At 42.7% G+C, this 133,802-nt stretch overlaps 1 protein-coding gene across 1 annotated transcript; it reads left to right on the forward strand.

The window, feature by feature from the left end:
* Positions 1 to 65,890: 65,890 nt before the first annotated feature.
* On the forward strand, positions 65,891 to 118,498 carry MTNR1B (melatonin receptor 1B; the record flags this gene model as incomplete). The annotated part of the gene is made up of 2 exons (XM_084618621.1): positions 65,891 to 66,107; positions 117,630 to 118,498. 2 exons carry the CDS (start codon positions 65,891 to 65,893, stop codon positions 118,496 to 118,498), a joined length of 1,086 nt encoding a protein of 361 aa, XP_084474747.1.
* Between the last annotated feature and the right edge of the window lie 15,304 nt (positions 118,499 to 133,802).

The following is a 133,802-nucleotide window of genomic DNA, read 5'->3' on the forward strand; positions in this document are numbered from 1 at the left end:
GTTCACTTCTGCTAGTCCATCAGAATGTGATGTTAGTAGGAATTTAACCTTCCTTTTGAAGAAGGGGTAAGGTGATCATTCAAGCTAGTGGACAGTGATTTTCCAGGCTCATGTTTAGGTCATGAAGCTACCACAGCACTGAGGAAATAGGATAGAGCCAGGAGAACACCTAATAATCATTTATCTTGAAACTTTAGTGAAAACAAAGAATTCTGAGAAAAAGTAAACAGAGTTGGGAAACAGCTTCAACATCTCAAAGGCTTTATTCATTGCCATACCCCTTTCTGAAATTAATTTTTAAAGGAATCTTTATCAAAATATGGTATGTTTCATAGATATCATTAAAAACAACAGGGAAATGTTTGCATGTACGCACACGCACACAGAGAATTCACATGCTTTGAATATTGTAACAAGGACACTGGCCAAATTTGGTTCTCAGTTGCACCTCCAAGGGTCGAACAAAAATTTGGAGATGTGAGTGCTTCAAAGGCAATGCTTCCTTGATAAAGATAACTCAAAAGAAACTTGGGGCCAGGCCACCAGTTGGTATAAACTGGCATAGTTCCAGTAGATCTACCCTAGGATTTTTTTTGTATGGCTGACAGATCTTCTGGCATTAATAGTAATGAAAATAATAATAACTTTTAATAATTGCTGGTGTTTCTACAGCAGCTTTCATTGAAAGACTCTTTTTTTTAATCATGATCTTTATTTATATCTGTCAAATTCTCCTCTCATTCACACTCATGTAAATCCTGAGTCATTGCACAGGGTTTGATGGAGTTACTCAGGATTCACACCAGTATGAGCCAAATTTATAAAGGCATCATGGAAATGCAGCTTCCTTGGGTGTAAAGTGGGGAAAGTTTAACAGCCAGTAGAAACACTAGCTGATAGTTTAGGAGAAAAGGTGAAGGCTATTGGTGTCTAATTGAAGCTGTGGGGACAATTCACAGATTTTAATTGCCCAAATGGAACTGAGTTAGGATACCAGGAGAAAATCTCTACTGTTAATTGACTGTGATGGGGTGTTCACCATACACTAGCCTAAAAGAGGTTAGTGATGCTGAGAAGGGGCTAGTTAACCAGATAGGCCACAGCTGAGGGGAATTAGTTAGTAACCCCCTGAATGATGATTGAGCCTAGCTGAGAAGGAACAGTTGGAGCTAGTACAAAGCCATGAAGTTGGCAGCAGGAAAGGGCTGTACTGAGGGGCCCTAGAGCCATTCTCTATACATTAGAGAGGGAGGGAAGGCAGGAAACCTAGGGGAGAGGGTGTAGGAAATGGAAGCAAGGTTTATGATAGTGCAGACCTCTGAGCTGGAACCCAGACTCGAGGGCAGGCCTGGGTTCCCCTACCAGCCAGTGGGGAAGTGGCACCATCTGGTCAGTGACTGGGAAGACTGCCTGAGTACAGATATCCTGGAAGGGGGAAAAACACCTAGTGACCTGGCTAGAGGGCCAACCCACAAAGAAGGAGCAGCCAAGTCATGATAAGAGAGCACCCTGAGTCGCAGGGGGAGAGAGATGGAAGGCACTCAATGAGTGGCAGAAGGGGGTGTCAGACCTGGAGAGAGCTAATCCCGAGAGCATCCAGGAGGAGGTGCCCTAGCAGTGAGCAGTGCCCTGTTACATGGCCAGAGGATTTCTAATGACCGTGAGTGGTCAGGAGCTTGACCTCTGAAAGGAGGTAAGCAATGAAAAAGTTAGAGATGAAACACCAAATTCTGCCGTCACTGACATCTCTACAACCCAGCTAGTTCAGCCCTTGGGCTGATTCGGAGCCTAAATTAGAGCTGCTATAACTTACGCTTGCCTGCCAATAGCTCCAAATGTGCTGTTTCCTAGGGGCTATCGTCTTACCCCAAGCAATGTCTTGACATACCTGGTATACTGCAAGTGTGGCCTAGAACCTTTACTTGGACTTTGTGCCAGCCAGGAAATCCATGTATACCAAGGGAATTTCCTGGAGGGCAAAGGGACCATCAAGTCTCCATTTTAGTTCATGCTGTGTTTTTCACCAACCAATTGCCCAGAAAATCCTCTCTAGCTCATCTAGGCCTAAACTACTCAATATTTTTAAAGAGATAACAAGGTAAAGAAATAAAGTATTTCATGATCACCTCGTCATGACTAAAAAGACATAAATCAATATGAACTGCTTAAGTAAAATTTCTCTGCAGGGCCCTCTGGTTAGCACCATGCTTGCAGTATGTTTAAAGTGACTCAGTTTATAATACCACAATTAAGCAATCTAGAATCAACGTGGACTCAAAATAGCAAAGTGCCATGCTGATCACACGATACACAGCCCCAAACTCTTACATTACCATGTTTGAATGAAATTTCATTATTTAAATCATCATAACAATTATTTCCTTCATTTCTGAGCAAGGCTAGCCTGATAGAAGCCCCTGTAGGCTGCATTAAGGTACAAAGAAAATGTTAACATAAGTTTGGTTCTACTGCACTGTGTGTAGGTCTGTGTGCTTTATATATGCAGTGTTGTTGTAGCCATGTTGGTCCCAGGATATGAAAGAGACAAGGCGGTGAGGTAATATCTTCTATTGGACCAACTTCTGTTGGTGAGAGAGACAAGCTTTTGAGCTTACACAGAACTCTCGGATTTGTTTTAAAGGAAAACTGGATTCATCAGTTCAAATAATTCTGCAAATTGCCACATCGCTTTAAAGTTCTTTTGCTATAAAAAAAAGATGTTTATCATAAATGTTCAGACTGTAAAATACGAGGTGCACAACAGAAGAATGGCAATATCCTCAGCTTGGTAAAGCTATATTGAAGTCATGCTTCTATAGTGTTATGCCATCCAGCTGAAGGCCTGGCTCATAATTTGTTATATAGCAGTTCATGTGGCTGAAGTAGCTTATTTAGTGCCAGTGGAAAACTGCAGATGACGTTGTTCTAGTAATTGAAAGACATCTAATCTACATGGGCCTGTTTAGCTGATATATCTAAAAATGCCATTTGAAAACAATATCCAAACTAATTAGGGACAGGTATGGAGACACCTTTCAGGATATGAATAGACCATAGGTAGCCAGGGTCAAGTTGATGAAATGCTGAGTTCACAAGACCTTAGCAACAAAAGTGTTTTAAAATGCTAGTTTCCAGAGTACTTAGAAGTGGAGGACACTCAGATGGATATGAATAGATTGAAATACATACAGTTTTCAAAATAGCTGTGGGTATTGAATAATTTTTATAACTGTAATGAAAGTGCTTTAAGCCACAGAATCATGGAATATCAGGGTTGGAAGGGACCTCAGGAGGTCATCTAGTCCAACCCCCTGCTCAAAGCAGGACCAATCCCCAATTAAATCATCCCAGCCAGGGCTTTGTCAAGCCTGACCTTAAAAACTTCTAAGGAAGGAGATTCTACCACCTCCCTAGGTAACGCATTCCAGTGTTTCACCACCCTCCTAGTGAAAAAGTTTTTCCTAATATCCAACCTAAACCTCCCCTACTGCAACTTGAGACCATTACTCCTTGTCCTGTCCTCTTCTACCACTGAGAATAGTCTAGAACCATCCTCTCTGGAACCACCTCTCAGGTAATTGAAAGCAGCTATCAAATCCCCCTTCATTCTTCTCTTCCACAGACTAAACAATCCCAGTTCCCTCAGCCTCTCCTCATAAGTCATGTGTTCCCCCCAAACCATAGACCCCCCACTAAATGAATACTATCATACTCTTTAAACCTGCCAGCCCACACAAGTTTACTTGACTTATGCTGTGTAAGTCTTGTTTTTTAAATCTGAATTCCCCCCCTAAACTGTGAACTCTCTTACTCACTCTTGGGCTCCAGGCAGGAAGGATGATTCTTCTATCAACTTCATCTTTTAAATTCCTTTGGAGTCAATATTAAAATGACAAATATTCAAGTTACAGGCAAAAATAAAGCTTGTGTGTCCTTTACCAGGGAGTAGCATTCTCTGCTCTCCATTCCTGATGGACAGGGTGCTAAACTCTGCCATCAGCTACAGCTCTGCTGAAGTTCATAGGGTTACATGAGTGTAACTGAGGGCAGAATTTGGCTCAGGAAGTTGAGTCTGGGGTAGTCAAGATCACTTCAAAGTGGCTCTGTCAGCACAATGACCCATCGTTCTCTGGCACTGTACAAAGCAGTTATTAAAAAATCAATGTTTGTTAACACATTCTCTCTTTCTCTCTCTCTTTTTATATAGTGCCTACCACTGAGGTATCTAAGGTTCTGATCCTGGAATTGTCTCCATGAGGTGAGATTCTTGTGCTGACGTGGAGCCCAGTGAAGTCATCGGGGCTCAGGTGCCACTTACAGCATTGGGGAGGGAGTCTAGGTCCTCTAAGGTCTAGATCCCCAACGTATTTAGGCAGCTAACTCCCACTGATGGATGCATGGTACGCAGAGTCAAGGGGAATGCTGCCTGCCACCCCTTCTTTCCCTTCTATCTGGAACATTGTCCTTGACACTGCATGGCCTGAGTCTTCACTCTCCTCCTACAAATTATGCATCAGAACTCACTTCATCTGATTAGTGCTGACCTCTGCTCCTTCTCATTTTCCCTGACTGCATCCCCTAATTTTGCTATATTAACTAAAAATAGGAACTGGTGAGATACAAGATGTCTCTGCAGCTATAAATGTGTCTCCTGATGTTTCACTGTTGTTACCTTCACCCATCCTTCCTTTATCATTAGCCATTGTTGTATTATGTTGAATTTAGGCCCCAAATCTATGAGAAGCTCCATGTAGGCATAGGGGTCCATCTGCACAGAGCTCCTGGCAGGATCAGTGCCTTAAATTGAAAACGCTCCAGTCCAGAGAACCATTGTTTTTATTGGTAATGCCAACACTCCTATGGTCCTGTATGAATTACTAATAACCTAGGGATCCAAGTTGGTCCTCTTCTCTGAAGGCATTTTTCCTTACCCCTTCCCTTTTCCAAATCACCGTCTAAAGCTAAGGTCTAAAGCTCAGTCCAGATATATGCTGCTTGTCCTGAAGAGATGTCTTGCAGAAGGGTCATTTGGAATGAGAGTGATAGAATGTGCCCCTCTCTCAGCCTGCGAGACAACATACTTAAAGGCACAGCGCATTTTAATCCCTTGGTGATTATACTGGTGTATATTAATGACACTGACATTACTCGGCAGTAAACTTACCAGAAAGCATCTCTTTCCTTATGCTTTACTGGATTAATGTATTTCTCATGTCCCTTCTTATCTTTTAAAGGAGGAAGGTGATTTTTCAAGAATCACTGCTAAGGAGTCTTCAATTGTCAGGTTATTCCCATGCTTGTCATTTTGATATCCAAACTCTATACCATGATTTTATGGAAATGAGAAGTGAATGGAGAGTACTCTGTAACATCCATTGTATTTTTCTAAGGTTTTATTTTCAGCTCTGCTAACATTCTCCCTTACAAATCTCTGTGTGTTCCCATTGAACTTTTACATTCGTTTCCATGAGGGATAACCTCACAGGTTCTTATGAAATGTTTATACGTGATGTGGGTTTAATTTCTTGAGTTGCAGGGGCTGAACATTTCCTGCATGTAAATGCGTGCGACAACTGATGCAAATTCTGCCTCTTCTATTCTTCAGCATGGATACATTTTTATATACTTAATGGTACAGTAAATAGTACATATCTACCAGCTTCATTCAAGTCTTCAGAAGTCTATCTACCTTGTCTGATTCCTTTTCCACAAGCTAACTACATTATCAATTAGTGTAAGATATTATTTTAGTATTCAGCCAACAGAACTGATGAGCAACAATGAGCATAGCTAACCCACAAAAAGGGGGATATATTATTTATTATTTAGATTGCCAAGCACTTGGGAGCCCCAGTCATGGATCACAACCCAGTTGTGATAGATGCTGTACAAACACAGAACAAAAAGATGCATATGAGACTTAAATAAGACATAAGAAGATAGATGTCTGAAGTGCCCAGTGGTTAATGATTGAAACTTGTGTGCTACTCCATGTACCAGGTTTAGTGCTACCACACTCCGGAACAGAAGGTGTTTAAGCAGAGAAAGGGTTAAAAGTTTCAGTTAACTGGCTTTTTCCTGTTGATGGCATCACATAAATCAGAGATATTGGTTGTAAGCAAAGCTCCTGGCTATTTAGCATGTCCAACTCCCGTAAAAGGGCATATTCTAATAATAAGGAAGACTTCATTTTTAAATTATCGTTTAATTTTTGGTACTTGGTTCCAGTGTCATCCAGTGTTAACTTTCTTCACAGATAAATTATTCCATGAAGTTGAGGGCACACATGCATGGCAGAAAAATGACCCACAAAAATCTGGTTGTTTCACATCCATGTGCCTGATGACTTTTCTAGCCAATAATAAAACCCCTATAAGACATTTGAGGAATAATATTTGACCAGCTTTACAATTAATTAAGGAGCAATGCTAGTTATTTGGTTAGTCCTAGTGTTAGCTATTCAGCATAGAATAAAATATTACTTATAATACTCTGGTCTTAAGTGATTTCTAGTCTAAGCTATTTTATTCTATAGTATAGTAATAGAAGGTTGTGTAAAGGAAAAGAACCTACATTTTGGCCTTGTGCGCTTTAAAAATATTATAGGAAAAGAGAGAGATAGTCTTGTCATAGTCAATTAAGAAATGGTTCAGTGCTAGAAGACTCGGTTGCGTTGGTCAGCCCACACATCAGTGAGTCACTTCCGCTTCATTGGCAATGGAAGCACACAACAGCAAAATGCATCATATCCATCTAGCCAATGGGTACAACTCGAATGCCAGAAAAAGTAAAGTTAGTCACTGAGTTTAATGAGTTTATTTTGTTGAGACACAGCATTAAGCTGACTGTGTGCCATGCCAACAGTTCACGAACACAGTGAGGTTACTTTTATTCTGATTAACTGGCTCGTCTAGACTTGGACTCCAATCAGCAAAGGATAATCAAATACTATGTCGTTGCTACTGCAAACCAAAATGACTCCACAACAAAGTGTTAGATGCTCAAATAGATTGTTGGTTGCTATTTAGATTAAAGTAGCATCCAGAGATCCCAGTCAGAAGCAGAACCTCCTTGTGTTAGGTGTGGTACAAACATCTACAACCACAATCCATGTGCCAAAGAGCCTAACAGTGACAACTGATGAACAGGCATTTAAGTTAACTTTAAATATAAGTGGACCCCTTACTCTGCAATAAAACAGTCATTGTTCAGAAACAAAGCCAAGCTGAGCATAAAATATTGTGGCCCAAATCCTGCTTTCAGTTATACCAGTGGTGTTAAGTTTTCCAAACAAAGAGCAACTTTATACCTTCCATCTCTGAGAGCAAGATGATTTAGGCAGATGCCATGCAGTAACACTGTTCAGCATAGGCTGTTTGCCTCAGCCTGCAAGCTAGAGAGTCAGGCAGAGTTGGTGTCTATCTCTGTGTGCTCAGTAACCTCAATACAGACTCCTCCATGAGGCAGCTCCGTTTCTCAATATGGCTGCTTATCTCTGCAGACACTGTCTTAGAGACTTAAGGGTACAGCCCACAAGAAACTTTAACATAATAGTAGTAACCTGGAGCCTGATTTTCAGAGGAGCTGAACACCTATGGCTTTTGCTGAAGTCAGTGGGAGCTCAGTAACTCTGACAAATCAGGCCCATACGTTGACATTTTCAAAACAGAACACTGATTTGAGTGCCTTAATTTTAGTGTTTATCTTAATCCCACCCACCTCTCTTCAGCTGCACAGAGCCCTAAAGAAGACTGCTTTCCTGAGGCACAATTCCTCCCTTACCCAGGAGTGGCCTCAACTGTTTCGTAGGGTAGGACAGAAAATGTTTTTGGTGCCCCCTTTGTGGTGTCCACTGCCCTCCAGACAGCCAAGCAATAACAACAGGGACAAAAAGGACCAACCAAAAGCCAATCAGTGAAGCAAAACCAACAAAACAGCCAGCCAATCAGAGTGGAGGAGGGTAAAAGGCAACTTCCCCCCCCCACAAAAAAAACCCAGCCGAGTGGCACAGCAATCACCCTGCTTATCCGCCCCTAGAACCAGCCCTGTACCTACCTCTCCATGGGACAGTGCAGCTCTGACTTTGGGCAACCATTGCTGTCCCAGGTCTCACTCCAAATCATGCACTTTTAATCACATGATAGCACCATTCTGGTGCAGCAACATAAGAAAGAGAAACTGACTAAACCAAAAGTGAAACCATCTACTAATCTATGTCCATTGTCCAAACAACATGAATGCTGGCTGCCCAGCTCTAAAGTTCTGCCCTGCTGCTGCCTTCAGAGCTGGGTGGCCAGAGAGTGGTGGCTACTGGCCATGGGCCCTACCCCCAAATATAGAAGTCAAACTACATCTATGATACCTCTTAAATGTGACCAGGCAGACAGGCAGGTCTTCTATATACAGATGGTGAATTTAAGAAGGACCTTTCCCCTCCTTTTTGTTACTCTTCTGCCAGGTGGAGCTGGCAGCAACCAGGGCCAGGTTCAATATCTAGGGGTTCCTTTTCAACAATACAACACAGAACTGGCTCAAGCCCCATCCAGTAACCTGGGAAAATTACACATCACCTCCTGGGCACCTCTGAGAGGCAATACTTCCCCGTTTGCAAGCATAGAGTCTGAGTGTAGCAAAGAAACTTTTAATGAAAGGAGGGAAGTCACCTGACATTAATTAGGGAAAATGCTGCAAGCAGGATTCATAGTCATAAAACTGTGAGCAGGGCACCCACCCCAGAGTGCGTGGGGCAGAGTCTTCTGCCTCAGGTTCTTGAGTTCTACAACCAAAAGTTCCTTTTCTGTGCCCCTCTCTGCTCTCTCACCACACCCCACTCACAGTGGCTGTCCTTGGTCAGCGAGGACCCAGGGTTCAGAGGTGCATCTGTGTGAGTTCCCCTCCCACTGGGGGAGCGGAGGGGGGCATGGAAGAAGGCACCTTGCTTGCTCCACCATCTGAGCCCTTGATATTAATGAAGTCCTAGTTGTGTATCTTCTTAGTCCAATAACATTCAATTTGTGCATTCACCTTGAACTTCTGGTTGTTGGTTTTTTTGACATAGCATCCTTGATCCATATTTGTCAGAGTTCTGATGATCAAATAACAGGGCCCTGATATGAAAAAAATAAAACGATAGCATTCCAAACGTATTTTGTATCTTAATGTCCATTTCAGTATGGTATATTATTTAATATACAATCGAAATTGTAAGCTCTCTGAGGCAGGAGCCATTTTTGTTATTTGTTTGAACAGCGCCTAACACAGTGTGCTCTGGCCTGTTGGTGCTACCACAATGCAAATAAAGAATAACTGATGGCGAACTCTCAGCATCACTCCACTGACATTTACCAGTTCTTTACTCGTTCCAAAATATTGAACAAAAAATTAGTTTGGCATCAGTTTAAGTTGTCCATCTGACCATTCCTCTCTCCTCTTCCTGGAAACCATTTTGACTGGGGCTCCAGAGCCCTATGGGTTGTGTAATAACTGGATGCATTCACAACCCATAGTCTCAGGAATCTGTCAATTTTTAGTTCCATTAAACTACAGGCAATAGGGCATGAACTCATGTTCTCATTAAGAGTTCAGCTGCACAAATTTCATGCACCAAAGAGTTGCAAGTATAGTTGTATCATTTTTTGTTTTTGTTTTGTTTTCCTGACATTTTTTAGGTGGTTTAAAATTCCACAGACTCTTTCCACTCCCCTGTTTCTCTGAAGAAAGCTGGGCATGTGTTCAAAATCAGACTATTGGAAAACCATCAAAGGCTGTAGCAGGCAACTGATGACTGTTTATGGACTTTAGTCGATGAATTATACAGCACGTTGTTTTCTCCGAATTGACCACTTCGGTAGATGAAGAGAAGAACTCTGTTACAGCGTTCTTGTTCAAGATGACTAGGTCTCTTGCCACATGCTGGAAGGTCTCTTTAAAAATGAAATCGGTATCATTACTTCTGGAAGATAAGACTTCAATATGTGGTGTATGTTGCGATTTCCCATTATTTCTTGCATTTGTGGGCTGACTCCAATCTGCCACACCGGCCGAAGGGCCATTGCATGGCCTTTGCTTCTGCTTCTGTGTCCTTGGTGAATTGTTGACATCACCTGTGCTCACAGAGTTTGTGGTATTGATCTTTCTTGCTGGATTTTGTAATATGCTCTGTAACAGAGGCAAAATACACACAGACAAATTCTCAACCTCCTGTGTCTCCTCCAGCAAAGCCTGTGTGAGTGGAGCCTTAGAAATTACTATTGCCAGCATTTTTTGGCATTTGTGTGTGCTACTGTAAGTAAAGTTCTAGTGTCTAAAGCAGGGCTTCTAATCCAAGAAAGGCCAAGGAAGTCATCTGCTCTGGTTTTGATAGTAAGCTCCATACCCATCCAGTAACGCTAAATACATTGTCATGCCAATAAATGTGGGGTGGTTTCTATCCACATATCACTCCTCTGCTTCTATTAGGCCTCAGAAAATGAAGGCAACTGGTTGCCTTTCTCTTTCTTGTTGATGTTATATGAGAAAAGCCTCCAGATCATACAGTGAGACATTTGCCACTGCCATGTTTTACACCTAAGCACCCTTTCATGCTAGAACAAGGTGATTCTTGGATTGGCTATGAAACACATGCAAGGTTGGGTATGAATTTCCTCACACATATGCTCATCCTTTGGTCTTATTACTCTGAACTATCTTTGTTTGCTGAAAAGGCTGTGAATATTTTTCTCTTTATTTTTTTAAAAGAAGAGGTAAGCCCAGTTATAGTATTTTAGCATTTGTTCCTTACATCTGATTTCTCTCACTTTTTTTAATGCAAGTGAGATGAAGAGTCCATGCATCACACTTTGTTATGCATTGGAATGCCTTGTAAACCAGATGCTTTTTAGCAGTACCCCCGACTAGCCAGTTGTTCCCAATTTTGTAATTGTGCATTTTATTTTTCCTTTCTAAGTCAAGGATTTTGCACTTGTCTTTATTGAATTTCATCTTGTTGAATTCAGACCAATTTGTCAAGGTCATTTTGAATTCTAATCCTGTCCTCCAAAGTGCTTGCAACCCTCCCAGCTTGGCATCCTCTGCAAATTATATAAGCACACTATCCACTCCATTGTCCAAGTCATTAATGAAAATACTGAATAATACCAGGACTGATCTATGCAGGATCCCATTAGATACGCCCTCCCAGTTTGACAGCAAACCATTGATAACTACTCTTTTTGAATACATCCTTTCAACCAGTTGTGCACCCACCTTATAGTAATTTCATGTAGGCCACCTTTCCTTTGTTTACTTATGAGAATGTCTTTCCATTCAAGCATTTTGATCCAAGAAGGGCCAAGCAAGGCTTGTGCTGTTTTGATCATGAACTCCACATACACACAGCAAGGCTAAACACATTAGAATGCCCATAAGTGCCCTATTTCACAATATGCACACACCATTGCTCTGCTTCTGTTATATTCAGGAAATGAAAGCAAATCTCTATCTTATTGAAGCTGCAAAAAGGATGCCCACTGGCCATATCATGGGGCATCTTCCACTGCCATCTCCTGCTTCTTTTCACTATTTCATGCCAGACCAGCTGGAGTTACTCTTTAAATGGTTGTGTAACTTGTACAACATTGGGTATGAAGTTTTTGAGATGTATGCTCATTCCCTGGAGTATTATCATTTCTGAAGTATTTTTATTTGCTGGAAACTCAGGCCCAGATCATCAGTGGTATTTAGGCTCCTAACTTTTTGATTTCTGTTGATTTCAATGGACGTTAGGAGCCTAAATACCTTGGTGTGTCTAATTCTGTCTTACGTGGATCAGATTCAATCACATTAGTAAGACTGAGGATGTGTGGTCTTCAGATCTGATTTCTCTTTCATGAGCTCACATTTTTTTATTCAAGGTGAGATGATAAATCATTGTATCACACTGCATTAGCATTATGTATTAGCATCCTTTGTCAATTTTCAATAGCAGCTTTGCTGAGAGAGACTGTGGTGTTGTTCTGTGATGTTGCTTCAGCAACAAACCTCTTTCTATCAGGGTTACTGCCAATCACGTATGAAAATGACAAAGCAGTTCTGTCCTATGTCTCTCACCTCTTTTGCAAGATCTGGGTTGACGTTATCTATCTTTTGAACTGCCATACTTTTTGTGATTGTGTGGTGGATTTGGGGATCTTCTATGTCACAGTCAAAATGCACTTGGACTCGTTTCTCAAAGTCCCTTTCTCTCTCTGACAGGGGAACCTTTTCTTCTCTTTCTTTTTAAAGGCAGAGGTTCAGCCAAATAGTTTTATTTAAGATCTGTTTTGATACTGCATGGGGGGAGAGTTCATAAAGGTTTAAATATGTCCCCAGAAATGATTGTCTTTTCAATTTGGCATACTGCATTTGATGCAGCATCTGCCACTACCAGCTTTCTCTCATTGGCACTTTAAAGTGCAGCAGCATAGATGGAAACATTAGCTCTCTTAGTGTCTTTATAACTCTAAAAGACATGACCTGAGTTTCCTTCGATGTATATTCATCACCAGAAGTCTCCTTATCACACCTGAGGTATCTCTGTTTGCTGGAAAGTCTATGATCAATTTGAGTTTGCTTAGACTTTTTTATTGGTATTGTAATAGTTCTGGGAGGCCCAGTTCTGAGCAAGATTCTGTGGCAGGTGACTTAATGGGGTCTCTGCCTTTAGCAGCTTACAATCTAAAAAGGATAGAGAAAGGATTGTGAGCAGCATATAATATACGAGAAAGCAGTCATGGTGATAAAAGGCATCTTGTCAATTCAGCCTTTTGTTGTAGGAGGAAGATATAATTGAAATCTGTGCAATTTTTCATGTGTATATATGACATTAACATAAACTATACTCAACAGGCCCTCAATTTAACCATTGTTAGCTGGAGATTTCTGTAGAACTCACAAGTATTGAGCACTGATTTATTTTATTTTTTGAATTATTTTTTTTTCCTAGCATGAGAGCAAGTTGCTGAAAGAGTCTTAGCAGGTAAGCTCTCTTCATGTCCTTTGTGAGATTTGTTAGAGTCCAACACATTAGCACCTTGCACAGCATGCTTTGCAGTCTTGCTGCTCCATGATACATTCTCTTCTGAAGATGTACTGATATTAATGAAATGCTGTGGGGAATCTTGCTGAAATAAATACTCCAGATAGAAAATAATGAATTTTGTTAGTGGTGTTCATCTTGCCAATCTCCAGCAATTTCAATCAGGTTTGTAGCTCACGAAAGCTCATGCTCAAATAAATTGGTTAGTCTCTAAGGTGCCACAAGTACTCCTTTTCTTTTTGCGAATACAGACTAACACGGCTGTTACTCTGAAACCAATCAGGTTTGAGTATACTCTGGAATTGTGGAGCTGCATGGTTATTACACCTCCTCGCTGTATGACTAACAACCTTGCCATGGGGCTGAAAATTAAGCTACCAGACACTGTTCTTGGTTTAATTCAGGCAAATAGCTAGCTCTGTGGAGATTACATTGGCATCAGATCCATGTTGCTATTTTATTGTTGCCTCTTTTTTCTTGCATCTGTAGCCTAATTTATAAGGAGGGAGGGGGTATTTAATTTAGTCTACTATGCAGTAGTTTGTGAGAGTTCTGCCTCTGAACTGGCTAGGGTAGTGAAGCTGTCAGTAAAATGAGGACCTTGAGGACTGCATGAGAAACAATCCATTACGTGTTTTCTGACTAGTAATGTTATAAAATTTATTAGCAAAACAAACAGGATCACAAACACTGTAATATAGCAAAGGAGACAGAGCCAATACAAAATGTCCGGCACTTGCATTATCCTTTGCAGGAAACTATGGAATAGGTGAGTTGAGCCACAGATTGTCATCAGACCAATGCGTTCCAATGCCCTCAGATTGGTGTAACACTGACAGACCCCGGTTGTCAGTGGGCGGGATCAAATCTCGGACTTCTGAAGCTTAGTGTATGAGCCTCTACTGCAGGAGTGGCCAACCGGTGCCTGAGAAGGAGCCAGAATTTACCTATGGCACCTTAGAGACTAACAAATTTATTAGAGCATAAGCTTTCATGGGCTACAGCCCACTTCATAGGATGCATAGAATGGAACTGGGAGTGGCTGGGTCATTACACATATTGAATCTATTTCCCTATGTTAAGTATCCTCACACCTTCTTGTCAACTGTCTAAATGGGCCATCTTGATTAGCACTACAAAAGTTTTTTTCTCCTGCTGATAATAGCTCATCTTAATTAATTAGCCTCTTACAGTTTGTATGGCAACTTCCACCTTCTCTGTATGTATATATATCTTTTTACTATATGTTGCATTCTATGCATCTGATGAAGTGGGCTGTAGCCCACGAAAGCTTATGCTCTAATAAATTTGTTAGTCTCTAAGGTGCCACAAGTCCTCCTGCTCTTTTTGTGGATACAGACTAACACGGCTGCTACTCTGAAACCAGAATTTACCTATGTACATTGCCAAAGAGCCACAGTAATACCTCCGCAACCCCTCATCAGTTCCCCCCCCCGCCTGCCAGCAGCCCTGCTGATCAGCACCTCCCCTTCCTTCCCCATGCCTCCTGAGGCATGGAGGAGGCTCTGGGGGTAGGTGGAGGAGTGAGGGCCTGGCAGGCTCAGGGAAGGGGGCAGGAAAGAGCGGGGGCCTTGGGGGAAGGGGTGAAGCAGGGGTAGGGCCTGTGGAAGAGTCAGGGGTTGAGCAGTGAGCAGCCATCTCCTCCCCCCCCCCCCAGCACATTGGAAAGCTGGCACCTGCAGCTCCAGCCCCAGAGTTGGTGCCTAGACAAGGAGCCGAATATTAACTTCTGAAGAGCCGCTTGCGGCTCTGGAGTCACAGGTTGGCCGCCCCTTCCTACTGCATGAGCTATAATCCACATGGCTCTTAGCCAAGGCTGTAGCAGACTCTAACTGGGCTACGTGCCACTAGAGGGGTACAGAACCACACAGGCATGGGTTACACTGGGTCTTAACTTTTATAGAGGGTTATTCTAATGCTCCCTATCTTATGCATATTCAATGGGGGTTTTAGCCTCTTTTCCTTATACATAATTCCATATCTCAGTAATATTGGGGTTCCTATCTTCCATGGTTTAACTAATCATTTACATTACACTCATTAGCATTTATACCAATTAGTTACAATGGTATACTTGCAGTTAGTACATGTCAGTTTCGGTTGAGCTCAACATTATTTTAAACTCTCCCTAAAATTCTAAAAGTATGCTTTTGTGGTATCTCACTTCACCTTTTCTTTTCACATATCACTTTCTTTTACTGTAATAATTATCTTATGACTTACATGCAAATTATCAGTTAAATACAACTTACCTAGTAACTGCCTCCTTCATTACTACTATACCATTTTATACCTAGGCTTTAGTTATGCTGAGCTAAATGTCATACAGGCTTGAGGCCTATAGGTCTTTGTGTTACAGTCTTAGAATACCTGTGCTTTCCCTATAAACGGTTGTTGCATACATGGTAGTGGCTACACATCTAAATTTAGCCATTGGGCTGAAACTGTTTCAAAGCCACAGATAATAGACTAGAAAGCCTTCTCTCAATTTCGGGTGATGCTAGTGAAATTGCTGGTACTGGCAGAGCTGGCTGATTGCCAAGGCCTTTTAGGGTTCCCCTGACTTTCAGATATTTTTTGCATTTCCTCTTCTCACTAATCTTTTCCCGTCCCTCTGTCTTTGAGGCAAGCGTGGACAGTTGGTCACGTGTTTATAATAAAAGTCTTTGGCCAAATTGGTTGCTGAAGACAATCACAGGTCAACAGCTGACATCAATGTTTCTAATGTGTCATGTTATTCACAGAATGAGCTATATCCTCCTGGCTGGTGAGTGACCCCTCCACATCCCTGGTCACATCGCTGATCTTCACTGTTGAATTTTGTATTTATTACCACACGTTAAGGTTTTGCATTCTTTCTTTTTTAATTGTGGCCAACACCAATCCACCACAGTGACTAAAGAGCCCTTGTGTGGTACTTTTTTATGCACTGGAGTCCCTTGTGAACTTTCAGCTGTAACTTCGCTAGTCAGATCTGTGGTATTACTCTTTTTTGTTGCATAATTACCACAGTCACATTCCTGTCAATCAAGTCCACAGAAATTCTGTCTTATGTCCCTAGCCTCCTATACCAGGCCTGATCAGTCACAAGTTGATGTTGTCTGCCTTTCGAATTGCCTTGTTGTGTTGAAGTTGGGTGGTGATTCTGGTATAGTCTTTGTCACCGAGACACTCACACTTGGTTATATTTCTCAAAGTCCTGTTACTCAGCTGATAGATTGTTTAAGTGGATACCTATGAGGGGCATTGCTAATTTTAGTATCTTTGTTTGCATATGTGTTACTTTTGTAGGTAATTCACAGGCATCCAAGGTGAAATCTTTTGATTCTGGGTGGAAGTTATCAAAGCATTTTCAGCCATTAAGGCCAGCTAAAGCTTGAGGTCTATTCACACAGTCCATAAACTTTGTAAATTATTTGTGTTTGCTGCTTTTTTCAAGTGTCGGTTTTGGGGTTTCACAAGAAGTATTTGACAGGTTTTTGTCCCATTTACAGCCACAATAATGATTGTATCTTCTTATTTCTTACATGTAACTGAGAAAATTGGCAAAGTTTGACAAGGTTCTATGCAGCTGTTTTAAAGGACTATACAGTCTTCTTTGGGGTAGAGGGGAAGTGAAGGCAACTATACAAAATAATATATAACAAATGGAAGAAAAGGAAAGTTGGTAATGAATACAGATTAGAAGCTATGAATTGTAGAAAATTGATAAGGGAAGCAAAGGGACATTAGGAGAAATCCATGGCCTGCAAAATTGAGGACAATAGGTTGTTTTTAAGTATATTAGGAACAAAAAGAATCCTGTAACGGCATTGGTCCATTTATAGATGGACATGGTAAAACTAGCAGTAATAATGTAGAAAATGCAAAAGTGTTCAATAAATATATCTGTTCTGCATCTGGGAGAAAAACAGATGATGTAACCTCATCATATGATAACATTCTTTCCATTCCACTAGTGTCTCAGGAGGATGTTAATCAGCAGCTAATAAAGTTAGACATTTTTAAATCAGGAGGCCCAGATAACTTTCATCTAAGAGTTTTAAAAGAGCTGGCTGAGGAGCTCACTGGATCATATATGTTGATTTTCACTAAATCTTCGAACACTGGGAACATTCCAGAAGATGGAAAGAAAACTAATATTGTGCTAATATTTTTAAAAGATAAACGGGGTGACCTGGATAATTGTACGCCTGTCAGTTTGACATTAATCCAAAGCAAGATAATGGAGTGACTGATATGGGACTTGATTAATAAAGAATAAAATGATGGTAATATAATTAATACCAAGCAACATAGGTTTATGGAAAATAGATCCTGTCAGACTAACTGGATATCTTTTTTTGATGAGATTACAAATTTGGTTGATAAAGATAATATGGTTGATTGTAATATATTTAGACTTCTGTAAGACATTTGACTTGGTATTTGCACAATATTTTAATTAAAAAACTAGAACGATATACAATTAATATGGCACACATTAAATGGATTAAAACCTGGCTAACTGATAGGTCTCAAAATGTAATTGTAAATGGGCAATCATCATTGAACAGGTGTATTTCTAGTGGGCTCCCACAAGGATCTGTTCTTGTCCTTACACTATTTAATGTTTTTATCAGTAACCTGGAAAAAAACATAAAATCATCACTGATAGAGTTTGCAGATGACTCAAAAGTTGGAGGAGTTGTAAATAATGAAGAGGACAGGTCACTGATGCAGAGCAGTCTACATTGCTTGGTGTGAGCAAACAATATATGTTTTAGTATGGTTAATTGTAAATGTATATATCTAGGAAAAAAGAATGTATGCCACACTTACAGGATGGAGCACTCTATCTTGAGAAGCAGTGATTCTGAAAAAGCTTTGAGGGGTTGTGGTCAATAATCAGGTGAACTTGAGCTCCCAGTGTGACACTGTGGCCAAAAGAACTAATGTGATCCTTGGATATATAAACAGGGCAATCTCAAATAGGAGATTTTACCTCAATATTTGGCACTGTTGTGACCACTGATGGAATATTGTGTCCAGTTCTGGTGTCAACAATTCAAGAAGGATGTTGAGAAATTGGAGAGGATTCAGAGAAGAACCATGATAATGAATAAAGGATTAGAACACATGCTTTAGAGTGATAGACTCAAGGAGCTCAGTCTATTTAGTTTAACAAAGAGAAGTTTAAGGGATTACTGGATTACAATCTAAATAAGTACATAGGAACACATATTTGATAATGGGCTCTTCAATCTATCAAAGAAAGGTGGTCATCGGCAGCAGCTATACCTCGATACAAGGATGATGTCTGCCAGGGGAAAAGTCATTGATGAAATTTAATATGGTTGAGGAGTCCAATCCATGCTCTATAGGTTTTCCACATATGTGACAGGTGGTTGCTTGGAGAGAGCACAACTGCTGGCCAGGATGCTGTACACCTTCCTTCCTCCTCTGCTGTTTCTCAGCCTCTGAAGCAAGACAATTCTCTTCAAAACAGGCTGAGGCTTGATGTTTGATGTGATGCCATTGCAGTCTATTGCCAGCAAGCTCTTCCCAGTTTGTGAGGTCAATGCCTCCCTTCTTAAGATATACTTTCAGGGTGTCCTTGTAGTGTTTCCTCTGTCCACTGCAAGTTCTCTTACCATGACTAAGTTGAGAAAAGAGGACTTGCTTTAGAAGATGAGTATCAGCTGTCCTCATACAATGGCCAGTCCAGTGTGTGAAGCTGCTGTTTCATAATCTTTGCCTCAACACTGGTGATGTTACTTGCAGAGAGAACACTGTCATTGGTGTGATGGTCTACCCATCTGATATAGAGAATCTTCCTAAGCCAGCACTGTTGGTACCACTCCAGCCACTTAAGCTGACTTTGGTATATCACCTATGTCTCACACCCATAAAGAAGAATGGGGATGACTACTGCATTGTAGACCAGGATCTTTGTTTCCATCTTCAGATCTCTGTCAATAAAGACATGACAAAGCAACCTTCCAAAGGATACGCTGGCACAATGGATCCTATGTTCCATCTCCTCATCAAGATAGAGGTGGCTACAAAGGTAAGGGAAATGCTTAACCTTTTTCAGGGGCTCATCACTGATGACAATTAGTGGGAGAAAGGTAACAACTTGTGCTGAGACAGGCTGGTGGGGCACCTTAATATTCCCAATACTGAGGGAAAGTTCCAGGCTATGATAGGAACCTGAGGAAAGATGTAGGGTGGATTGCAAGTCAGCCTTGGTGTGTGCGAGGATAGCACAGTCATCAGCATCTTGAAGGTTGGTAATAACAGTCCTGGTGACCTTAGTTTTAGAATGAAGACATCGGAAGTTGAAGAGTTGGCTGTCCATGCGATACTCAATCCATTTCCGAAGAAAGGTGGTCATAAATAAGAATCAAGATCACGGCAAGGTAGAGGGGGAAAAAGTGTTGGGGCACTAACACAGCCCTGCTTGACACCAGTATGGATGGTGAAAGGGTCCATCTCCAAACCATTACAGAGGATGATGGCAGTCATCCCACCATGACATAACCTGAGAACACAAATGAACTTCAATGGACAGACGAACCTAGACAGCACCTTCCATAATACGTCATGATTGATTAATCAAAGGCCTTAGTTAGGTCAATAAATGCCATAAACAAGAGCTGGTGTTATTCTCTACACTTCTTTTGGATCAGTCGTGAAACAAAAATCATGTCTGAGATGGTCTGAAACCACATTGGGATTCTGGAAGGATGTCTTTGGGAAGAGGGAGGAGACAGTTCAAAGGAAGGGAGCAAGGACTTTCCAGCAATGGAGAGGAGGGCAATGCTGGTTAGCGAGTTCATTTTGCCAAGTGCAAAATGTGCTTCTCTTCTGATGAATAAGTGCTAGGATGTCCTCGTTGTTCTCATCAAACCAATCCTGATGGCGGTGAGTGGAGTATCCAATCAATTCAGCCCATGCCTTGTGAATAATGGTCTTGAACTGCTCCCAATGCGTTTTGGATGTCATTGATGTTGTCAGGCAGGTCAGAGAGCCTGTCAAAGAGGCATGGCTGAAGAGTCTCATGACTAGTGTGATTCTGAAGTGCCTTGATGTTAAATCTCTTCTGCATTCCTTTTGGTTGTTTATGGTGTTGTGGTGCAAGCTGCATGTTCATGATTGATCTGACTAAATGATGGACTGTCCAGCGGTCATCTGTACCTCTCATGACTTGAGTAATATGGACACCAGTACAGTCACTAGCTCTGACATTGACATACTCAAGAAGATGCCAGTGTTCGGAATCTGGGTGTTTCCAAGTGGTCTTATATTTGTCCCTCTGCCTAAAGATAGTATTTGTGATAAGCAAATCATGCTCCTCACATTTGCTGAGGATATGCTGTTAGAGAAAGATATTACATGACCCAATGGCTGGAAGTTGAAGCTAGACAAATTTAGACTGGAAATAAGGAGTAAATTTTTAAGAGTGAGAATAACTAACCAGTGGAGCAGTTTACTATGGCTGGTGGTGGAGTCTCCATCCCTGACAATTTTTAAACCAAGATTGGATGTTTTTCTAAAAGATATGCTCTAGGAAATATTTTGGGGAAGTTCTATGACCTGTATTATACAGGAGGACAGATTAGATGATCACAATGGTCCATTCTGGCCTTGGAATCTATGAACTGTGATTAAATTGCACTTTGTATCTCTCCTTATGGACCCCCAACAGTGAGCATCAAACTTCTCATCATTATTTTTTGCTTCTGCAGTTAACAGAAACATTTCCTGGATCTCATCAGAGGCATCTTTCATTGAGTAACTCTTACTGGGAATTCGTGGGCTCTATCCTCCAGTTATATGAAGCTCCTGCTTAGTGCAGCTGCCAGGGAAGGAGGAGGAAAGGTGGCTTTCCCTGTCCCTACAATCTTGGGGTCAGCTAGTGCAATTTAGAACAGCCATAAGACTTCTCTAACATCTGCTTCTTTGGAAAAGTCTCCCTCTGGACAGACCTCCTCCCACACAAGGCCCCAACCCTGAGCTAACTAGGAATGCCCACTCTATGCTGGATTCCCCTCAGACAGTGGAGTACTCATATGCACCTTTAAGGATCTATTGTCTCATTGAAACCTTACACCATCTGGAGGCATTGTAATCTCCCAGCCGAACCTGTATTTGTGCAATTTAACTTTTCTAGGGCTATTGCTGGGAATGCCGTGCCAGTTGTGTTAGTTTTTTCTTTCTCTCCGTTCTCTTTATAATGTCTGCAGTATCGCAGTTCAGTTCCTGTGAAGCTTGCGCTTTTCATAGCTGCTCTAAAGATGTTCCTCAGTTGCTATAGCCTGGGTCTTTAGCTGCATTTCCCTCTTGCTGGTTTCTTTCTTTCACTGTCTACCTGTTGTCCTTTTGCTCAGCTTTTGTTGTGGTCAGGATAGATGGCTTCATTTTTTTTTCTTCTGCACTGAGAGGTATTTCTTGCCCTCTGCTTTTCTGTGCTTTTTGTTTTTCTGTCTCTTAGCTGACTCTCTGCTGCACATTCTCTTGTCCTCCGGCCATGCTTTCTCTCCTTCACACACACATTCTCTCACTGTCAAGTATTCTGTGAGTGAGGACCACATCCCTCCCTTTCATCACCCACAATCTGAGCTGAGCCATTTACCCTTTTGCATTGCAGGGGGTGGGTTTCTGGCCCCTATTCCAGTCCAATAGAGAAATAGTCCTTCCAATTAAAGTACTCTGAGGCTAGGTGGGCTGGTGCCAGAATTGGAATATGCATCCCATCTATCACCCCTCCGCAGTTAGGGAAACCCATCTATGCAAAGCCAGCCATAATGTCATGCACGTTACCCGGAGTCACGGTTCTTCTGAGCAGGATGTGATTAATGGCCCTGCAAACTTGCATCAACAGGATTCCAATGGTTGACTTCCCCACTCCAAACTGGTTAGCTACCGATCAGTAGCTGTCTGGAGTTGCCAGCTTCCAGAATGCAATAGCCACCCACTTCTCCACTGGCAGGGCAGCTCTCAATCTCATGTCCTTGCGCCGTAGGGTGGGGGTGAGCTCCTCACACAGTCCCACGAAAGTGGCTTTTCACATCCGAAAGTTCTGCAGCCACTACTCGTCATCCCAGACTTGCATGACAATGTGATCCCACCGCTCAGTGCTTGTTTCCCGAGCCTAAAAGTAGTGTTCCATGGTGGTGAGGATGTCTGTGAATGCCACAAGCAATCTCGTGTCGTATGCGTTACTCGTGTCGATATTGTTGGAGTCCTCACTGTCACTTTGGATCATAAGGAATAACTTGACTGCCAAATGTGACATGCTGGTGAAACTCATCAGCCTACTCCTCAGCAGTTCGGGCTGCATTCCCACAGATTGAAAGGGAAGACAGAGCGTACAAAAAACATTGAAAGATGGCGCCAATTGTGGACAGAAGCAGAGGGATTGCTGGGATGTGAACTGATGCATCACAGGGTGTTGGGACAGGACCCAGAATGCCCCACACCCCCCACACCCTTCCCACAAGCCATAGTGCCAGAATGGGAAGAGGTGCTCTATGGGATAGCTGCCCACAATGCACCACTCCCAATGCCACTGCAAGTGCGCAAATGTGGACACACCAGCGTGCTTGCAGCTGTCAGTGTGGACAGACTGCAGCGCTTACCTACTGCGCTCTATGAAGACTGGTTTAACTCAGAGCTATAAGGTGGATAGAAAGCTGGCTAGATTGTCGGGCTCAACAGGTAGTGATCAATGGCTCCATGTCTAGTTGGCAGCTGGTATCAAGTGGAGTGCCCCAAGGGTCAGTCCTGGGGCCAGTATTGTTCAATATCTTCATTAATGATCTGGAGGATGGCGTGGATTGCACCCTTAACAAGTTTGCAGATGACACTAAACTGTGAGGAGAGGTAGATATGCTGGATGGCAGGGATAGGATACAGAGGGACCTAGACAAATTGGAGGATTGGGCCAAAAGAAATCTGATGAGGTTCAACAAGGACAATTGCAGAGTCCTGCACTTAGGACGGAAGAATCCCATGCACCGCTACAGACTAGGGACCGAATGACTAGGCAGCAGTTCTGCAGAAAAGGACCTAGGGGTTATGGTGGATGAGAAGTTGGATATGAATCAACAGTGTGCCCTTGTTGCCAAGAAGGCCAATGGCATTTTGGGCTGTATAAGGAGGGACATTGCCAGCAGATCGCGGGATGTGATTGTTCCCCTCTATTCGACATTGGTGAGGCCTCATCTGGAGTACTGTGTCCAGTTTTGGGCCCCACACTACAAGAAGGATGTGGAAAAATTAGAAAGCATCCAGCGGAGGACAACAAAAATGATTAGGGGACTGGAACACATGACTTATGAGGAGAGGGTGAGGGAACTGGGATTGTTTAGACTGTGGAGGAGAAGAATGAGGGGGGATTTGATAGCTGCTTTCAACTACCTGAAAGGGGGTTCCAAAGAGGATGGATCTAGACTGATCTCAGTGGTAGCAGATGACAGAACGAGGAGTAATGGTCTCAAGTTGCAGTGGGGGAGATTTAGGTTGGATATTAGGGAAAACTTTTTCACTAGGAGGGTGGTGAAGCACTGGAATGCGTTACCTAGGGAGGTAGTGGAATCTCCTTCCTTTGAAGTTTTTAAGGTCAGTCTTGACAAAGCCCTGGCTGGGATGATTTAGTTGGGGATTGGTCCTGCTTTGAGTAGGGGGTTGGACTAGATGACCTCCTGAGGTCCCTTCCAATCCTGATATTCTATGATTCTATGAGAGCACGCTACATTTGCAGGTGTAGCTATGCCCTAAGAAAATGGTTGTGGTTAGACTGAAGTTAGTTAACATTCCCCAAGCTAACAATGATCTTGCTTCAACTCCTTTTCTACGGTAAACAAGCTCTCAAAGTAGACTGTATAAAGCTAAATAACATGATGATTCTCCTTTCTTACATGTGACAATCAGTGAAATAGCTAATTATGTAGACACCTAAAGTAGCGTTATTAGCACCCGTTGAGATGAATGGGGTAGTTCAAATTCAGAGCTATTGTTTTAGACTCTCTTCAAACTCAGGCAGACATTACTGCATCAGTACACTCAGGGCACATTTTTCAAGGTTTTCCTCACAATGCTTGCACCTTGAGACTAACTTCATTTGAAAATGAAAGCTGGGACTGAAGAACAGATGTTTGGCCAAGACTCTTTGACTGGTCCTTTGCAATACCCAAAAGGGGTCCATCCCACATTTTAGGAAACATGGCCTTAGGGAGTAAAGTGACAAGGGAGCCTTAGTGTCCCCCTGAAGTACTGGTGACTGACAAAATGCTGAAGTACCTTGCTGCTAGGTATAATAGGTCCTAGTCTGAGAGTAGCTGCATCTTGGCCTATTCTGCACCAATAAAACCAGGTAATCCTCAGAACAATTTATTATGCGTAGACATTGCCATGTGAATTCAGGGTACTGTTTGTGGGGAAAGTGATCAGTTTTCTCTGGGTTGCTACTTGTTTGGAGTTATATCTGTCCATGGCTGTGATTCCCTCTTACACACACATGATCTGTGCTCTCCAGCAAGTCTGTGCCTTGGCTGATAGTGCTTCATGAAGAGAGGAGTTATGGAGACTGGAAGTTGGCAGCCTCACTACTCGTGGCTAGCTTCCCATCCCAATGCTCAGTGTAAGAGTTCTCTGAGGTGTGAAGGCTGCTTCCCAGTCACAGAGCTACCACCTCCCCTTATTTGCCTGCAGCTGAGTGAGTGATTAATAGCGTATTTGTGTGTGGATGCAGATTGTTGGTGGACTTTATGTTAAGACTGTGTCTGTGACACCAGGTTTGGAATGAAAACTGAGGGCATTGTTGTGACTTCCCTTCCCATATTATTGCTTCTCTGTGCAGGGTTTGTTTGGAGTTTATTTATTTATATAATGTTGCTATGTTTGTGTTGGAGAAGGCCAGGTCAAAGAAATACACCTTGTACTTGGAGTGGAAGGGGGTTTGATCTGTGATGGTCCTTAGTTCCTGGTGGAGTTCAGGCCCTGAGAAAGTTCTCTGCTACACAGATGAGCTTCACCCTTATTGCAGAAAGTCCCATTGTGCCAGAGGAGTGAAATTCTCGAGCATGGTCTTCATCCTGGTATCAGGTCCCCAGGAGCACAAATGGGAGTGTGGTTGTTGTGCCTCTCTTTCACAGCATGCAACGAGCAGTCCCGACTGCATGGGAATCGCTATCTGTCTGGTGTGCTCCAGAGAATGAGGGCCACAGTCACAGCCTCTCTTTCTCTGGGAAGGCCATTACTGACCTCAGTACTAGCCAGGTGCAGTGGTCCTTGAGGTCTGGGGAGAACAAGGATTGCATTGTGCCTGGTCCCTGCACAGATGTTCTTTGTGCCTTCTCTATCCTATCTTTTGTGCCCAAACATCAGTTGAGCCCTAAATGTTTGGATGTTCAATTTTGAAATAAAAATCCCAAGGTCATGTACAAAAGGCACATTTATCTAAGCCCCTGGACCTTGGATAGTCATTTCCTCCAGTGCAATGCAAGTGTAATATGTTACCATGTCAGAATGGTAGTGTTTTACACCTCCTCTGCACTCATTCTGCATATCTATGTTGTGTTACTCTTGCTGTTATAGAGTAATAAGTTGCATTAATAATGTATTCCTTCATTTATTTATTTAGATTTGTAAACTCATTTTAAAAAAGATCACCCATCCTTAGCTGTAGGCAATTCTTGACGTATTTTACAAATAGACCACTCCAGTAACTACTCCAGCCTCTACCCTTTTGATCAATAATTAACATACATTGTAAACAGACAGCCAAAAACACATTTAAGATCTCTGTGTTCTCCTAGCAGAGTCTTCCTGGTCCTTAACAGGTATGGAAAATATTATGTAACTTAATCTGAAGGTCAATAAACCATACCATTAGAATGCAGTGACTATAATTCATTAATCTTGCCAAGTACGATAATACAGTTCTATATTTCTAAATAAGCAACTTTCATTCAGATGCCAGACTTATTTTACAAACTATGGGGCTGATTCTGCAAAGACTTAAGCAGGTATGTTACTTCATACATGCAAGTAATCCAATTGCATGTTTTTGCAGGACTGGGGCATATATATATATATATGATAGAGATATACAGAGATTAGAGATAGAGATGTATAGATATGGGACGCATACATATATAAAATCAACCTCTTCACTTATGGATGAAGTGCAACCACCTTTTGAGTCAATTAAGTATATCAGTGAATAAATCCAGCTAGATCCTGGTTCTTGACCAGTCAGACCCTACCAGACTAAATTGTAGTGAATTAAAATAACAAATACTGAACAACCCTTAACATAGAAGTAAAGATCCAAAGTACTTTGGTCCTGATACTGAGCTCAGGTATGTGTCAGTTTTACACCAATGTAACTCCATTGACTTCAGGGGAGTTATTCCTGATTTGCACTGTGCGAGAGCAGAATCAGACCCTTTGTCATGCCGCTTACCAGTGTAATATACCAAATTCTGTACACCTAACCATACATGGTAAGGCTGCTATTTTGCAGAGAGCGACACCATAAATTATGGGAGCGGTATGTGTGTTTTTTCTCAGCGTCACTAGAACTTTGCGATGAAATTACATCTATGCACAGTTCTGGAGCACGTTACCATTTATAAAATAGTAACAAAGAACAATTTGTTTTGCTCCTTAATCCCATTTATTACTTTATCTCATTCTCCTTCCCTGCTCACCTCTCTCCAGCCTCTTCCCTTGCCGATGATGTGCCTCTTGCTCTTGGAAATGATCCATTATTAATGCACTGTGCTGGCTTGTCAAAAGAAAAATGGCATTTGAGGTGATTTGGTTTTTTTTAATGCTCCAGGGTTGAGAACTTCTCTGTCAAGCAGAGCTGAAATTTTACAGCTACAAAATAGTGGGTTATTAAAGAGCATCTTTCAGAGTAACAGCCGTGTTAGTCTGTATTCGCAAAAAGAAAAGGAGTACTTGTGGCACCTTAGAGACTAACCAATTTATTTGAGCATAAGCTTACCAGTGTAATATACCATCCGATGAAGTGAGCTGTAGCTCACGAAAGCTTATGCTCAAATAAATTGGTTAGTCTCTAAGGTGCCACAAGTACTCCTTTTTTTAAAGAGCATCTGCTGATGAACCCGTGATAGCCAAATAGCAGGCACTACTATAAACACCTTAAAAGTGAATTTCACACAGAAAAGCTGTGTTTAAACAATTTTGAGGTTACGAAGTTTGGAGCTGTGACTCATCCTGTTGTGCAGTATTACATAATTTACTATATGTAAATATCATATACAGATTTGGGGTCTTTGCTGCTGTTCTTGCTTTTCCTCTTCTTTGTTGTGCTGTAGGATGTATTGTCCCTAAAATCACCTATTGATCAGAGATGTCTGCATTATGAGTCCTTTACTCTCTTGTATTGTCAAAAATTATGGCACCCTCAGTCATTTCTGTTCAGTGCTTTTACATGCAATCTGTTGTACAATACCTTGGGTTCAATAGAATGGTGAGAGACTGATTTTTCAGCCAAAAATTTGGTTGGCGGTGAGAACAGTGAGATGTGTTATGTAGTAGAATAGTCCCCCGAGGTGGGATGGTGGAAGTGGCAGTGTGGTCTGGAGGCATAAGCTTAGCATTGGAAGGTTCTACATTTTAATCCTGACTTACTATGTTGTGTGGTCTTGGACCAGTCACATCATCTTGCAGTATCAGCTGCCCCATCTGTAAAATAGGGGTGATCAGACCTTACCACTGTTATATTAATTTAGTTGGAGTATACGGGCCCAAAGAGTCAGAGATATTAACATGACCCAGTCACCGTCCAACATTAAACAGGGTTAAATAATGAGCCCTCAGCCTGCTCACTACCATAGCAAACACACTATTAGATAAACTTTTTGTTAAAGATAAAGAAAAGAAGGAAAAACAGTTTAAAGCATTTGAAATGTAAAGTATTAAATAAGGAACATCCCTTGGTTCCTTTGCTTTTAGCTGGAGAAACCCTCATGCTTGACAGTCTCTTAGATGGGTGTTAAGGATGGTAATATTTGATGAACTGGAGCGGCTGCTGCTGTTGAAATCCAATCCCGTTTCATCCCATGTGGCATTTGGGATTCAGCTGGAGCTGGTAGAGGTGGTGATATCATCTAAGTCCTTCTTGCTGGCCAGTCTGGTCAGGTCATCTCTCAGGATCAGCATGAGAGAAGCCCAGGGTACAAGGAGATGGTGGGTGTGACAGCCATGATGGTGACGCTCACCCCAGTAGCCCATTTGCCCCCCATCCACTTTCTTTACGGACCCACAAAGGGAGTGTGGGTGGAATAGCTTGTCCTCTCATTTTGTCCACAAATTAGGCCTAGTTTCACCAATTTCTAGTTCTACACTTTTCTTGTTTACCAGCCATGATCTTAACACCATCCTGGAGTCATATCAGCAGCCTTTTTGTGTGGATTAATTCACTCTGTGTCTCCCTTTCATACCTTTTCCCGTCAGCGTTTGTTATTATAGATTATTGTGACATTTTATGAACTTTCACAGACACTTTACAGTTGAGCTCACAATTAGGGTAACTTGGTAAGCACAATTATTACACCACTACCCACCTCACAGGGATGTTGTAATAGGGTTGCCAGGTGTCTGGTTTTCAACCAGAAAGTCCAGTCAAAAAAGGAACCCAGCAATGTCCGCACTGCTGACCAGAGACAAAAAAGTCCGGTTACCAGAGTAATCACAATCAGCCTCCCTGACGAAAGGGTGGGAAGAGCAGCAACAACAGCTGCTGCTGGAGCCTGGAGATGTTGCTCAGCTGCTGACGGAAAGAACTGGCTGGCTCTCAGACCCAGCTGCAGTCTCTCTGGTGGAGAGGTAGGTATTGGTGCCACCAGGGGGGAAAATGGGGAGGGGGATCCTGTCCGCCCCTCTGCTGTGCCCTGATTTCTCCACCCCAGCCCCTCACTCCAGGGACCAACCCTCCCTCTGCCCCACTGTAGCCTGATTTCCCCAGCCCCTTGCTCCAGGGACTGACTCCCCTTCTGCCCTGCTGTTCCCCAATTAGAGGAAAGTGGAAAGCAAAGAAATCCCAGTGCACTGATGGGGTTCCCAAGTCGGAGTGACAGAAGTTGGCTCATGCCCCAAACCATGAAGGTTCATAGCATTTTAGATATCCCCTCCACTGGGCTCTCAGACACATACAGATTCTTGCCACATTAGCTTGACCCTGTGGATCCCAATGGTTCTGAAGAGGCTACTGCAGTACATTGTGTCACTAAATACATAGATTTTAATTTATCAGATGAGCATTATTTACCCAATAGAGTATAATTGCTCTTTTAGAAGATTTACACTGTGGTGTAGATTGAAAAGTAAGTCTGCTCCTTTCCTCTGACAGCTGAATACCAATGCCACTGCATTTTGGAATGTGTGCTAATAATTTTGATTATAATTTGTAATATTATGAATCATAATTCATTTACATAGAGCTACAAACATCCACAGTGCTTTACAAACCTAGATTAAAAGATGTGCTCTGCTCCAAAGAGATTATTGTGGGGCTGTCAAGGTTCCTCCCCCACTCTGAACTCTAGGGTACAGATGTGGGGACCTGCATGAAAAACCTCCTAAGCTTATCTTTACCAGCTTAGGTCAAAACTTCCCCAAGGTACAAAATATTACACCTTGGACAGGCCGCTACCACCACCAAACTAATACTGGTTACTGGGGAAGAGCTGTTTGGACGCGTCCTTCCCCCCAAAATACTTCCCAAAACCTTGCACCCCACTTCCTGGACAAGGTTTGGTAAAAAGCCTCACCAATTTGTCTAGGTGACTACAGACCCAGACCCTTGGATCTTAAGAACAATGAAAAAGCATTCAGTGTTTTACAAGAAGACTTTTAATAAAAAATAGAAGTAAATAGAAATAAAGAAATCCCCCCTGTAAAATCAGGATGGTAGATATCTTACAGGGTAATTAGATTCAAAAACATAGAGAACCCCTCTAGGCAAAACCTTAAGTTACAAAAAAGATACACAGACAGAAATAGTTATTCTATTCAGCACAATTCTTTTCTCAGCCATTTAAAGAAATCATAATCTAACACATACCTAGCTAGATTACTTACTAAAAGTTCTAAGACTCCATTCCTGTTCTGTCCCCGGCCAAGACGACTACAGACAGACACAGACCCTTTGTTTCTCTCCCTCCTCCCAGCTTTTGAAAGTATCTTGTCTCCTCATTGGTCATTTTGGTCAGGTGCCAGCGAGGTTACCTTTAGCTTCTTAACCCTTTACAGGTGAGAGGAGCTTTCCCCTGGCCAGGAGGGATTTCAAAGGGGTTTACCCTTCCCTTTATATTTATGACAGGGGCAGAGCATTTTATTTTAAACATTAAATATCTGGGTTATTGAGCTTTTTATGTTCAAAATAATAATAAAAATATGCCTTTTCTTCTTATGATCTCAAAGCACTGACACAATTAAGATTAACATTAAAAACAATTTCAGGGATTAAACTCTGGTTAGTATCCATTGATTTTATTTAGCACTGGAACATTTAAAAGCATGTGAATGCAATGAATTAAGAATATGTCGTTCGCTCATTTATTTTTAAATATTTGTTATTTGAAAGGCAATAGAGCTGTTCATTACTTTAATGAATATAAAAAAATCCAACATTTTCAACAAAAGGACAAGGAAAGCAACAGCAGTATTAGATCCAGCCCAGGTGATTAATGCTGTTCATGTGCAGTACAGATACTGGGCTGGATTCACCTCTTACTTTGATGTAAATCAGGAGTAACTGCACTGAAGTCAGTAGAATTACACTCGCATGAACTTGGTATCTAAGTGAGATTTAGGCTCCGATCCTGCAAGTCATAGAATCATAGAATCATAGAATATCAGGGTTGGAAGGGACCCCAGAAGGTCATCTAGTCCAACCCCCTGCTCGAAGCAGGACCAATTCCCAGTTAAATCATCCCAGCCAGGGCTTTGTCAAGCCTGACCTTAAAACCTTCTAAGGAAGGAGATTCTACCACCTCCCTAGGTAACGCATTCCAGTGTTTCACCACCCTCTTAGTGAAAAAGTTTTTCCTAATATCCAATCTAAACCTCCCCCACTGCAACTTGAGACCATTACTCCTCGTTCTGTCATCTGCTACCATTGAGAACAGTCTAGAGCCATCCTCTTTGGAACCCCCTTTCAGGTAGTTGAAAGCAGCTATCAAATCCCCCCTCATTCTTCTCTTCTGCAGGCTAAACAATCCCAGCTCCCTCAGCCTCTCCTCATAACTCATGTGTTCCAGTCCCCTAATCATTTTTGTTGCCCTTCGCTGGACTCTCTCCAATTTATCCACATCCTTCTTGAAGTGTGGGGCCCAAAACTGGACACAGTACTCCAGATGAGGCCTCACCAATGTCGAATAGAGGGGAACGATCACGTCCCTCCATCTGCTCGCTATGCCCCTACTTATACATCCCAAAATGCCATTGGCCTTCTTGGCAACAAGGGCACACTGCTGACTCATATCCAGCTTCTCGTCCACTGTCACCCCTAGGTCCTTTTCCGCAGAACTGCTGCCTAGCCATTCGGTCCCTAGTCTGTAGCTGTGCATTGGGTTCTTTCGTCCTAAGTGCAGGACCCTGCACTTATCCTTATTGAACCTCATCAGATTTCTTTTGGCCCAATCCTCCAATTTGTCTAGGTCCTTCTGTATCCTATCCCTCCCCTCCAGCGTATCTACCACTCCTCCCAGTTTAGTATCATCTGCAAATTTGCTGAGAGTGCAATCCACACCATCCTCCAGATCATTTATGAAGATATTGAACAAAACCAGCCCCAGGACCGATCCTTGGGGTACTCCACTTGATACCGGCTGCCAACTAGACATGGAGCCATTGATCACTACCCATTGAGCCCGACAATCTAGCCAGCTTTCTACCCACCTTATAGTGCATTCATCCAGCCCATACTTCCTTAACTTGCTGACAAGAATACAGTGGGAGACCGTGTCAAAAGCTTTGCTAAAGTCAAGAAACAATACATCCACTGCTTTCCCTTCATCCACAGAACCAGTAATCTCATCATAAAAGGCGATTAGATTAGTCAGGCATGACCTTCCCTTGGTGAATCCATGCTGGCTGTTCCTGATCATTTTCCTCTCATGCAAGTGCTTCAGGATTGATTCTTTGAGGACCTGCTCCATGATTTTTCCAGGGACTGAGGTGAGGCTGACTGGCCTGTAGTTCCCAGGATCCTCCTTCTTCCCTTTTTTAAAGATTGGCACTACATTACCCTTTTTCCAGTCATCCGGGACTTCCCCGGTTCGCCACGAGTTTTCAAAGATAATGGCCAATGGCTCTGCAATCACAGCCGCCAATTCCTTCAGCACTCTCGGATGCAACTCGTCCGGCCCCATGGACTTGTGCACGTCCAGCTTTTCTAAATAGTCCCTAACCGCCTCTATCTCCACAGAGGGCTGGCCATCTCTTCCCCATTTTGTGATGCCCAGCGCAGCAGTCTGGGAGCTGACCTTGTTCGTGAAAACAGAGGCAAAAAAAACATTGAGTACATTAGCTTTTTCCACATCCTCTGTCACTAGGTTGCCTCCCTCATTCAGTAAGGGGCCCACACATTCCTTGGCTTTCTTCTTGTTGCCAACATACCTGAAGAAACACATAAGAAGTCCCCGTTGAAGTCAATGGGAGCTTAAATCAGGTGCTTAAAGTTAAGCATGTGCATGGCTGTTTGCAGCACTGAGGTTGTAAGCTGTATGGACTGTCTCTTAACTCTGTGTTTGCACAGTGCCTAGCAAAATGGGACTCTAATCTTGGTGCTATTTTAATACAGATAAATTCTAATAATGAGCGGATAATCAGGGCCATTATTCGTATTTTGAGGTCTATTAGTCAGGGGAATGCTTACATGTGCTAGGCTTAGGTAACATTAACCACTAATATAAAACTAATGACACGCAGGCTTCAGAATGATCGGTATGATTTTATTCTCAAATTTTGACCTCAGAAATTGGATGCATGTGACAGATAAACAATCATGAGAAAAATTATACCTCCGTTTTGATGTTCCATTGCCTGGCACCTTGTATTGTCATTTACATCAGTGCAAAGAGGGTGTCAAATGTTACCAGAGCAGAATGTCAGTGTTTTACACCCACTTCACACTCACGTAAGGCTCCCAGATTCAGCTTAGCACTTAAGCAGGTGCCTAACTTTTAGCACTCATTGTCTTCAATAGTGCAACCTGGGTGCTGAAAATTAGGCATGCATTTAAGTGCCCTGCTTAATCTAGGCCCCTTGTGTTTTAAAATACTCTACATTAGAGTATTTTCTTAAATTTTTCTTAAGGAGACATTGGAATGACCTAAAACAGTCAATACTGCTTAAACTAAAAGAAAGTTCAACTAACAGTGGTCCAGTAAAGACAGTGAAATTACATTCATGCCTCATTATATGGTTATAATGAGAAATAATTCTAGATGTAATGAGGAGCAATGACTATGGTTTGGGGTTACATTCCCACCATTATTCTGGATAACAGAATAAATGAACCAATAGCTGAATGATCACAAGGTAAGAGCCCCAGTTAATCTTGCTCATCATTAGCTCCTGTAATGCATCATCAGACCAAAGTGAAGACATTACATGAACTTTTATGGAGTATCCACTGAGAAATACATTGTTTACTTAGTTTTTCTGCTGTAACAACCATTTCTGTTCAGAGATGAAAAGAAAAAAAAGTGAGCGAGAAACATATCTGTTTGCCAAGAACAAGCTGCTAGTTCCATAGTACCTCTTCACTTTGGTATGTATCTGTAAGCATAGTTAATTAGAAAGACATGAAAGGAAATAACTTTTCAGCCTCTGTGAATCATGAATTATAATTAGAAAGATGGACACTAATTCAATCTTATTTGTGGCAAAAACAGCGAATAGGGGAAATCACATGCACTTTTTGTAAGGGATTTTGCTCAACATCATTTTGGGGTCTAAATGCTATTAGAGCTGGGATTGTTGAGGGTCACGTGGACAGCCAGAGGGTATGGGTTAGTCATTTAAGTATCAGGTTTTAATCTAGCTACTGTGATTTAATAAAATAAACTGATTTGGGTCAAATGGAGGTAGAGCCTATATTTATTTATTTTCCAGTTTGCAAATGGCCCATCATCGCCTTAGGTGCATTTACAGTTTTGTTTTGTTTCAAACCCATGTTAAAACATAACTAGCTGGCCATGACACAGCTGCCAAGAGGGAGATTTAGGAGGTGTTGTGCCTGAAACTGGCAAAACGGTTGGTGGATCTCCAAGGGGCATAACCCCTGCTCTGCACTTTACAAGACTATGACCCTTTCTTCCCCCCACCATGGCAACCCACCTGTTGGCAGGTGATTGCACATGCTTCTCACCACCTTGCACTTAGAGGACCTCAGCTGCACTGTATCCTTTGTAGGAGTGCACATGATAGAGAGGCTTTTTGCACCAGTCTGCCCACTCAAAACGCTCAGGAATAGGGCGGGGGCCAGCACTAATGAGCCTTGAGTGAATAGACAGGGAATATGCCCGGGAAGGTAGCTCAATTTCTGGCAGACGAGTGGGGACATTTCAGAGTTGAGAACTCCCTGCCTCCAGCTCCCATCTGGGCAATGTGAATCACCTTGCTGATCTCAGCTGTCAGGATAGGAGAGGGTGGGAGCTCTAAGACTGGGCCAAGACCCATACTATATAGGGCTTTATAGATCAAAACCAGCACCTTCTGTTGCAACTGGGGAACACTAAACTGGGAAGCCAATGCTTTCTGTGTAACACGGCTATCATTATGTTCTGTGGAAGACCACCCATTTAGATACAGGCAGGCACTGGCTGAAGTTTCTGAGTGGTTTCATATGCAGCACTTTGTGAGAATATTGTCCTGGCAGCGAGAAATCTAGAGAGAGGCCTGGGACAGACAGAAATGGCTGCCATGTCATTGCCAAGCACAGATTGGGGGGAAAAAAAAATGTCTTGGCTGCTGCTGCTGCTTTGCATCCCCGGGAGCATGTGAGGCTCTAGCAGGACCACCAGATTGTGAGCTCTGCTAGCCACGGGCTAGGGCAAGCATCAGCGCTTAATTTGTAATGAAAGTGGTGCCGGGATCAAGCAATTAGGTTCTGGGGCTCAAGCAATCTTTTTACTTTCATAATAGGGCCCTACCAAATTCACGCTCCATTTTGGTCAATTTCATGTGTGACTGGGGTCCCAGTGGGGACCAGCTAGGGTCACTCAATTAGGGGGAACTGCAAAGAATCGGGCAGCCAAACCCCCCCAAATCTGGTGGATATTCCAATACTTAGATTTACTAAGCCAGCATAAAACAGCTTCTTTATTACCTTACTGGTTACTCAGAAGTCCAAACAACACAGTTCCCTTAAAGTGATCCAGCCTCAGGCCTCCATCCAGGTACCCACGTCAAATACGATGAAAATTTCTGTAAATCTTATTTCATCATATAAAAGAAAAAAGGATCGGATACATTACCTCCCAGGTTATTGAATATTCCAGATCTTACCCAAATATATGCTACAGCTAATTCTTATTAACTGAACTAAAATTTATTAAAAAACAAAAGAGAGAGTATGGTTAAAAGATCAATATACATACGGACATGAGTTCAATCCATTGAGGTTCAGATTCATAGCAGAGATGGTGAGCTTTGTAGTTGCAAAGAGTTCCTTTAGAATTCAGTTCATAGGTCATAGTCCGGTGTCCAAATATCATATTCAGGGCGTACCAGCATAACTGGGACCTCAGTCTTGCGACTCATACTTCCCCTGATGAAGCCTAGGCAGTTCTGAGATGACAGAATCAGACCCAGGGATCTTTTATACAATTTCATGTCCTCTTTGACAAGTTGGGAGTTCCTCGGGGAACAAAATGTAATTAGGACGACTGAAGGAGGTCCATCACTGGTACTTAGCGATATGAATTAACATAAGGCCATTTGCTTAGAATCATAGAATCATAGAATATCAGGGTTGGAAGGGACCCCAGAAGGTCATCTAGTCCAACCCCCTGCTCAAAGCAGGACCAATTCCCAGTTAAATCATCCCAGCCAGGGCTTTGTCAAGCCTGACCTTAAAAACCTCTAAGGAAGGAGATTCTACCACCTCCCTAGGTAACGCATTCCAGTGTTTCACCACCCTCTTAGTGAAAAAGTTTTTCCTAATATCCAATCTAAACCTCCCCCACTGCAACTTGAGACCATTACTCCTCGTTCTGTCATCTGCTACCATTGAGAACAGTCTAGAGCCATCCTCTTTGGAACCCCCTTTCAGGTAGTTGAAAGCAGCTATCAAATCCCCCCTCATTCTTCTCTTCTGCAGGCTAAACAATCCCAGCTCCCTCAGCCTCTCCTCATAACTCATGTGTTCCAGTCCCCTAATCATTTTTGTTGCCCTTCGCTGGACTCTCTCCAATTTATCCACATCCTTCTTGAAGTGTGGGGCCCAAAACTGGACACAGTACTCCAGATGAGGCCTCACCAATGTCGAATAGAGGGGAACGATCACGTCCCTCCATCTGCTCGCTATGCCCCTACTTATACATCCCAAAATGCCATTGGCCTTCTTGGCAACAAGGGCACACTGCTGACTCATATCCAGCTTCTCGTCCACTGTCACCCCTAGGTCCTTTTCCGCAGAACTGCTGCCTAGCCATTCGGTCCCTAGTCTGTAGCTGTGCATTGGGTTCTTCCGTCCTAAGTGCAGGACCCTGCACTTATCCTTATTGAACCTCATCAGATTCCTTTTGGCCCAATCCTCCAATTTGTCTAGGTCCTTCTGTATCCTATCCCTCCCCTCCAGCGTATCTACCACTCCTCCCAGTTTAGTTTAGTATCATCCGCTTGTTCCTCCACCATTCACAGATTCTCTATACATTTCAAAGTGAAATGAATACCGAGATATCCCATGTTCACAATTCATTTAAATGATATCAGAATACAGCATAGATAGGGACTGTTGATTACATTGCCGATCCTACTCTAACTCCCCACGTATCTTTTGAGGGTTATTTATTTTGCAGGATATTTAACCCTTTCAAGCCATCATGGTAATCATATTTTAAAAATTGTAAATTTTGTGCTTTCAGATATTTAAATCTGAAATTTCACAGCACTGTAACCATGAGGGTCTCAACCCAAAATGGGGTTGTGGTGGGAGGGGGTGGTAAGACTGTTGTTGGGGTGGGGTCGTGGTATTGCCATCCTTACTTCTGTGCTGCTACCTTGAGAGCTGGGCAACCGGAGGGCAGCTGCTGCTGGGTGGCCAGCTCGGAAGGAAGTGCTGCTATCAGCAGCAGCGCAGAAGTGAGGGTAGCAATACCATACCATGCCACCCTCACGTCTTTGCTGCTGCCTTCAGAGGTGGGTGGCTGGAGGGCAGCTGCTGGCCGGGCAGCCAGCTCTGAAGACAATGCCACCACTAGCAGCAGCTCAGAAGTGAGGGGTTGCAATCCATACAAGGCCACCCTCCCTTTTGTGCTGCTGCTGGTGGCAGGACTGCCTTCAGAGCTGGGCTCCCAGCCAGCAGCTGCAAGCTTCCTGAAGCCAGGGAAGATTCCCAGAGGTGGGTCTGACCTGGGGCTGGGAGTGGCCCGTGCAGAGGAAGAGGAAGTCCTGTCCCTCCCCAGCCTGCCAGGACAAGCAGATGGAGCCCAGTGCACATTAGGAGATCCAGGTGGGACATCCCCAGCCCTGCCCTTCCTGGCTCCAGGCCCAGGGCTCAGGAGTAAAAGGGGCCTTGGGCTGGCTGTGTGTGTATGTGGGAGTGACCATGGTGCCCCCCCGACTATAGGGCCCTGGGCGGTTGTCCAGTCGCCCACCTATAAGGCCAGCCCTGCCCGCCCCAAAGTGGTGACCTCTCCTCATACCATGCTACCCTGATTTCTGCGCTGCTGCTGGTGGCAGAACTGCCCTCAGAGCTGGGCTCACAGCCAGCTGCTGCTGCTCTCCAGCTGCCCAGCACTGTGAAATCTGGTCTTTCCTACAATAGCCAGATTTCACAGGGGAGACCAGATTTCATAGGGGAGATCAAATTTTGTGGTCCATGACGTGTTTTTCATGGCCATGAATTTGGTAGGTTCTATTCATAAGTGATGGGGCAAGCCCAGAGGTGCTGGGCCTATGAATTGCCAAGCCTAGAGGTGCTGGGGCTCAGCCCTTGCAAGCCATAGCACAAATTAAGCACTGGTGAGCATATTACCTCAAAGAAGGAGGAAGATGCTGCCTCCACAATCGCCATCTTCTCCTGATGCTTTTCTTCTAACCCACCAGTATCAATTCTGTCTTACCCAGGCTGAGGGTTAGACAATAAGCTCTTATCCAGGTCCCAGTCTTGCAGGCTTACATCTCTGACACGTTCTTTTTGCATGTCACTCCCTGAGCCTATGCTGACCAATAATTTTTCTATCTTAGGTACTGACATCCACCCCATTACCACAATGGTTATTCTCCCACCCCCATTCATTTGCTCCGCTAACTGTGTCTGTTAATTTTTCCCTGCACCCCCCTATGCATGGAGGCAGCATGGTCCAGTGTATAAGGGACCCGGGCTCTCTTCCTGTCTCTGACCTGCCTTGTGACCTTGAGCAACTGCTCTGCGTCATCTGTAAATGACCCATGTGACAGAATATACCCCTATATTCATATCCTACACATTATAGTAATAATCTTTGTACAAAGTTTGCCTTGTAAGGTATCATTTGAAAACCCATAATTTGCTGCTCCATCTTGTCCTGGTAAAATATGGGTGGCAACATTGTATGTGAAGTTATAAGATTCCCCTGTATAATCTCATTAACAAGGCTAAGATTTTGGCATGGGTATTTTTATTAAAAGTCATGGACAGGACCTGGGCAATAAATTATAAATCAGGGAAATGTACATAGTAAAGCAGTTTTCACTATATCAGTACTGAAGCTTTTAAATTGCCTATTAAACCTTATATAATTTTGACTACTGACAAGACTAATTGTTAGTCATTTACAAACAGAATTTTCAACTATTTCTGAAACCGCATGTTGCACATCGCCAGGTTGTTGTCTTTGGTTGAGCGTCTATCATCTCGCAAGATATCCTCGTAAGACAAAAATGATCTCATGCAGTATGCATTGTTAACGTGCACCAATAAACACTTCCAAGCTATTATGGCCAGACTTGGAAAGCGATCTTTTAAGTTTGCACCAAAATTCCACAGTGTCAAGGGACTTCATTTCAGAAACTGCACTGCTATAGCTACAAAACGTGGCTATTGCCAACTCATTGTCTTCAAACATGGGAATAGACTCAAATACATTTAGTGATGCAAGGTCGAGAAGTTTAGCCTGACTGGGATCAAAGATTCAGCAGGCTTTAAAAAAACTGGCAGCAGTTTGAAAAAATTGTTCAGAACCAGTCATATAGGCTTCGATTTTATAGCTGTTTTCACAAAGGGCTTTCTTAGCTAACAGATTGTCAGTCGTCGCACTGAAGGGCTTGCCCAAATGGCAAGATCAGCTAAATTATTTGCCACCTTATGCAAGCTGATTTCTGTTTTTTCATAAGCAATGAGAGTTGCCATCATTCTTGGTGCAAATGCTTCTGTTGCTGCAATATCTGCTTTTATTTCCATTGATTTACTTAAAGTGACCACATCTTCAACAGATGAACTACAGCTTTGCTCCCACTCCTCAAAAAAACCAGCTGTTCCACGATATGATTACTGAAGAAGGTGGAATTGCAGGCACTTTCTCTTTTTCCTGCAACGATTGACAGAACCATGCTTTGTGGGCAGGGCAGGTAGTGAATGTACGTTTTACATCAACGACAAGTTCATTTACTTTTCCAAATGTTTTTCTCCAGGTATTGCCCACTAAGTTGAGAAGCTGTTCAGTGCAGTCAGAAAAAGCACTTTGAGACATCGTTCCCAGGTTTTGTTTGCATCTGCAGCATTGTCAGTGGCAAAAGCAGTGACTTTATCAAAAGGAATTCTGTATTTCTGAACTGTTTCCACCACTGTGTGACTCACAGTTTTAAAGTTAACAGTCTCCAAACAGACACACAATAGTAGTAAAGACTTCAATTCCAATCTACCTTTTCCTTGTCAGTTTGAAATGTCTGTAAAAGACAAACAGGGCGCTGTCAGGATATTCACTATATAGCATCCGTAGTTTTGTCTGCTATGAGACTAATTCCAAAGCATTGATTCAACAGTTCTTTCAGGTCATTTATATGTCTTTCAGAAAGCCTTGGCAAATACATTTTTCAGAGATGATCTGAGGTCAGTATAACACTGATGTTTTTCAGGGAGCTTCCCAGATAGCTTTTCATAGCAGGGTTGTCTAGGACATGTAGTGGAATGTTAGCAGTGAAGAAAGCCTCTGTAAGTCAGTAAACATCTGTCCTACAATGCATCTGTTCTTTGGTCTTTAGAGTAAACAGTTCGCTCACCATTTTTGTAGTTTAGCTTTCTTGCCCAGACCCGATTCAAGGCCTTGTGCCTTATGTTTATGCAAAGCACTTTCTATATGTTTGTCGCAGCTTGCTTTTCTCTTGTAATCTACAGAAACATTACATACTGTACAAATAATCAATTGCCACTTTCATGAAATTTACTACTTCTCTGCATTGCAGCGGTGTTTGCCACTTTGCTTCTTAGTGTATTTGGAGTTGCCAATTTTTCTTTCACTCAACTAAAACACACACGTGCTCCTCATGCTTGACTGCTCAATTACAACAAATCTTATTGGCTAAGCAACAACCAAAGCCAGCATTAGACTCACTGGGGCTCACAGCAGAAACTAAGGAGTGGGCCTCCATCCCACTGCCCAGCACTGAAGCTGAAGGGGCTGAATTACTGGAATTTTCAAAAAGTCCCAGAGGTCTCGTAAAATCACGGAATCTGTAATATCTGTGACAGATTTGTACCCTTATTCATAGCACATCTTCGAAACCCCACACCCTGCCTAGGCAGAACAAAGAAAGGAGTGTATGCTTGCCTTAATTTGCATTTAAGCTGTAAACAGAGTCCTCAAGCAGGGAAGGCAAACAAAGGAAGTTCAAACAGGTGGGAAAAAACGGGGAATATTCTTCCACATAGACTCTGTGTCTCCTGGGTCTCATCTGGAAATGTTTTTCAAGAGAGGGGGACTGAAATGATAAAAAGGAGGAACAAACACCCCAAGGCATCCGTCTCTCTTTCCCTGCCCACCGCATTCACTGCACCCAAAGAGACACAGGGTGCAGCTGTTGGACTCTGGGCGTGGGGTCCTGACCTAAAAAAGTTTGGTCAATAAGACTGCTGAAAGCTTGTGGTGAGAAAACCTTGCTTTGAATTTAATATACTTTGTTGAGTTAGGCACTTGTTGCATTTTATCTTTATTTTTCTTGTAACCATTTTTGATTTTTATGCCTCATTACTTGTATGCACTTAAAATCTATTCTTTATAGTTCGTAAACTTGTTTTATTGTTTTGTCTAATCAAATGTGTTCAAGTTGAAGTGGCTGAGTAACTCCATTCGGGGTAACAAGTTGCATGCATATTATTCCGTTTTAAAGGAATAAGGGCCTTACCATACCAGGAGAGGGCTGGGCAGCAAAGGACATACATTTCTTGGGGATGATCCAGGACTGGGGTGTGTGTTGGGGTCACCCTGTAGCATAATCAAGGCTGATAAGAGCCAAGGTGTGACTGGCTGGCTGCAGCACAAACAGACATAACTTTGGGAGTGACTTACATGCTGGAGGCCGTTTGTGAGCAGTCCAGGTTGGAGGCCACAGCAGCAAAGCATTGTAAAGGGCACTCCAGGTTACAGGACAGGAGTGACACAAATACTCATTATTCTGGATTGTACCCTGGTATGACATGGCTCCTTTTCGTAGAAGGCACTTAGATAACATGTAGATGGGTGACCTTATAAAACCTGGATAAGTAGAATAATTCAGATCCCTTAAGCACTACACTATTTTCATTAAAATACTTTTGTAATGTCCACAAGAAAAGGGACAACAAACAGTACCTTTTCTGGGCTTCAGTGAGTCATGTCCACTTTGTGTCTGTCTAGTTTAGCATTTGAACTCCTTGAGGGAGGGACTGTGTGTGTTTTGTATCTTGAATAGCACCATGCACACAATGCTTAAGAAATATTATATAATATGACTAGCCTTGGCTCAACATTGGGAAAGCAGAGATTGCACCATCTGGGTCTAAACAAAAGGAGACATTGGCTGAATGACATCAGCATGACTCATGGTAGTGCAGGCTAACCAGACCCGTGAGTAACCTCAGAATAGGGACCCTGTGCTAGAGAGCCCTTGGAGCAGATGGATAAATACCAAATTTCACCTTCAGGATCTTTGAAAGTGGAAGGAAAAGCCACTGAAATACAACTTCTTAATCCACCTCATGGTCCTCAGCTGCATCACCACCACCTCATGGCTAATGGTTTCAAAGAATTGCTGACAGATCTAAAAGAATTACCAGGTATCACTGGGTGGTTCCACCTGGAGCACACTCCTGCAGCAGGTCATGACAGAACAGGTGTGCTTGCCTCAATTTCCCTCCTGAGGTAATCCAGTAACTTCACGTCTGGTTCTCTTACTTAATAACCCCCTCCTTGGGGACTGTTTATTACCAAAACACAATTCCCTTAATTGCCAACAAAAATCCATTGCAAGCAGTCATTAAAACTCAAGATACCTTGTCCCTTGATGCCCTACATACCACACACTGGCACCTTTTGGCCATGCCAAGACTCTGTCAGTCCTCTGCTATTCCTCTGCTAGAATAGCCACACCAGCCCTTCCAGCTGGCATGCAGCCCCGACTTCCTAACAGGAAACCGGACAGCTTCTCTGCTGGGAAATCATCTTTACCAGGTGAACACCTCTCATTGCCCCTGGCCCCTCTCCAGCCCTGGAGATGTCAATGGTTAGGCTCTGCCCCTGCTTCGCTGCCTCCAGCCCTTGGCTACATCTCTCTGGCAGAGAGCCAGCAGACAACTCCCTCTGTTGCTGCCTGGCCTTCAGCCTTCCCCAACCCTGGTTTGGGGACGCCAGCCAGCAACCCCCTCTTGCTGCTCTCCTGCCTTCAGCCTTCTCCCAGAAACAACCTCAGACAGCTCTTGCCTCCTTCCCTTCTCCTGACTGACTCAGTCTGCTCTGATTCACTGGTTCTCTCTCTCCCACACTGGGTCTCTCCTGACTGACCCAGGCAGCCCTGGCTGAGTGTCTCTTTTTCTTACCAAATCTCTCTTCCCTTCACCAGGTCACTTCCTGGCTCTGATTCTCCTGGCCCACTTATAACCCCTGTGTGCTCGCCTATCTTCTTAATTGGCCAGACTAGAAGGCAAAGGGGCACTGGCCCTGTTCCCTCTTAAAGGGTCAGTAACATCCTGTGACAGCATGGAAAGCTAGGGGCCTAATTCTTCACTGCCCCCATCTTAGGATGTCATTTATATAGCTCACAAAAGTCGGGCAGAATGTGTTTGGGTGTGTTTAAAATATGTATCACTGAGAACCATGCAAGGCCTATAGGATTTATCTCTGTGCATTTTGAGACCTTGAAAAGGAATATTTACTTTGAAGGGAAAGGGTATTGCAGGGAGTGGGGGAGCAAATTTTCTCGGCTTTAGATTGAAATAAAATTTTCAACAACTTGTGATGCCTCCTTCTCCTCCATCCCCAATGCCTTTTTATGACCTCCCACAGGGATCATGACCCACCGGTTAAGAACCGCTGCTTTAGTGTAACAGTGCACTGCTCTCGGTGCACAGGTGTGAGGACCCCTGAAATACATTGTTTTACAAAAGGGTTCATATTGTTTATTTTTAGTAATAATTTTGTGTGACTATTTGATGATTGTCTTTGCAGTGGTTGTCTTCTTCTTCCTTCTGTTAATACCATCACATAAGGTCTGCTTTACAAGTCCTCTTCCTCCAAAGTGTGGTTCTATTTGTATTGATAGTCTGTGTTAATAGCTACATAAATGGTATCAAGAAATGTGAGCTTCCCTTTTTAAGAATAGGGTGGTAGCCTTCAGACTGAGCTCTTGTATGGGCCTGCGAGCAGTGTATATGTTACTGTGCTACGTGTAGCTGGGGCCTGGGAGGCCTCAGCATTGCAAGAAGCTGAAAGGTTAGAATTCTAAAAATAATTTATGTTCTCCTTTGGAAGCTAAGAATTGGCATAAAAGGTGTAACATGTGCAAGGCCCTATGTACCTGTTCCAAGGCTGACCCAGTTGATAAAACTGAGGGGACAGGAAGATCACATGATGGAGTACATGACTAAGTAAGTAAAGATGCTAGCCTCAAGATTTAAGGTCAGCCTATGCTCAGTTAGGGAAGTGTTCAATGCAGTTAGGGTGGAGCATATTCCCCTTAATTCCATGTTTGGTTTGGGGGTATTTTTTAGTTTTTAATTGCTAGGATTTACACTATAGTACTTACTGCATGCACTGCTTGTGATGTTCTGTACAAGTTACTTACCACTAGAGAGGAGGAACTGTTAGTTGTCAAAACATATTACTTCACCAACCTTTTCCATCAGTTATCAAAACTGATGTTTAATCTTTGGATTCTAATTAACATTCTAATTAGCCCAATCTCCTCTCTTCAGTCATTCTGCTGGGTTCTGGATAATACTGTATCATACTTACTCAACATTGTTAGGCAACACAATATGTAGCAGTGGTCAGTCACGTTTTCAGCAGCAGCAGTTCAGATATTAAAAGTAATTTGTTACTTAGTGTAAATATATATAAATATTTCAATGGCAAAAAACTATACTAACACAGAGTTATGTCGTCCTCATACAGAATGTTGAATTGAGCAGAACTCAGCTTCTGAAAACCAGGAAATTCACAGTTAAATTACCCATGCAACCTTAACTCTTCCCTTTTTCAGCAAAACCCCATTATGACCATTAACACATATACCATTATTGAGTCAACCCCAGAGCTGCTGAAATGTACAAGCTCTTCACCTCCTTTTACAGCCCATTTTGCTCCCACCCACAGGTTTCCATCTAACACTATAGAAGAACAACCAGGGGAAAAAGGTGTTTAGAGCACCTACAAGAGTTGAGCTTTAAAACATATAAAATGGAGGGAATGGAAACCCTCTAGCCCTTTTTCTGTATTGATGCATGTGTGTTGTAAAAAAAATTCTTAAATACTGTTCTGTATTTAGTGATTTAATGGGTTCCATGTACAACTTTGGGTAAAACTTGACAGATTTGAGGCCATTTTGACCTGCATCACATCAATAGTTTGATCTCTAGTTCTGAGCAAAAAACAAAAACAAAACTAAAAACACAACCGACCTTGAAACTTTTGAAAACTGACTATTTTTCAGTGGGTTATATCTCAGCAACTGCTAGCTCAAATGACTCCAAATTTGGGTCACTAACCCTCCCCTGCACTTTCTTGATGCACATCAAATTTCAAAGGGATCTAACTAAGCATGTCCATTTTAGAATACTTAGAAAATTCAACCTGTAAACAGAAGTTGTGGTGCAGCAACCTTAACTATAATACCTTCAGCTTAAATTCTGGAGGAAATTTCCTTTTGAAATATATATATATATATATATATATATATATATATATAATATGACAGGCTTTCATGAGGTGATATTGTGGGCAATTTGTCAATCGGCACATGCACCTTGTCTGCACAGGACATCAGAATCATTGACTCTCAGTGGATGACAGTCTCCATTATGTAAATCAAAGTTGGAGCTAATTGGCATTTTGTCCCTTGGATTTCTTTTATGTCAGATTTCACGCTTCCGTAGACTTTTCAGGCACTAAACTGCTCTCTGCTGAATATCAAAGGTGTTTTTCTGATACGATTATTCATCCTTATAGAAAAGTATTTAAACTTGACACCTTAATTATCTCTCCTAACATGTGCTGTTCTCTTGTCACCAAAACTAGTTGACTCTAGCAAACAGGCCATTTCCTTCCTCTTTGCTTCTTTATGCCTCCCTATCCCCCAACAAAAACTAGCATATGTTGTCATTCAAACATCCTGAATGGAAATTTTACTACTGTGCTAGCACACACAGGGTTCACTTTTGACAATGATCTTTTCCTTCTCCCCACACTCTAGCAACCTCTCACTGGGCAAAGCCGCCCCCCCCCAACAACAGCCCAGGGACCCTAATAGTAGCAGCTATTGGTAGCTGACTTTTTGAAACAGGACAAGTACAATTCCCTGGGCCACTTCCCAACAGCAGCCCCCACTTGTGCAACATCTACTTCACCCTTACCTCAGAGCCTCCTTCCTTGTGCCTGATAGGGTTTGCATTGCCCAGTTTCTCCAGCAGCGCAGCTTCCTCCTACTGCTCCTGACACCCCTCCCCCCACCCCCGCACTGACTAACTGGGAGGCTTTTAACTAGTTTCAGCCAGCCCTTGATTAGCTTCAGGTGTCCCAATCAACCACGCTGTCTCCACTGCTTTCTAAAAGGCTCTTAATTGACCCAAGGTGTCTTAATTGACCTGGAGCAACTGCCATTTGGTTACCATGGTAACAGGGATTTGTTTAGCCTGAGGCTAATATACCTGTTTCTCACTACTTTCCTGTAGCCATCGGGCCTTGCCCTGCGACACATACTATTTCATCTCTCTGGCAGTTTCTCCTATTAAAAATAGGATTATCTGGTGTGTGAATGAACCATAATTTTTCTCCTTTTCATAGCCCATGCTAGCAGTCCTTGACATGCAAGGCATTTAAATTTGTGGCAGGATATGAATGGGCTATGTCTCTGACCTATCGTCAGTAAATCAACCCAGAGCCTGAGTTAAGTGTCCAAACTCACAGTGTTCCTGGGATTTAGCTTTACTGGTAATTTAAACCTAAGCTTCCTCACTGGGGGTATCTCTACACTAGAAATGCTAAAGTAGCACAGCATAGACACTTACTACAGCGATGGAAGGTCTTCTTCTGTTTCTGTAGTAAATCCACCTCTCTGAGAGATGGTAGCTCGGTGACATAGTGGTGTCAGCACTGGAGCTTAGGTCAGTTTAATTACATCACAGAGCGTGAAATTTTTCACAGCCCTGAGCAAAGTGCCTAAGATGACCTACCGTTGTAGTGTAGACCAGCCCTGGGTTTGGTTTGCCTCCGGACCTTCCCCTGTCCTAGATTCCTTATTCCCTGTCCCTAGAGAGCTACTGCTACCTCCCTGGGTGCTCCTGCTTCAATGAGGCAGCAGAACTTCAGCAGCTTTATGCAGGGTTCTAACTAGAGTTGTTAGAAAATGGGAGGGAGGTTCTGAGGTAAATTTCAACTTTTGGTCAAAAGCCCCCAAGCTCAAAATTTTCTGCAGAAAGCAGATACTTTCCACACAAATGTCCATTTTGTTGAAAACCAAATTTCCCATCATAAAATGGTGTTGATAGGAATTTTTTGACCACTCCTGGCTCAAATGCAAGAGGGTAGGCCAGCAGAATAACCTGCCACAGGGTAGGGGCAAGAAATGTAGTTAACTCGCATGTGGCAGTGTAATCAGAACACACTTAACAGTTAATCCTCTCCTTGGCATGTGTTGCTGGTGGTGGAGCATGATCATGAAAACATTCCTGTCTCTTTTTGAGATGTAGGAAGGCTACTGCCTCATAGGTGTGTTGAGCTCTGCAGTGTTCTCTTCAAAAAGATATTCATGAATGGCTGTTTGAATTTTATTTCATAGTGATTGGGATGTGTTTGATCTTCCTTGTGCTGTGTGAGACCCATCTGTTCACTCAGATTTTGCCTAAGCTGGACAGGCATGAAGATGGGAGTGGTTTTGGTCTGAGAGAGTCCATATAGTTAATTACATGAGCTGTCTGTCTATTCATAAACTTAAAGGCCAGAAAGGACCGTTAGATCATCTAGCCTGGCCTCCTCAATCAGACAGGCCATAGAATCTCATCTGGTTACCCATGTATTATGTTTCTGTGGGTGTATCATTTCATATTCTAGATGGAGCTAGAGACTGCCATTTTAGTCACGTTGAGTAGCACCTTACTCTGTAAGTAGCCCATTGATTTAAATAGAACTACTCACAGAGTAAAGTGCTACTCAAAAGTAAGAGTGGAAGAATTTCAACATTGCCAGCTTGTGTGATTGTTATTGCAAGTGTTGCAATATTTGGTGTTTTTTCTTTAAGTACCAGGTTTTGGAATCATGGGATCATGTGAGAATATCAGCTTCAATTAAAAAAAAGTAAGTTTCTAGGCCTCCTGGTTGGGGAGAAAAGCTTGAAATGTGATCAGAGTGTACCCTAAAGGCTCAAAATCTAAATGGAAAAGAACCCCAAATTTATTATATTTATAAAATTCATTATTTGGGCCAATGTCATGATTTTTATAGGGCTTGTCTCACAAATTTTGAATAGTTGGGGATGGCAAAACTGGAAACTAGCAATTCATAAAGATCTAGTAGAGGAGACAGTGTTGTGACACTGCACCCCATATTCTTCACAGAGCTATTATTACGATATGATTATTGCATAACTATGAGGTATTTTATGCAAAATCAGTAATGTGAGATATCATTGAAAAGGTTATGATTTACTGAATATGATTATCCTATTTGTATGCATGTATCACTTTTTTATCTGAAATTAGGAATATTGACTATGTATCTGTGTTATAAATGTGTTTACACCTGTGCAACACCCACTAGGCAGAATGCAATCATTCTGGCTGGCTGGAAAGGGCCGTTAGAGAAAACAATAGGCTTTAGAAGAAGTTTATGTGGGGAGGTCTTCCTGAGGCTGCTACAAATGGCCTCTGAGCAATGGCTGCTGTGGCACTACAGGGAGATGTAACCAAGTCACCTGGTACTGGACTCCATCTTGGAATACCAGTGTTTTTCCACTGACTGCCATGGGAAGTAAGCTTTGAGACAAAGGGTTCCTGCCATATGCAAAAGCTATTTAAGGCAGGGGAGTGACATCATAGTGGCTCTTCACTGACTCCGTGCCCCAAAGAGACTCTTAGAAACATCTGAGGAACAAAGACTGAAATGGGGGGAATTGCTGGACCCAGGCTAAAGGGATTTTAGCCTGTGAAAGGAACACCTGGGGTTTTTAAGCTGTAAGCAAGTGCAGCTGGCCCCTTAAGAATCTCTGCAGCCTGCTTGAATCATCATTTAGGGTGAGAATTTGCTACTCACATCCAGTCTCTTTAGTATATTAAGCTTCGTTTGCGTGTTTTGTTTGTTTGCTAGGTAATCTGCTTTGATCTGTTTGGTACCCCTTATAATCACTTAAAATCTATCTTTTGTTAAATAAATTTATTTTTGCTTTGTCTAAAACCAGTATGTGGGAGTCATAATTGGGAGCAGAAAGCTGTTGCATATCCTTCTCCCCGTGGAGGGAGGAGGTGAATTTCATGAGCTTACACTGTACAGATCTCTGTACAGCACAAGACAGTATAATTTTGTGTTTACACTCCAGGGTGAGGTGGATACACTTGAGTAGCTGTGTAATTCCTTAGCTGTAGCCTCTCCATGCAGAACTGATCACAGCATCTGTATGTTCTGCAGCTGGGTGTGTCCCTATCTGTATGTGTGCTGGAACCTGGGAGAGGGTTTGGTAGACTGGTCACAGCAGTACAGTGTAAAGGGAGCGCAGGCTGGTGGGTCAGGGGGCTCAGTGGTACCCATTGGTGCTGACTCTGCGGGTGCTCCAGCCCCGGAGAAAAATTTGTCGGTGCTCAGCACCCACCAGCAGCCAAGCTCCTGCCCTCCCTCCAGCCGGCCGCCTTGCTGATCACTCCTCCCCCTCCCTCCCAGCACCTCCTGCCCGCCATGAACAGCTGTTTTGCAGCATGCAGGTCGGCTCCAGAAGTGAGGAGGAGGAGCAGTGACAGGAGCACACTTGGGGGAGGGAGCGGAAAGAGGCGGGGAAGAGGTGGGGGGTTGGGAGACGGGCTGGAGTGGGGGTGGGACTTGGGCAGAGTGGGGGGGTCGATCACCCCCCCTCTCCCGGGTACAGGGGAAGTCGGCGCCTATGGTACCCAAGTTCCAGATCATATCCCAGCTGGGGGGAACCCTTCACAAGTGTTATTTAGCAAATAGAGCCCTGGTCTAGGAATGGTGAGAATGAGTTTTAAGCCTGGCTCTGCCACTGACCTGGTATGGGACTTTGGGTACGTCACTTCACTTTTATATGTTTCTGTTTCTCCTTTGTGGAATTGATATTTACTGGCTTGTTATTATATACAGAGTTTACAGTTTGTTTCAATGGCTCTAAGCACCCCCACTGTACAAATTGTTCCCCTAGATGTTGTCAGAGAACCATCCATAATGACTCCAAGATCTCTTTCTTGAGTGGGAACAGCTAATTTAGGTCCCATCATTTTGAATGTATAGTTGGGATTATGTTATCCAATATGCATGACTTTGCATTTATCAAGATTGAATTTCAACTGCTATTTTGTTGCCCAGTCACCCAGTTTTGTGAGGTCCCTTTGGATCTCTTCACAGTCTGCCAATGGAATCCTCACCCAACTTTTGCTAATTTTCCCCTCTCCTTTTTATACTTTCACTCTCTCTAGTTGAAGGTTCATTCTCCAATTCCCCAGGGTCAGATCTTAGTTTATATCAATGGATTAAACTACTTACTGCCCAGCACTGTCCCTAAAATTCCTAAACTTCAGCACTCCGCTGCTTCAGGTAGGAGCCTCTTTCCCAGGCTCCTTATGCCTGATTCTCCACCACCTTGTACCTTGTGTTGTCACTTTACACCTGTGTAAGGCAGGTGCAAAACACTTAACAAAGGTGTAAATGGATGCAAGGCAGTGGAGAACCCAAACCCCTTTATTCTGCTCCAGAGGCAGCCTCAGAAGGTTTTTCACTCTACTTTGCACTCATCCCATCCTTCAATAGCAAGACAATAGTCTTGCATTGTTACACCTACAAGTCATTTTAGAAGTTCAGATGCTGCAAGAAGGAAAATCCTTACAATCGTGTTATTGTGACAGGGTCCTCAGGGTGCAGCCTGGGTCTGTGGGACTGCTGTGCCCCCTTCACTCTCCAGCCTGGGCTGCCTCTCACAGTGCTTTGCTAGTGAAAAGCAGCAAACCCCTCCAGGCACTGTTATCACTCAGCACAACCTCATGTGGAGCCCTACACCCAGCTAGATTGCATGTTCACAGAGCCACTCATGAATCACACAGAGAAAGGCACCAGCCAAATTCCCCCAGCTCCCAGCCTTGTACCTCAGGAGTATACCATCTTGCACTGCTCAAGATGAGCAGTGCAAATTTATTAATTGATTCACCACTGCATCAATGGAAAGTGGATATACACCAGACTTTGTAAACCTGAGCAGGTTTACCAAACACTCCAGGCAAACTCACTGGTAAAGATAAACAGTTAAACAAACTTATTGACTACAAAGATAGATTTGAAGTGATTATAAGAGATAGGCAAAAAGTCAGAGTTAGTTACCAAAAGAAAAGAAAATATCAGCACGTAGTCTAAACTCTCAACCCTATTAGATTGGGCAACATCTAGATTAAACAGTTTTTCGCACCCCAATGGATATTGCAGTTCAGAGTACACAGGTTTCACCCTTGAAACGTGGGCCACTCTGTTGGAATCTTCAGTCTTCTGAATGTCCTTGTTGCTTGCAGCCTCGGTGGAGGGAGGGAGAAAAGCCCCAGCATGTGGCCACTGTGTTTGTTTTATACCCTTAGTCAATGTGCTTGGAGAACATGAGTCCAGGTGAGTCATTGAATTGTAACTCCCTTGCTGGACAATGGCTATTGATGGTTGTTTGACACCTGCCCAGGTGTTGGTTACTTTTCTTGCTGTTGTCTCTGGGGAGCTAATATCTGGGTGCTTCCCAAACCCACAGCGTATTTTAGTGACAACTTTACAACACAATTCTCATAACTTCATATGCATTAATAATGTACATATTTAGATGGAACAGTGGGTTTCAGCAGATCATAACCTTTCCCATGACACTTTACAAGGCATGCTTGATATGCAATATCACAAATATATGTAAATTAGGAATATGGGGGTTACAGGGTGCTCCCCCAAGGTATAGAATGTCACAGTTATATTTATGATTACTATCAATATTGGTAGATCTACACTGCAATAAAAGACTTGCAGTATGGCTGCATCTGGCTTGAGTCAGCTTACTTGCGCTTGGGGGGCTTGGTCTGTCGGGTTATAAAATTGCAGATGTTCAGGCTCGGGTCAGAGCTCAGGCTTTGAGACCCACCCCCTCATGAGGTCTCAGAGTCCCGACTCCAGCCCAAGCCTGAATGTCTACACAGCAAATTTTAGCCATGCAGCATGACCCCCATGAGCCCAAGTCAACTGACCTCAAAGCCGTGGGTTTTTTATCGCAGTGTAGCTGTAACCTTTGAATTCTAGCTGGAGTGACAGTGACACACATTGTTAAGCTTGCCTAAGAAAACACTTTAACTACTTGACAAGGGGCCAGACTCTGCCACCTGCACTGAGTTGTGCATTATTGATTGAGTATTCTCACTGATTTCAGGTTATCCCCTAGTCAGTGTGGATAGGTGTTGTAAAATCTGTCCCTAAGTGAAGGGGGGAAGGAAGTGGGAGCATTTGGGGCCACTGGTGTTGCTGGGAAATCTAGGCATGACCAAGATTCCAACTTTAATTATGCTTCTTATTAACACAAGGTACCTTAATGCAACCTAATTCTGGCATGCCCCAACTTTTGGGTGCTTGACTTTGTACCCTTGATAATATTGTTTTATTGTAGGTTTTTGTTTGCAATTTCTTAAATCTGAGAACTATTGTACGTTAGCCACCCACTTTTTCATTGCCTGAACTCTGCTCCCACTGATGAATTTTGGAAATCCCATCCTCTAAGGTGCTGCAGGAGGAAATGGAACTGTTGAGATAATTCAGTAAGTGGTGCTCCTCCTCCTGATTTATTACTGGCAATAGCCTAATATGATGGGTGTTGGGAGGTACCATCTTTCAACTCAAGCACTGATCATTAAAAATGTGTGACACCTTTGCTGACAGAAAGAGAGTTAGCACCAAACTTCTACAATTCTAATTCAATTCCCATATGGGTTGAGTTGGGATGTGGTATTTTTCAGTTGCATAGTATTGTTGTGTGCTGCTTACGGGCTGCATACCAGTAAATCCATGACAATTTAGGGCCGGATCCTCAGCTGGTATAAACCTGCATAGCTCAATTACCTACAGTTTCTAGTCTGCTTTGAAAGGTTCAGTCCTCTGGGATCCTTGGCTGAAATATACTAGTTAAATACCATTTCTATGTATTTGCTATTGTAATGTTCCTTATATTTTTACATTTAGAATTTTAGTCCATTCACTAGTTCACTATCTTCTTTCTCTGAAACTGTAAGCATCTAATAGTTCTGATTGTCTCTTTCCTCCTCCTAATGATGCTATAAACCTTTTTACTTATTCAAATGGGTCCATTTTTTCCATTATACGCTTTTTAGTAATATAGCATTTGAAATGAAAAAGGTAGAAAGAAACACTGTTTTGTCACATTTCCTTTCACTCTCTAACTTCCACTGTGGCGTCTTATAGCATTTAATTGTATTCCATTCATCCCCTATCTCTTCCAAACCAAACTTGTCTTTATAAAGTTGGCTACTTTAACTTTTCCCCTTTTTGTTTAAAACTAATCCTAATGGCACTTTGATCCAAATGGCTTCCTGCAGTCTCCCTTTGCCTTTCTGTTTTCATATCCTCTCTGTTACTTAGTAACATATCTAGCAACATTCCTTTCCTTGTTGCTTGATGTTCATATTGAGTTAAAAAGCAATTCTGTACCACCACCACAAACATACTTTCATGCCTTTTCCTCTACTTAATGAATTCCAGTCAATGCTTGAATAATTAACATCTACAATAAATACAATTTTGTTCTTTAACATGATTTTACCACCTATCCTATGGGAAAGTGCCTGGAGCACACAAAGACTATTACATGAGCCTAGGATGCAAAAATAGTTTTTACCCATTTTCAAGCTTCATTTTAATGCCTATTGAAACTCTCTCACATGTTAAGTAGAAAGATTTTATTGTTTAACATTTAGCCTTTCATCTCAAAGGCTTACAAACTCTGGGTGAAATTCACCCTGGGCCAAGGACCAGTACAAGACCGATGCACCACTTAATTCTCACTTTTAAGCACTATTAAGTGATGAATAGGTCTTGTGTTAGCCTTCTTCCCAGAGATGACTTTCCCTCTACATACATGTCACTGAAGATCCCCTGGGCTGAGGGGCAGCTTCCAGCAGGTAGATAATGCACAACTGGATGGGATTAAATGGCATTTCGGCCATGGAAAAACATCCAGGACAAACTCTAGTTACTTTTCACATGTTCACATAGAGCAGACAGGACTTCATACATACAGGAAAACTACATACTATTCAATCCATCTAACTTAGAAGGGAGAAAGACTTAGCTGAGCTTGCTGGGATTCAAATCTTAGGGCTTACAGAATCTAGGAATTTCAAACCCTTCCAGTGCTGTATCATCCTCTCTGGCTGACATAATTGCACTCCACTTTTTACTCTTTATTTTCCTTCCATTTCACCAAGCATCTGTGGTAGATGTGACCCATTCCCATTAGATCCATTGAGAATCTGGCAAGCCGGTACCCTGGGTAGCAGTCATTTAATTTCCTTCACACTGACCAATGCCAGAACCGCATGGCTGAATGTAACAGTGGAAACAACCCCAACTGACAGCTATTATCTGATCAATGCAGGGTCACTTGTCAATAAAACCATATAGTCATTGATGAAGCACCAGACTTTGCTAACTTTAGAGACCTTAGTAGGTGTGCAATAGGGCCCTATACCCCTGCTATGTGCCTCGCATAGGGGGCAGGCTCAATCCCTATTCTTATGCTCCTGGCATGCAGGGGTCAGGAGGATCTAGCACAGGGGTTCTCAAACTGGAGGTCAGGACCCCTCAGGAGGTCACGAGGTTATTACATGGGGAGTTGTGAGCTGTCATCCTCCACCCTAAACCCCACTTTGCGTCCAGCATTTATAATGGTGTTAAATATATAAAAAAATGTTTTTAATTTATAAGGGGGGGGTCGCCCTCAGAGGCTTGCTATGTGAAAGGGGTCACCAGTACAAAAGTTTGACAACCACTGCTCTAGCTCCATCAGATTCTAGCACTGTAATCACTGGAGCATTTTCTCTTCTCTCATGCTCATAGCTCTGCATTTTGGTCTCCCCAGTGAAGTCAGTGGCAAGATTCTCATTTGCTTCAGTGGGAGCAAGATTAGGCCTGCAAATTTTGTGCTTATATAAGCTACTGTTTACTATTCAGTGGCTTCATAAGATGCAAAGCTGGTTAGCATGTTTTTAATGTGTTTACCATCCTAGTTTTATGTGGTTAGCTCTTTATCTGATGAGATTTCTTTTAAAATTTGCCTCTTAAAGAGCCTGATACCTTTTATTGACTGACTGAGTGAGGCCGGGTTTATATTAAAGGGAGAGAGCAGTTATATTAAGGGGGTACTGGAGGTAGTGAACCTAAAAGCAGAGGGAGAGCTCCCCCCATTTCCCTGTCTTGAGGGACCACCACTCTAAATTCCCCCTTGGCTGGTACAAAGCAACCTCCCACTCCTGTTTCACTCCACTTTAATTACAAGGGGCAGTTTGTGGCATATCTACTCATCACACTGGGCCTTCAGCTCCCCTCTTTCTACATTTCTTAACTAATATTACATTCTATAGTAGAGTTTCATATAATGATATTGACAGATGATTTAAGGAATTTGACTGTGTAAACTCCACGCCAGTAGTTCTCTAGAGATGCCCTGTACACATGGTACCAGCTGAAACAGCATCACCCATTTAAAAAATAGCCACACATCATGGTTTTGTTTTTTCATTTTATCCTTAAGAATGTAGACTGAGCTTCCAAGTCTGCATGTTAATTTATGCAATAATGACTGACATTCACAGCATTTCCTGGGGATGAATAACCAGTTGGGGTGAGTGCCCCTTGGTGCAGTTTAGACCCTCAATACCCGGATGACCATTAATCTCCAGGAAATACCCTGCACTTCTATCATTATTGCTCACATCAATATGCAATCCTCAATGCCAATGCTCTGTCTAGATTCTTGAGGATAAATCCTTAGCATTGAACAGAAGCTGGGTAATTTTTTCCCCTGTTATTGACAGAACCTTATGAAAAATTCTACTTCTGGATAAATTCTTCATCCTCCTGAATTTTTGTTGTTGTTACATTTATCAGAGAAGATTTATATAAATATATATGCATTTATATAAATATGTCTAGTGTACATTTTGGCTGCTTCTATCAATGGTTATAAATCAATTGAAATACAGTAGAATCTCAGAGTTAAGAACACCTGAGGTACAAACTGACCACACACCTCATTTGGAACCAGAACTACACAATCAGGCAGCAGCAGACACCCCCCCACCCCTGTCAAAAAAGAAAAGAAAAAAAAAAGAAAAAAGCATATACTCTGTTAAAAGTAAACTACTTAAAAAAAAAGGGAAACTGTAAAAAAAATGATTTGACAAGGTAAGGAAACTATTTCTGTGCGTGTTTCATTTAAATTAAGATGGTTAAAAGCAGCATTTTTCTTTTGCATAGTAAAGTTTCAAAACTGTATTAAGTCAATGTTCAGTTGTAACCTTTTGAAAGAACAACCATAATGTTTTGTTCAAAGTTACAAACATTTCAGAGTTGCAAACAACCTCCATTCCTGAAGTGTTTGTAACTTTGAGATTCTACTGTATACCACTGTTTGAAATATTGCAGTACTTAATGGGGGGAATCCTGGCCCTATTGAAAAGTCAGGATTTCATGCATTTACATTTTCATGGATTCATATATACATACTATATATAAGAAACAATCAGAACTATCTAGTTTTTTTTTAAATTTGAGAGCCAAATCCTACAGTCCTTTCTCAGCCAAAACATCCATTGTAGTCAGAGTGACTTTTACTTGAGTAAGGACTGATGAAGTACTGCAGAACATGGCCCAAGAGAACCTGTCAGTCCATGAAAAAGACATACCATCCCTTTTGCCTCCAATCCCACCTCAAAAATCAGATCCAGAGTATCTCTAGCTATATGAATCCAAAAACCACACAGGACAGTCACATGGCTGTCCTGCTGACCACGAGAGTTTAAGTTGCCCCCTCAGGGATTGTCATCTGTGTGGAGACTGAAGTCACCCATTAGTTCAGGCCACATCAGTGGTTCTGCAGAAAGAAATGTTGTCAACTCAAGTAGGGACTCTGTGGTGTAGTGAACTGTACATCAGTGTGGCACATAGTGCCCCTGCTTCACCCTTCTTGAGATTCCAATACAAGGTGGTCACACCTTCAAATCTGGTGGTGTTGGGGCTGCACTCAGAGCCAGGTGCAAATAGCACTGTCTCAGCATCTCTCTCATGGCTTATGTTGAACAGACTTCTCCGTCAGGGTCATCTGAGCCTGCAGCGTTGGCTAGTGGGTTTCAATTATACATGGAAAGCAAGGGTCCCCATCCATATTTTATATCTTGTATGCTAATTATAATGTTAGCCAACTGTCCTGTATTCAACTGCATGAAATGAGGAGGCAGGATCACTGTCTGCTAACCCAAGATGAGCTGGCAGGCATAGCCAGTGAGGCCAATGTTAGATGCCACTCTCTTGGCATAAGCCTAGTCAATCCCACTCCTCTATGACAGGAATCAAGCCTCCCACAAATGATGATCACTCTGGATTATCGAAGCAGCACTGCAGGGTAGGAAGAGAAAGAGAAAATTCAAGCCCCTTCCTTATTTCAAAGATTGTTTTAACAATTAGCTAGCACACACCTGTGCCCTGTTCCACATCGTGGACCCAGTTCTGCTCTCCGTTACAGATAGGCAACTGCACTGAGCTCAGTGCAGAGAATTTTTCAGAGACACTGTATTATGCATTATGGTCGCTCAGTCTAATGATATGAGCTCTGTGACTCTGCTTTCCATTTTAAATGCAATTAGTTAAGGGGTGATGTGGGGCAATGGAATTTGCCTTTCACCTGTGGAAATGCATGCTCATATATTAGCTTAGGTCATGAGTGAAAATTAGTTTATTTCATTCCAGCCTTGCATTTATAAATGCCATAAAACCAACACACAAAACGGCAGCAGAGGCCCAAGAGTGGCCTAGCCTGGAGGGTCTAAGTTTAGGGATGGGTTGCATCAGCAGAGATGTGCATGGAACCGTCACCTGGCAATGCACTGTGCTCGAGCCACCATTATTTCACTTTTTAGAGCATTCAATTCACTCCTAATTCACAATATACTAGCAGGAACAAAGATTTTTCAATGGCACTAAGGGCAGTTAGGTGTTCCATTCATGCTGACTGTCAATGGGATTTAGGAGCCTAACTCTCTCCCACTCCTTTCTCCCTGCTTCCTTTAATAGCTCAAAAAAACCCACATTTTACTCCTGCCACGGTATGACATTCCAGGTGCAATCTATACTAGTGAGGGGCTGTGTTACCACTTGCCCTGCAAGCTGAGGTGCCTCACAATGCTTTGCTGCTGTAGGTGCCAACATGGGCTCCTCACAATCATCCTGCAAGCATGAAGGTCACACTTTGAGGCTATGTCCACACTACCGCAGTAAGTTGATCTAAGTTACACAACTCCAGCTACATGAATAACGTCGCTGAAGTCGACGTAGCTTAGGTCGACTTACTGCGGTGACTACACCGACCTGGGTCGACAGGAGAGTGTATCCCATCGACTTACCTTACTCTTCTTGTTCTGGGCGGAGTACCGGGGTTGACCAGAGTGTGATCTGCAGTCAATTTGGCGGGTCTTCATTAGACCCACTAAATCAGGGATTGGCGACCTTTGCACACGGCCCATCAGGGAAATCTGCTGGTGGGCCGAGACGGTTCGTTTACCTGCAGCGTCTGCAAGTTTGGCCGATCGCAGCTCTCACTGGCCATTGTAGGCCAGTGGGGACTGCAGGAAGTGGCATGGGCCGAAGGAGAGTTCTAGGGGAAAATAAAGCCATTTTTAAAAGTTGAAAAAAACATACAACAAAGATAACAAAACTGGCTTTGATTTCTAGATAAGTACCTTCTCATAGTGTGGGAGCAAAAAAGATGCAGATCATATAGCAATATGTTAGTCAACCAACTTTGTTTCTGGGATGGCACAGTCTCTCCTTTCTGCAAGGAGATACTGCTTTTTGCGCAGGTTCTCAACAGTAGAAAACCAGTGACGGGTAGAAGAGGCTTTCTTTTAAACATTGTAACTTGGGCCTGATTTGACTCAAAGGTAAGTCAAACTGTTTTTGAAAGAACTAAACTTGGATCAAATTGAAAGCAGGAGAGCACCCTAGATTCTGGCTTCCACCAGGATGTGCAGAGTTTAAATTGCCATGAAATTAACACCACTGAAAGCATGAAGGCGTTTTAAAAGAGATAGTGCTTCTAGTTGAAATTGCACTGTTAGCTTACAGAGACATGTGATAACATAATGAATGTGCTGAGAGGTAATTTTTTTCTTCTGTTCTACTGGGAAACTGAAAATTCAAGGGACGCCAGCAGTAGCAACTTCTGTCTCCCGAAATTACATTCATGTTCATAAAAAGTTTACACTTTTGACAACTGGTTAAAGATAAGTCCCTTTAAAAAAATCAATAAAACACAGAAAACAGGAGTATGAATGTATCTTCAGGAAGCAGCCACACATTTTCAGGAAAAAAAGAACAATCCACAGAGAACAGCCTTGGGCAGCTGAGTGATGTGTGGAATATTTGATTGCTCCCTATACAGGCAATTCCTTGGTTTTGTCCTGCAGCAGACACACAGAGCCTTAGATTGCTTAAAAAATAAATCTGCCTGGATTTACATCACAGAATAAAATTACTTCCCTTAGACATAAAATGAGGGGCAGAGGCATAGAATTTTTCAAAAGAAAATAAAAGATTTTTAATATTACTTTAAAATACCAAGGCATTTCTTTATATTAGAGCTCAATAGGAGTACCTTTAACCACAAAAATTGATCTGTTCATAGATTCAGTGGAAGTTATTCTGAACAAACACTTTTTAATTACCCATGACTGTTCTCAGTACAGTTTTCCAGATTCACCCATAGATGAAGTACCACATCTTGCTTCAAATAAAAGAAAAAAGATCAGGGTAAGAGTGATCTTTTTCAGAAAACTAAAAGAAGCATTTCCTAGAGAGAGCATCCACAGATATAACACAGAAAAGCATTACTGGGAAAAGTCCCACTGATTCTGAGCAATGATTGATAGTCAAGACTTTCAAAAATGGGCTCTTGGACTCCTTAATAAATTGGCTGATTCTCAAAAGTGTTCAGCATTCAGCAGCTCCTATTAGGATCAATGGAAGATGCTGGTGCTCAGCAATTTTGAAAATCAGTCCTTCTTACTTAGGTGCCTAAGTAAGGGTTAGGTGCTCCACATTAGGTGCTCATTTTTTAAGGTGTGGCTGAAGATTCTGGACCAAATTCTTCTCAGTTAAATCTTCTTCTTTTGTCTGGCTGGTGCAGAGCAGCAACTACAATTTCACATGAAGTTGATCGAGCCAAATGGCTACATCAGGAGTTGCAGAATTTATTGCACTAATGCCTGCTTCATATTTATAAATTTGGAAGTAGTAGTGATATGTTCGATGGTCTGTTGTGGGGAACCAAACTCTCAGACTGGGGAGTCCTTGATTTTCCATTTGTGTATTAGATGTGCGCATCTACCATAGTTGGTTCAAATTCGGTTCAGAGTTGACCAAGATGACTGTGAAGGTTAAACCTAGGAACTTTCTGAATGGGATGTGGCACAAGGTGCTTATTTTTTAAGTCTTGTTCAGCTCAATCTGCTTTCCAAGCCTGCTTCTGATCATAGCCCGATTGCTTGAGGCTAAACGAATGTTCCCAGAAAGGCATGTGGGACTTACGACGTTGCAGGGGGTCATTGTCAAGGTCTTGGTGGATAGGAAGGCATCCATTTTCCTGGATTCACTGAGCTTCATGGAATGTCGCAACAGTGTGGCGTATCAGCGGGGGAGCGATGTTAGACAGAACAGGTAGCCATGGGGTTGGAGTTGACTTAAGGATTCCTGTGATGCACTGCATCACTGTATTCAGCTGGGTATCCACAAGTCGCATGTGGCTGCATCTTCTCCATACTGGTGCACAATATTCAACTTGGAAAAATTAGATGTCTTCAAGTCACCAGGGCCCGACTAAATGCATCCTAGAATACTCAAGGAGCTGACTGAGGAGATATCTGAGGCATTAGTGATTATCTTTGAAAAGTCATGGAAGATGGGAGAGATTCCAGAAGACTGGGAAAGGGCAAATATAGTGCCCATCTATAAAAAGGGAAATAAGGACAACCCAGAGAATTACAGACCGGTCAGCTTAACTTCTGTATCTGGAAAGATAATGGAGCAAATAATTACGCAATCAATTTGCAAACCCCTAGAAGATAATAAGGTGATAAGTAACAGTCAGCATGGATTTGTCAAAAACAAATCATGTCAAACCAACCTGATAGCTTTCTTTGACAGGGTAACAAGCCTTGTGGATAGGGGATAAGTGATAGATGTGGTATATCTTGACTTTAGTAAAGCTTTTGATACTGTCTCACATGACCTTTTCATAAACAAACTAGGGAAATGCAACCTAGATGGAGCTACTATAAGGTGGGTGCAAAACTGGTTGGAAAATAGTTCCCAGAGAGTAGTTATCAGTGGTTCACAGTCATGCTGGAAGGGCATAACAAGTTCAGTCCCACTGGAATCAGTTCTGGGTATAGTTCTATTCAATATCTTCACCAGTGATTTAGATAATGCCATACAGAGTACACTTCTAAAGTTTGAGGATGATACCAAGCTGGGAGAGGTTGCAAGTGCTTTGGAGGATAGGATTAAAATTCAAAATGATCTGGACAAACTGGAGAAATGGTCTGAAGTAAATAGGATGAAATTCAACAAGGACAAATGCAAAGTACTCCATTTAGGAAGGTTGCACACATACAAAATGGGAAATGACTACCTAGGAAGGAGTACTGAGGAAAGGGATCTGGGGATTATAGTGGACCAAAAGTCAAATATGAGTCAACAGTGTAATGCTGTTACAAAAAAAGCAAACATCCTTCTGGGATGTATTAGCAGGAGTGTTGTAAGCAAGACATGAGAAGTAATTCTTCCACTCTACTCTGTGCTGATTAGGCCTCAACTGGAGTCTGCCAGGATAGTCAAATCTGGGTGACTTGTGAAATTCACAGGATACACTGGATGTTACTTATCATACATTGATCAATTTATCTGTGAAATTTTGCGGAGTAGGAGAGGAAGAGAAGTCGCACACAAGTCTAGGAGATCTTGTATATAATCTTATTGTTGTATTAGGAAGCAGTGTGGCCTAGTAGATAGGGCATCAGACTAGCAGTAAAGAGATCTGGGTTTCTCTAATCCCAGCTGTTCCAATGATATTCTATGTGTGTAACCTTGTGCAAGTCACTCCACTTCTGTAGGTCATGCCTATTTAGATTGTAAGCTCTCTGGGGACAGGGACTGTATACCACTCTAGTGTTTGTGCAGCACTGAGCAAAATGGGGCCCTGTTCTCAGGTGGTGCCTCTTGGCATTAATGTAACACAAATAATAATGCATAGTGTATATTGTATTATATTTAGTAAATGATTACATTTAGTGGTGCCCAACTTTATTACACAGGAGGGCCACATATACCTAAGCACAATCTTGTGTGGGCCAAACAGATTCCACAAATTTTAATAAGATTTAAAGTCACCTGTATTGATTTATATTTTAAGTTCAGGTTGTTTCATATGTATTGAAACAGGTTATTTCTATGTACAGTATTGTTTATTTACACACTTGTGTAAACTAAAATGATGTAAACATGATGACAAAATGCTAGTGAATTGGACGTTAGTATATTGGGTTGAAGCAGGCTGCGGGCCTTATGAAATGCTTTGGTGTGCTGTAGGTTGGGCAGCCCTGACATAATCCATAGGAAGTGACTGAAATTGCTTTAACTGGTGGGACAGCAGTGGAACATTTAGAGCCAGACAACAGATGGAGTAGAGGGGGAAAGTGAGGAGGGATTTCCCATTACAACTAACTCACTGTAGCTGTTAGACTGATCCTGAGGAAAATAAAGTTCTCCTCCTTGGGTGCCTCATGTATAGTTATTGAATTATAGTAGGGAGACCTGCCTTAGAACAGGGGTGGGCAGACTATGTCCCAGGGGCCACATCTGGCCCTCCAGACGTTTTAATCTGTCCGGGAGGGAGTGGGATCCAGGGCTTGCCCCACTCCACGCAGCTCCAGGAAGTAGCAGCATGTCCCTGCTCCGGCTCCTACACCTAGGGGCAGTTAGGGGGCTCCACACGCTGCCCCCACCCCAAGTGCTGCCCCCACAGCTCCCATTGGCCGGGAACCAGGGCCAATGGGAGCTGCAGGGCCAGCACCTGCAGACAGGGTAGCGCGCAGAGCTGCCTGGCCACGCCTCCACATAGAAGCTGGAGGGGGGACATGCTGCTGCTTCTGGGAGCTGCTTGAGGTAAGCGCTGTCCAGAGCCTGCACCCCTGATCTTCTCCCGTGCCCCAGCCCCCTGCCTTGATCTCCCTGCCTCCAAACCCCTCGGTCCCAGCCTGGAGCACCCTCCTGCACCCCCAACCCCTCATCCCCAGCCCCGAGCCCTCATTCCTCCCCCACCCCTGCAGCCCAGAGCCCCCTCCCACACCCTGAACTCTTTATTTCTGGCCCCACTCCAGAGCCCGCCCCCACAGCCGGAACCGCCTCCCCACCCCCAATTTCATGAGCATTCATGGCCTGCCCTACAATTTTCATACCCATCCTGCTTTAAAAAATCGCCTCCTGCCAAATCAGTTCTGAAACTCCAAGCTAGAGAGAGATGATTTAGATAGAGCTGGATTACATGGACTTCATAATTAAGATAAACTCTAAATCTGAAGCTCTGCCCTGTTTAAAAAAGGAGATGAAGGGTTGTTTGCTGCCCTTGATTACCTTATCCGGGTTAGTCAGTCCATTCAAACAGTGAGCCAAAGGCAGAGAAACCAAGGAGGAGCTGCTCCCTTGGCAGCTCTTCTCATGAGTCACGTGGAAGCTCCTGCTGTCCGAGCTCAGACTCCTGGCTAGTTGCCATGCAGCTCCAGCACGGTGCTGGACCCTTCTGAGGCTTACTGCTAATGAGCATGGTCTCCAAATCCTTTCCTCTCCTGCCGGCAGTGAGGTGAGCCACCACGGGCCTTCCTCAGCCTGCCCCCCGCCCCGCCCTGTGGCTGTGACTTGTCCCGCGCAGAAAGGAGCACTGAGGCTCCTCTGCCCCCACGCAGGGCCCGGGACGAGCACGAAGGCTCAGGCCCCTCGCTGCATCTTCGCCGGAAGGGCCCTGGATCTGCAGCACAAGATCAGCCCCTCACACCGCCCCGTGGCACAGCTGGGCTCAGTGCCTGGCGAGGCCGCTGCAAGCAGCCCTGGGACACCCACGGCCGCAGGACCGGGCCCCTTGCGGCGTGCGATGGCCCCTGCCTGCCCCACTTACAGCAGCAGCGTCCCCTGCACGCTCAACTCGGCCTCGGCCACGGCCACAGCCACAGCCCCCGTGCCAGCCCCGGCGTGTGCAGTGCCCCACACCTGTTACCACTCTACTGTGTGCCAGTCCCTAGCTTACAGGGTGCCTGCCCGCCTGGGACTCCTCCCTCACCCACACTCCCTCTGCTTGGGGCTCTCTGCCCCTTGTGCATAACCCCCCCTCCTCCCCATTCCCTTAACTCAGTGGCTTTTCAACCTACGGGCCGCGCACCCCTGGGGGGGAGGGGATCTGCAGACTATGGCCAAGATTTCCAAAGGGGGCTGTGTGCAACTCCACTTGAACTATTTTAGGGGTCCGCGAATGAAAAAAGGTTGACTGCCACTGCCCTGACCATGCCCGCCCCCCCCCCCACCACGCATCCTCCCATCTCCCTGGGAGCTTCCTTCCTCTATGCATCCTCCCCCTGTATGATTCCCCCTCTTCTATTCATGCTCCACTGCCAATGATCCCCCCCATGCGTGTTATCCCTTCCCCAGATCCCCCCCGGTCGGGGATCCCCTTCCCTTACGCACGCTCCTCCGTCTCTCTCCCTGCACGCCGCTCCCCCCCCCTCCCCGCGTCCTCCTCCTGCCCGAGCGCTCCGAACTTACCCACCGCCGCCCCGTGCGCGAGGCCCCGTGCTCCGGCCCCCCCCGCACGCGCCAATCCCCGCAGCAAACGGCTCTGGCGCGCGGGCTCCCCTCAGAGCCCCCCGGCCGCCGCCGAGCTGCAGCGAGCGGCGCGCGGGAAAGTTTGCAGTCACGCTGCGCTCGCGCGGGGGGCGGGACAGCCAGTGGCCAGCGGCTCTGAGTCTTCCCCCCCCCCCCGCCCCCTTTAGCCCGCGCCGACCCCTTCCCCCGCCTGCCCCAGCTCCTGGCGGCGCTGGCGGGCGAGAGAGGGGCGGGGGCGCGAGGGAGGGTTTTGCTGCGTCCAGCCCCGCCCGCCCGCAGCGCCTTCTGCCGGGGAGGCAGCGGGGGAGTGGGCGCGGGGCGGGGGCGCGGAGCCCCTTAAAGCCCTGCCCGCCGCCGAGCACGGCTAGTCGCCTGAGCCGGGTCAGCCGGGGCGTGAGGCAAGGCGGCAGCCGGCGCTGCCATGCCGAGCCCGGAGCGCCCCAGCCCGTGCTAGGAGCAGCCGGGCCGGGCGGGAGGCGGCGGCCGGGGACGCCCGGAGAAGGCGGCGGGGGCGTCCGCGATGCTGGAGAATGGCTCGCTGAGGAACTGCTGCGAGCTGGGCGGGCGAGGGGGCTTCGGCTTGGCCGGGCGGGAGGCGGCGGCGGCGGCGGCCCGGCGGCCGGCCTGGGTGGGGCCGGCGCTGTCCAGCGTGCTGATCTTCACCACCGTGGTGGACATCGTGGGCAACCTGCTGGTCGTCATCTCGGTCTTCAAGAACCGCAAGCTCCGGAACTCCGGTAAGGGGCGCGGGGGGCGAGCCGGCTGGACGGGGCCGCCTCCGGGGCGCTTTCAAAGCAACACCTGAGCTCCGGCGTAGCCCTTCCCTGCCCCGCCCGTGGGGGCTCCGGCCGGACGCGATGCTAAACCCGGCCCTGGAGCCTGGCAAAGCGTCGTGTAATCTTTGCGCCGCGTATAATTCTTTGGGCACCAGTGCATAGGCTAATAACATAGCGTTTAATGATTTAACTTAAAGCTTTTCCCAAAACTGATCAAGAGGGAAATCTCTTTGTAGAGATCCAGGCTTGTCTAAGTGTACTTTGGGCGGGAGGCGGTTAGAGAGAGACTGACTCAGTTCACGGTCCCCCGTTTTATCAAAATCACCGTCATCTTTATATTTATTAAACAACGTTTTCTGCCTCCTGACTGGTCATCCTTAACCAGGAAACAGAAAATAAAGGAGATTTATGAATCGTGTGTGTGTTTATTTCTTGAGGTGATGTTACTGATAAACTTTCTGTTTCTCTCCCGCTTTATTCAGTTTGGGGTTAGCTAAAGATGCAGGTGGCTAGGGATTTGTTTGCCCTATAGAACTAGACAGGGGGAGGAAATAAGGGGTACCCCGCTGGGACTGCTCTGCCATGCATCTTTTAGAATTGCGTCCCATTGTTGTGGTGTGTTATGTCCTGGTGTATAGACTTTTGTTATACCATCTACCATGCTGCCTACAGTCAGCCAAACTAGAGTTCATTTATAAGGTGCTAAAAAGTTAGATTGTTAGTTTACTACTCTTCCATTACATCCATGTACCTATTTCTCCCTGTTTATTTCCCCACCCCACCGTTCCTCACACGTTCTTGTCAACTGCTGGGAATGGTCCACTTTCATTATCACTCCAAAAGGTTTTTTTTCCCTCCCTCACTCTTGCTGGTAATAGCTCACTCTCATTACATGGAGTATAGTAACACCCATTGTTTCATGTTCTCTGTGTATATAAAATCTCCCCCCTCTGTTTTCAACTGCATGGAGCTGCTGAAGTGAGCTGTAGCTCACAAAAGCTTATGCTCAAATAAATTTGTTAGTCTCTAAGGTGGCACAAGTACTCCTCTTCTTTTTGTGGATATAGACTAACACGGCTGCTACTCTGAAGCCTGAGCTCCTTACAGTTCCCCTTACAAGCAGTTCCGGGATTGCACTGGTACTTCGGATCTTCAATAACATTATTTTATGGTGTGACAGTGCTAAGTAACAAAACTTTGTCAAGAACAGCTCTAAGTTAGACGCATGTATCTAGAGCCTTGCTATAAACGCTCCTTTTGTTAGTAAAATATAGTTAGCAATATACCCTTATTAAAGTACTTTAAGCATACAGGGCTATTTCAGGGAGGTTCAATTCTTTTGCAAAGGTTTTTTCAGTGTTTTCTTGTTTCACATTCATTGTGGATAGTTCTGGAACTGAAGGGAATTGAGGAAAAGTCAGTCCTCCTGTTAAATACAAAAGATAAAGTAGTGTGTAAAGAGATGAAGCTTCCTTTCCTTCCTCCCCATTGAGGATGCAATACATTAAGACAGATTTTATTTGCTATAAGAAAGGCTGAAATAGCTCTTTATCTTGTTTATTAGTTTACCTAGTACAAAGGGTATTCTCATAGTTCAGCTGAAGCATAAGACTTTTACAAACATCACTTCAGATGTGTGTGAAACTCTGGTTTCTGTAACTTGACAGTAATAACTGCTGAAGATATACTAATTGGATTTGAATTGAACAGTAGGAGGAGCTAGAACTAGGTTACTTTTGCTTTTCAAAGAAAAATGCTTCTTTAGGACCTGGAGATGCATGAAATTGGAAATAATACAATATACACAGCTATCATTACTATTCTGTTACCATTTGGTCAATACTTAAATACTATTATATTTTTTTTAAAAAAGGAATCTAGCCTTTATCAGTGGGGAAAAATAAGCCAAAGGGACAGAAAAATGAAAATATAGAAATAGAACCAGGAAGGTATTGAGCTGAAAAATAGAGGATGCTGAGTTTTAATCTAAAAGCAGTTTTCTTTTAGCAAATGACTGTTTAGTCATCAATTGCTTAGTAACTTGATAACATGTTTATATGTATATTTAAGGGCAGGATGTGGCTTAGAAAGTCATATAATATAGTATGATTAAAACAATATGCTTCTATTGAGCTTTACTCCATGTAGATGTCTAATTAGTTAGGAGGAAGATAATGACATTCCTACATATTTTAAAATTCCTCTTATTACACTGAGGGCACCTGCACCTCTGCTGATGAGCAAATACTGTAAGTGGGGAGGGGAAAAAAAATCACAGCAACCTACCAGTCCTTAGACAAATAGGTCTATCACTAATCAGAGTCCATAGATATGAATCACTGTAGCTTTGCATGACCCAAAGACTGAGAGAAGTGTCAGTTCTGACTCTGAATAACCCTGGGAATACCTTGCTTTGACTAGTGCCCATTGGTTGATGAAAATGAATAGATTTTTGTTCACTCATCTTTGAGAAGCTCAGATGGATAGAAACATCAAATCAGAGGAGGAAGCATGATCAGGAAGGACTTCTGTCTAGGTAGGCAGATATGGTTTGCTTCATTCATTTTACAGTGCAAAGAAGTTACTGGTGAATGATAGTTAGAAGCAGCTTACATTTAAGTATCAAAGTGCATAGTGGTATCATAAGTTGTCACTAGTGACAAGCATTATTTCATAATAGAATTATTAATGCATATTATTAGGTCCAGTAGTGCCCATAATGTGCTAGTAACAGTTTACAATTCATGAGGCCAAGCAACATGCCGAGGATCAGAGAGAGGGACACCATCAAAATATTTATTTTGAATATACATATTCTCTTAACCTTAAATATTCGTCTACATATGACTGTCCCACAAACTCATTTTTAGGCATTATGGAAGAAATGACTCGATGATAGATGGGGGGGGGAGAAGGGGTAGAGGTAGGGGTAGGTAGTGGCTTATGTGTCAATTCAGTCAGATTTCCATGAATAGAATGCAGAGTGAAAGAAGGCGTGAACATGGCTGGGGGAGAATCAGAGAAATGAACATTCCAGACTAACACCATTAATGGAGTAGTGGAGAAGGTGAGGAATGCTAAGAACCAATTACTTTGGAGGTGAAGGGAAGAAGAGAGAAGAGGCAGGAGTTGGAAAGATAGGTGAGTCAAGAGATGACTTTTTGAGGAGACTGGAGCATAGAATTATAGAATCAGAGAAATGTAAGGCTGGATAGGACCTCAAGAGATCATCTAGTCCAGCCCTCTGTGTTAAGGCTCTTTTGGAGCCTACCTATCCTTATAGTTAGAAAGATTTTCCTAATATATTAATCTCCCTTCCTGCAGATTAGGCCCATTATTTCTTACCTGACCTTCAGTGGAGATGGGGAACAATTGATCACCATCCTCCTTGTAACAGCCCTTCACATATTTGAAGACTTATCACATTCCCCCATCTTTTCTCAAGTCTAAATATGTTCAGTTTGTTTAACCTTTCATCCTAGGTCAGGGTTTCTAAAATTTTTTATCATTTTTGTTGCTCTCCTCTGGACTCTCTCCAAATTGTCCCCATCTTTCTGAAAGTCTGGTGCCCAGAAGTGGACACAGTACTCCAGCTGAAGCCTCAGTGTCAGTAGAATGGGACAATTACCCTGTGTTTTACAAACACTACTGTTAATACAACCCAGAATGATAAGCCTTTTTCACAACTGCGTCACATTAACACATTCATTTGTGATCCACTACAACTCCCAGATCCTTTTTTTAGTAATACTACTACCTAGCCACCACATTTTATAGTTGTGCATTTGATTTTTCTTCCTAAGCATAGTACTTTGCACTTGTCTTTATTGAATTTTATCTTGTTGATTTTGAGCATCTTTGTAATTGTGAAGGGAAGGAGCAAAGGCAAGTCAGATAGTGAGGAGGATCAGGAAGCGGCAAGAGTGGATGTCAGAGACAAGAGGGGATGGGATCACAGACAGTGGAAGGGTTAGAAGAAGAGAGCAGGCCAAAACTTTGGCGTAGGTGACGGGGTAAAGGAAGAGAGGGTGCTGATAGGGAGGAAATAGGAGGAATTTTGGTCACCACTGTATAGAAAGATGTAGAGAAACTGAAAAGGATCCAGAGGTGAGCAAAGATGATCAAAGGGATGGAATGCAAGCTTTATGAGCAAAGAAGCCTGGGTATGTTTAGTTTGGAAAAGAGCAGATGGGGGAGGGGAGGGAAGGGGAGAAAGACATGATATTAGTCTTCAAATACTTGAAAGGCTGCCATAAAACAGATGGAGAAAAATTGTTCTCTTGCCACAGAAGATAGGACAAGAGGCAATGGGTCCAAACTACAGCATAGCAAATCTATATTAAATCTCAGGATAAACTTCTTAACTATAAGAACAGTAGGACAATGGAACAAACTGCCTCAGGAAGTTGTGAAAGCTCCTTCACTGGAGGAATTCAAAAGGAGGCTGGATAGCCATCTGTCTTGGATGGCTTAGGCATAAATACTGCATCTTGGCAGGGAGTTAGACTAGATGATCCTTCCAGTCCCTTCTAACTCTATGGTTCTATGAATCGGAGAGACCACTTCAGATCTTAACTACCTTCTCTCTGAAAAAGCTGGTAAACTTGTGTCTGGAGACAGAGGGAGAGTTTTAGGGTGTGAGCTGAAGGTTGCAACTAAGTGTGGATTTGTGGAATAAAGAACTCAAGCTCAATTACTTTAATATCACTAATAACTTTCTCTTCAGGAATCAGGACACCATTATGTTATATTCTCCCAGATTCAGACACTTGTCTCAGGTTTTATACTAAGATCCTGATAATTACAAAGTGTTTAATTATGAATCATCCACCATACAATTAAGGAATGATCAAAAGCAAATCTGTTTCGCAGCTTTTGTACAATGTGAGGCTCGCAGAACTGAGTGAAATAAAATGTCCCATTAGCCTTTATATAGAAAAGTGTAGGTTGGTATTCATGTTCAGCAGAAGAGGAGAGTGAAGAGACTGTGGGGCATTGGTAGGACTGATGTTTTTAGGGCCTGATCTTTGTCCTGCTACATTGGGAGTTTGGGCAGCATTACAACTGCAGGCTTGACGTACATACTAAAGTCTGTTTCTGAATTATGCTTGGGGGAAAGGGAGTGAATTTGTGAAGGCTTTTTCTACTAATTCATATCCTAATTGGTATGACTCCACACCACTTATCCAGTTATGCAACTCTAACCAGCCTTTTTGTACGATCCTGAGCAATTTCTGATTTCTAGAAATGATTTAATTTACAGAAATTGGTGCCTTTTAGTGTCTAATTTTGGAGGGGAAATAATTTTATCCAACTTGTTGCAAAGTTAAACAAAATTTCATATGTGGGAATGATCAAATAAGTTAGCTTGTCCTATCTGTTTGACATAATGTACTTTCAGAAGTGACTAACAATTTTGGGTGCCTCAATTGTTGTGTGCCAAACTTGAGAGATCTTTGAAGGGGCCTCATTTTCAGCTGATCACCCTAAAAAAATCAGGGCTCATTAAGGTGTCCCAAGTTACCCCAAATCACAAGTCACTTCTGAGACTTTCAGTCCATATTTATATAGACATAGATAACTCTACTATTCCAATACCAAACAATAGGTAAGAGAGTAAAACCTATGGTAGGGAACTCTACAAGGAGCTCCATATTGGAGGGGGGCAGATCAAATCAAGAGAAATTCAATGGAGTTATGCCAGTGCATAATGGGGAAGAGATCAGAATCATGCCCATTATCTGGAAGAAGGATGGGCAACTGGTAGCCCATTGGTCATTGTCAGATCTTTTTTATTTGGCCCCGTCAACCAGAAGAGACTAGGCAGATCTGCCAGCACCTGGAGTGAGAGAAGGGGAAAGGCTCTGCTGGCATGGGGCAGAGGACAGTGAAAAAGGGTGAGAGGCGGCTCTTTCCACAGTCCAGAGGAAGAGGGAAGGCTGCTCTGACACCTGCTGGAGTAAGGGAAGGAAGGTGGCAGCTCTGGGATGGTGCTGGTGGACAGCGCCTGGGGTTAGCATGTCCCCACTGGTAGGGACCAGGGCAGGAGTGGTGAGAGTGTGCAGGGGCTGATCTGTCTTCCATGAGATCGAGTTTAATATATGCATATAATGTGATGTGGCCTGGCAAGGTGGTGGTGGTGCATAACTCACTGCTCTGGTGCATGTGCTTGCACCAGCAGCCAGGTGAGCTGCCCTGATTGTGATAGCTCAAAGGATTTTAATGGCCCTCTGCTACCGTAAAGTTGCCCAACCTTATCTGGAATGTAAGCTCATAGGATAATTTAGGACAGTGGTACCTTCTGACTTTTGGCAGGGAACCTTTTGCTAGCCTTGGGGCACTGCCAAAGGCTGTATTCGTGAGCATTGACATTTGGTCCAGTGGTTAAAGCACTTGCCTAAAATTAGGAGATCTGGCTTCTGATCACTCTTCCACCATAGATTTCTTGTGTGACTGTAGACCAGTCACTCATCATGTGACTTTTTTCACACATTGAGCAACGTAGCTAACTTTTAATTGTAGACCCAGACCTCAGACCCTCAGTTCCCCCATCTGTAAAATGGGGATTATAATACTTCACTACCTCAGAGAGATGTTGTAAGGATAAACAGATTGTAAAGTGCGTTGAGATCTAGTGATAAAAGTACTGTATAAGAGCTAGTTATTATACTAATGCAATGTTACCCACTCAACATTCTTTTCTCCCTCCATTCTTACCCCCTCCCCCCCCCTCTCTCTCTATATATATATACACATATGCTCATAAGCGGCACCTAGCACAATGGAACTCTGATCTTGATTGGGGTATGATGCTACTATAATATGAATAATAATTCCACTTTCCTCCATTCTTCCTGCCCCCCCGCCATCAGAATATTGGTGTATACAGTCATGTAATTATACACACACGTCTATCTCTACAGAAATATCTATTTCTGTAATCTGTAAACGTACACACCTGTATAAAATAAAACATTCCTGCACATGGTATTTTAACAATTCTGGCATTCAACTTCCTACTAAATAAACTTTAAAAAATGTAAGTGTCTTGTGCTTTTGTTCTTCACATTCCCTTTTCTCATCATTCACACCACATTCCTTCCTTCTTTACATCTGGGTGTATATTAACCATTTGTAGCCTTTCCTTTTTCCTCATCTCTCTTCTTTTTCCCCCTGCATTGTGTTCTCTCCCTCATTTTCCATGTTGTCTCTAACATCTGCTCTTTGCATCTCCTCTCTTTTCCCCATCCAAGGCTCTCTGCGCCTCTCCTTCCCTACCCACTCAATTGTACTGCTACTCTTTTCTAGCCACCCCCTGTTTTCAACTAGGGTGACCAGATGAAATGGACAGAATATCGGGACACATGGGGGAAGCAAAAAAAAAAAAAAAGTGTCTGGAGTGGCCAAAGCCGGAATATAGGGACAAATGGCATCCCGACTGTGCATCGGTCGGGACATGGGACAAAGAACTAAAAATCGGGACAGTCCCAATTTTATCAGGACATCTGGTCACCCTATTTTCAACATCAGTCTGTCATCTCACCTCTACATTCCCCCGATGTATCTCCTTCATTCACCCCTTTCCATCCCCAAAACTCTGAAGCCTTACAGCATTCTGTTTCTCTCTCTCCTTTCCCTTCACCAGCCCACTTTCTACCCATCCTTAGTAAACTAAACACAGTACATCTCTGTCATCCGGGAGGGGAGAAGATTCCCAGTGACATGTTCTCTTCCATTTGAGCTGGTTCAAAAAGTAACTACAGTTGCATCACTGATTTTGAGTCATTAGTTTTAATGACCATTAGGTGCCTAAATACTTTAAGATCTAGGCCTAACTGACAAGGACTGAAATCTTTGCCCTTGCTCAAATCTTTGTCAATGAGATTTTTACCATTAACTTCAAAGGGTCAAGATTCTATGATTCTAAATATCAGGGTTGGACGGGACCTCAGGAGGTCATCTAGTCCAACCACCTGCTCAGAGCAGGACCAATCCCCAACTAAATCATCCCAGCCAGGGCTTTGTCAAGCCTGACCTTAAAAACTTCTAAGGAAGGAGATTCCACCACCTCCCCAGGTAACGCATTCCAGTGTTTCACCACCCTCCTAGTGAAAAAGTTTTTCCTAATATCCAACCTAAACCTCCCCCACTGCAACTTGAGACCATTACTCCTTGTTCTGTCATCTGCTACCACTGAGAACAGTCTAGATCCATCCTCTTTGGAACCCTCTTTCAGGTAGTTGAAAGCAGCTATCAAATCCCCCCTCATTCTTCTCTTCCGCAGACTAAACAATCCCAGTTCCCTCAGCCTCACCTCATAAGTCATGTGTTGCAGTCCCCTAATCATTTTTTTTGCCCTCCACTGGACTCTTCTTGTAGTGTGGGGCCCAAAACTGGACACAGTACTCCAGATGAGGCCTCACCAATGTCGAATAGAGGGGAATGATCACGTCCCTCGATCTGCTGGCTATGCCCCTACTTATACATCCCAAAATGCCATTGGCCTTCTTGGCAACAAGGGCACACTGTTGACTCATATCCAGCTTCTCGTCCACTGTAACCCCTAGGTCCTTTTCTGCAGAACTGCTGCCGAGCCATTCGGTCCCTAGTCTGTAGCGGTGCATGGGATTCTTCCGTCCTAAGTGTAGGACTCTGCACTTGTCCTTGTTGAACCTCAGATTTCTTTTGGCCCAATCCTCAAATTTGTCTAGGTCCCTCTGTATCCTATCCCTACCCTCCAGTATCCTATCCCTACCTCTCCTCCCGGTTTAGTGTCATCTGCAAACTTGCTGAGGGTGCAATCCACACCATCCTCCAGATCATTTATGAAGATATTGAACAAAACCGGCCCAAGGACTGACCCTTGGAACACTCCACTTGATACCGGCTGCCAACTAGACATGGAGCCATTGATCACTACCCGTTGAGTCCGACAATCTAGCCATCTTTCTATCCACCTTATAGTCCATTCATCCAGCCCGTACTTCTTTAACTTGCTGTCAAGAATACTGTGGGAGACAGTGTCAAAAGCTTTGCTAAAGTCAAGGAACAACACGTCCACTGTTTCACCCAGTGATAACAATAGAATCCACTTCAATGTTGCTGGAGAAGGGTGTGTATCAAAAGTTAACACTTTGACCAAACTTCCTTTATTTTGTGCCAAATACTCAGCTGGCATAAATCAGCATAGCACCATTACAATAAATAGAGTTATGCCAATTTACATCTGCTGAGGATCTAATCATTTATATTTTTTAAAGAGGAAGCTAGTCAAAAAGACCCTAACATTGAAAATAAGGACAATAAAGTCCTTAGACTCAACACAGAGGTTGATTAAAATAGCCAGAGTAGAGTCATAGAAGGCATACATACCCTTAAACTGAAAGGAGAGCAAGAAAGAAACAGAGTGGAAATCCAACCCAAGTGAAGCCAACAGAAATGTGTATAAACTCTAGCAGGTAACACAGGCTGGAAATCAGAACGTGAAGAGGGAATTTGAGGAACAGAGACGTACAACCAAATAAGATTAACAACATTTCTCAAAAAGGGTCCTCTCCTTTTGGGCCCAGAGGATAACCTCTTGCATAGTATTTTAGCATTCTGGGTACAACTGTGACCTGCAAGTACAAAGGCATTTGAGAAGCAAAATATTGTCCATAGACTTCAGAAGCACAAAAAGTTTTGATCCTAAAAACAAAATGAGCTGGAAAGGAGATGTGGGTCATATTGTTAATTATTAGTACCTAGAAGTCCTATTCATGTTCTTCCAGCTGGTAGAAAATAGTACTTAGTATAAAAAAGAGCCATCACAGGACAGCTCTTGGACAATGGCTAGATGGTTCCAAGATCAGGGACCATAAAATAGCACCTGAGCTGCACCAAGTGTGTCTCAGACTCAGCCCAGGATCTGGCCCTTTATATATTCCACCCTATCCCTTGCTCCCTCCATTCGTATTTAGTAGCTACAAAGTCATCTCAAAGAAGCGCACTCGTCCATCTCTTCTTGTTACTAGTGTCAGATAATTGTCAGAAAAACATACAAAACTGAACAAACAGGGCAACTTTAGATGGTTTCAGGAAGAATTATGATAAATATTTTTAATATTTTAAAATATTTTTATTGAGCATTCTTAACTGACAGGCTAAATCGTACCTTTTGTGTCTGTAGACCTTTTGTAATGAATGATGCAAGTCACCAGTGAACCATGTTGTTGAAACTGTACATTCTGAGGCTATAAGCAATATTTATGGAGCAAAATGCTGGCTTCATTCATCTTTGTCTTACAAAGACTGTAATCATTGTTTCCATGACACTTCAAACTTGGGGGAGAAGGAATGTTTTCTACACTAGAAGAACAATGAGTCCTATTAAATCCTCCAAGCCAGGGCTCTATATAGCCATTACTTAGAGGCAGTGAATCATCAACTTGACCACTCTACATATATATTGCATCCCTTCCTATTACTCTGTCTTTAGAGTGTGTATTTCTCAGGGCAAGTGCCATGCCTTCTCTGTGTAGAAATCTCTTAATGCTGGTAGCACCCATGATATTAAGGGTGGCATATTCAAATAGCCTATGTGACTTAGGAGTAGTCAGGACATTGTGCTCCTAAATTACTTAGGTGCTTTGGAAAATCTTGCCCTAAGTGCATAATAATCTCAGCTCTTCAGAGACTCATTTTTAGTTGGGCTTTCTGAGAAGATCATGCTGCTGTCTAACAGTGTCACATTCTCACATTTAGGGGCAAAGTAGCTGCTCACTTCATATCATATCAGACCAAATCCTGGTTGCAGCAGTGTCTAGATCATGGAGCTTACACAAACTTCCTGGGTGGGCTCTTCAGCTGTGGATACCGATGTTGAAGTGGGGATAGGTCTGGGAACAGCCTTACGTCAAAGCCAGGGAGAAAGAGCAAATGGGCCCTCTGTCCTAAAGTAGCATCTTCTAGATCAGTGGTTCTCAAAGCCGATCTGCTGCTTGTTCAGGGAAAAACCCTGGCGTGCTGGACCAGTTTGTTTACCTGCCGCGTCCACAGGTTTGGCCAATCGCAGCTCCCACTGGCCACTGTTCACTGCTCCAGGCCAATGGGGGCTGCGGGAAGCAGTGCAGGCCAAGGGACATGCTGGCTGCCCTTCCCGCAGCCCCCATTGGCCTGGAGCGGCAAACCACGGCCAATGGGAGCCGCGATTAGTCAAACCTGCGGACACGGTAGGTAAACAAACCGGTCCAGCCCGCCAGGGGTTTTCCCTGAACAAGCAGCAGACTGGCTTTGAGAACCACTGTTCTAGATGAAAGAAGTAGAGTTTGATAGCCCTGGAGACTGAAAAGGGCCTAACTCTGCAATTGGCCTCCAGCTCAGCCCTGGAGCCAGCTGCTCCCCACTCAGCTCTGGAGCTGCAAGACAGCAAAAGCGACCTCCAGGAGCAGTTCTGGCAGCTAGACAAGCCAGAAGACATGCCCTTATGTGCAGCTGAACAGTATGTGGTACCAGGTCAGCAGCATGTACCTGAAAAAGAACACCTGGGGAAGACCCCACCCCAGCCAGGTTGGACAGGAAGGATCTGGAAGCAACTGATGCTGGGCAGAGCAGAGATAAAAAGCAGCAAAAGACCAGGGTTAGTTAAATTCAGAGGGCAGGTATTACGAAGGACAAAAGCATCCATTCCCAAACCATGGTCCTCACAGACCCAGCCAGAAGGCACCCCTCAGGACAAAGAGGATTCAAAGAAGCCCTACAGTGTCCAGCAGATGAAGTAGTAGTACATTGCTAGAGAGGGGGAGGAAGAGGAAGGGGAAGGAAGTGGGCTGGAAGGAGGCTCCTTGCAAAATGAGGGGAAACAGCTGGGTGGGGAGCCCTGTCAGACAGGCATGAAGACCAGGTCCTGTGCCGAGAAGCCAGGTTGTCCAGTGTTGCTCCCATAGAGGACCAGTGGTCCCTGGAGCAGCACATGTGCCTTCATGTGACCTATGCACCACCACCTTCACTGGGCACAAGAAATTGCAGGCCCACCAGCTCAGCCACAACATGGGGCAATGATGGTCCCAGATCCAGCAGCTGACCAGTGCTGCTAGGACCAGGCAAGCCCAGCTGGTGCCAGGATCAGGCAGAACAACCTCCAGACCAGCTTGTCCACATCAACCTACCTGGGGCAGGTTTCAAAGAAGCATCCTCTGCCCACCAGGCCCCACCTTGACCGGGGTCAGAGGAAAATGGCTATCCTTGCAGTATCTCATCATTGGCTGATGAGGGACTCTGTGCACATATCCAGTCTTCCATCTCATGTGCTGACCTTAAATAGGTATGTGGCCCTTTCCTAACTCAGTGTGCTTAAAAAGGAAACTAAGTGATGTTTATTTTGGGTTGTCCATTTGCTCGCATTGTAGGAAACAGCTTTGTAAGAGGTATCTCCTCTGTGAGCTGCCTTCATGCTGAATGTGTCTAGCTGCTACACTCCTGTTAAGCAGGCAGGTGCTCCCAAGCACCCAGTATCTTGCTCATCGTGTTCTGGGCTGGATCTTCAGTAGAGCTGGTTGGGAATTTTTCAAGGAAACCTTTTTTCGTCATGTAATGGCAGTTCCTTGAAAACACATCTGTTTGCAGGAAAGGGTTGATTTCAATGAATCTCTCATTTAAATATATTTTAGGGAAAAAAGCTTCAAAGTTGTCACAACAGCCCCATTTGACATTTTCAAAACTAAAAATTCTGGGTTTTCATTTCAAAATGACTTTCAATTAAGAAATTTAAGTTAATTAGAATTTTTTTTAAAAAAAGGTCAATGTGAGAACAAAATGTTTCAAAAGGATTGACGTGAAGCATTTAGATTGATCCAAAGTGATTTTTTTCCTTCCATATTATCAGTTTGCAAAAATGGTTAAGATCTTGACTCTCTGTCCCAATTCAGGATAGGACAAAAGTTCAGACGCCAATTTTTTAACCTGGGATAGGAAAAATTTTCTGCCCAGCTCTAAACCTCAGAGGTGTTGAGCTCCTTGCAAGTCTCCTTTCAAGTTGGCTCTTCTCAGAGTCAGGTCCTCTGTATGCGATGGCCTAACATTGCATGCATCCGAGATTCCAGCATGCGTTTACTTGGTCCTGCCTCAGTGCAGGGGGCTGGACTTGATGACTTCTTGAGGTCTCTTCCAGCCCTACATTTTATAACTCTATGGGAGCAGTGCATACAGTATTTCCCCTACAGCATTTTTTGTTTTGCTATATTGGTCCTATTGTTCCCCGCTACCCTGACTTGAAAGTAACAGGGCAGCATCAGGCTAACAGGGAAAAGTTGCCTGTGTCTCCAGCAGTGTTGCTTGTGGATTTTCATGTAAATCAAGAGCTGTGTTGGACTGAAACCTATCCACCAATCCTAGTCATCCAATAGGATGGAACCTGTCAACAGCACAAAGTTCATTCAATTGACAGATAATAATATCGGGGTTTGTTATCATCCTCTAAAAACATTCCAGTGCCTGCAGGATTTCAACACTTCATTAAGCTAAATCAGTGGTTCCCAAACTTTTTTAGGCCACAACACCCTTCAGGCTCATCTCTGTTAATTTGACACCAGGGGTTTGAGGTGTTTTTTTTGAAAATTAAAAGCACAAAAATAATTTTCAGACCACTCCCCTACTCCAAAGATGGCAATAATGTGAGCCTACATTAATATTAAAGTTGTAAATAGGGTTACAACTCCAACCTCCAAGGCACAGAAAAACTGGCCACTGGCTCCACCATACTAACCCTTCTATTGCCCTTTTAGGCACCCCTCCCAAACCAGCAACCTGACGCCCCTGACCTATAAGCCCCATACCCACTCCCTCCCAGGAGCCTCCCTCAATCCTCAAGGAAAGGGAAGCCCCCCCCCGAGGTCACCTAGACACACAAGCCTCTGACTGCTGCTTTCCTCCTCCCACCACCACCACAAGCCCCTACACTCACAACCAATCCCTTTCCAGGAGCCTCAGCCATCAAGGGAGCCCCAGTGCTGCATGAGCAGCACACTCTGTGCCCATGTGATTTGCACGCCAGCTGCTATGCAGCAGCCAGCACCTCTATGCTTGCATGAAAGCTTACGCACATTGCAACGTGCATTTTTATTTCTCTTCCCCCACTTTTTACAAATGCTTTCTTACATCCCCCCCCCCCTTTTTTTAAAAAAAAAAAAAAATCTCATTACACACCCTGGTACCTACACTTCAGGAAATGCCAAGCTAGGTGTTGATTCTCCTCCTCCCCTGTTATGGCAAAGTAAATCTACAAGCCCATCACAAGCAAAGGACTTTTGTTATAAATGTTAATGACCATATAATATGTTACACTTTATTGCATTCATTCATGCAATTTTGTTAAATAGAACGATCTGACATCCTGGTATCATACTGGAATGTTAAAATAAACCACCATACAATTAGCAGTCAGAACAAAACACTCCTCTGGGACTCGATCCAGGAGAGACCATGTACCTCCCTGAGAGAGTTGCAGCACCCTTCAGGAACAAGCTCTTAATGAAATACAACAAAACCTTTTCAGTGTGCTGTGTGCACAAAGCCGTTGTGCATAAATATCTGGGAAGGCCAAGGGTATGTCTATGCTGTAGCTGGGAGTCTGATTTGCAGCTTGCATAGATGTACCCACACCAGCTGTATTCTAACTCACTAAACATGGCATTGAGGACATGGCGGTGAGGGATTTGGCAGAGACTGTACAAGTGAGTCTGTCCCCAGGGTGGGGTGTCAAGTGAACTTGTGCAGCCTGCACTGAAGCCCATACCACTGCATCCTCATGGATATTTTTAGTGAGCTAGTTGGATTACAACTAGCATGGATATGTCTACATGAACACCAAATTACACACCCAGCTGCAGTGTAGACATACCCTAAGAGACAGAATTCTGGCAACTTACTCTGAGGCTGCAAAATAAAGCGTATAAGCTTCACTGAAATAGCTTAATCCTGTGGTGCCCAAACTTTTCATGTCATGCCCCCCCACAATCCTCCCCGGGGAGGGGCAGGGTGCAGAGGCCAGGAGCTGGGTTGTGGCTCGGGTGGGGGAGAGGGGTGCAGACAGGGGTAAAGGGCTCCAGACTGGGGTCACAACTGGGAGCCGTTGCTGGGAGCCAGGGGCCGAGGCTGGTGTCAGAGTGGTGCGGTGTGGTGTTCCTGCCCCCATGGGGGCTGCCCCATGCTCTGCCACTCTCCCCTGAATGTTCCTCCACACCCCCTTTGTGGAGCATGCCCCACAGTTTGGGGACCTCTGCCTTAATCAGAGCTGGCGTTTTTACCTAGAACTCCTCTCTGGACCTGATCCTGCAAAGCACTATTGTAGCTAAGGTAAACAGGTTTGTGATTTCTTTCATGTTCCCCTTGTAACTAAGTACTCCCTCCTACACTCTTGGTATGAAAGACAACTAACTTTCCTTCACTGAAATAGCTCAGCAAATGGTACAGAGTGAAGCCATGTAAGTAGTAAGTGCTGCTGCACACCTACAGTCAGTCTACTGAGAATGTGAATTCTATGGCACATGACCATGTCTTTCTTTACAATCTGTGCACTGCCAAGCACACTGCTCTCATTTAATGAATATAAAACAACAAGAGTGAGGTTTGCAGAAGCAGTCTGCATCCAACTGTTCCCATTTAGGCATCAAAATGAAGAGGCCACATTTTCAAAAGTGCTTGGCAACTCTTACTCTCCATAGGAGCGTCTGGTTGGGAAATACGGCCCACAGCTTCAACCCAACTAATTAGCAAATTTGTTCAGATCCACTATCCAGAGACACAGAATGCAGGAAAAAGAAGATGTGCTTTTCACCCTAAAGGAGTTCCATTGCAGGGAGATGAATGCTTTCCCATAGCACAAAAAAATTAAGACCTGCTGATGAAAAAACTAGCACAGCTAGGGACTCTGGCAGCGTTGGCATTATTCCCATTACTGCTGCTGTCATTCAGGATGAAAAAGTAGGATAGTCAACACACTAAAATGAGTGTAAGGGTCTGATTCAGACCAAGGAAAGCAAGTACACTGAGTCAAGGAGACTATTTTCCCTTAATTTATCCAGTTGGGCCAACTTCATTCTAAATGTAATACCATTTAAATCAATGCTGTTGCACTGGAAAGGATTCTGCTCCTATATGTTGCTCAGGCAGAGTATTGGCACTTTAAATAGCCTGCAGTGGATTGAGGGAGAATTCCCTTGGTGCAGGTAGTGTTGAACTACTGTGGGTGGGCTTGCAACGTACCCTGCAAGTGCCAGTGGCTAAAGTGGGGGAGCCATAGTTTATTCAGCTATGGCTGTCGTATCTTGTGCCACAAAACACAGGCCGCACTGGGAGGGCTGCAATAACTTAAAGCTGCTGCTAAGGCTGCCTAAAATTAACTGAAAGACCATTTTAGCCCTGACAATCTAACCCATTTGGTTTACTTATTGGAAATGGTCACAGCACAGTGGGCAGTCTCACAATACCATGATGGTCTGTGTTAAGGATGGAGTGCTAGTGTAAATTCTAACTTCTGCATTTGTGGGATTAGAAGAAACTTTAAGTAGTAGTTTAATGTCTTATTCCCTTTGATTCTACAGGTATAAGCTAACCAGGGTTAGGCTTGATCAGTGCTTTAATAGAAGACATCCAAGGAAAATGCAAGATGCTGTAAAATATGCTATGGTGACCTAGTAGGTATCACTCTTTCCTCTGATTCACTACTGAGCCAATGTCCCAGCATAACACTATACCTTTTCCACAGTGTACTAACCTATATTGTTTAAAAGACAGTACCTTATCATGTAATTAAATAATTTATTGACTGGGGGAAAGAGTTAAGGGAACAGACTATCAGCTTGTATAAATTGGTCTAACTCCAAATGAGCCACACCAGCTGAGGAGCTGGCCCAAAGTTGCATATACAAGCTTAGGATTTGCATTTCCTCACTTCTGAGTTTTTAAATAATGCAACCTAAATGTTATATAAATAGAAGGTTGCAAAATAACTATTTGGGCAGGGGGAGTAGAGATGGTAAGAATGGTGACCTTTCATTTTAAGGCTAACGTTATCCTTCCCTACTTTTCTACTTCTTTACTGCTCTCACTTCACAGGAATGAATTTTGCATCCTTGAAAAGTGGGAGCAGTGAAATAAACTTACCATTGGCAACATGCTTACAACAGGATCAGTGCATTTCGTGGGGCATTATTTCTTGCATAAAAAAAACATGGAGCCCTTTTGCTTAAATATGCGTAACAAGAATGTTTTGTGTCTGTGTAACTGCTTTAAATTTACAATGTTACTAGAAGCAGCTGGGACTGGGAAGTAAAGCCTGGTGAGCATTTTGTATCTGTGGGTAGGTTCAAGTCTTAACTGAAAGAAATAAGTTCAAAAAAAGGAGAAAAAGCACACTGTCATATACTGAATGAAATCCAGGAAACTTCTCAATACAGTCACCTGAGACAGAGCCTTAGTTAAGTATAAAGGCCTACTATTGTACCGAAATAAAGAAACACTTATCTGATTAATGGGGGCCTGGCATCCTTTTGTGCATCTCTCTCAAGTCAGGGATCACTTAAAACTAAGCACACCCAGCAGCATGGTTATCTGAAGGCAAATGGTACTTAAATATTCCAGTCAGGGGGCTGTAGTAAAATGTAGTTCGCGCATGTGACAGAAAGTGATTGGTAGTGATTCTAAACTATAGAGCACTCTAGGAAAGGCAGACTACTAAGCACGGTGTACTCTAGAGTCTTTGCAAAAACACCCATATAGCAATTTATGAAGGGTGAAAAACACTCTTTTTCCTTGCCAGACGCTCTTTTCTGAACCGATTGCCATGTTGGCCAGGCTTCCCTTTTGCAGTCAGAAGAATGGGTAGCTTGTTATCATATGTAGAAATAGGCCTTGGTATGACAGTCTTGGCCATGGTGATTTATCTTGTGGGATGTTACCTTTGTGAGCAGAGACCACCCAAAATGACCGTGGTCCCAGACTTGAAACATTCACTATGCTGTCCAGCATCTTATTTCAGCACTTGGACATCTTATTGCTTTAAAGTTGAGCAAAAATTAACTACTTTCAAATCCTGTTATGATGTCTTTAGGTAGATAATCTAAAAGGTATCTAACACCCAGTAGACAAGGGAGCTGAAGATTTTAAATATCTTCTCCTGCCTTTATTATAAAGTTAACTTCACATTTAGACATGAAATAGAAATATCTATGCCCAGAAAAGATAAAGTATGTTACTTTTGAAGTCTACTTAAAAAAACACCAAACAAAATATTATAGTAGGTGGCCTTTAAAAAACAACCTTATTTCTTGTAAGATGTGCAAAGAGTGGTTTCCCGATGAGACTGATTTAGTAAAGCTATTACTAGGCTGGCCAATGGGAAATTCCCATTTGACGCACCTGGTAAAGCAGCAGCTTACAGATGTGACTTGATCTGGACAGTGTCTTACTCAGGCAAAATTTCTCCCATTGACTTTGCTACAGCCAAAACTAAAACGGTTACCCACTTGGGCCCCATCTTTGTAATATTTATGAATCCCAAGAGGGGACCAGTTTGAAGTGTGGCCTGAGTGAGGTTCAAGATGCACACACAATGTGCCACAAACCTACATAGTGGGAAAGGGACTCTGCAAATGGCTGAGTTGACTTTAGCATTGAACACTAATTTACAGAAACATTGGGTGAAATCTTGACTCCAATGAAGTTGGTTTCCAAACTATTCTTGCAAGGGTCTAGAGCTCTCTGCGGTGTGCTGTAAGTACATTATGGCCCCAATTCTCCATTCTGCTAAGGCCATTCTATGTTGCCAAGGGTGGGAGAGGGACCAGCAGAGCTGAGCTCCACTATACCAGATACCCCGCAGCCATAACCTTATGGTAATGATGTAAGCCAAACAGGACCCTTGTCGCTCTAACTTGCACTGGTGCCAAGTGGCCCTGAATCAGGGAACTACAGCTGTTTCCTTGCAGCTGCCCTTTTCGACTACTCCCATAGTGAGCTGAGCTCAGACTTTGTGGAGAATCAGGGCTTAGAAGAGTTCTATTGCTTAACCAGCCAGAATATTTTTTTTCAGTTTCCCTGTGCACCTATGGTTCACGTTCTAGAACACAGAGATCACCCGTTTGGAGTGCTTTCTGATGGAGCAGCCCATGCAAACAGAACCCCATTCTAAGGCAGAATCACCAGTAGCCTTCCCCATCTGTTCCACATACACAGGTACCTTAATTAAAATTAAGGTAGAAGTATTTTAAATATCTTTGCATCTCCTCCCTGAATGTAATCCACTTACACTTAAGAAAACAAGTCAGTTGGGGAAAAATGGTTTCCCGCACTGGTATTGTGATTTTTATGGCCAACAATAACAGAGTTTCTCTATGTGTGAGTGAGTGTTTTTCCAGCTGTCTGGTAAGACCTGGATTCAAGAATCATCATCCCACTACTTCTCTAGATTGAGGTGAGTGATAAAACTACTACTGCTTCAGAAGAGAATACATTAATTGATTTCCAACACAGCATTAATTTACTCATCTGTTTACAAACCTACTGTGTATCATATTGATACATGTAAATGCATCTTAGTTTAAAGCCCTCTTTCAAAGGAAGCAGATGGTAAAAACTGGCAACAGCTTCTACAGACATTCAACTCCGTAAATGCGTGCAATATAAAACAGATGGAGGATCCCACAAGCTCGGAGTAGAAAGGGCTACACTCTTTTCTGGAGACTTCTGTTGGTTTATTAGCAATGGATCTTTTTAACCAAAAACAGCTGTTCTCATACAGACGAGAAGCAGGAACCAGGAGAGAATCAGTGGAAAAGAACAGGAAGATGTTAGGGTGCCTCAATAAAAGAGGCTCCTAAGTAACACTGGAACTTTATTGAGCCTATAGTTAGTGCACACAGATACTCAGTGGAATATGTGAAGAGGTCATTTGTGGGATAGCAGGATGTGGCTTGGGAAACCTGAATGTGACTGGGAATTGAGCTGGGAGCTCACTATTCCTAGATATGTGGGAGGCAATAAAAGGCTTTGTTTTACATATGGTGTTTTGTGTGTGTTTGTATCTGTTAGTGTCTCCCTTCTGGCACAGGCAAGTTTATTTAGAGCCCTGAGACATTAGGGGAGTATTTGTTGGGATTTTAAGAGAAAATAACTTGGTACAGGCAAGGAAATGTCCACTTACTACTTTATTTCCCTGATCACAACATAAACTTGTAATATTTTCTGCTCTGGCCAAAATTATCCTGATTACTTTACCCCCACAAACCAAATCTTGGAAGTCCTTATGCAGGCAAACCATCATTGTGTTCAAAGGGAGTTTCGTCTAAAGCGGGGGTGGGCAAACTATGGCCTGAGGGCCACATCCGGCCCTTGAGCTCCCGCTGGGGAGCAGAGTCGGGGCTTGCCCTCCTCTGCATGGCTCCTGGAAGCAACAACATGTCCCCCCTCCGGCTCCTATGCATAGGGGAAACCAGGGGACTCCACATGCTGTCTCCGCCCTAAGCGCAGCCCCTGCAGCTCTCATTGACACGGTTCCCAGCCAGTGGGAGCTGCAGGGTGGTGCCTGTGAATGGGGTAGCGCGCAGAGCTGCCTGGCTGTGCAGGAGCCAGACAGGGGATATGCCACTGCTTCTAGGAGCTGCTTGAGTTAAGTGCCCCCTGGAACCTGCACCCTGACCTCCTCCTGTGCCCCAACCCTGATCCCCTTCAGTCCCAGCCCTGAGCACCCTCCTGTACCCCCCAACCCCTCATCCTCAGCCCCACCCCAGAGCCTGCACCTCCAGCCACAGCCCCCCAACCCCTCCCACATCCCAAATTTCATGAGCATTCATGGCCTGCCATACAATTTCCATACCCAGATGTGGCCCTCAGGCCATAAAGTTTGCCCACCCTTGGTCTAAAGCCTATAGGATTTGGCCCTATAAATGATATAGCAAGGCAGCACTGTGTAGAGCCTAGGTTCTCAACCTGCAGATTGCAACCATTTCTTTATGTACAGGCATTTCCTAAAACTAGGGGGGGAGGAGTCCCAAAACTTTTTGTTGTAATATGGGATCATGATATGGAAGAGGTTGAGAACCACTGTGTACAGCCTTGGCAACCAGGAATACCATGGATTTTAATACCAGCTCTAACCCTGACCTTGGATAGTTTCTCTCATATGTAAAATAAGGCTAATGAAACTTCCCTTCCTCAAAACAGTGTTATGAGGATGAGTTACTTAATGACTACAATGCTTGGAAAGTGTCAGGTGTGATCTTTATTACAATTTTCAGAATTTTGCATCTTTTAAAAAAAATGTAGTAGCTATGAAGATGGTTTCAGAAAATAATCTTTAAGAATTAGGTAGGTAGTATTTATGCACTCTCCCCTACAACTGAACCCTGCTGATTCACAATAATAACTTGGAAAGGGAAGCCCATTCTGCATTAGTCAGCTTTATGAATTAGCAAGTAAGCAAACCAACACAATAGGAAAACATGGATAATGCATCATGTGTATTGTGTTCATGTATCTGAACAAGTGTTTTAGTTTTAATTATTTATTACAGTACTTTGTCACATACTAAATGTAGTAGAGTTTGTGAAAACAATGAAGACTTAATATATTGGTACATCTACATAGCCTGCAGCAGAGCCTCCTAGCCCAGGTTGACAGACTTTGGCTCACCAGGCTCAGGCTACTGTGCTAAAAATAGCTGACCAGATGTTACATCTTCATGTCTGAAGCCTATGAATGGTGATGGGCTTCAAAGCCTAAGCTGCAACTTAAAAGTGCTGTCTACACAATTATTTTTAGCATAAGTCCCACGAACCCATGTCTGTCAACCAGGGCTGGGATGCTTGCTGCTGCAGGCTGTGTAGACACACTCTATCAGGCCTGACTGTAGCAGTTTGCTATTATACCAAAGGAGATTTGCAAATTTGCCATTGACTTCAGTAGGAGGAGGACTAGGATCACTACCTTTTGTGGTTAGATTAAGGGGTGTGCAGATTTAAATTAGAGAGTTTCTGCTCTACACGGGTGAAATGAGGATTTGAGCACAGAGGAAAGGAAAAAAACTGGAGAAGACCATTGTACAATGACATTTTTCAGTGTGTTACAATTGAGAGCAGCAGCATGTCTGCTGTTAATCAAGTAACCTATAACAGCATCTCTTGTTCAGTGTGCCACAGACCGTTCAAAGCTCCCATTGGCCTGATCAGCCACACATGTTCACAGAAACCAAACCAATCAGTGATGTCATGGTCATCTTTGAACTGAAAGGACGACCACCATTGCAGACACAGCTGCAATAAACAGTGTGCCAGTCCACTGAGGGAAGTTTGCCAAGAGTCCAATAGTCCTCAGTATTTTTCATATACTACTTATGGCGCAGTGATTTAGTGGCTGTACACTAGAGACCAAGATAAAGAGTTCTTATCCCATATGCAGAATGGTGTGTTTGAGGTGCAGTATTCATCTACAACTAAAGTTTATTGCTATTATCACTTGTTCAGGTAGCACCGTAAGCATGAGCCTGTGGGTCAAGCCCTAGACAATATCAATGAAATTCAGAGCTAGAAGGAAGCAGTGTGACTTAAGTTTAGAGTATACCACACCAAATGAGGACTCAGGGGACCTAGGTTCTAGTACCATCTCTACTTCTGGGTGAGCTTGGGCAAGTCATTTTCCCATCTAAAAAAAAAAAATCAGGGTAACGATCTCGCCTCCTTTTTGAAGGATACCTCTCTTATAGAGCACTTATCAATAGATTTCAAAACACACTGCAAGAGGACAATATCATTATCCCCATTTTACATACAGGGAAACGGAAGTACAGAGAGGGGAAGTGACTTACCCAAGGTCACCCAGCAGGCCTGTGGCAGAGGTGGGAATAAAACAGATCTCCTGAGGCCCAGTTCAGTGCTGTAGCCACTAAACCACACTGCCTTCCTCAAAGCACTTTGCAGTCTACTGATGTAAGGTCTACATATTGTTAGAACTCTTATTCCAAATCTTGGTTACCTAAAACACCTAGTTAAAACAGAGCTGGGCAGTCTCCCATAACCATCAAAATGCACTACACATTACTATTCCCTGGACAGCTTTGTCTGAAGGGTTTAGATATCTCTGGTGGAAATTTTTCAAACTGTTTTTGGCCTGTGGGGGTGGGTGGGTCAAAAATGGTCTCCCCCCAAAACAATTTTCACACACTTTTTTTTTAATTTCCATTTTTTAATAAAACTGGAAAACAAGATTTAAACAGCACTTCAATTTCTCATTTTTCTCCTCCCTCCCTTCATCTGTCTTTTTCCTTTTTCAGTGGCAAAATGGAGGGGGGAAAAGGAGCAGGGGAGGAAAACTGAACGAAAAGAAAAAAATAAATAATTTTCAATAAATTGATGCAAATTTTGGACAAAATTTGCTCTTTTGAAATCCAAGGAATGAAAATTTAAACAATTTATGAAAATCTTTGTGATTTCCCCCCTCCATTTTTCATCCAACTCTACTGCAGATGCACTGGGGTGTCTTGTAAATTAAGAGGATAGACCCAGGCCTTTTATACAGCTATCCAGAGCGTTACCAATGCTGCTTAGATCTACTGTTACTCTAAACATCCCTAAGGAGCTTAGCCTCCATTTATAAAAGCCTATGACCCAAATGTACAAAAGTGGCCACTGATGTTGGGAGCCCAACTTGAAACAGATAGGATTTAATGTTCAGAGATAAGAAGCACCTAAAGTTCCTATAACATTGAATGGAAGCTGAGCACTCAGAACTTCTGCAAATCAAGGTGCAAGGGTTCTCAAGCTGAGCACCCAACAATCCTAGAAAACAATTGGTGGGAACTTTTTGGCTTAGTTGGGTAGGCCCCACGTAACGGGCAGCATGTGCTAGAGATTACATGAGGCTACTTTTTCGACTAGCAGTAAGGTTCCCCCACCCCAATCATATAGATTCGAGATTCTACAGCCAGAAGGGACCATTAGAGAATCACCACTGACTTCTCGTATCCCTCAGGCCACTTACCCCTGGATTGAGCCCATATATTAGCCCTATACTTAGCCCTCCCTGGTCCTGAGCTGGAAAGATAGGTTCTAAAGGGACTGTTGCTCATATCCTCTGCTTCCCCCAATCTTCTCTGATGACTAGTAGGAATTTGCCCTTCATTATCTCTGGCCAAACTATTTATTGCAAATTATGAACGGCAAATAATTCCTGGCTGAATATTCTCATAGGCTAGCACTGGAATAGGGGTGCTGAGCCTGCTGCTGGACCCCCTGGTTTGAAGTGGTTTCCATCCAATACAGGGTTTACAGTTTGGTTCCTGCACCTCTGAATATTCTTGTTAAGTCTTGTGCAACTTTTGGCATTTGTGAACATTTTTCTTTGGCAAAAAGCAGAAACTAAAGGAAGGGAGCAGAGAAAGCTGAGGTGCATTATCAGACTCAAGGGTTTCTGTGAATGTAGCAGAGGAAGAACTAGCCCAGTCACAGAAAATAAATTCATATTTATGAGGCCTAAACAGCACAGTAAAGTTTTGTGAATAGACCAGACTTTTCAACCACTGAAAACTTCTTAATTTGATTGTTTGCTTCCAGACTGAGGCCTGTTACAGTTGGTCCAAACTTGTTTTCAGTGGGTATTTTTAAGGCTAACAAAATAATATACCACAAAATTCTATACATTCCTCTTTTTATACAAGGAACATGATACAAATGACAGGAGAGCATAAGAATGAAAATAGCTTAGTTGGTTATTGTTGGGATCAGACTAGAATACATCTGTGGTGTTTTATAAATTGGTTATATTTTCCTTTGTGTCAGCAGTAGATGAGTTTTTCATATTTGTGATACATCACATAGGTTTCCTGTTATTTGTTGGTTGAAGTAATGGATTATTTCAAGTGAAGAAAATTATGAAGAAAACTTCATGACAAGTGGCAGTTCTCTAGAAATGAAAATGCACATTGTAACCATATGGGCTATGCTGAGGGCTAGATTGTGACTAGCCCTCAGTGTGGAGGCAGGGGAGTAAGGGTTCCTCCCCTTGCTAATGGGATTTTATAACTCAGTGCTGCTGGGGCTGGAAATGCAGGAGCTGAATATCATCTCTCCCCTCAAGGAGAGAGTGGAGTTATGAATACATCCTCCTCATCAGGTTTCTGTCAGCAGAGCTGGCTGGCTATGCAGGGGGAGTATGCAGTAGTCTGAAACAGAGTGCTGTAAAATGATGTGCACTCCCGTGCAATAGGTGAATCCCAGGAGGAAACATAGCCCAGATCAGCAGCATATTTAGAAGCCTAACTCCCATTGATTTCAATGGGAATTAAGTGCCTAAACATCTTTGAGGATCTGTGCCAATGCCTCTGAGCAGTAATAATGATGCATAGTGCCTCTTGGTGCTTCCTCTGGGGGGGTGTTCCTATGAACTGCCCTTTATTCAAGGCTGTGCCTAAGGGCATAAGCTAGCCCTACATGGAGTTTCACAGGAGGACAGTGTTGCCTAATGGCTAGAGTACTAAACTGGGACTCAGGAGACCAGAGTACAATTCCTGGCTCTACCACTGGCCTGCTGGGTGATTTTGGGGAAGTCAGTTCACCTTTCTGTGCCTCAGTTTCTCATCTATAAAATGGGGAAAAGGATCCTGTGCTTGGAGATCTACTGATGAAAAGTGCTATATAATAGAGAATAATAATAATAATATCTAAGCTCAACATAAGGAGATTCTATAGGAATTTTTATTTATAGGGAAAAAAGAAAAATGGACATAAAATTTGTCTTTATAGGCCAAATTTTGTCACTCTTACTCATGTTCAGTAGCATTTATTCCAACAAGAGGTCCTACTGAGCACAGTGGGACAACTCATGTTTAACAGCTGCTCTATGTAAGTAAAGGCTGTGGAATTGGGCCCAGAATTATCACACTATTAGAGTCTGAATGTTTACAAAACAGTAGTGACAGTAAATATATTGTTAAAGATTCTTGCATTGAACTCTGCTTATAAATTTATTCAGGGTACCTCTTAGGTGTGTCCTAAGTTTTCAGCGGCACAGGGAGCTGAGGAAGCCTAGTACCTCTAAGGACCAGATCAGATGGTTTGTCTGTTCTGGAAACCGCAAACCACCACACACTTTTTACATGTTGCCTTCCAGTGTTAGTTGGTACAATTTATTATGTCAATTTTAGCTGAAACACAAGGTGGCACTACAGAGTCATATTCATTATTAATACGGACTGATTTCACCATGGGACACTGCATCTGGGCAACCTTACATATTTAGGGGGTCACAAATCTTGTGCCTGATTAACTTTTTAGCCATGGAGCAGCACAGAAGTTGTATTTCGGGTATAAAAGCATTATAAAAAAATTCAGACTTGGGAACCAGCACAGACAAACTCCTCTCACCTATAGTACTGTCCTTACTCTTTCTGTAATTAAGAAGGATGGAGCAGGCATTCTGTCCACCCAATCATATTAAAGTATGCTACAAAGTCTTCCCTCTGTCATACCTACACTTTCAGAACATGAAGGGTCCAGTCCTCTTCTTCTGAATGCAAAACTCCCATTGAAGCAATTAAGATGCTTAACACATGCAGGATCAGTTCTCAAAAATATTTCCCCCTTCCCTACTCTTGTTCTGCACACAGAATTTCCAGCCATATCAGAGGGATTTCAATTGAGAGATCCAGGGGACAATTTTACTCACCAAGTATTTAAAGTTTCTTCTAAAGATGTGTGTCTACTAACAGTAAATACCCTCTATAGGCCATGGATCAAGGACAAAGTCCTCTGCCTTACCTTTGAGATACCTTTTTTATTTTTTGGTATTGATCCACAAAAGCTCAGGGGTGATGCAGCATTCTCTGTGAAAATATCTAGACTGTCACTTTATATAAGAACAATCTTCTGCAGTTTCACCCAAAAAGTGTTTTTGGCCATGAGAAAGTAGCAACAACATTAGGGCATTGCTACCTTTAAATTTTAGGTGTGTAAAACAAACCCACCCACCCACACTTTCTAGGAGAATTATGCTAACACTTCTGTTCACAGTACATTACTTAACATAAGGATTAACTCATGTCCAGAGTAGTTCAAAAAATACCCTAGGTATTGATCCATGGTATATCTACTTTGTACTAGAGAATCTAAATTTCAAACTATGAGAGATCTAATCCTATGCTCCACCTGCAGACCAGGGCCAATCCTGCTGGCTTTTTTCCTACTCAGATGAACAGAGTTTTGCCTGAATATGGCTGGCAGAGTTTCTCCTCTTTAATGCATTGACAGAAAAGAAGAATGAGACCATGTATTGTGGCTTGGTTAGACTCAAACATTACGGATTTAAACCAAGAGCCAACATCAAATGGATCTTGAAAGTACCATCTTTTTTTTCCCCTCAAATTCAAAGAAGCCAATACCAAACAAGAAAGTCAGGCCTGCAGACAGGGGCAAGGCAGCTCTTTACTTGCACAGCTCGTCTCATGACTGAGCCCTGTAGCAGCACCAGGATTAGCCTAGGGTCTAGCTGAGCCATCAGGATTATGGGTATTGGTGGCCCAGTGTTGGCTAGGGAAATTGAATCTGTTCAGCTAAAATAAGAGTGACCCTTCCGCCAGGTGCCAATGACCACCACAAGGCCAGGGTTAGATCTGTGGAGGGATTCTTTTTGAAAAGAGAAAAGTCCCCACCCAGAGCTGTATCAGTACATCTGGCTCTGGGAAATTAAATCACAACTTCCAAATTAAATCACATCTTCCTAGGGGGGTCTTCCCTACTTGCAAGCATTCAGGAGTCTTTGGGAACATGAAACCCAAAATAATTTGGGGAAAAAGAAGAGCAAACAAAAGCAAAAAACAATAACTATATATATTTACATACAAGGCTTTACTCCTGGGAGAATTCTGCACCAAAAAATTAAAAAAGTTTGCAAAGTTCTGCACATTTTGTCAGAATAACCCAATATAATCACATCAGTTTCTATTATTTTGGTCATTTATTTCAAAATACCTGCCAGCAAGTATGTCTAACAATACAGGCAACAAAAAAGATTCTCCCAGGAGTAGAGAGTTAAAGAAACCTCTGCATCCACATGGATCCTCACTGCAGGATCAAGGTATAGGTTACCCTGGAGTAGGAGATGAGGAGGAAGGCAGAGAGCAAATTAGTCAGTTGAGAGAATGCATTAGCTTAATGAAGTCTGTCCCCAGTCTCTTCCAAGGACAGGTGAGGGTGCTCCCTGCTTCTCGGAGGGCAAATGGATCCCAAAATCCACTTGCTTCTCCTAGCCCCCTACCCTTCTTCAGCTCCCCCTCTCTCAGATCCTTGCTCCAGGAACTATCCCCCTTCAGGTGCTCCTCCCACACTCCTTGCCCCCTCCTTCAGGGCACAGCCCTTTGCCCTCACCTCTCCCGTCCCCTGGAGATTAACTCCCCTTTCCCACCTCACTGGCAACCCCTAGGCTCTAAGATCTCCCCACCACTGAGGATCCTCTGCTTCTCCCCTCCAACCACTGGGGACCCTCTGCTTCTCCCCATGCACTCCCACCACAGAGTCCCTTATGCACTCTCCTCCCATCCTCACTGACCCCTTCCTTGCTTGCCCCTCCCCCAGAGGCGTAGCGCAGCAGAGGAAACTGACCATGGGAGTCAGTCGGAAAACCCCGACTCCTGGAGGAGGGGATCCGCCTGTGTGGTGCTGCAGGTAAGAGCTCCGCCTGGGGTGCAGCCATGAGCAGACCTCTGGTTCAAAACTCATGGGGGGTAGGTACCCCCCTGCTCTCGCTAAATGGCACCCTTGGCCAAGGCTCCCTGTGACTTCCCAATAGATGCTTGTGTCAACCCCATGCCTCTGCAGGGTGGGTGCATCAGTGGAGGCAAGGGATACGCACTGCCTCCCCACTGGCTGCAGAGGTGGGGAATTACCCTGCAGCCCTTCCCTAGGGGCATGGATTTGGCAGCGAGGCTGCACCCAACACTGCGCAAGGGCCAGACCTGCCCCAGCAACACCCCAGGGCTCTGTCCCTCTGTACCAGGTGCACTGCGATAGCAAGGGAGAGAGTCTTGCATGCCTAGCCTTGTCCCACCTAGGTGAGGATTTACATCTCTCCCAGCTGTTCCCAATGCCAGAACTGCTGCACCCACTTGGGAACGCTGACCCCTCTTGGGGCTTCCCTTTGCTTTCCCCATCAGACTATTATTCTGCAGGGAAACAAACACAAAAATCTGTGTGGGATATGAATTCTGAAGGTGCGCAGTATCACAGAATTCGCTCCAGAAGTGACGGGGGAAAGAAACCCTAAACAATGGCCAACCCCTGAGTTCCATTGTATCAACTGTCCAGCTTGTTGTGGTCCAGAACTCTTGGTCATAAACAAACCCACTCATTCATTGTTTGAAAGAAACTTGGTGATCGTCAGGAGGTGGCTCTCCTTGTCCACTCCCATGAATTACATACCACACAATCGCATTCTGATTTATAGCTACCTCATCCAGTTCTGTGATGTCAGCTCTGCCACTGCTGTTCTGGTGGGGCCCTGTCACGTAGTCAGCTCTCCACCACCACTTGCCCAGTCAGGCTTTGCTGTGAAGTCAGTTCTGCATCATGGCTGTTAGTGGAGTGTAGTCCAGTCTGGTCAAATCAAATCACTCCACTCAAGATTCAGACTCTCTAATAGAAACCTACAAAATGAGCCTTTTGGATGAAGCCCCTACTCCTTGGAAGAAAAAATTCCTGGTATCTCAGACAGAGCTCTCTGGTCTCTTACAGAGCTTGAATCCCATTCCCAAACCAGAGTTCACGATCTATAAGGTCAGGGTGACCAATATACTCTAGGGCATATTTTGCACAACTCCTATGCCTTTTCCTAAGATCAGTCACAGTAACAATCTATTAGCATGTATAGAACAACACAGACATATTCCAATTAAAAAAAAACACAAAAAACCCACAATATGTGAAACTAATGGTAAGAAATAGTGTAATTTGTGTAATGAGGGTGGCCAGAGGTAGCTTTCCCCCTATAGAGGTTGCAGACAGTTCCATCCCTCTACACTATCTAGGTCTGGGAGTTGCACAAAACTAGTCTCAAAACCTCAAACTAGGTTTTACATGTTTACAAGCGTTAACCCTGTTCCCACCTATCTGTATGCTTCTTAGTTCTGGCAAGGAATAGAACCAGGAACACAAAATGCAGCTCTTACCTTATCAATGAACTGGCTATGCCTAGGAAGTTCATTGCTATGCCAGGGTCCGCACTTGCGAATCACATGGGTCTTTAGTCAGGGGACTACAAGATGCATCGTCTTCTGGTAGGGATGTTCATTTATTATCTTGCTTCTACAGGATAAAGGGCATGTGGAGCTATATCATCTACAACACATAACAACCCAGCTACATGCTGAATTCTGGTTAGAAAGCAGAAATTTTCCCTTGATTTCTTTCTCCCTGAGCACAAGCCTGATCTTTTATAAACCTTTGATTACAGAACAAAGCTCAGCTGCCCTAGTTAACACGAGGCTTAACTGGGGATCGAGCTGCTTTCCTTCAGCTTCAATGAGCTCAAATTAGAATCTACAGTTGGGATTTAACCCAAATCTCTCTAGCCCACAGCTTCTCCTAGAGCAGCAGGCACTCTCAGTGTCCAAGCTAACAGATGCTAGATTTAAACAACTCCAGTTTCCTCAAGCCCACCTGCATTGCTGGCCAGTTTGGCAATGTTTCTGCTTAGTGGTAAATATCATGACAATAAGAATCTCCTTTTGGGATGCTAACGGACTTGCACACCCCATTATAAAATAGCAGAGTAAGCTTTGGATGAGTATTCTGAGATCCACCCATCATAAGCTTTGACTCACACTGCAGATGTTTGCAAACCAATGCCAGACCTAGCATATACTTCTTTAGATGCAGGGCACCATTATATGAGGTAATAAGTATTTCAGAAAAACATCAAAACATGGGTGAACTGCTTTTATTCCACTTGCTACATTTGCTATTAGGGAAGTTCAGCAGAGTAGCAGAATAACTTTGATCCTTTCTAATAAATAAAAGTTTCCTTTAAGAAATGTCTCCATTTTGGGTATCACTAACTAGCCTTTTACTTCCTGGCTGCAGCTAGATTGCCCTGGCCACTTCCCTTGGCATGTCAGACCTTTTCTCAGGTTTTTTCTTACCTGAGGTTGCTAGTGGGTTACTTCTTAGCTCTATTTTGAGAAGAGGTCTGTTCTTTTAAAAGTTGTAGAAACTGTTGGTTGGATAGAAACTATGGGTTGGGGGTTTTTCTTTGTTTCCAAATTTTATGCACATGCCTTGAACTTTCACAATTTAGTGCATGTTAGCTATACCATATGTTTTCAGTGTTTCACATTCTTGTTAAACAAACATATAACAGTCTTTACTGAAGTAAGAACCTGTCAAAACTCTATACCCCCATTTATTACTGTATCTTTTATTGGTGAAGATCTTGTTCCCTTAAATTAGTATTTCTCAATTTTCCACTGGTCTGGAGTTCAGATGCTTTTCTGGACCTCATTAGTTGAGAAATCTGGGTGAAAAACTTGCCAGATTTTGCTAGTAAGATTTCCTGTAAGACCTGGTTTAGGTCAGGTTGGAAGTACTGTGAGAATAGTTTCTCACAGGATTTCCACTTTAGGATAAGTGGCTTTTATTTCCTTATACTTCTATTATTTAATGGCCTGATCCAATGCCCATTGAAGTCAATGGGAATTCTTCCACTGACTTTCAAAGACATTGGACTAGGCCAAATTTAGATTGATATAATCAGCTAAATGCAACCAAGTTGATAAAAGGAAATAATTTTTCCTCACTCACAATTTTAATAGTCAGAAACAAATACTGTCAAGAGGGTCTTCCACATTAAGTCCAAAGCCCATATCTTGTTGATCTTTGTTCAAGATGGAAGATGTCTCAGCAAAAGAAGAGTTTTGTGCAGATTTACCAGCTTACCTCATAGGAAGCCTGCAGGATGATTGGGACCATAAAACATATGTTTTATTTTCCCTGTTTTATTGGGATACAGGAAGGCTATAAAAGTTTAAATTCATGTTGTATGTGTGTTATATATTTACCACTTGTTGAAGAACAAGAAATCATTTCCTATGCTTAGTGGCTGCACAGGTAATTTATGGGAGCTATAAAACTTTACATCCCCAACAAAATACATCCCTCATTTGTCTAGCTAGCTGGAAAATCAACTCAGAATATGTTTTGATACATCAACCAAAGCTAGAATCCTGGTAGGGTCCTTCCAAAATTCTCTCTCGTTATACACTGTGTGTGAAAGGATTTAAACCAATCTTGTAGAAGAATAAACAAAGCATTCACAACAGGTGAAAACCCTTCATCCATAATATCTAATCCTTGTTTAAGTGTATCTTAGATACACCAAACTGTGAACATATTGTAAGCATCTCTGGCACTCTCAGTCTGCCATTTTGACATATTTTCTAAGATGTTTTCCTATCAATTTAACACCTTCAGTGAATTCCTGGTTCTACTGAAGACAATGTCAAAACTCCAATTACTTTATTAGGGTCAGAATTTCACCCTTTATCATTCCTCTCCCCCCTTTCTCTGTCACGGAGGACAATACTATCTCCCTGTCACTCAGGCCCATAACCTGGGATAACAGGGATTTATATATTGGCATTATGATATTTACTGTCTTATTATTTATCTGTTTCCTAATAGTTCTGTTCACTTTTCTGATTGCTGCTGCACATTGAGTGGATGTTTTCAGAGAACTATCCACAATGACTCCAATATCTCTTTCTTGACTGGCAGCAACTAATTTAGACCCCATCATTTTATATGTATAGTTGTGATTATGCTTTCCAATATGCATTACTTTGCATTTAGCAACATTAAATGTCATCTGACATTTTGTTGCCCAGTCACACAGTTTTGAGAGATCCTTTTGTAGCTCTTCACAGTCTGCCTGGGTCTTAACTATCTTTAGTAATTTTGTATCATCTGCAAATTTGCCACCTCACTGTTTACCCCTTTTTCCAGATCATTTATGAATATGTTGAATAGGACTGGTCCCAGAACAGACCCCTGGAGGACACCACTATTTACCTCTCTCAATTCTGAAAACTGACCATTTATACCTACCCATTGTTTCCTATCTTTTAACCAGTTACCAATCCATGAGAGCACCTTCCCTCTTATCCCGTGGCAGCTTACTTTGCATAAGAGCCTTTGGAAAGGGACCTTGTCAAAGGCTTTCTGAAAATCTAAGTACACTATATCCACTGGATCCCCTTGGTCCACATGCTTGTTGACCCCCTCAAAGAATTCTAGTAGATTTCCCTTTTCTAAAATCATGTTGACTCTTCCTCAACAAATTATGTTCATCTGTATGTCTGACAATATTGTTCTGTATTTCAACCCATTTGCCCGATACTGAAGTCAGGCTTACAGGCCTGTAATTGCCGGGATTACCTCTGGAGCTCTTTTTAAAAATTGGCATCACATTAGCTAGCCTCAGTCATCTGATACAAAAGCTGATTTAAATGATAGGCTACAAATTACAGTTAGTAGTTCTGCAATTTCACATTTGAGTTCCTTCAGAACTCTTGGGTGAATACCATCTGATCCTGGTGACTTATTGCTGTTTAATTTATCAATTTGTTCCAAAACCTCCTCTAATGATACCTCATTCTGGGACAGTTCCTCAGATCTGTCACCTAAAAAGAATGGCTCAGGGTTGGGAATCTTCTTCACATCCTCAGCCATGAAGACTGATGCAAAGAATTCATTTAATTTTTCCGCAATGGCCTTATCATCCTTGAGTGCTCCTTTAGCACCTCGAATGTCCAGTGGCCCCACTGGTTGTTTAGCAGGCTCCCTGCTTCTGATGTAATTTTAAAAAAAATTGCTATTACTTTTTGAGTTTTTGGCTGACTGTTCATCAAATTCTTTTTTGGCCTTCCTAATTGTATTTTTAAACTTCATTTGCCAGTGTTTATGCTCCTTTTTATTTTCCTCACTAGGATTTAACTTCCACTTTTTAAAGGATGCCTTTTTATCTCTCACTGCTTCTTTTACATGGTTGTTAAGCGTTGGTGGCTCTTTTTTAGTTCTTTTCCTGTGTTTTTTAATTTGGGATATACATTTAAGTTGAGCCTCTATTATGGTGTCTTTAAAAAGTTTCCACACAGCTTGCAGAGATTTCACTTTTGGCATTGTACCCTTTAATTTCTGTTTAACTGACCTCCTCATTTTTGTGTAGTTGCCATTCATTGTAGCTTATTGTGTTGTTACAAAACAATGTAAAACTTCAGAGCCTACAAGTCCACTCAGTCCTACTTCTTGTTCAGCCAATTGCTAAGACAAACAAGTTTGTTTACATTTACAGGAGATAATGCTGTCCTCTTCTTATTTACAATGTCACCAGAAAGTGAGAATAGGTATTTTCCTGGCCCTTTTGTAGCTGGCATTGCAAAATATTTATGTGCCAGATATGCTAAACATTCATATGCCCCTTCATGCTTTGGCCACCATTCCAGAGGACATGCTTCCATGCTGATGATGCTCATTAAAAAAATAATGTGTTAATTCAATTTGTGACTGAACTCTTTGGGTGAGAACTGTATGTCCCCTGTTCTTTTTTACCCGCATTCTGCCATGTATTTCATGTTATAGCAGTCTCAGATGATGACCCAGCACATGTTGTTTCATTTTAAGAACACTTTCACTGCAGATTTCACAAAACGCAAAGAAAGTACCAATGTGAGATTTCTAAAGATAGCTACAGCACTTGACCCAAGGTTTAGGAATCTGAAGTGCCTTCCAAAATCTGAGAGGGATGAGGTGTGGAGCATGCTTTCAGAAGTCTTAAAAGAATAACAATCCAATGTGGAAACTACAGAACCTGAACCACCAAAAAAAAAAAAATCAACCTTGTGCTGGTGGCATCTGACTCAGTTAATGAAAATGAGCATCCATTGGTCTGCACTCCTTTGGATTGTTATTCAGTAGAACCCATCATCAGCCTGGACGCATGTCCTCTGGAATAGTGGTGGAAGCATGAAGGGACACATGAACCTTTAGCGCATCTGGCACATAAATATCTTGCAATGCCAGCTACAACAGTGCCATGCGAATGCCTGTTTTCACTTTCAGGTGACATTGTAAGCAAAAAGCGGGCAGAATTATCTTTTGCAAATGTAAACAAACTTGTTTGTCTGAGTGATTGGCTGAACAAGAAGTAGGACTGAGCGGACTTGCGAACTCTAAAATTTTACATTATTTTATTTTTGAATGCAGGTTTTTCTGTACATAATTCTACATTTGTAAGTTCAACTTTCATGATAAAGAGATTGCACTACAGTACTTGTATTAAGTGAATTGAAAAATAATATATCTTTTGATTTTTTACAGTGCAAATACTTGTAATCAAAAATAAATATAAAGTGAGCACTGTACACTTTGTATCCTGTGTTGTAATTGAAACCAATATATTTGAAAATGTAGAAAACATCCAAAAATATTTAAATGGCATTCTATTATTGTTTAACAGTGGGATTAATTGCACGATTAATGGCGATTAGTTTTCTTAATTGCAATTAATTTTTTTAATCACTGGACAGTCCTAATTCAAACTTGAACAGGTGCAGAGAAGGGCTACTAGGATGATCCAAGAAATAGAAAACTACCTTATGAAAGGACACTCAAAGAGCATGGCTTGTTTAGCCTAACCAAAGAAGACTGAGGGGAGATATGATTGCTCTCTCTAAATACATCAGAGGGATAAATACCAGGGAGGAAGATGAGTTATTTAAGTTAAACACCAATGTGGACACAAGAACAAATGGATATAAACTGGCCATCAACAAGTTTAGGCTTGAAATTAGGTGAAGGGGTTTCTAACTATCAGAGGACTGAAGTTTTAGAACAGCTTTCCAAGGGGAGCAGTGGGGGCAGAAAATCTAACTGGCTTCAAGACTAAGCTTGATGAGTTTATGGAGGGGATGGTATGATGGGACTGCTTGCGATGGCATGTGGCCCATTGGCAACTGCCAGTAGCAAAAATCCCCAATAGCTGGAGACAGGACACTTGATGGGGAGGGCTCTGAGTTACTACAGAGAATTCTTTCCCAGGTGTCTGCCTGGTGGGTCTTGCCCACATACTCAGGGTCTAACTGATTGCCATAGTTGGGGTCAGGAAGGAATTTTCTCCCGGTCAGATTGGCTGAGACCCTGAGGGATTTTTTTTGCCTTCCTCTGCAGCATGTGGCATGGGTCACTTGCAGGTTTAAACTAGTGGTGTGAATGGTGAATTCTCTGTAACTTGAAGTCTTTAAACCATGATTTCAGGACTTCAGTAATTCAGCCAGAGGTTAGGGGTCTATTTCAGGAAAAGGTGGGTGAGGTTCTGTGGCCTGCAATGTGCAGGAGGTCAGACTAGATGATCACGCTGGTCCCTTCTGACCTTAAAGTCTATGAGTCTATAATAAAAATATATAAAACAATAAAATAATGTCAATTTGAAACTAAAGAAATAGAAAAAGATTTTTAAAAAAACCAAATGATTTTAAGTACTCCCATTGTGGGGTGCCCAACTTTAAACACCTTCATGGGACCTACTTTTCCCACAGAGGGTGCTTAGCATTTAAAAATCCTGGCTTTAATAAAAAGTTTGTTCTTTAATTTCTCAGCATAGTCATTTAAATGCTGTCAGAGATTAAGGACTTGTCTATGTGGGAACATCCAGGAAAATTAATCTGAATTAACTAAAGGGGTGAATTTGAAGTGTATTGGTTAAATCACATTAAAACCCTGTGTGAACCCTCTCATTAAGAAGCAAAGTGGCCTTAATTCACTTCCAAAGTGAATTAAACTATACTACATTAAGGCCACTTTAATTCTGAATAACAGCATTCACACAGGGATTTAATGTGGTTTAACTGATCTACTTCAAATTCACACCTTTAGTTACTTTGGATAAACTTTCCTGTATGTCCAACTGTAGACAAACCCTAAATGATATCCCATTTACTGTGATTATGAAGTTGGATTAAAAACAATATGCACAGACATTCATACCAAAAAACATATACATTCCTGTCATGCTATCAAATCTGGGGTACAAACTGGATGATTGTGCACACGGATTGGTAAATAAATGTTCATTTGCCTCTCTGTACACACAAATGTTAGATTTTAATGCACAATAGGTGCATGTACATTGCTGCACCCAGGGCTGATCATTTGGCTCTCAATAGCCGTAACTCACCACTGATCGGTGCATATGTGCTTTATTCAGTATGAAGTCATTTTATCATGTAGCTTTCAACGAGGCAGCTGTGTTTCTGATCAGTAAGCACTATCTTTTAGCAAATGTAGCTGATGGAACTGAAATCTAGGAACCCATTACCATGGGTACATTGTAAGGATGAAATAATCATCCCAACTACATGAGCATAGTGTGGCTTCAGACTTGCTGGAGAGAGCAAAGTGTGGTTCCTGCACTAAATTGGTAATTTTCTTATAGATAAGACCCATGCTAGATGCTGCATCATAGGCATATTAAGGAACATTTCATAGAATCATAGAATCATAGAATCATAGAATATCAGGGTTGGAAGGGACCCCAGAAGGTCATCTAGTCCAACCCCCTGCTCAAAGCAGGACCAATTCCCAGTTAAATCATCCCAGCCAGGGCTTTGTCAAGCCTGACCTTAAAAACCTCTAAGGAAGGAGATTCTACCACCTCCCTAGGTAACGCATTCCAGTGTTTCACCACCCTCTTAGTGAAAAAGTTTTTCCTAATATCCAATCTAAACCTCCCCCACTGCAACTTGAGACCATTACTCCTCGTTCTGTCATCTGCTACCATTGAGAACAGTCTAGAGCCATCCTCTTTGGAACCCCCTTTCAGGTAGTTGAAAGCAGCTATCAAATCCCCCCTCATTCTTCTCTTCTGCAGGCTAAACAATCCCAGCTCCCTCAGCCTCTCCTCATAACTCATGTGTTCCAGTCCCCTAATCATTTTTGTTGCCCTTCGCTGGACTCTCTCCAATTTATCCACATCCTTCTTGAAGTGTGGGGCCCAAAACTGGACACAGTACTCCAGATGAGGCCTCACCAATGTCGAATAGAGGGGAACGATCACGTCCCTCGATCTGCTCGCTATGCCCCTACTTATACATCCCAAAATGCCATTGGCCTTCTTGGCAACAAGGGCACACTGCTGACTCATATCCAGCTTCTCGTCCACTGTCACCCCTAGGTCCTTTTCTGCAGAACTGCTGCCTAGCCATTCGGTCCCTAGTCTGTAGCTGTGCATTGGGTTCTTCCGTCCTAAGTGCAGGACCCTGCACTTATCCTTATTGAACCTCATCAGATTCCTTTTGGCCCAATCTTCCAATTGGTCTAGGTCCTTCTGTATCCTATCCCTCCCCTCCAGCGTATCTACTACTCCTCCCAGTTTAGTATCATCCGCAAATTTGCTGAGAGTGCAATCCACACCATCCTCCAGATCATTTATGAAGATATTGAATAAAACCGGCCCCAGGACCGACCCTTGGGGCACTCCACTTGATACCGGCTGCCAACTAGACATGGAGCCATTGATCACTACCCGTTGAGCCCGACAATTTAGCCAGCTTTCTACCCACCTTATAGTGCATTTGCTTGCTTAGAGAACTTCAAAGACATCACAGTCCTTTGATTTCCAAAAGTTTAGATCAGGGGTTGGCAACCTATGGCACACGTGCCAAAGACAGCGCACGAGCTGATTTTTAATGGCATGCTGCTGCCTGCTGGGTCTCAGCTGCTGGCCCTGCTCAGCCTGCTGCCGAACCTAGGCTGGAGGCAGGCTGAGCGGGACCGGCGGCCGGAACCCTGGCAAGCAGCAGCGTGCCATTAAAAATCCTGCCCACCTGAGCCTGCTCCCCCCCTGAGGGGGCAGGGTGAAGAAGCTTGGTCCTGCTGGCTGCTGCTGCAGGGCAGGCAAGCTCCCCCCTCCCCAGCCTCTTCCCCCAGTGCGCTGGGTTCCTGCCCCGCTTCCTCCTCTCCCTCCCTGCTGCCGATCAGCTGATGGCCCAGCTGATGGCCCCCCACACACACTCACAGCCCTCTGCCCTGATCCCTGCACTCCCCCACACCCCAACCTCCTGCCCTGACCCCTGCACCCTCCCACGACCCCAGCCCTGACTCCAGCACCCCACACACATACCTAGCCCCCACACCCTATGCCCTGACTCCTGCACTCCCTCACATGCCCCCTGCCCTGACTCCTGCACCCCCCACATTCCCACCCCCACCCTGAGCACCAAATGGAAGCTCCTGCACCCCCCTCCTCCACATTCTCCACAAAAGGGAAGAAGGAAGATCCTGGGAACTACAGGCCAGTCAGCCTCACCTCAATCCCTGGAAAAATCATGGAGCAGGTCCTCAAAGAATCAATCCTGAAGCACTTGCATGAGAGGAAAGTGATCAGGAACAGCCAGCATGGATTCACCAAGGGAAGGTCATGCCTGACTAATCTAATCGCCTTTTACGATGAGATTACTGGTTCTGTGGATGAAGGGAAAGCAGTGGATGTATTGTTTCTTGACTTTAGCAAAGCTTTTGACACGGTCTCCCATAGTATTCTTGTCAGCAAGTTAAGGAAGTATGGGCTGGATGAATGCACTATAAGGTGGGTAGAAAGCTGGCTAGATTGTCGGGCTCAACGGGTAGTGATCAATGGCTCCATGTCTAGTTGGCAGCCGGTATCAAGTGGAGTGCCCCAAGGGTCGGTCCTGGGGCCGGTTTTATTCAATATCTTCATAAATGATCTGGAGGATGGTGTGGATTGCACTCTCAGCAAATTTGCGGATGATACTAAACTGGGAGGAGTGGTAGATACGCTGGAGGGGAGGGATAGGATACAGAAGGACCTAGACCAATTGGAAGATTGGGCCAAAAGGAATCTGATGAGGTTCAATAAGGATAAGTGCAGGGTCCTGCACTTAGGACGGAAGAACCCAATGCACAGCTACAGACTAGGGACCGAATGGCTAGGCAGCAGTTCTGCGGAAAAGGACCTAGGGGTGACAGTGGACGAGAAGCTGGATATGAGTCAGCAGTGTGCCCTTGTTGCCAAGAAGGCCAATGGCATTTTGGGATGTATAAGTAGGGGCATAGCGAGCAGATCGAGGGACGTGATCGTTCCCCTCTATTCGACATTGGTGAGGCCTCATCTGGAGTACTGGGTCCAGTTTTGGGCCCCACACTTCAAGAAGGATGTGGATAAATTGGAGAGAGTCCAGCGAAGGGCAACAAAAATGATTAGGGGACTGGAACACATGAGTTATGAGGAGAGGCTGAGGGAGCTGGGATTGTTTAGTCTGCAGAAGAGAAGAATGAGGGGGGATTTGATAGCTGCTTTCAACTACCTGAAAGGGGGTTCCAAAGAGGATGGCTCTAGACTGTTCTCAATGGTAGCAGATGACAGAAACGAGGAGTAATGGTCTCAAGTTGCAGTGGGGGAGGTTTAGATTGGATATTAGGAAAAACTTTTTCACTAAGAGGGTGGTGAAACACTGGAATGCGTTACCTAGGGAGGTGGTAGAATCTCCTTCCTTAGAGGTTTTTAAGGTCAGGCTTGACAAAGCCCTGGCTGGGATGATTTAACTGGGAATTGGTCCTGCTTTGAGCAGGGGGTTGGACTAGATGACCTTCTGGGGTCCCTTCCAACCCTGATATTCTATGATTCTATGATTCCCACCTGCACCCCTTGCACCAAATGGGAGCTGCCCAGGTAAGAACTCCACACTCAAACCTCCTGCCCCAACCCTGAGCCCCCTCCCTCATTCAAGGTCCTGGCCAGATCCTACACCCTAACCCCCAGCCTGCTCCTTCACCCCCAGCCCTGCGCTCAGTGCACTCCCACCCTCAGCTCAGTGCAGAGAGAGAGGAAGAGAATGAGCTAGAACCAGGGAGAAGGTAGGTACCCACTCTATGTGGTCAGGGCCGGGATCCCAGTCCGGCAGTGGGCTGAGCGGGGCTGGCAGCTGGGACCCTGGCTGGCAGGAGCCGGTGGATGGAACCCAGACCGTCAGCGGGCTGAGTGGCAGTGGGCTGAGCCGCTCAGCCCACTGCCGGTCTGGGGTCCTGGCCGCCAACCTGCTCAGCCTGCTGCTGGTCTGGGGTTCTGACTGCTGGCCCCTTGCCAGCTGGGATCCCGGCTGCAGGCCCCGCTCACCCTGCTGCCGGCTTAGGTGAACGGAACCCCAGGCTGGCAGCGGGCTGAGCGGGTCGGCAGTGTAAAATCAGCATTTTAATTTAATTTTAAATGAAGCTTCTTAAACATTTTGAAAACCTTGTCTACTTTACATACGACAATAGTTTAGTTATATAATATATAGACTTATACAGAGAGACCTTCTAAAAAATGTTAAAATGTATTCCTGGCACGTGAAACCTTAAATTAAAGTGAATAAATGAAAACTCGGCACACCGCTTCTGAAAGGTTGCCGACCCCTGGTTTAGATTATTTATACATTAGAAAAGGTTTTCTTTGCTTTTTCAAACTACTCGTTGCAATAATGTAACAATTTAGGACCATATTCTGCACTCACCTCCACAAGAGACAAGACTCTGGCCCTTATATTGCAATGAGTAGTCTGACAAAGCACAGAAAGCATTCTGTCAGGCTTTTACACTTTGTCTCTCCTAAAATGCAGTACACATTATGCACTAATGTCACATTATTTCCTTGATCAGTTTGGAATGGCCTGATTCATCCTAGGTGGCATTTTCAAAAGCTCCACATGCATTTAGGAGCACAAATCCCATTGACTTTCTGCATCTTTTCAGGGAGCTTTTTATGTCTGATTTCTATTCCTACATGTAAGCACTGTGCACCTTGCTATGACTAAAAACTAGTTTTTCTTGGATGCTGCTTATGCAGTATTAGAGCTTGTCGAAAATTTCCCATCTAAATATTTCCTCAGCAGAAAATAGCTTCTTGACTAAACAGAAATATTTACCAAATATTTTCCACTTTCCTGAAAGGTTTTCTTTTTTTGAATAAAAACTTCACTTTTCAGCCACTGAAAGGTGAAATTTTTCTTTTAAACTGAACCATTTTCATTTTTTTGACAAAAACCTGAAAATATTTGAAGAAAAATTTTGTTGAAAATTAAAAATAAAATTGTTTTAATCACAATGTTTCATAGGGATAAATCATTTCCCAGACATCTCAACCTAGCCTAACCTTCTCCACAGTGCGGCTTTAGCTGATAACTCTGAAATCAGACTTGCATTTAATTAGCTATTACCAAGGTTTCTCCATCCGTGCCCCCTCCAGGACTAGAGACAGATTGATCCCTTGAAAGACGTCAGTAAGACAAATACTGAGTACGTTCATGGATCTCACAGATGTTCTCACAAGGAGAGAAGGCTTGATGCCACTGCTGCAGCAGGACCACCACCTGCTTTTCTGGATTACCTTTAAACAGCATTTAATAAAAAGCTGCACCTGTAAGTGTGTGTGAAAGGTAAATGATTTAATTATATGGGGAAGATCTCCTGATGGCTAGAAGCCAGGTAGAATTTTCTGAAAGTAATAGGTGATTCCTTTAGCTGAATTGAGATATGTGCCTGGTTGATGTTTAAGGGGATTTATGGACATTTAATCTGTGTTGTCATGGATTAAATTTTCTCTCCCCAAAAGATATCACAATGTAGGGAAAATGTGGTGAAGCTACTTACTACCATGAAGCACATACACCATGGTGAAATCCTCCCTACCCCGCTCTGTCCCCTCTATGCTAAGTGAAAAGGGTGGAGTGGAGTGGAGTAAAGGCAGGGCCGGATTAAGACCTTTCGAGGCCCTAAGCACTGAAAAGATTATGGTGCCCCCCCCATATGTAATTCGAAATAAAAACAATACTATACCGTAAAATAAAATTTTATTTTTTGAAATGACATAAAACTTACATGTATGCTGAAATTAAAATAGCTTCTTTCTAGCTTCTTTCTGATTGCAAAATTCTGGATGAGTTCATCAAAGCTGACTTAACGAAGCATGTCTGCTTCCATACACAATAGGGAAAGTGAATCAAGTCTGTTCTGACACATTGTTCTCTGAGGGTTTTTTATTCTTTTCAGCTAAGGAAAAGAGTATTCTGCGGAGCAGTTAGTAATCATCAATGTTAGAAAAATACATAGTGCGATCTCTACATTTGGAAATACACATTGTATTCCCTCTTTCAATATTGTGTCATGAAGATCAATGTGACTGAATTTCATTTTTCCTGTTTCATTAAACTTTGCGCGCATATAACAGTGGAAGTGCCATACTTCTTCACAGAAATTCATGTTCAAGTCAACAGGGTATGAGTCAACCAGCTTTTGGGAACCTTGTGAATATTGTTCATAAGATAAATCCATATTCTTTAGAAAAGAAAATCTACTTGATGCTTCTTTGTACACGTCACTTCTCCTCTTCATACGAGCTTCAAGTGTATCAATTATAGCATAGTAAGTAGATATGCAAAATTTATCTCTAGGATTCAATGCTGATCCTGTTTCTGTTGCACTGCTATCATTTGCTTGTTGTGTCCTGATTCGCTTGCAGGACTGGGCTTCTTTGTAGTTAGTATCAGGCAAGATATCTTTTGATATGTCTTCAGACCTTTTGAAATCATTCCTCCAAGTGTGTAAGTGGTCTGCTAATGATTGACAGAGGTCTGCACATGTTTTCAAATCCAATTCTTTTTCTTGGAGAGCTTGTTTTGTGTGGTAAAAGTGTTGTAAAATTTCATTCCATATGGTCAACATGAATACAAACTCTAGTTCTTGCATCTTGTTTGCAATGTTTTCTGCCTCTCGTATAGTTTCTCCCTTTTGTGATTGGTGTTCAGCTATACTTTCTAATGCATCCACAATCTTTGAGTAGGACTCCAGAATTGCACTTGTTGCCACTGCATGTGCCTCCCAGCGAGTATTACAAAGAGATTTCAACACACGATCATTGCCCAAATATGTTTTAAGAACTTCCCATCGGTGTGTTGAGGCAGAGAAAAATGTATAAAGTAACTGGACTGTTGAGAAAAATTGTACTGCCACTGGACAACTAATCAACAGCACCGCGGCCAACAAGACTGAGAGAGTGTGCAGCACATGGTATGAATATGGCATATTTGTTCTGTTCTAAAAGCTTCTTTTTCTGGACAATATCGTATTTGTTTGCCATTGGTAAAAGTCCAACGTGATTTCTCATATGGCCCAGTGTGGTATTGATAGTCCTTTGGTCCATGATAGCTCAGTGGTTTGAGCACTGGCCTGCTAAAGCCAGGGTTGTGAGTTCAATCCTTGAGGGGGCCGTTTAGGGATCGGGGAAAAAATTGGGGATTGGTCCTGCTTTGAGCAGGAGGTTGGACTAGATGATCTCCTTAGGTTCCTTCCAACTCTGGTATTCTATGATTCTATCCAGTAAGCTACATCATCGGTACTGAAATCAACCCACATACCAGGATCTTTTCTCCTATTATTTACAGCATGAGCAGGTTCAGTCTCTGACACATCCACACCTTCTAGAACAATGTCTGTTTTACCACCAGCAGTAGGATGATCAGTTACAGTCTCTGACACATCCACATATTCTGGAATGGTGTTTGTTTCACCAATAGAAGAAGGGTCAGTCTCTGAAACACCTACAGATTTTGGAATGCTATCTGTGCTACTGAGAGAAGATGTTGTTTCTGATGGATTCGCTTTGAAAAATGATGTCAGCTTTGGAAGATTTTGGAAAATTTCACTAGTTTTTTGTTTCTTTTCTTCTGCCAGTTTATGTTTCTGTGCTCCACTCAGTTGCTTACGTTTCATCCTGCCCCTTATCTCAGTTATCTGAACTTAAAAAAAAAATTACACAACGTACACTATTTATATATATATATATATATATATATATGAGAAAAAACAAATCAAGTACATATAACTCAGAAGAATTTATCAATAATAAAACATAAATGTATTGCAAATACATAACAGGATCTGATTTCCTCACATTATTTTGATCTACGTTATTAGGACACTCCCCTGGTTTAGGTGGGGATAAGTAATACAAAGAGAACAGAAAAATTGGGGAAGAGTGTGTAGTGGAATGTAAGGAAGTCTAACAATGTTCTGATTTTTCCCATGATGACTACTTGGATGCTTTTTTTTGAAATATCAAATTTTAAAAAAAATCTCATTTTTTTGGTGCCCCCTGCTTTGCTGGTGCCCTAAGCATGTGCTTAGTCTCCCTATTGGGTAATCAGCCCTGAGTAAAAGGGCTGTAAACCCCCTACATCTGACTTATGGAGGATTCCCCTAGCCCAGGCACTGCAGAAGACAACCATAAGGCTGCCTTTTGAGGACCTCTTCACAATCTCGATGTAAGGTGCATACCAGGAATGGAGCTGGGGGCAGGAAGAGAGTTTTGGGGTGGGTCTGAGGAGATTCTGGGAAGCTGCCATAGATTTGACTCTTAGGGCTATCTAAATGATGCCAGGGGCTCTCCAGCCATGAGAGCAACTCAGGATTGGGAGGGCAGGAAGCTATCTTAAAGTCATTTTAACCCCTGCCCCCTCCCCATCCTCATTTTGAGTTCTGGACTCTACCTCTTAGAGATACAGTACAGAAAAAGGGATCCAACAGTCTCAAAGAAAATTATTCCAACACGCTACTGAGTTTTGGAATGAACAATGGACATCAAGGTGTTTGTGCATCCTGGGAATCATAAAGCAGGCAGGACCTGGCCCTGCAAAGTGCTGCCAAATTTATAGCAAGGAGCTCCCTCTGCATTAGTCTTGAGGTAAGCTGGTCTCCTCTCATTGCAGACCACCTGTGCTGGCTGTGGTGGGAAGGTAGAATCATAGGGTTAGAGGGGACTGCAAGGCTCATCTAGTCTAACCACCTGCCAAAATGCAGGATTTATTTTGTCTAAACCATCCATGACAGATGGCTATCCAGCCTCCTTTTGAAAATCTCCAGAAAAGAAGCTTCCACAACCTCCTTAGGCAGTCTGTTCCATTGTCCTACTGTTCTTACAGTTAAGAAGTTATCCTTGAGATTTAATATAAATTTGCTATGCTGCAGTTTGAACCCATTGCCTCTTTTCCTGTCCTCTGTGGTAAAAAGAGAACAACGTTTCTCCATCTTTTTTATGGCAGCCTTTCAGTATCTGAAGACTGCTGTCATATCCCCCATTAATCTCCTCTTTTCCAAACTAAACAAGCCGAGTTCCTTCAGCCTTTGCTCAGATGGCTTGCATTCCATCCCTTTGATCATCTGTGTCGCTCACCTCTGGATCTATTCCAGTTTCTCTATATCCTTTCTATACACTGGTGACCAAAATTGGATATACTACTCCAGCAGAGGCCTAAGTAGTACCGAGTAGAGCAGTACTATCACTTCCCATGACTTGTATGCTATGCCTCTGTTAATGCAACCTAAAATTGCATTTTCTTGCAACAGTTTCGCATTGCTAACTCATGTTGAGATTGTGTTCCGCTACAACTCCCAGATCCTTCTCAGCAGTGCTGCTGTCAAGTCAGTTATCCCCCATTCTGTATTAGTGCATTTGGTTTTTCTTCCCCAAATGTAGCACCTTACATTTGTCTTTGTTGAATTTTGTTTCATTGTCTATAGCCCAGGTCTCCAATTTCTAGAGATCCCTCTGAATTTTAGCTCTATCCTCCAAAGTGTTTGCAGCCTGTCTAGCTTTGTGTCATCTGCCAATTTAAACAGTATGCTCTCTATACCTACATTAGGTCATTAATAAAGATTTAAACAAGACTGGACCCAGAACAGATCCCTGTTGAACCCCATTTGAGACCTCCCTCCAATCCGACATCATTCCATTAATAAAAAGAAAAGGAGTACTTGTGGCACCTTAGAGACTAACCAATTTATTTGCGCATGAGCTACTCTTTGCAGTTGTTTAACCAAATATGTAGCCACTTACTGGAAGTTCTGTCAAGCCCGCATTTCTCCAGCGTACTTATCTGAATGTCATGTGGGACTGTGTCAAAACCACTGATGAAATCTAAGTATATTATATCCACTACATTCGCCCTATCCACCAAATCAGTTAGCCTGTCAATGAAGGAAATCAAGCTAGTCTGGCATGATTTGTTCTTGGTAAATCCATGCTGGCTGCTAGTGATTACCCCTCCACTTTCCAGCTATTCGCAAATTGAATATTTTATACATTGCTTGAGTAGCTTCCCAGGTATCAAAGTCAGGCTGACTGGTCTATAGTTCCCCAATTCCTCCTTTCCCCACTTTTTAAAGCTAGGCACTATATTAGTAGCCCTTCTCTGGTCTTATGGGACCTCGCCTGTCATCCATGAGTTTGTAAGTATTATTGCCGAGATTCCGAGATTTCTTCAGCTAATTCCTTCAGTACCATTGGGTGAATAGCATCTGGCCCTGCTGATTTGAATTTATTCAAATGGGTCAGAAGATCTCTGACATATTCTTAACTTACTCTGATCTGCATCCCTTCCCCTTTATTGTCTATGGTAACTTCACTAGTCATCTGGTCACATTATTTTTTGTGAGAAGACTGAAGCAAAGTAGGCATTGAGCGTCTCTGCCTTTCTATCATCTTCCATTACCAGCTCACCTTCTCCATTGAGCAGTGGACCCATACCATCCTAGATCTTGCTTTTTGTCTGACATATTTGAAGAACCCCTTCCTGTTGTTTCTAACATTTCTTGCCAGCTGTAACTCATTCTTTGCCTTAGCTTTCCTGATTTTGTCCCTATGTGCTTGCACTATTCCCATGTATACCTCCTTGGTCACATGCCCCTCCTTCCATTTCCTGTATGTATCCCTTTTGGTTTTGGATAGCTAAAAAGCTCCTTGAGCAGCCACATTAGCCTCCTGTGGCTCTTTTTATCTTTCCCCTGCATTGGAATAACTTGATGTTGAGCCTCTAGTATTACGTATTTTAAGAACTGACAGCTCCCTTCGACTCCTTTTCTTCTTAATTGGTCTTCCCCTGGGACCTTGCCTACTATTTCTCTGAGTTGGTTGAAATCCACCTTTCTGAAATCCTGTGTCCATGTTTTGCTGTTCTCATGTCCTTCTTTCCATAGAATCTTGAATTCTATCATATCATGATCACTTCCTCCCAAGTTCCTGACCACTTTCATGTTTGTAGCTAATTCATCCCTGTTGGTCAAAACCAGATCCAAAATGGATGACCCCCTAGTTGTTTCCTCAACTTTCTGAATCAGAAAGCTTTCCCCTATACATGCTAAGAATTTGCAGGATATATTATATTTTGCTGCAATAGTCTTCCAATATATATCATTGAATTTAATATCCCCCATTAATACTAGCTTATGTGTTAGCTAATCTTATTAACTGTTTATAGAATTACTCATCCACTTTCTCTTTCTGATTTGGTGGTCTATAATAGACTCCCATCATAACATCACTACTGTTCTTTTCCCTTCTTATCCTCACCCAGAGACTTAGTAGGCCTGTGACTCATTTGCCCTTGGACCTCAGAATAAGTGTATTCATTCTTGACATACAGCACAACATCTCCTCCTTTTTTCTTATACGTATCCTTTTGGAACAAGCTATATTACACAATGCAGGTACTCCAATCATGGGAGTTGTTCTACCAAGTCTCTGTCATGCCAATTAAGTCATAATTTTTGTTGTCAGACGCCACCAGTGTGGTGCTCTGCTCTGTTCAATGTTGATAACAGTTGTCCGTGTGCATGTGTTCCCTCTGTGTGCTGCCCCGGCTCTGCAGATCGCTGGCACAGCAGACCCTGAGAGAACCCCCATGTCCACAGACTCCGTTAAGGTACAAAGGCACCTGGCCAGGTTTACTGTCAAACGAAGCACAGTAATAGCTTCCAGCAGACTCTAGAGGACATACTACGAATATGTGCCCCCTGACAATGGACACAGCTCAGTCAGTGGTGGGACACTCCACTGCCCCCTAGGCCGGACAAAGACATCCACTCAGGGATGCATTCTTATATACAGGTACAAACAAATTACGCATCATTCTGGACATATTGCGGTGCAACCCCTCTACGTAGCAAGGTTCCGCCTCTCACCTTATACATGTTGGTTCGAACAAAACATCTCTATCCATCATATTACCCTTTTGCCCCTGTCTTTAGGATGGGTCAGCCTGTTCCTTGTTATGTGTGTGGAATGTGCAAGTATTGGAGTGTTCTGGTATCGAGTGTCCAGTACCTTTTAGGTACGTATATTTTTGCAACATCAGCCCTTTCCTTGCCAGCTTCTGTGAGCAGGGCCTGCCTCTGGCTCACAGCTTAACTTTGCTTTATGTTAGCAAAGTCTTGACCATTACTTTAGTTCAGGCCTTAGGCTTCATACCAGGCCTCTGATATAAGGGTTTATGTTTCAGGACCTCATCTTACTACAATTTTCTTCATATACTATGACTTTTAGTTCATCTTGCTTCTTCCCCATACTCCTTGCAATCGCATACAGGCATTGAAGATACTTTGCAGATTACCCTGTTGCTTTTCTTTTTGCCTTTTGAATGTAGTTGTTATTTCTAGACCCTTCTTCAGCAATTAGCCCCTTTCCCTTGTCTTTGTTACTTGACCATAGATACACATTGGCTGTATTTTTGTCACCATCCACCATTGGACCTAGTTTAAAACTCTCATCAGGTTAGCCAGACAATGTCCCAGGATGCTCTTCCTAGTATTAGATAGATAGAGCCCATCCCAGCACAGTAATCCTCTTTTCTGGAACATCAGCTTGTTGTTGAAGAAGCCAAAGCCCATTTGCCGACACCACCGGTGTAACCACACATTTACTTCCGCTATTTGATGGTTTCTGCCCAGGCCTTTTCCTTCAACAGAGAGGACGGACGAGAATACCACTTGTGTTGGATGAGAACACCAAACTCTTTTATCCTTCTTCCCAAATCCACGTAGACTGCAGTGATCTGTTCAAGGTCCTTCTTGGTAGTATCGTAAGTCTCCCTTCCCCCATGTGAAGGGGTTGATGGAAGAAGATCTCCCTTTGAGTAGAGGGGAGTAGCAGAGCTCCATATTCCTTCCGTATGGTTAAGGTATATTTGCTAAAGTGTGTGGAGAAATTTGTATGGGCACTGGTCTTGCCATTTTTTCTGAGTGTTGAATCCTGCAGAGGACTAAGCACTATGGACCAGACTCAGCAATGTACTTAAGCATATGGTTTATTTATATGCCTAAAATTAAGCATGTGCATAGGTGTGTCACTGGATCAGGAACAAAATGCTCAGCATCTTCCAGGATTGAGCCCTTAATTGTTCACTGTAAATGAACACCAGATTTATGCCCACACATAATTTTAAAATACACTGGTCTTTTTCACAATTACATTCACAGTTTAAAGGATTTTTTTTTTACTAGTACTATATGGATTTCAATAAAAACAAGCAAACAAACAGCCAAGCTAAGAACATTTTTTATGTTTCCTGAATGTCAGAAACCTAATATTAGTAACTCTCCTATTATATTACTTTGGGAAGTTGCTAGGAAGGTATTTGGTATTCTTCCCACAAAATCAATGGAACCACTATTTAGTGTAACGTATTTCACATTTCAAATATAAATCTTGATGTCTTACCGTTTTATACAAGAAGGATTTTATAGATACAGTTCAGAAACTTCAAATAGATGAAAAGGGTATTATTTAGAGAGAGACAATAAGTCTCACTTTTATTGTTGAAGTTTCTTTTAACATCAAAAATAGAAAAGAATCTAGACTTCTGTGCATTTAAATACTTTTTCTTTCCATTGCATTCCTGTATTTTTGATTTTTACATAGTTTGGTGTGCTTTTGTATAGAAGATGATGGAAGTGTTTCACTCTTCCTCCTAAATTGATTCAATTGCAAACTAGTTGCAGAAGGGTAGGCAACATGCCAAAGAAAATATCTGTAGTTCAGCTTATTGTGTAGCTATTTGAAATAAACATATAATGCATCATCCTGGTACCATCATCCCTGATCTTCGTGCCATTTTTCCCTTTGCAGTTTGTTGAATCCCAAGGTGTATTACAGAGGCAGCCTATAACGATCCTCTACACAAGTATCTGCCTACCCAAGCTGCCTTTTCAATCACATTTTTGCACAAGGCTGCTGGAGTTGGTTACACTAAAGTGACTTAGTTTATATATAATGGATTATTGATATTTAAGTTTATAAACAGTGGTAGAATAGTAAAGTGATCCTGGCAGTAGGGTATTTCCTGTGGGAAGATCCTCTGGCCTAAGTGCAGTCACTAATAGCTATAAGCCACTCAGCAGCTGCTCAGCAGCAGCTAACATTTATGTGATAGCTTGTTCTGTATGACAGAGCTAGATCTCATGTACAGAAAGGTTGCTATTGAAATAGCTGCTTCTTGCTGGTACCTTGAACACGTTCGTGTTACAAATGTTTGAAACTATTTTCTTCTGTTTCATAAATATGAGTATATTTATTTGCCTCTCTTTTCTTCTTCCGTAGGTAATGCATTTGTGGTTAGCCTGGCTTTGGCAGACCTGGTGGTGGCCTTGTATCCATATCCACTGGTGCTCTTAGCCATTTTCCACAATGGATGGTCCTTGGGTGAAATGCACTGTAAACTGAGTGGCTTTGTGATGGGACTAAGCGTAATAGGCTCCATCTTCAACATTGCTGCAATTGCAATAAACAGATACTGCTATATATGCCATAGCTTTGCTTATGACAAAGTCTATACCTGGTGGAACACAATGCTATACGTCTGCCTAATTTGGGTGTTAACAGTTGTTGCAACTGTGCCAAATTTTTTCGTTGGCTCTTTAGAGTATGATCCGCGCATCTATTCATGCACATTTGTTCAGACTGCTAGCTCCTATTACACCATCGCTGTTGTCATAATTCATTTCATAGTACCTATCACTATTGTGAGCTTCTGCTACTTTCGGATTTGGATCTTAGTGATTCAAGTAAGAAGAAGAGTCAAATCAGAAATAAAACCAAGACTGAAGCCAAGTGACTTCAGAAACTTTCTCACCATGTTCGTGGTTTTCGTGATCTTTGCCTTTTGTTGGGCACCACTGAACTTCATTGGACTAGCTGTAGCTATCAATCCTTTGGAAATGGCACCAAAAATTCCTGAGTGGTTGTTCGTCATAAGCTATTTCATGGCCTACTTCAACAGTTGCCTTAATGCAATAATATACGGACTTCTTAACCAGAATTTTCGGAAAGAATATAAACGAATCCTAATGTCACTGTGGATGCCAAGGCTTTTCTTTCAGGACACATCCAAAGGGGGGACTGAAGGTCCAAAGACCAAGCCTTCTCCTGCTTTAAACAACAATGACCAAATCAAAACTGATACCTTGTAAATGTGTTATGGTGAATGCAAAGAAGTGTCATTGAGAACTCCAGTGATGTAATTGTAAGATTACACTCATTCTTGCTTACTTTTCTGTTCTTTCAATTTTAATGTCATACAGTGACTGGAATACTGTTGTCTTGATAAAACACACTGCTCTTCTAAATTCATATTTTATACAAGATACCAATTTGAAATCAGCTTCAGAATTAAAGTAGAACATGAATGCCAGCTGCTTTATTTCTGAGAGACTAATCCTGTTCTCAAAATGTGGATGAGGCAGTCATTGACTTCAGTGGGGGTCATGCATTTATCCAAGGTCAGAATTTGGCTCTTAGAAAATATAATGAATGCATTTGCTTAGAGGTATAGTAGTCAAGGCTGAGGGCATATTTTTCCTGTCATATTTGCACATGGAAATTGACGTAGATACTGTGCTTTCCCTCTATGTGTCAAACTTGGCATTTCTGTGTATGTACTGGTAGGGGAACAAGTTTTCCTTGTGAACTGAAGAGGAGAATTTTGTCCTACAAGAATATTTTATTACTAATGCCTTTCCTGGCAGGGATTTTCATATATATCCATCTCAGTTTATTTATTCTATTTGTCTTCTGTATATATTCTTTCTTTCTCTTTTTTCCTTCAGATGATACAATGTAACTGGTCAGTTGTTTACACATTTATATTACTTTGAGGATTCTTCTTCTAATATGTGCTCAGAATTCCCATTAGTACTTGGTGGAGTGGTGTGTATACTGAAGGGCAATAGACACATAATAACTGTTTAGAAATAACAGATATAAAATGTATAGTATAAATATTGCCTTCTTAATTTTATATATAGTATATATAGTTCATTTGGAAGTTGTAGGCTCCAAAAACTATATGGAACAATGAATTCCAAACAGAATCATGTAAAATGAAGGGGAGTCACTAACGGTGTCACTTTTCAAAAGTACTCAGCATTGACCTAGCTCTGCTCCCATTGGAGTCAGTGGTGAAACGCTCATTTACTTCATTGACTCTCACTGACTTCAGTGCGGGCAGCATTTGGCCACTACTGAACACTTTTGAGAAAATCTCCCCTGAGATATTTAAAGGTTTTTTGTACATGGGGCAGGTGGGGTTGCCTGTTTCAAGTGGGGTTCTGCTCTAAAAATATCAGGATGAGGTTCCATGTTTGTGGTCTCTTAGTGTGACTCCAGCTCAACTCTGCACAGTTTACAGGATAAAAGGGAGGGGTTTTTTTGGTCAGCTCTGCAAACTCAGCCTTCTCTTTCCTTCTCCACTAACAGCTATCATGCAGGCCAAATTACAACATGGGTTACACCTGCACACCCCACTATGGCCTGTATAATTTAGCTCGCATCATCTTTATTACTACAGTACATAAGAACTTAAGAACGGCCATACTGAGTTAGACCAAAGGTCCATCCAGCCCAGGATCCTGTCTACTGACAGTGGCCACTGCCAGGTGCCCCAGAGGGAGTGAACCTAACAGGTAATGATCAAGTGATCTCTCTCCTGCCATCCATCTCCACCCTCTGACAAACAGAGGTGAGGGACACCATTCCTTACCTATCCTGGCTAATAGCCATTAATGGATTTAGCCTCCATGAATTTATCCAGTTCTCTTTTAAACCCTGTTATAGTCCTAGCCTTCACAACCTCCTCAGGCAAGGAGTTCCACAGGTTGACTGTGTGCTTTGTGAAGAAGAACTTCCTTTAATTTGTTTTAAACCTGCTACCCATTAATTTCATTTTGTGGCCCCTAGTTCTTATATTATGGGAACAAGTAAATAACTTTTCCTTATTCACTTTCTCTACACCATTCATGATTTTATAGACTTCTATCATATCCCCCCCCTTAGTCTCCTCTTTTCCAAGCTGAAAAGTCCTAGCCTCTTTAATCTCTCCTCATATGGGACTTGTTCCAAACCCCTAATCATTTTAGTTGCCTTTTTCTGAACCTTTTCTAATGCCAGTATATATTTTTTGAGATGAGGGGACCACATCTATGCGCAGTATTCAAGGTGTGAGTGTACCATGGATTTGTATAAGGGCAATAAGATATTCTCCATCTTATTCTCTATCCCTTTTTAAATGATTCCTAACATCCTGTTTGCTTTTTTGACCGCCGCTGCACACTGCATGGACGTCTTCAGAGAACTATCCACGATGACTCCAAGATCTTTTTCCTGATTAGTTGTAGCTAAATTAGTCCCCATCATATTGTATGTATAGTTGGGGTTATTTTTGCAATGTGCATTACTTTACATTTATCCACATTACGTTTCGTTTGCCATTTTGTTGACCAATCACTTAGTTTTGTGAGATCTTTTTGAAGTTCTTCACAGTCTGCTTTGGTCTTAACTATCTTGAGCAGTTTAGTATCATCTGCAAACTTTGCCACCTCACTGTTTACCCCTTTCTCCAGATCATTTATGAATAAGTTGAATAGAATTGGTCCTAGGACTGACCCTTGGGGAACACCTATGTTATCCCTCTCGATTCTGAAAATTTACCATTTATTGCTTTGTTCCCTGTCTTTTAACCAGTTCTCAATCCATGAAAGGATCTTCCCTCTTAGCCCATGACAACTTAATTTACGTAAGAGCCTTTGGCGAGGCTTTCTGGAAATCTAAGTACATTATGTCCACTGGATCCCCCTTGTCCACATGTTTGTTGACCCCTTCAAAGAACTCTAATAGATTAGTAAGACATGATTTCCTTTTACAGAAACCATGTTGACTTTTGCCCAACAATTTATGTTCTTCTATGTGTCTGACAATTTTATTCTTTACTATTGTTTCAACTTATTTGCCCGGTACTGACGTTAGTCTTACCGGTCTGTAATTGCCAGGATCACCTCTAGAGCCCTTTTTAAATATTGGCGTTACATTAGCTATCTTTCAGTCATTGGTGATGCTGAGTAAGAAGGAAGGAACTCAACTTGATTTTCACACTCCAAATTGGATTTACTGTGCTGACCTTTAGGAAAAATATTTTAAAACTTGTGCACTAAGCAAATTGCATATGGAGTCACTAAAACACATTAAACATAGGACCCTATTTTTAGAGACAAATTTCAAAGAATGAACTCACTTTAATAGATTTTATGGCAGGCAATGAAAACCATCTAAAGTCAAAACTATATGGCAAAGTGACAAATCTGATGAAAAGTTCTGCGGAAAAGGACCTAGGGGTGACAGTGGACGAGAAGCTGGATATGAGTCAGCAGTGTGCCCTTGTTGCCAAGAAGGCCAATGGCATTTTGGGATGTATAAGTAGGGGCATAGCGAGCAGATCGAGGGACGTGATCGTTCCCCTCTATTCAACATTGGTGAGGCCTCATCTGGAGTACTGGGTCCAGTTTTGGGCCCCACACTTCAAGAAGGATGTGGATAAATTGGAGAGAGTCCAGCGAAGGGCAACAAAAATGATTAGGGGACTGGAACACATGAGTTATGAGGAGAGGCTGAGGGAGCTGGGATTGTTTAGCCTGCAGAAGAGAAGAATGAGGGGGGATTTGATAGCTGCTTTCAACTACCTGAAAGGGGGTTCCAAAGAGGATGGCTCTAGACTGTTCTCAATGGTAGCAGATGACAGAACGAGGCGTAATGGTCTCAAGTTGCAGTGGGGGAGGTTTAGATTGGATATTAGGAAAAACTTTTTCACTAAGAGGGTGGTGAAACACTGGAATGCGTTACCTAGGGAGGTGGTAGAATCTCCTTCCTTAGAGGTTTTTAAGGTCAGGCTTGACAAAGCCCTGGCTGGGATGATTTAACTGGGAATTGGTCCTGCTTTGAGCAGGGGGTTGGACTAGATGACCTTCTGGGGTCCCTTCCAACCCTGATATTCTATGATTCTATGATTTTCCAAGCTTCTTCCATATTTTCCTGGTATTTCTAATGTGCTCTGAAGCACAGGAGCCTAACTGGCATATAGTACTGCTTTGATGAAAACTAAGTGGACAAAGATCTTGGAGAGATATAACCATTTTCTATAGGATGGTGAAAGAGAGGAACACTTAATGATGACCCAAGAGAAATAGCTAAAGAATCAGGGCCAAATTAATTCCTTTTATTACTCCATGGATTTAAACAGCACAAATTTGTCCCAATGGTGTCTATAAAATTAATTTAAATATAAGCAACCATCCTTAAAACATAGTTCTACTTTGAAAGTGACTCTATAAAACTTCCACCCTCCATTTTGTCCAAGGTCCTGAATATGGACTTGCTGTGTGTGTGTCCGTGTGTGTGTGAAATGCCCATCAAAGTCAATCGGAATTTTGAGTGCTCAGGGAACGCAAGAGGTGGCACCAAATTTGCTCACTTCACAACATTGTTTATTCAGACTTCTAGCTCTGAAAACTCAGCTTGGGACTTGAAAGTCAAGCTATCCTTTCTAACTTGTATATGAATACGAGTGTTAAATATAACTCAGACGGATCTCAGTTTATCATTCGATGATGCATGAGCCAGAATAGCATCCAGCTCACAGTCCTATTGCTGTGTTAATGCTGCAGAGCTAAATGAAAAGTAGTAATAACTTTTCTCATATAAGTAAGCAGATATTCTATATGTTTATAGGAAGCAGATGTGACATGGACATTGACATTTTTACAAAGTCATTTTTCTAATTACATTTGTGCTTTAAAAATTAGGGGTCAAATTTTGGAATTGTTATTCACATTGGTGAGCACGTACATCAGTAATCTGAAATGAAGCTAATGAGACTACTCATGTGAGTAACTGCTTACTAAGATATATAAGGGTTCCAAAATCTGGCCCTTCATTGCAACTGGCTAAAAGATGTCGGAAGAGATGCTTTATCCTAAGAGACAGATTCTGCCATCCTTACTCTCACTTAGTACCTTGTTATCTTGCTCCTTGTGGTATCTACATGAAATCAGTGGGGGTATTTGCAGCACAAGGTACTCTCCATCTTGAGTACTTTTGCAATGACAGTGGGAGGTGCTTGGTAAACAAAGAACAAGTTTTTATATAGTATATTACTGCACAACTGTTAATTTTAATTTAAACCTGAAATCAATTATATAAATCCAGTTAAACTAGATGACTAACACAGTTCTTCCATAGTAAATTCTCTCTTCATTTAGCAATAGTTTATTTTTCCATGTAATAATACACCCACGTACCAATGTAAAAAGTCTTAAATTAATTGTATCCATTACTTTGTTACAGTTAGAAAATCCCTTCCTCCAACTGTACATTTTGAAAAAAAAACCTGTAAATGTAAGATGCAATTATTCCTCATATGGGAAAAAAAGAAACTCTTTTATTAGTCTACAATACAGGTCATATGTTTATAGCATGATTTGAAACATAGTCAGAATGAATGTAATAAGCTGCATACAGATTTATCCATCTTTGAGGAAAAGAGTATCTCAGTTGTGAAGACTGTAAAATATTTACAATAACAGCATATCAAATGTTGACACTTTAAGAAAATGTCGGAAAAAAGCAAAGGGAGATCCTGTCTTCTACATGGGTCACTAGCAGAATGAGAATGATGCTTCAGGGACAGAAGGCTGCTAGTGATTATTCTGCTTTTGGAAGACTATTTGGGATCTTTTCATCTATTTAGTTTCTTCTTGATTTGATTTTAAATGTTATTAGTGTTTTGGATTTATAATAAAATGATTCTGTTCCAGAATGTTCCTTATAGCAAAACTCTTCTTTAGAGGTGAAATTCAACCTTTTGCAGAGGGTCTATTGCAGAGGTTCTACCCAGTAAGTCCCACTTTAGTACAGAGGGATGGATCTTTTAGTTTTTCCAATGAGCTTAAGTGAGATTTATGCGGTGCATTGGCCATATGCTAACCGTCTGCACAGGCATGACGACACGGATGACTTTCACCCTCAAAGAGCATTTTCATAAAATATTAAGGATGGAATTCTGGAGCTATTGACTTCAATGAGGCAAGGATTTCACACTAAAAGTGCTGATTCAGCTGATGGATTCTGAGTACCCCAGTCTCAGGGTCAGAAGCACATCTCTCTCTTCCTTCTTTTAATGGCACATTTGGATTTAGAATGATTAGTTTTTGCCCCAATTCTAATTTTAAAAGAAGTGTATGAGGCTGGAGATTTTACAGTTAAATAAATAAATCTCTATCTGTATATATTGTAAGTATTTGTGGATCTTGTATATATTTTTCCTTGTAACCATTTCTTGAGTTAAGCTTCTACCACAAATTTTAAAAACAACCCACCCCCACCCTCCCAGCATTCCTGTTCACTAATCCATTGGAATAAATGGCCATTTTCACAGGCTGGATTCTACACCCTAAGACTAAATAATAAATCCATAGACTGCCTCAATCTCTATCAAGCATATATGGATGCGGTTAATAATGTCAAACTGTAGAAAGCATTATTGATTCTGGTTCATCCTTTGTTAATTGCTCCTTCAGCAACATCCAGAAAACACCACTAAACATTGGTGTTATAATTTTTTTAAAAGATCTTTTTGTAAATATTTTGCAATAATTCCCTTCATGTAACCTCTAGAGCAAGAGCTATTTTAATTGCATTGTAAAAATTAATAATATGAATGTAGTATTAAGAATGTTTCATGTTGATACAGTTGCAGTAACAAAGAACTTGATCCCGCAAGACCACCCACTGTAACCCACTGGCTGGATCCACAGAGGAAGAGTATCACCATGCCTAGCCAGAGACCCTTGTTCTTTATCTTATTCTGCAGAGTCTCATGTGTTCAGTCCTAGAAGTCCCCAGTCCAATACCTGGTGATAGCTAAAATGCTGGCTACCACACAAAGAACTCCTATTGACTTCCATCAGGCCCAAAATAAAGATCTGATCTGAAGTTCTTGTGAAAGCAAAATGCCCACTCAATCTAAGGATTGCGGGATGAAGTTGCTGCCTTTAATTTTTACATATTTATTTATCTTAAATCTATGATAATATAGGAAATCATTCTTCAGCAGTGCAATGAAGAGTTGACTATGGTAATGCAGTTTTAGGATTATTCACTGTATCTAAAATGGATATCAAAGAACCCATGAACTCTTCTGTAGTCCAGGTGAGCTGGCCTTCTGGTTACAGACATGTGACATAATCACAAGTACTAAAACTGCAGGAATGATGAGCTATGCCAATTTACACCAGCTGGCCTGTGCTTTTTAGGTACAAAATCAGGAATGGCCTATATTTGCTCTGTTTGCTGTTGATTTTTCCTATGTTCAATAAAAATGCCTTGCTTTTGAGCCAAAATGGCTTCACAATGAAAACACATGACAATTCACCTCCTTGCATGTGTTCCATGTTGTCATTTCATTGGTATATCACAAAAAAGAGAAAGCATGAAAGGCCTTGCAAAATGGCAGAAAATAATTAGCAAAATTCTCTTACACATCCATTCCCTCCCCTCCCCACTGCCACTGTCCACTCTGTGGGGTTGGTGAGGGGAAAATCTGCTATGCAGTGGCCAGCACCAGGTCTATGCCCCACTTGGCTCCTGAGCACATCTGTATGTAAGATGTGTGTTCAAAAGACTCAACTTGTCGCTGAAGACTCACACAGACTAACATGAGGGTAGAATATGGAAGAATACTTGTGGACTTACAATCAGTTCCAGACATGAGGAATCACTCCTTTGTACCCTTTACTTCTTCCACAACATAAACACCCCTTGACTGCAGTGGGAGCTCTGAACACAAAAGGAGTGCAGAATCAGACCCATTGACAAAAGCAGCTCTATACAGTAACAATCACTTTTTAATAGCCTTGTGCTTCTCCTACGTTCTGAGATATCTTTAATTTAACCGTATTAATACTCAAAATGGAGGCTAAAAAGGGTCCAGAAGAGGTAGAAAACATGGTTTGAACAATGTGAAACTGGATGATTAGAAACAAGGATGAAAATTTAAGTCAGCCTAAGGAAGAAATAATATCTACCCAAAGCGCCAGGAGACAGGCTTTCCAACTGCTCATTTGTGTAGCATCACCCAGTAGGTGTCTTGCACTTAGGGTGACCAGATGTCCCGATTTTATAGGGACAGTCCTGATATTTGAAGTTTTGTCTTGTATCGGCGCCAATTACCTCCCCACCCTGTCCCGATTTTTCACACTTGCTGTCTGGTCACCCTACTTGCACTACTGCTCAACATGAAAAAAATCCCCCCATTTTCTGTTAAAGAGACAGATTATGCCTGGACTTTAGTGCAAGCACAGTGTGGGTGAGGGATCATTCCCCCAGCAGGATTGCCCACATAAGAGCCAGGTTGAATTCCAGTCTGAGAACACAGGGACTGCTACCTGTCTATGCTATATGGACACATGATGCCCCAAGAAGGGGTGGAGGGTAGTAAGCCACACCCCATCATTGTACCTGGGACAGGGTGGTGCAGAACAGAATGGCTCTTGGTGCCCCCACTAGAGCAGTGGTACTTCGCACCATGTTTTACTTGAGCTGTGCCTAAATGTCATAAACTAGCCCCTAACAATCAAAATTAGACAGAAATTTTGCTATGATCATTCTTTTTCAGAATTGGTTCTGTATTTAACAACTCTCAATGAGTGATGCAATCAAGGAAAGTGCTCAGTTTTCTTCTTGTACTAAATGCCACTTGCACAATTTACAGATCTCCCCTAAAAAAAGCCTTTCCTGACATTTTTAAAATGTTAATTAGGATGACACCCTATTCAGATATTCTGATTGCCTTCAAAAAACTTAATGGCCATCACTACCAAATGAAAATGGATTATTATGTGTTCTACATAAGGATTACCTAAACTAAGATTACTTAGACCATCTTTTTCTTACAGGGACCATCTTTTCACTGTGTTTGAACAGCACCTAGCACAACGGGTTCCTGGTCCATGACTAGGGATCCCAGGTGCTGCAATACTAATTCTAATTTTCAAAAATAGGTGCCTAAACTGACACTCCTGTATCCACATTTAGACTCCCAAAAAGTGAAAATTTTCAAGTGCTCAGTACCCAGCAGCTCCCATTGACTTTAACGGGAACTGCTGGCTACTCTTCAATTTTGAAAATCAGACCATTTGTTTGGGAACATAACCTTAGTCACCTATTTTTGAAATGGCAAATAAAAAACTCCCAAAGACAAGGGTACAATTTCCATAAGCTCCCAAATCACTGAGGAGCCTAAGTCTCATCCGCTTTCAATGAGACTTAGGCTCCTAAGTGTCTAAAGCACTTTTGAAAACAGGACAGACTCCTAAGTCACTTAGGCACTTTAAAATGTTTCCCCATGTGTGACTAGGTTTGGGTAGTAAACTAATCAAGAGTTTGATCCTGTACTCACTCACTCGTGGGAGTAGCAAGTACTCCCACTGATGTCAGGGTGGTGGTATGAGTTTGCAAACTTGGCTCCACTTCACAAATCACATTGGGCTAGATTATATCATTTAATCACAATCCATAGAAAAGTTTGTTATGCAGCTGCCCACCACAGGGTGAGCATTCCCAGAGCTCTCGGGTAGGCAGAGACTGCATATGTACTACTATGCACCTCTGAGGGGCACAACTCACTCCCCTCCCCCAACTGGCTGTTGTACAATGGTGGGGAGGAACCATAGCCCAGCCTCATTATCTGCCCACTTCAGGGTATCATGCACACCGGAGGAGCAGGAAGGAAGCAGTCCCTATACTCCTGAGTCTAGGGACTGGAATTGTTCCTGGCCCCCTTCTCTCAGCCAGGCTTTTTATATCCAGCTCCAAATGGTCCCCATGAAAAAGGGCCAGGTAGAATTTCCCTTTCATCTACTCTGGTGCAAGCAGGGGATCTTGTGTCCTGTTTAGCTCAAAGCCTCACTGCTAAAAGTTTCCCTTAAAGCCTTTACTGCAAATCTATTTTCTAACTGTTTCTGCTTTTTCCCTTGATTAAAATGTAATGAATCAGATATTCTATTAATTATATTAGATATAACATTAGGTTTCCCAAAATGCAGTGTGTTCACCAGTCTTACATGCCCTAGCTGATAACGTATGATTATATGGGATCTAGTGCAATAATCCAGATGCTTTTTAAAATCGGAGCCATGATCCTATCTATCTAACCTCTCTTCTCTATCCAGGCTTTATCACTGTGGCATCTGTATTTTGTCTGAATAAAGTTAGGATCAGGCCCCAAGGCAGGAGTCTGCCACAAGAAAGGTTAGTTATACTTAAGGTTTCCTCAATGCTTTACACAACAGCACACCATGAAAGACTTAGGTGAGAGGTTTTTTGCAGGCGTGGGTGGGTGAGATTCTGTGGCCTGCGTTGTGCAAGAGGTCGGACTAGATGATCATGATGGTCTCTTCTGACCTTAGTATCTATGAATCTATGAATGTCATTAAAAATAGACAGAGCATCAAATTCTCCCCCCCCTTAATCTGAAGTGGAACTAATCTAAAATAATGTGTCACACTTGCAGTACAGTGAAAGCCAGTTATGTTGCAGAATTTCAAGTAGACTTTTATTGCTTTAGAATATTTTGCACAATTAGCAGCTATGAACCATTGAAAAGCTACTGAGACTAGTGAGCTGGATACTCTAGTGCCACTGGTTGCAGCCAGCAGTGTTTAGTTTGAGATATAAAAAACATGTTAGTAGTCCTCTCTGCTGTATATCATAAACTGATGTGGCATTGAAGCCATCTGCATTAAAACACATCGTGCCTACATTTTTGAGATTTATTTGGGTACAGATTTTTTTTTAAAACAGCACGACAATCTTGCATGTGTAAAGACATCATTCAAACACATTATGTATAACCAATCACACTGCCAAAAGTGCCATATTACTTATGGGGAGGGGAATATAGCAATCCTGGAGTTTGCTCAGTGAGTTAGTTCATTAAATGCTGCACCTCCTTCCCCAACTATTTTTCAAAAAGTACTTTTACTTGTTGAATGACTTGTTCTATCCAATGTATTAATCCTGCACAACTAAAGTGTCCTCAGTTTAACTGAAGCCTATCAATGGTGTTATTTGTAAGAGTTCAGTGCACTCATTTCATTTAAAAAAAAAAAAGAAACCAAGACTTTATACAATGTTGCTTTCATTCAATGTTTTGTTAAATCTGTCAATTGTTTCTGTAATGTTGGCCAGTTTCTATCCTTGTGTGCTTATTCTCTTTGTCCAAGGAAACAATTTTACTTTAAACTTTAGCATTGTTCTCCTTATTAAATACAATTAAAAACTGCATCATAAACATGGATTGATGAGTCCTTCATATTCTTCTTAATTGAAGTGATTTTAAGTTTCAAGATTACGAGAGAAATTGAACAAAAAAACCCAGACCTCTCTGCCCCCCCCCCAAAAAAAAAGAAAAAAAAAGGGTGAGTAGACAAATAGAGGTTTAATACACTGGATGAAACATACATGGCACATGATGCCGTAGGCTGAGTTATACTGAACACAAAAGGTCCAAGATTGAAATGATCTTGAATTTAAGATCTTGATCCTGATTTAAATCCACAAAAGTTTGAACACTCCAAGTGAAAGTGCAGTTCGGCTCTGACAATTTGCTGTGTAAAAGTGAATCCTTGTGATTTGTATTTATTGGCTCAGTAATTTCCATATCAAGTGTAATCAGTTTTCAAGTAAAAGGATGTCTCCCCCGCCCCCAACTGCCAGCCCTGTAAACTCAACCTAGAATCTGAGAATCAAGCTGGGTTCTTTCCTTCTTGTGCACCATCACTGATATTAAAGGTTTTCAAAGGACAAATTATGCACTCAAGCTGTGTCCACCCTGGACTTTTCCCCCCTGAACTTTCCCACTGTTCCTATCATTGGTGCAGAAACAACAGTGAAAGCTGTAGTGTAGACAAAGTGCCAGCATCTTAACTACTATGTCTCCTAAAAATGCTCAGAGCAGGTCTAGAAAATATGGTGGTTAAATCATCAATGACCATCAGGGCCTTGGCCCACTATTGATCTTGCCATTGCTACTGGAGGTGGAAATGCAGTGGTTCAAAATCTAGGGTTAACAAGGCCTTAGTATCACTACTTAGTGACTGCTTTGCAACCACCTTTGCCTTAAATGGGATGGGAGAGCTGTAACTTCTTGCAACTCCCGTAATGATGCACAAGGAAGAACAGTAATGCTGTGGCCAAAAAAGCTAATGTGATCCCTGGCTGCATCTCGAGTAGGAGTAAAGAGGTTATATTACCTCTATATTTGGCACTGGTGTGCCTGCTACTGGAATACTGTGTCCAGTTCTGGTGTCCACAGTTGAGGAAGCATGTTGGTGAATTGGAAAGGGTTCAGAAAACAGCTATGAGAATGATTAAAGGACTGGAAAACATGCATTATAATGAGAGACTCAAGGAGCTCATTCTATATAACTAAGAGATGATAAGAGGATGATGATCACAGTGTATAAGTACCTACATGGGGAACAAAAATTTGATAATGGGCTCTTCAATCTCCAGAACAAGTAAGGCAAAACCTGCAAACATATATTTACAGCTACAATGATCAATGCCCCCACAACACACCTTTCAAGATCCATGCTTATCACAACATGTGCTGTACCTCATCCACTGCACTAAATGCCCCAACAACAACGATGTGCATGAAACCAGACAATCACTGCACTCTCGAATGAACTCATACAGGAAAATGATAAAAGACAAAACTCCATATCACCCTGGTGAACGCTTTTCACAAAGCAGTCACTCTATCTCTGACTTCTCAGTGCTGACCTCACAACACCTTCAAAAGACGAGCCTGGGAACATATAAATTCATATCTTTGCTAAATACTAAAATCGTGGTCTTAGGCTATGTCTACACTACGCAGCTTTTAGTGACCCAGCTGTACTGCTACACTGTGCCGCTAAAAGGCATGCAGTGTAGCCGCTGTTTGTTGGCAGGAGAGAGCTCTTCCACCCCCAATGAGCGGCATTAGCATTGTCGGCAGGAGAGTGCTCCGACAAAGTGCTGTTCACACCGGCACTTCTCATTGACAAAACTTTTGTCTTTCGGGGGGAGGGAGGGGAGGGAAGGAGGTATTATTTTAACACCTCTGAATGACAAGTTTTGTCTTTCACTTGCCAGTGTAGACAAAGCCTGAATAAAGACACTGGATTTATGGCTTATTTCAACAATCTGTAATGCACTAACCTCCCTTTTTGCATCCGATGAAGTGAGCTGTAGCTCACGAAAGCTTATGCTCAAATAAATTGGTTAGTCTCTAAGGTGCCACAAGTCGTCCTTTTCTTTTTGCGGATACAGACTAACACGGCTGCTACTCTGAAACCTTTTTTGTCCTATGATTGAAGAGGTGTTAATGGACCACTTCACCTTCAATGGTCTCTTAGAATGTGTGTTAACTACTTACACTAAACAATCTGTTCCACCTTGTATTTAGCTGTGACACTCTGAGTACCTTTCCCAAACCTGAAGAAGAGCTCTGTGTAGCTTAAAAGCTTGTCTCTTTCATCAATATAAATAAAAGATATCACTTCACTCACTCAATTTTATTATCATGGAATTGTTTGTTTTTATTATCCTGTTTATCCAGAAAGAAACTCAATACTTGTGAACCCCAGAGTCCAGCTGCCCAGCTGGTGAAAAATCGATGTAGCTCCATGGACTTCAACAGAGCTATGCCAACGTACAGCAGCTGAGGATTTGGCCCTACATGTCATTCCATCATGACCACTCATGTAAATGTGATCCCAATACCCCAGCATTGAGCGGGGAATGCCAGCTTTATGGTAGGTGCCTAATAACTCTGTCTAGTACACAGCACATGCTTTAATAAGCTCTTGTAAGCTCTTCAGAGCAGAGGTGGTCTTCTATTCAGTGTGTGTACAGTTCCTAGCACTAGGAAGCCCTCGCTTTGGATGGGGCCTTTAGGCACTACCAGATTGCTACTACTACCAGCAATTCGTATGTAGTGTATTTGTACCAATATATTGTTTTGTATTTGCAATTCAAATTCAATATGCAAATTATTTATGTCATTTTGCAATCTAATATACAGCATGGGCCAAATTCTGGCTGGACTTGTAGATTATGGAGAGAAGGTGCAAAAAAACCCCACATCCATTCAAGAAGAAGCCATTATTTGCCACAAGCTCTAGGAGGTGCGAGGTGGGTGAGAGCTAATGAACATAACCCTGTCCTCTTCTGAGCACCAGCAAGGGAGTGCAAGGATGAGAGCAGTTTCCAGAGGGGTAACAAGACTCACTTGGTATCTCTATAAGCATTATGAATTCCACAGTGATAAAGCCTTCTTCCAGTAGTAGAAGCAGCTGGGTGCTCTAACTATCAGGTTCAAAATATGCAGGCTCTGTTAAATACTTGCTTCAGACTCCGGAATGGTTCAATCAGGCCCTCAGCATTCCAAAGTAGAAAGAAGTGTATAAGTAGGGGCATTGCCAGCAGATTGAGGGACGTGATCGTTCCCCTCTATTCAACATTGGTGAGGCCTCATCTGGAGTACTGTGTCCAGTTTTGGGCCCCACACTACAAGAAGGATGTGGAAAAATTAGAAAGCATCCAGTGGAGGGCAACAAAAATGATAAGGGGACTAGAACACATGACTTATGAGGAGAAGCTGAGGGAGCTGGGATTGTTTAGTCTGCAGAAGAGAAGAATGAGGGGGGATTTGATAGCTGCTTTCAACTAGCTGAAAGGGGGTTCCAAAGAGGATGCATCTAGCCTGTTCTCAGTGGTGGCAGATGACAGAACAAGAAGCAATGGTCTAAAGTTGCAGTGGGGGAGGTTTAGATTGGATATTAGGAAAAACATTTTCACTAGGAGGGTGGTGAAGTACTGGAATGCGTTACCAAGGGAGGTGGTGGAATCTCCTTCCTTAGAGGTTTTTAAAGTCAGGCTTGACAACCCCCTGGCTGGGATGATTTAGTTGGGGATTGGTCCTGCTTTGAGCATGGGCTTGGACTAGATGAACCAGATATGAAGTTCAGCTCCTTGGGAATGTCTTCCCTCTATGATTAGCAGGAAGCTACTAGCTAAGTGCCAGAGTATATCCTCAGCCCTCAGCTCTGCTCCATTACTCTCTTCTACACACTGGTGAGAGATCTAACCCAGGAGTTAACCCTTGGCTTGCTGGTAATACAACAGCTGCCGTGTGCGCTGGGGTATGGATATAGTAGATTTTGATCTTTGGATACCATAACTGGTTACACTTTGGGAATCTTACTGATCATAGATTCAAGAATCCAGCTACAAAGTTCAAGACTATACACGTTATCTGAAGTGGAGACAGTCCTACATCAATTTTTTGAAGAATGATTATATGCAATTTTATATTTCCTACTTTATCAGAAAAAAAGCTAG

Source organism: Lepidochelys olivacea (genome assembly GCF_965140295.1).
Source record: "Lepidochelys olivacea isolate rLepOli2 genome assembly, chromosome: 1".
Classification (NCBI taxonomy): Eukaryota; Metazoa; Chordata; order Testudines; family Cheloniidae; genus Lepidochelys; species Lepidochelys olivacea.